Genomic DNA, 144,179 nt, shown 5'->3' with positions numbered 1-144,179 from the left:
TCCTTGTTCTTCCCCTACCCTACATCACTGCCTTCTGCTTGCAAAGACACTGCTCTTACCTTTCAGCTATCTGCAAAATAAAAGAGACTCAACACACGATAACCTAAACTGGAAGTTCACTCAAAAGGTCTGTCCACGTTTTTAACCTATGACTTTTTGTGCAAAAAATTTACTCATCTAGTTACATCTTATTTAGTATTAACAAGAGGGCCATGTGGCGTGGAAGTTGGCATCATACGCCATGTGTTCATTTCCTGATTATGTGATATCAGACAAGTTCCTTTGCCTTTCTGAGTTCACAGGGCTCTTAGGAGGATGAGGTGAAGTGATGACTGTGGGACCCTTTGTGAACCAAAAACTGCATTTGATTATTGTTTTATGATGAGAGTTAAGTGAATCATCTGACCTCACAACCCCTGTTGTGGTGGGACGTGGCTCACCCACATTTTGGATGATTGGGAGACACAAGCCTGACACCAACACTTGCTCCAAGGTGGTCACAAAGCCAATCAGAGTCACAAAGGGGCTTTTCTGGTTTTAATATTCCCTTGGATGAGAGTTGATGGTGTTTGTTTAGATTGGCATGGAAGGGGAATCATTCTGTTGTGAATGCAGATTTCTTAGAAAAGAGTTAAATATCCTGCCAACAATCTGAATAGAAAAGAGACACACTGCAGGGGTAGAAGGGGGGAATTTCTCATATTTTTCTGTAGAGGTATAGACTACGAAATTAAAGCCCTGGGCATGACATAGCTTCAAGGGAGGCTCAGTCCAGTACTAAGACTAATGAGGATTTTGGGTGCTGCAAATCAGATTCTCAAGCTAGAGACCAATATGTTCACTTCAGTTATCCTTCATATCCTTCATTATTTTAGAGACACAGACTTCAGAGATTAAAGAAGTGAAAAGGTCTTAGCAATTGCTGATACTAAAAATCCTAAATAGAAGTTACAGAAAAAATCATTGGCTCTCCACCTTTTAAAGGGATGGCTTAGTAACAGCCTGGACATTACTGGGCATGGGTATTAGGCAACAGAGGGACTGTCCATGAAACTCAACTTAGTCATATTTACCAGCAGAAAAGGAGGGCAGAGAAGGATAAACAGATACTTTTTGTGAAATTCCTGACTTCTCCCCAAATTTCTTTCGAAACAGAAAACATCTGATTGAGTTGAGTTGAGTTAGGTTGGATTGGGTTGGCCACCCCCATGTTTGCTCACTGTCAAAGGCGCAAAAGGATTGCAAGGGAGTTCCCTATGAAGCTTGACATCATGCCTAAGGAGCTAGGAGAGTACGTGGTGGAGTGGAAAAGGCCCATACCAATCTTCCAAGAACAGTGCTTTCAGGAATTCCAAACACTCCCCAGTGCCTCCGAAGGTGCATGTTCTCAATTTAAATTCCAGTTCCCATAGCTCTTGAGCAAGCTCCTATTGATGAGGCACGGGGGGATACTTGTGCTACGAAGCCCAAACTTCAACCCAACTTGGGGCAATCACTGGTGTTTCCCACTCAGGAAAAGAGAAGGAAAAGATGGTGCCAATGAGCATACCACCACATTCCCGAAAGTCCAGGTGCAATCATGGCTACTGGTATTGGGTAGGCTATGTGGTCATCATATGTTTGCCATGAATATGTACCTTCAAAGGAAGCAAATGCTATCTAGATCTTTCCGACATAATTGTCCCACCATCTGGGTCTTTTGAGCATCTTTGGCAGCTAAGAGATGTGAAAGAGTCAATGTGAAGTTTCTGTGTTATTTGAGGATTTTACTTGTTGAGAAGAAAGGGTAAGGAAATAAAGAGAAACCAAAGAGTAAAGGGAAATAAAGAAGAGAAAAAGCAAGGGGGAGAGAAAGGGATAAGAAAGAAGAAGGTAGAGAAGGACAAAGAAGCTGTTAATATTACATAACAAATGTGGGCTTAGAAATCTGAACTGAGTTCAAATTCTGTATCAGTTACTGAGTATTTTTTCCACCCCAGTCACTGGATGGAAAAGGTTAAACAAACAAACAGACCCAAATTAATTTAATTTGAAAGCGACTTCCCATAATCAAGTAAACAGATAGAGGTAAAATTGCTGCCAGAAGAGATAAAAACCCCTTCTCAGGAGTTGTCACTCTCCCCACCTCCATCATTGTCCCCTCATCTCTTTCCAGTTTTGTGCCAAGCCTAAGAGGATCCCAGACATCCACCCTAAGCCAGGCTTCTGAAGAACTCAAGCACTTCTTGGACCTTCACGTTCTAAGAACTTTGGGATCCTCAGGGCTGGGAGCTTGTGGCCTTCCTGCAGGATGGCTAGGCACTTGCTATCAGGAAGATTTATCCTATAGGCTTTATGGAGATTTAATCTGGTTCCTGCACAATATTGAAGCATCCTGAGTAGGGGGTTGGGAAGAAAAGAAACTGGGTTTTCCAACCTGACACTCATGCCCAGTGGAACTCCCTCTGACTGTCCACATTTGGTGGTCAGCTGGGGAGCTATGGGGGAGTTACATTAAATAAAAGAGTGAGCCCAGAAGTCCAGAGCAGAGATTTGGAATTCTGTGCTCCATGAAAGGCTCTATACTAATAGCCAAAGTTTTAAAATGTGCTTGACAAGCAGAAAGAAAAAGTTGTTTGTAAATGTCTCTACTTTGACAGATTATTTGATTTGGGGACTGTGCCTGGAGTTATTATTGTTTGGAGGAAAAATTGTACAACTTTGGAAAAGAATGGCTTGCTTCTGCAAAGGGCCCTGGCCCGTGGGCCCTATCTTTGGGTACTGCAAGAGGTTCCTCCTGTGGTTATGGCATCATAATCAACCTTATTCAAAGGCCCTTACCTAGGGCCTCCCAACACCTGGCCTGGTGAAAGGCACCATTCAGAGAGACACACACGGACCAGGGCCAGGTCCTCGAATAGCTAAGGCAGATCTGCAGACAGCAAAGAATATATGAGTAGTACAGGCCACAGAAAGGAAACCACTGATGGAATTTGCATTGGCGTGTCTCCTAACTTAAATGTTCTGAAAGAGCCTGTGCTCATCATTTATTAGAAAAGTGAATTGCACCTGTTTACATCCAAAGTTGTTTTCTTTTTAAAAAAGAATCAAGTCTTTGGAAGCAAAAGAACAAGCACAGGCAACGTATCATTTTCTGTAAGATTCAATTCAAGTGTACAGATTTTCAGAGAAAGACAAATTTGGGTTGGAAACCCTGCTTTGCTCTCTCCTTGCCATATTAGCTTTCAGCAAAGAATTAAATCCCTTCTCTTCTGAAAAATGGGGCTAAGAAGACATTTCTTAGAGGACTGTCAGGAAGATGAAAGCTTTCTGGACCAGGTGTGTGGCAGCAACAAGGCAAGGCAATGAGTGGGAGTGATCCTATTATTGCTCTGATTTGGGTGACCAAAGGGATAATAATTATCTCATGAACAAACAACCCATGGAGTTCAAAACAGAGTGGTTCTCATAAGCGCATTCTACCATTTGAGTGAGCGCCCACGAAATAAGCTCAGCCATGAGCAGATGCTAGAGTAGCTTAGCACAGCTGCAGGGAGAAATGCCAGACTCAAATACTGACACCCCACCCCCTACCCCCCCACACACACACACACACAGTGGTAGGAATTTGATAAATTCCTTAACCTTTTTCATCCTAAATTTCCTCATCCTTAAAATGTGGATAATAATCGTCCCAATTCCTAGGGTTGTTATGGGGATTAAATGAAATAATACATGTAAAATGTGCTTGGAACAAGCCTTACATATAGTATGCAGTGAATAAAAGTTAGTTATATGTTATTACAGGGTCCAACTTTTAGCAACGACCTGACCAAAGGAATGAAGCTGTTTTTTTGTGTGTATCACCAGTGCAGTCTGTTTCACCTAATTAATTTTTGGGGGGTCAGTTTTATGTTTAAGGGATTACATTGGAAATTGATTGGAAATCTTATTGGGGAAACATTACTGGTATAAGTGAGAAAGGCCTGGTACTGGCCATACTGGGGATTTGATGTGAGGTTTGATGTGAGGTCACCAGATCCTGTGAACTAGTTACTCGACCTCATGTTAAGTTTCCCCACCTGAAAAAAAGGGGTGGGGAGTGGGGGGTCATAACATCTACCTTAAGGACTATTGGAAAATGACAAGTGAACCACACAAATGTTTTGGCACATAGTTGGCACGCAAATGTTTGTTGAATTGAACTTATTGAGAAAATTCAGAGAATTGGCAACAGTGGAATTCTGGGAAGGAGATGGCCAGGTTAAAATGCCAGCTGAGTGTTAAGGGAACTGTTTCTCTCTGTTCTATGCTCAGGAGGTGATCTGGTCAGGGGATACTTGGCATTCATTGGCAAAGGTGTATAAAAAATAACCAGGCCCTTCTAGCACAATTGCTCCACAATCCATACTAAGAACGGCCTATATTGCTATTGATTAAAAACACACAAAACACTCTCAGCACCACTTCCCCAAGGAAATATCCTAGGGTAGTGAAGGCAGGTGCCTTTCAAAAGGCAATCCTTGATTTCTCTGGCCTCCCTTGCTCTTCTCTTGTGTTCTGGTTCAGCTAACCTTTATGCATCTCATGAGTCTGTCAAAACAAGAGTGAGCTCCTCATTGATATTCCCATTTTACAGATGAAGCTCAGAGAGACTGAGAAACGAACCCAGTTCCTCAAAGTCAATGAGCATGAGAGCTGGGATTTGAACCCATCCCTCCAGAGACCATGTCTTTGGCTCCTTCTCTTTTCCGCGGCTGCCTTGGGTCCTCCAGCCACACCTGCAAACACATATGGCAGGCCTAGTTAGAGAAGCCAGCATGGGGGACATGTCAGGAGCCATGGGTGTGGGTAAAGGCTAGAATTTTCTCTCCCCATGACTGTCTGCTCATTCCTGAAATTAATGCAAAGGAGGTTAAAATAGCATCATGGGGGTTATGTCCAAATTCTGTAAGTTAGGGATTCATTTGAAATATGATATCTATCTCCCCACCACCATCACAAAAAAAAAAAAAAAAAAAAAATTAAAAAGCCAGTTCTAGAGGGACTTGCTGCCTTTTATAATGAGCTCATCAATGCTAATGAGGAACGCTCTGTGGCTCCCCAGCAGCGCTGAGTCACAGCAGCCACCCTAGGGACAGAATTACAAAGGGCTTGGAATATGCGTTCCCACCCCTCTGCCAGGGTTGGGGAGCACTGTCCGTCCTGTCAGCCCTTTCACTGTCCGATTTGTTCCCTCTACACAGCAGTCTTTTTGTCCTAAGTTATTTTCCCTGGAATGATGGTTTCAAAGGCCTCATTTAAGTCAGCCCCAGGAGTTTTGAGCTCTCCTCAGGTAGGAGCAGTAGGTACGTGTCGAGCACCCATTATTCTGCCCAGAACTCAGCCAGCAGCTGTAAGAGGTGACTCCCCTTTTGTTGCCTCCAGTCTCATTACCTGGTCATTTTGCAACCTCCATGATCTGACCCTAAAGCATCTGTGTCAAAGGCAACCCCAGTAGGAAGAAAGGGGACACTGAAGCAGCAGGGCAAGGCAGAGAGTGCAAGGAGGGGTTATTTACAAGGGCAGGTCAGGGCTGCAGGATATCAGCCAGGGATGCTGAAGCCTCCTTCTCTGACAACATCCAACCTGAGAAGCCATCACCACTCCTGGACCTGAAGGTGCAGGAGGAAGGAAAAGCTACAAGCACTTGGTTGTAAGAGAGGTTGACTATCAGGAGCCTTCGCTCAAGAAGCAGCCCCTGTACCTCCTGTTTGGGAACAAGGGAGCCGAGGGAAGCTATGTCTGACTCTTCCTCCTCCTTCAACCCCATCTCCTGTTGGCACCTTCCTGAACGGGAGCAAGTTGGCAAGGGAGCCCATCAGTGCAGGCTGTAGGCAGCCTCCAGGGCAGAGCAGGGTAAAGAAGGGCAGAGAGCTAATCTGGAGTCCCAAAAAGGATATCCAGCAAAACAACTCTCCAAACTTGTCTCCTAAGGCTTGTAACCAGAACCTGAAGATTTGGGCAAACCTGAGGCACCATTCCTGCATCCCACTGTTTCCACTGCCTATGCTTCCTCAGACATAACTCTCCATGCCCATATGAACAGGACACCCATTTGTCAGACTTTATAATGGATGCCAAGTTCTCCTTGAAATGTTCTCTGAGCAGCCCAGTTCTTAAATCTGCCTTGTATCACACCCATTTTGTGCAGCCATTTGTCTCCTTAAACTAGTTGAAGAAAAGGAGCATGTTCTTAACTTCTTGTGTCTTGCACAGAGCAGATCCTTCTTTAGTGTTTTTGGGGAGGGTGGATAAGGGGGTGGACTGTTGGAGGAGTAGAAGTCAATTTTTGCACTTGAAGCTCTTTAACAGTCCATCCACATAGTTAATGAATTGGTAAGAAGATATCAAGCCAGGAAGAAGGATTATCCACAGATATGTTTATGACCCTGAGTTTAAAGAGAAATAAAAAAGAAATGCCCTTTTCTTCTATCCTCTGCCTTGTGGTTTGAAGGATGGTTGGAACATAGAATTTGGATCAGGGAAGTTTATGTCCCTGGAAACCTGGAAGGATGTACTTTGTACATTGAATGACATAGTCTTAAATGCAAAATTCATTTACACAGGTTTATGTGAAACAATTAAAATGGATAAATGCTACCACTTTATGGAGTATATAAAAATACAGAGGTATTCACTACAAAACATTGTTTAGAAATTGCTAAAGTTCTCAGTCTGCTGCATCCCTTTCTTTCCAGCCATTGCAGCAGTTATTCAAAGAGGGAGAGAACAGGGAAAGAAAAATAAATCCATGTAGACAAAAGCACCTAACACAGTGCCAGCCTCATGGCATATTCTACTCCCATTTTGTTTAAATGTAATCCTCACAATACTGTGAGCTGGTTAGTATTCCCAAATTATAAATGAAAAACTTGAGACTCCAGAGCAGTTAAGTAGTTTACCAGGGTTACTGGTGCACCTAGCTTTTGAGACACAAAGCCAAAGTGGATGAAACATAGGAGACCTGAAGCTCCCAGCCTACTTCCAGGATCGGTCCAGCTGCTTCTGGGGCTTGGGGCTTCTGTTCTCCAAAGCTGCGGTGGATCTTCAGTGCTTCCTGGTGGTTTCTGTGCTGGGCACTGGGCTTAAGGGATGAAGAGCCACACTCTGTTCCTATGGATCGTAGCCTTTTGCACAGGAAGGGAATGGCTGTTGGTGGGCAGCCGGCTGTTGGAGCACTGTGCCTGTCCGGAGCCAGAAGCAGCACGTAGAGGCCATCTAGGGTCTCCAGTATCTGTGCTATCACCGGCCTCAGGGACCATTCACCAGGGGGCTGGAGAGGCCTGAGGTATCTTGAGCCTCTGGGCACTTGAACTCCCAGACATGTCCCACCTTGCTTTAGAAGCAGACAGGCTTTGGGAGCAGTGCATTCTGGTGGGCCTGGAGATTTCACCTGGGCTCCTAGGATGCCCTCGCATTTTCATCATTTTTCTTCAGCTTCCTGAACAGTATCCTTACTTGTGCAAAACCCTTCTCCTATGATGGAGAGTGAGCTGGAGAAGTGAGACTGGGTGAGGGAAGAAGAAAAGGGTTAAAAAAAAAAAAAGTGGAGGAATAAAATGGGCTGAGTATATTTAAGGTGCTGATGAGGCAAATCCAAGGTAAAGCATTCTATAAAAGTCTTCCCTTGTGGGGATCTGCTCCCTCTGCCACTCTCCCACTTCCTGGGAACTTGCACTTGGGAATGTCTTATCCACATACAAACAAGTCTAGCTTGGTCCATCAAGACTGAGGAGCAAGGCAAAGACTCACTGGACTGAAAGGGTTAAAGTAACATACACCATCTGGCAAGAATGAGTTAAGGAGATTCTTTGTTTCAAAAAAAAAAAAAGTTAGCCAAGAAGATAAAGGAGAAAGTGTGTGGGAGCAGTGAGATGGTGTCTGAAGTCTGTGCCTCTCACTGGGGCAGAAATGTGTGTGAGTGTGTGATTGCATGCACACGCATGTACACATGTGCACACATATGCACACATGCATGCACATGCATCTGTGAGTGCCAGTGGAGTGTGCTTTCAGTTGAGGGGTTGCTAAGGGAGGAAAGTACGGCGCAATAGAAAGAGCTGACAGATCGAAGCACAAAACTGCTAACTCCAAGGAAAGGGGCATTCGCTAAACCCCCTTCTGGCCTGCTGCCACTTAACTTTCTCCTTAGTCGTCTTCATTTCTGTCTTGGGTTTCCATAAACACTGCAGTTACTTATTTTATTTTTGTTTGAAATGTTAAACAAGCCCCAAAAGGAAAAGCTGTTGGGGCAACTCGTGGCATCTCCAGAGAGGAGTTGCACTGCAAGCACTTTCTGCAAGGGCTTGGCAAGGTTGCCTCTCTCCCGCTCACTTCACCCTGCATCTCTGTACAGCCCCTCATCCACCCCTGCCCAGTTTCAGGGTCCTCAGAATCCAGGGATCCCTAATCTGACCCGTCTCTTCTCCCAGAGTGCGGCCCATCCCTGCCGCCTCCATGAAGAACTGCTTGTCTGGAAGGATCAAGAAAAGGGCCCTGTCTCTCCAGGCTCGGAGAATGATTAATACTAACCAACAGCAGCATTAATAATGGTTAACACTGAACTGAGTACCAACCAGACAGCACTCAGTAAGTGACGCACATTCGCCCTCACCACAAGCCTGTGTGGTAGGTAATATTCTTACTCCTCTTTTACAGATGAGGCCCCTGAAGCATGGAGTGTTTGAGACAAGGCTGGCAATGCTGGGACAAGGGAGAGGCGAGTGAGGTGCTGGAGGCATGAAATTTTAGGGGGTACCGAAAAATCTCAGCAATCAAGACAAATACAGGTGAACCTTGTTTTATTGCTCTTTGCTTTATTGTGCTCCTCAGATACCATGTTTCGTACAAATCAAAGGTCTGTGGCAACCCTGCATTGAGCAAGTCCATCGGTGCCACTTTTCCAACAGCACGTGCTCACTTGTGTCTCCGTGTCATACTTCACAGTATTTCATACTTTTTCATTATTTTTCGGTCTTTTATGGTGATCTGTGATCTTTCGTGTTGCTATTGTAATCGTTTGGGGGCACCATGGACTGTGCCCATGTAAGATGGTAAACTTTGATAAATGTGTGTGTGTTCTGACTGCTCTACCAACCCTCTCCTGAGAAACAACAATACTGAAATTAAGCCAATTAATAAACCTACAATGGCTCTAAGTGTTCCAATGAAAGGAAGAGTCGCACATCTCTCACTTTAAATCAAAAGCTAGTAAGGATTAAGCTTGGTGAGGAAGACATGTTGAAAGCTGAGACAGGCCAAAAGCTAGACTTCTTGTGCCAGTTAGCCAAGTTGTGAATGCAAAGGAAAAGTTCTTGAAGGAAATTAAAAAGTGCTACTCCAGTGAACACACAAATGATAGGATAGTGAAACAGCCTTATTGCTGATATGGGGAAAGTTTCAGTGTTCTGGATAGAAGAACAAACCAGCCACAACATTCCTTTAAGCCAACGCCTAATCCAGAGCAAGGCTCTAACTCTTCAATTCTATGAAGGCTAAGAGAGGTGAAGAAGCTGCAGAAGAAAATTTGAAGCTAGCAGAGGATGGGTCATGAGGTTTAAGGAAAGAAGCCATCTCTATAACATCAAAATGCAAGGTGAAGCAGCAAGTGCTGATGCAGAAGCTGTAGCAAGTTATCCAGAAAATAATAGATGAAGGTGGTTACACTAAACAACAGATTTTCAATGTAGATGAAACAGCTTTATATTGGAAGAAGATGTCATCTAGGTCTTTCAAAGCTAGAGAGAAGTCATTGGCTGGCTTCAAAGCTTCAAAGTCAGGCTGACTTTCTTGTTAGGGGCTAATGCAGCTGGTGAAGCCAATACTCATTTGCCATTCTGAAAATCCTAGGACACTTAAGAATATGCTAAATCTCCTTTGCCTGTGCTCTATAAATGGATTACAGCACATCTGTTTACAACATAGTTTACTGAATATTTTAAGCTCACTGTTGAGACTTACTGCTCAGGAGAAAAGGTTCTCTTTCAGACTATGACTGTTCGTTGACAATGCAACTGGTCACCCAAGATCTCTGATGGAGATGTACAACTAGATGACTGTTGTTTTCATGCACGCTAACACAACATCCATTCTGCAGCCCATGGATCAAGGAGTCATTTCATGTTTCAAGTCTTATTATTTAAGAAATACATTTTGTAAAGCTATTGGTGCCACAGACAGTGATTCCTCTGATGGATCTGAGCAAAGTTAATTGCAAACCTTCTGGAAAGGATTCACCATTCTAGATGTCATTAAGAACATTCATGAATTACGGGAGGAAATAAAAATATCAACATTAACAAGAGTTTGGAAGAAGTTGATGCCCACCCTCATGGAGGACTTTGAGGGGTTCAAGACTTCAGTGGAGGAAGTAATTGCAGATGTGGTAAAAAATAGTCAGAGAATTAGAATTAGAAGTAGAGCCTGGAGAGGTGACTGAATTGCTGCAATCTCATGATAAAACTTTAACAGATGGGGAGTTGCTTCTCAAGGATGAAGCAAAGAAAGTGGTTTCTTGAGATAGACTCTACTCCTAGTGAAGATACTATGAACATTGTTGAAATGACAGCAAAGCATTTAGAATATTACATAAACTTAGTTGATAAAGTAGCAGGTTTGAGATGATTGACTCCAATTTTGAAAGAAGTGCTATTGTGGGTAAGATGCTATCAAACAGCATTGCATGCCACAGAGAAATCTTTCATGACAGAAAGAATTGATCAATGCGGCAAACTTTATGGTCTTATTTTAAGAATGACCCCAACCTTCAGTGACCACCACCCTGATCAGGCAACAGCCATTAACATTGAGGCAAGACTCTCCACCAGCAAAAAGATTATGATTCACTGAAGGCTCAGATGATGGTTAGCATTTTTTAGCAATAAAGTAATTTTAGTTAAGGTATATGCCTGGTTTTTTAGACATAATGCTATTGCGCACTTAAAAAACTACAGAATAGTGTAAACATAACTTTTATATGCAGTCGGAAACTTAAAAATTCATGTCACTTGCTTTATTGCAATATTCACTTCATTACAGTGGTCAGGAACTGAACCCACAATATCTCTGAGGTAAGCCTGTAATATTTTAATGCAATATTTTTAACATCAAAATTAATGCAAAAATCCATGAAGAACAAAATATCAAGATTTTAAATAGAGACAGGGTTGGTAGATTCCATTTCAGTTGGTCTGGCTGAAGCTCCTTGTTCCCAGGCTATGCTACCTGGTCAGCATCCATTTGGGGCTTAGCATATGCCAAGGAGAGTCCCTGCTTTTCTCCAAGTTATCTCTTTCATTCTTGCAGCGTTGTGTGGTGGGTGTTGCAATCTTCTTTGCAGAGATGGGAAAACTTAATCTGAGGGAAAGATTTGTCTAATAGCTGTCCGTTGTTTGTTTATGCTTGCTTCTGCCATAAAACAATAGCAAATCCAAAAAAGGATCCCGAGCAGGACTTGATCCCAAGTTCCCTCGAGGCTGGTGCTCTTTTCATGAGCTCATAGCTGCCTCTGGACACCAAGTCTCCAGTCTCTCTCCCCAACTAGGAAAGGAATCTGCCATCCAGGAGGGAGAATTGCTCATAGAGGCATAGGGCTCTGCCCCAGTGTGGTGCAGAGACAGCAGGGGAGGTTATGATTCCAGGCAAGTTGGTTCCCGACAAGCATTCTTCCACTGCCTCAGCCAAACCCTCCCCTGAGCTGTCTCATGTCTCAGCCAAGCCAGCCCTCCTTTTCCAGCCCCCACCCCTCCTGCATAGAGTCCGTTGAAATGTACAATAGACCCTTCTCCTTTCAAGTTCATTTTCAGACTGCCCAGAGCTACCTTGCTCTCCAAGCCTCCCCCTCCAGTTCATTCTTGACTCCAACAACACACAAGGCGTAGGCATGTGTGTATACATACACACACACACTTACTCATACATGGTCTCCACCTCTACCCCCAGTCCCAGCTCTTCTAAGAAGGGTGTCATGCATTTGCAATGGGGGTAGAAGGAAATGAGGAGGGAGGGGGGAAGATTCCAGAGCCAGAAGCCAGCTCTTAAAGAAGAGAAATGGAGCCCCTGCTGTTGCCACCCCAAAATTCAGGTCATTGGAGCATCATGGTGTGGCACATGATACCTTGATTTACACTGGGCAGAATTTAGGCAGATTTAATGCAGATATGCAAGGTGACCTAAAGAGGTCAAAGAGGTGGGGTCAGCCAGAAGTCATTTCTATCTGTCCTTTCCCAGGAAGCTTGAACCTCCTCGGCCAAGGTACAATGGCCCTTCTCCCATTAATTAGTCCAAAAGCAGTGTTTCTCCTTTCTTCCCCTGTGAATACCCTCTTCCTTCTAACTCCCTCTCTCAGCCTCACCCTTCACTCAAGGTGAGAGAAAGAATACAAGCTTTAGAGTCAGGCTGTGGTAGGTACAAATCTAGACTTTCCCACCTGCTCACTGTAAGGCCAAGGGCAATTGCTTCCCATCTCTTGGTTTCCTTATCTGAAATTATGATGGTAGTGTCTATGTCAAGTGTCTAGTACAATTCTTAGCAAATTGAGATATATAACACTCCTCCCCGGCTTCTCTACTACCCTTTCAACATGACCCCATCTTGCTTGCTTTTAAGAGTGATAGAGTCCCTTTCAGAAACCTGTGAAGACTGTCTTTAGGATTCAGACTTGGCCTCACCTCCATCCCCAACATTTAGGATGCAACTCCATCTTCTGACTTGTCATGAAAGTAGGAACAAAGTCAAGCATAGATCTGTTTTTAGAATCTTCATCCCCACTCACTTTGCCTCTTCTTCCTCATTAACTTTTCACAATGGTGGGCAGGGGGTGGGGTGATGGTGCCCTGTTCCTTACCCTCCAAGGAAAAGAAAAGCCAAACTCATGGAGCGAGAAATATGTTTTTAAGACTCAAGGGAGAGGGCCTTACCACACATGCACAAGTCATTGACAGTGGTAAGTGATAAAGAATTTATGATGTACAATATTAGGGTTTGAGGGCACCTGATAAATAGCACCCTTTTCCACACCAGAATTCTGAGTCAATGAAGAAATAAGAAAAAAAGAATAAGGCAGATGGAGAACAAAATTTCACCTTAATTATAGTTAAAGCTCATTAATATGGTTTAATTTGGGGTCAAGTGGGTTTTCTAATTCTGAATCCCAGAATTGCACAAACTTACCCGCCAAGTTACAGGCCATGATGGACTGCAGCAGACTCTCCTGCAGGCATACTCTCTGCGCCTGAGAAATTCAAGACCTAAAGGAACAGGACAGAGTGGGTGTTCCCATGGGCAGGCTCACTCTTAAGAGAAATAGGACAGAAAATAGACTGGGCTACAATAGTCTTTCCAAATTCACCAATCAGGTTAAGAAATGAAGAAAGACCAAGAGTATTATTCTAGTGGATCCTCTTCCCTGTTAGGAAATATGAAGATTGAGAAAGAAGCACCCCTCAGCAGCATTGCCCAATCCAATACAATCAATTCTTTCCCTCCTATCTAATAGCAAAGTATCTAAGAAAATAATAGTAACTACCTTTCAGTATTTTAATGAATAACAAATACAACAATGCCTCTTAGCACAGAGTAAGCCCTTAATTAATAAATGCTATTATTAATAACTAGAAGAGCAAACATTTTTAGTGTCCTTGCACTGCCCTAGGTGCCATGGAATGAGAGATTTATTCACACACTTTTCAGAACATTTACTAGGCAATAAAAACAAGAGCACTGATATAATTAATTTAAGGCAAAGTAGAAGTAACCCAAACTGAAGAGTCTAATGGAGGAAGAAGAAATGGCATCGATCTGGAGTGATCAAGAAAATTCCTATGGCTGAGGTGACATGAAATTGGCCTTGCAAGATGTTCTTAGGCAAAGATGTGGGGAGGACACAGACCAGCAGAGTTATGGAGATGGAAGAGTTTGGGGTGTATATTAGGGAACAGGGAGTGTCGTCCTGCTTGAGTGAAGTGAAGATCCTTGAAGGGAGTAATGGAAATTAAACTTCATATATTTGTCTGTGTCCCATCAGTCTCTTTTTTGGGTTTGGTGCCGGCCTTACCAATAGAAAAAGTGGCAAATGGGATGAGTTGACAAACTTTCAGGTTAGTGTTCCTTCCAAGCCACTTGGCCTCACATCAGTGTTCTTTCCTTTATGTGGGATGATGTTAGAGCTGAGAGCTCATCATCATCTAGTTCCAACACCTCCCTGCTTCCACCCCGTCCCTCAGTGGACAATCCAGTCTCCTAACTGATTTATTCCCTGGGCAGTTTTTCCCAGCTTGTGTTTTCCTTTGCTCCTCTCTTATCCAGTCCCTCTGGACCACAACAATATTCAGTGTCCCCTGCCCCCACCCTCCCAGCATGGGGCTGGCACCCTTTTATTAAGCCACATCTCTGGGCACTGGTGATGCAGAGCAAGCTAATGTCAGCACTTCCATCTCTCATCCCAAGCCAGGCCCTCTGCCCCTGAACCACATGCCATGCCTTCTCCTGGCTTTGTCCCCATCTGTCAGCACATTCCCAGTCTTAATCTAACCCCCGCCACATGCCCCTGGAGGCACTTTAAAGCATCTCCCTAGCTTAGATGCATATATTTTCTCCTGATTCAACAGAAATTGTGACAACAGTTGTAGAAGGTTTCAAGTCTTGTTCGAAACTTCAAAACAGAGCCTTGAGATACTTACAAGCATAAGCAGTATGCAGTCATTTCTGGGTTCCCTCCTTTGATCTTCTTGGACCCATGGAGGATTTAAATTGGAAATCCTAATGTTCAAATTAGTTGAAGGTTGGCTACTCGAATTTAATTCCTTTTGTTATCTTAGTCATGGCCTAGGAGAAATTTTAGCAGCCACCTTTGGCTGCCCCTTGAACTCAGTAACAAAGACATTCATGCGTGTTCCTTTTGTCATCTGTAAAAAGGGAATCTTATCATCCAGATCAGGCTCAGTTCACTAACATATTCAGGGAGGGCTAGAAACAGCTCCCTGACTTTGCCTCTGCTCCAGGGCAGACAGATTAGAGAAAGTCATTTGAATGAGGGAACACCACACGATCAGCTGGTTGTAGTAATACCACTTACACTCAGGAACAATGGCTCTCCATCTAGGACCACAAAGAACCTGAGCCAGGGAAAGCATTAGAAACTCAGTCCTTAGAAATAAATAAAGTTCTATACAGCTTTCAGTGGAAACTCCTTTTGCTTGAAAAACCCGTTAGAGAAGACACAAGTTCTCTTCAGAAACAAAAGTAAGATATAACCTTACTGATCACTGCTGGTCACCCAGGCGAGAACTCTCCACATTGTTTTAATTCCTTTCCTCTCTTGGTCTCTATATTCAAGTGGACACAAACTCAGTTTGGCTGCACAGTGTTCTTACTTTCCAGGCCTAATGCTACCACCCTGCCCAAACCTTCTCCTCTTGCCTTTCACCTGCATTATTGAAACAGCTTTCTCCATTGTCTGCATCTCCATTACTTCCATCTCAACCTACCCAGCACCCTGAAGCCAGATTTATTTTCCTGGCCTTAGTGCATTGTTAAAATAATTTTAATTGTTCTACATGTCCCACCAGACAAACAGTATATCCTTAGTGGCATCCAAGGCTCTCCCAAAATCCAGTCTCACCTGTTCTTCCAGCAATCTTTACCCTGAGGTACAGTCAATCCTGATGACTTGCTGTCACCCAAATTCCATCTTCCTCTGCCTTGCCTTTCTTTCTGTAGAGACTACATCCTTTTTCAATCCTTCTTTTCCCTAATATCCATCTATTGACTAAGAGCCACCCCTTCAGATGTGTTTTATGGTTGGGGGTATTTGTGATTAGCTGGTTCAGCATCTTGTCATTGCGGAGTTTAAATTCTTCCTCATTCCATTCACATGGGTGGTAGACACTTGCCCTACCACGGCCAATTCAAATATTTCATCTCCAACCCAAAGTGATTGGTCCAGATTTGGTGATGAAAGCCACTTGGTGATGAAAGTGCAATCAGGGTATTCTTAGAGGTTGATCAGTGGGTGCTGGAGAGGAGATCAGCTGGCAGCAGCTGTCTGTCTCACCATGTGGCCAGTGTCTGTCTCTCAGCCCCAGGCTTTTCTCTGTATGTTGGCCTCATTCTCAGGCAGAGTCCTGACACCATCACAAGTCTTATGATCCATCCATATATGAACAGAGCTTGCCTTTAGACATACCACTTGTGAGAAGCAATAAATAATTCCCTGTGTGCTTGCAATAAATAATTCTCTTTTTGTTTTCAATAAATAATTCCCTTTTTACTTAAGTTGGAATTGTCAATGATAAGTTAAAAGAGTCCTCCCAGGACATTCTCCATGCTTTGTGTTGAGAACAAAGACACACACATATTCTGCCTTGTGTTATTTCACTGAAGTGTATGCATCCATTTCTATATATACACTGCAAACTGCTTTAGGACAGTTATTTTATGCAAATCTGTGTCTCATAGGGTACCTAGCACATAACATGGCTTCAAACATATTGTTTGCCTGGCAGAATGAATGAAAAAATAAGTATTAGACAAAAATAAATTGTTCCCCAATAGCACGAACCTCGCTCACCACCTTCATCCATCCATAAACTCTGGAAATATAGGCAGATATACATTATGTTGCCAAGGACATTTTCAATCTGTAAAAACAGAAAATAAAATAAAACCATCTATGTTCCCAGCCTTTATGGACACCCTCTAAAAATCGAATTGGGAAAACATGACCTGGAGCTGATTGGCTGCTGCCTTCTGGGTGGATTCAGCCTCTCCAGCATCTCAGGGTCTGAGTGGAGACAGCTGAGGGCTGCTGTCCCAGCTCCATGTGCCTTAACAAGACCCATCTCCAGTGAACCTCAGGACCCAAGTAACTGACCCCTGGAGAAGCAGAGGCAGTAGGAACCCTGAGAAAGGGGCTAGAGTCAAAATATCCAGGTCAGACAAACTTGCCAGACAACCAAGATACGAAGACCCTCTCTGCCATGTTTCTTGCTAGCTCAGACAAGGGCAGATTAGTTTTCCATTTAATTCTAGGAGAAGATGCTGTGTTTATCTAAGGGGATGGTTAAGGAGTGTTTCAGTTTATTTAGCGGTTCTTTTTTTAATTTCCTGTTTCTTCTTCCCGTATATTTAGGGTGGATTGGCTCATGCTTCTAGATGGTGACTTCTTTGGTATTGGAACTATTGGGCCACAGGGCCTGCATTTGCTTCTGACTTTCTTGCCCAACCCACCCCAAACCGCTGTTCTCCACTATTCTTCGGAAAGAACCCATGGCCCAGTGAGTGGCTGTTTCCAGTCGGCCAGCCAAGTGAAAACTGGGTCAGAGCCCGAGCCCGCTGTGCCTTTCTGGTGCCCACTGAGGACAGTGGGCAGACAGCTCTCCAATTTCTATTCTCTCCTCCCCACCCTCGGTGGGGGAGCCCTTGATTCTCTCCATCTCACAGTACACAGACCCTAGGAGATTAGAAAGCCCATGCCACACCGGACCCTCAGATCTGTCCTCATGCTTCATGGCAGGGAGGAGGCAGATGCTGCTCCCCCAGTTGGGAGCAGACAGCATCAGTTGTGAAGTGGAGACCCATGTCTTTCTCCTGAGGTCAGACTCCTTCCTTCCACAACATCCTGCATGCCCCTCAACAAGGTTTACAATCTGGAAATAGAAGGACTATGATTTGAATGAAACTACTCGAGTGCCTTCAGGATGCATGCACACGTGTACACACATGTCCACACACACAGGCACGCATGCTCACATGGCAGCCCTGATTTGCACTATCCTGGGCAGACGTGTGGGGAACCAAAAGAAGTGGCAGAAAAGCAGAAGAGAACAAATTCAGAAGTCAGACTCAGAGGAAACACAAAGATAGATAATGGCAGTGATCACCTTGCCTGGTCCTGGGCTCTTCTCTCTCCTTGAGAACCTCACACTCAAAATTTTTTCTTTCCTTTCCTTTCCTCTGTCTTCGAGCTTTATTTTCCATTGACTTCTTCCTGCTGCACATAAATATGTTGAAGTCTCTTTGTCAAAAGAAAGTAAGAATAGAAAAGAAAAAGAAATGTCAAAGCAAAGGAAGCGATAGTGAAGAAGGGAGGGAAGGAGAAAGGAAGGAAAGGAGGAAGAAATCTTGCCCTTACATCCTCATTTAGCTGTGATTGCAGATTTCACCTCCACTCCAAACCAGACTTCCCGAGAGTAGTCTATACTCACTGTCTCCTTGCTCTCTTCTTTTCCCTCCTCAATCCATAGTGATCTAGCTTTAGTCCCCACCACTGCACTGCAACAACGCCAGCCAAGGGCACTAATGACCTAGTTATCAAATTCCAAAAGTGCTTTTGAGTCCCTGCCTTCAACCTCCCTGCCGTGCCTGATCCAAGGGCTCACCTCCTTCTGAAACTCTCCTTCCTTGTTCCGGTGAGGCTTTTCACTCCTAGTTTTCCTGCTATGGCTCTGACTACACTTTTTAGTTTCCTACATATTATGTTCACTTTCCATTTGGCCTCTCACTTTTCATGACTTCCAGGGGCCTATCTTCAACCACTTTCTCTCCTTGCTATATATGTTTTTGCTGGATCACCCTAACCAAATGCATGGCTGCAACTGCCTCCCATGGGTGGTTGACTATGACATGGGAATCTCCCATCCAGACTGCTCTCCTCAGCTCCAAACTGGTGCTGAACATCACCACTTGAATGGCATAAGGTCAAACTTCTCATGGCAAATATCTACCTTACCATGGCTCCCTTCCCCCCCCCCCCACCAAACTTCCCCCCTCACTGTTGCTCTAGATTTTGTAGTTACCTAAGATGGAACCCTAGTGTCATCCTAAAAGTCCTTCTCAACTCCTCACAACCAAATGGTAACTCAACCTTGGCATCTTGACCTCTTAAATACTTCTCAACTTATTTTCTCCCCCATCTCCAGCTTTATTTCTCTGCCCATTTTAGATTTCTCATCTCTTTACACTGGGATTACTGGAACAGCCTTCAAAACGGCTCGTGCTTTCACTCTCACCTCCTTTATTCCATCCCCACCCTTGGGCCAAAAGGATGAATTTTCTAAAATTTAAATCTAATCCTGAATCTTGACACTAGGCTGCTCAAAATCCTTCAATGGCTCTGCAGAGCCTTCAGAATAAAAGATAGCCCTTCAGCATGACAGACAAGCCCTTTGCAAGCTGGCCACTGCCTACCACTCCAGTTTGGGTCTCTGGTTCTCGCAGCCACTTCACATTTCTCCCATACCCACCTTCTCAAAGTGCTTGCACTTGATGTGCCCAATCACATGCTCTCTTGCAACTTGGGCATTTGAACATGCTGTTTCTTCTCCCCAGAAGGTTCTACCTCCACTGTCTCTCTAGAAAAGCCCCAGTTTTCTAGGAATTTCATCAGGTCTTAGCCCAAATACTGCCTCCTTTGTGAAGACTTTCCTACCACCCCTGGGAGTGACTTAAAAGATCCCTTTTTACAGAGAATAAAAATATATATGCAGGGCACCCTGAAGAGCTGGGGAGAAATGCAGAGGTGTTGGGCTTCCTCACCTAGATAGTTGCTGATGTTCTCACAAACATTGACGACTGGTGGTTTGATGTGCCAAGCCCTCTGTCACAGAACTTGCCCTTATGAAGCTCGTTGCTGCAAAGGAGTGGCTAAGCCTGCTTATAATTGTGCCAAAGGGTCTCCCTCTGAGTACCTCTTTGTTGCTCAGATGTGGCCCTCTCTCTCTAGTTAAGCCAACCCAGCAGGTGAACTCACTGCCCTCCCCACTACATGGGATCTGATTCCAGGGGTGTAAATCTCCCTGGCAATGTGGGATATGACTCCCAGGGATGAATCTGGACCCGACATCATGGGATTGAGAACCTCTTCTTGACCAAAAGGGGGATGTGAAATGAAACGAAATTAAGTCTCTGTGGCTGAGAGATTCCAAATGGAGTTGAGAGGTCACTCTGTTGGGCATTCTTAGGCACTATATACATTGGAATAGCTAGAAGTAAATACCTGAAACTATCAAACTGCAACCCAGTAACCTTGACTCTTGAAGACAATTGTATAGCAATGTAGCTTACAAGGGGTGACAGTGTGATTGTGAAAACCTTGTGGATCACACTCTCTTTATCCAGTGTATGGATGGATGAGTAGAAAAATGGGGACAAAAAAACTAAATGAAAAATAGGTTGGGGGGGGGATGATTTGGGTGTTCTTTTTTACTTTCATTTTTTTATTCTTATTTTCACTTTTTCTGGTACAAGAAAAATGTTCAAAAAATAGGGGTAATGAATGCACAACTATATGATGGCACTGTGAACAATTGATTGTACACGTTGGATGATTATATTGTATGTGAATATATCTCAATAAAATTGAATTTAAAAAAAAAGATCCCTTTTTGTCCCACCTGACACTTGGCATATTTCTTCTTTAACACTATGTTTTATTGTATTATCTTTGTTTATATGTCTCGTTCCAAGCTAGACTATAATCTCTTCAAAGACAGGATTTATGTCTTTTTCTTTTGGTTCACCCATGACCAGAACAGTGCTTGCTATCTGGTGGGCTTGCAATTAATAGCAAGTATCGTTAAGCGAATGAGTGAACAAAGAGAGAACCAGATACACAGTGACTGGAACCAAAGGGAAAAGGGCCAGAAATCTAAAGCGTTTGATGCACTATGGCTTTGGAGTACATGAGTCAGAAAACATAAAAAGTACCATGTTGCTACAGCATGTATAGTCAGCATAGTATGTCTGGGCGATAATTAAGGAGAAAGAAGGCAATGAGCTAGAGAGGAAAATCAGTGTGCACCAGCAATTGCAACTAAAATGATAGCAACCTGAACTATAATTGCAACAGGGAATTATTGACTATTAAACTAACTTGATGCGATTTCACTCATTAACTGGCTTTCCAAGTAATGAGAGGCTTGATCTTTGTAGCTTGGGAGAGTGGAAGTAGTTCCAAAGGGACAGTATAGAGAGGCAGATTTCAGTACAACATCAAGATGATCTTTCTAATAATTAAGGCTCAGAAAAGAGGACTGTGTTTGAAAGTAGGAGTCCCAACTTGGCCACTTTATCAGTTAGCTCTGTGACCTTGAACAAGTTGCATAACCTCTCTGAGTTCCAGTTTCCTCTTTGTAAAATAGGCACAATAATAGCATCTACTTGAACATTAAATATTATAATGATGTAATGTGCTTGGCATGCAGTAAGCACTCAATGAATAATGACAATTTTTAGTAGCAGAAGTTGAGTCCCCTAGAATTGAAACTTTTGAAACAATGGTGGAATAATCCCTTAATGTAAGTATTTCTCTTCTGTGGACTTTTCTTTTACATTCCTCACAGTGTTTAATTATTTGTGTACATATCTTATCTCCTAGTAGATTATAAGCTTTTGAGGTGTGGTCCAAATGTGTTGCATTTTAATAACCTCCAGAACCCCTTGCACATAAGAAAATATTTGATAAATGCATAGAAGACAGAAACCATGCAAGCATCAAAAAATGGACTGGATGATCTCCAAGGTTTGTTTAGACACTAAAAGTCTCTGATTCATTCATCCATTTACCTGACAAGCCTGCATTGGGAGCCAACCAAGTACCTGGCAATGGCCAGATGTTGGGAATACAATGGGGTGCAGGAGCAGACACAGTCTCTGCCCATGTGGGATTTACAATCTAGTGATTCTATGATCCTGTTGAGTTAAAGAGCTGTAGATTAACTAAGCTAGACCCTTTGTCTATGAGGTATCTTAACACTAGCAATGCAGTTCTTTTTTCTGTTCTTCTAAGCTGCTCACTGTTCTGGGTTATTCTGGGGGGTCATTTAGAAGGAGAGATACCAAAAAAGAGCAAAGGGAGAGTGGTTGTTGTCCAAACACACACAGCCACTTTTTGGAAATGCAAGTCCAGACCTCTTGGATGACACAGGAAGAAATATTTGTCAGTAGCAAAGGTCTAGGTGGGTTTCTAATTAGTGCTACCTTTCCCTGCCTATCCCATGATACTGTGGTGGCCCATGCTATAGAGTTTGGGAGATGGATACATGACCTCAGAAAGGGTCCCCTTCTGGTTTTGAGTCAAAACTCAGGGAAGGAAGATCTGCATCGAAAGGAAGCAACATAGAACCACATGTTTAGACATGGGGGGCTGTTCCATATAAAGTTAATATTACAAATGCTATGCGTTACTAAGTGATATAGGCCATTCTCTGCAATTGCCTGGTATTCCAGAGGATGTGAATGTTTACTTTACTTAAAACACAAATCTTTAACCCTGAAGGATCAGGAAGGGTTTTTAGGGGATCTGTGAACTCCTAAAATTGCAAGCAGAATTGAGGATGTAGGCTTTTCTTCCTTAAAATACATAAATTCCCAAAGACATCTATGGTCCCAAAAAAGGTTAGGAACTATCATGTTACAGGGAGACATGATGTTAAATAAGCAGTTGCTCTGACTTAGAAGGAAATGGAAGATTCAGGAAAGGATTCCCACCATTTGCCCCAAAGAACAATGTCAGTCAAGTTCTCACCTGCCTTTGAAGACATTTCCCATTATTCTTGCTCCTGGAAGTTTTCTTCAAGGAACCCTGGATCTGCTTTATATCCAATAACACTCAATGTACACTCATATGGGGGGTGTGTGTGTGTGCACACGCGCGTGTATGCATAGCAGCAAGGGTCCCAGCAGAAAACAGACGGCACACTTAAACTAAGTTATTTGGGAAAAGTTTAATAAAGGTTTATTTATGGGTGTAGTGAAATCATACTGTATTATGCAGGACCTTGGTGCTAATAGTGGAGCCATAATCACCCCTAGGCCTGAAGGGGCAAGGAGAGGGAGTGGTTATTGGAACACAGAGATAGAGAGCTTCATGGAACAAGTTGAGTCATAGGTGTGATGACCTTCTGCCAGGGGACACACAGCTCAAGGTGATCCCTAGGGAGGTAATAGCCTCTCCTGCCTCCCTGCAGTTGTCTCCCAGAGCTCCCCATTGGCTGAACCCAGTAGAAGCCCAAAGGAAGGGAGCCCATGCGTTGTAGCCAGTTAGATCAGCCTCCATCAAGTAGAGAGAACTGTAGAGTAGATCTGAAGGGAAAAACTAAAGATAATCCTGCACTCTGTGTGTGTATATTACCATATGTAGGCTGGTAAATAGTATAAATGGGGATCTGCTGAAGTGTTTCTAATTCTTTACTTCCTACCGGTTAAGCCAGATGACATGGGAATAAATAAGAAGGATTCACACTTCTTGCTCACCTCTTGGTGCTAGTCCCCATGATTAAGAGCTTTGCATGTGTTTGCCCACCTAAAACTGGCAACAAGCCCAAATGGCAGTAAAATATAAAGCCAGGAATGGGACTCAGATCTGTCTGAATCCAAACCCATGCACATTTCATCACACCCCACAATCTCAGAATGGAAAAGAGAACTTGCAGGGTTTGTGCAGGTGTTCTTGGAACTGGTTCATGTGTTTGGGGTGAGGTATAGGGGTGAATTATGGGGATACAGACTCCAGAGCCAATTTCTCCAGGATTGAGCCAACACTAATATGGAGCACAAGTGCAAGTGTTGTTTTCATATCCAGTAGGTGTGTGATCACAGGCCCGATACATAGCACACACACTCCATCACACACATACCCCCCTGCTTTAAGAAAACTGCTGAGGATAGGTGAGGATAGTGCCACAAAGAAGGATGTGATGAGGAGGAGAAAAACTGTAGAAGAAACCCCAGTAGTAACGAGTCGAACAATAGTCACCAAAGACAAATGTGAGAATAATACAAACAGAATATTCAGTGATAACACAAGCATCAGGTTCTGCAGATGCAAAAACCAACATGGGAAAATGTCTAGCATGTACTTAGTGCTTAAGAAAAACTCAGTAATTGCATTTTGATGTTGGAAGCTGTACAAGTCTAATTCTCACTATGTGTTTAGCTCTTGTATTGCTACATTCAGTTTTATCCCACTGTGCTGGTTTGAATCTATTATGTCCCCCACAAAAGCCATGTTCTTTTAATCCAGTCTTGTGAGTGCAGAGTTATTATGGGTGGGATCTTTTGATTAGGTTGTTTCCATGGAGATGTGACCCACCCAACTGTGGGTGAGACCTTTTGATTAGATTATTTCCATGGAGGTGTGACCCTACTCATTCAAGGTGGGTCTTGATTAGTTTACTGGAGTCCTTAAGAGGACTCAGGGTCTGACACAGACCCAGATCCTTGGAGATGCAGACAGAAAGACATCTGGAGATGCTAAGCTAAGAGATGAAGCCGAGTTTGCCCTGGAGTAGCTAAGAGAGGACCCTCAGACACTTAGAGAGAAATACCTTGCGAGAACAAGCAAGGATGCAGAGGAGCTGAGAGAGAGAAGCTAAGAGAGACAGAAGCCCAGAGACATTTTGGAGAAAGCCATTTTGAAACCAGAACCCAGGAGCAAAGGACCAGCAGACGCCAGCCACGTGCCTTCCCAGCTGACGCAGGTGTACCAGACACCATGGACTTTTCTTCAGTGAAGGTATCCCCTTGTTGATGCTTAGTTTGGACACTTTTATGACCTTAGAAGTGTAAATTTGTAACCTAATAACTCCCCTTTATAAAAGCCAATCCTATTCTGGTATTTTGCATCACAGCAGTTTTAGCAAACCATATCACCCACAAAAGTTCATTTCAAGTAACAATCTTCATCTTGATTATTGCCATTACAGAGCTAAGTCTTTCTAGTTCTTTTCAGTACTTCTAGCCTCCTGGATCACCGTGCATTTTACATCCCACTCCCACTCTCCAGCCCTAGCAAGTATCTAGGTATCTCTTTTCAGGGTGACTTAATTATTGCCAAGTTATTGTACATTCTGGCCTCCATTCCAGGAATTCCCTCCGCAGTCATCTTCCAAGTTTCTCTGCCAATCACAGTTGTGATTGCTTTCAAACTCTAGTCGCATATGACTCCTCCTTGAAGCATTCCAAGACTAGCCCTAGCTGATTCCAGTCACTTCAGTCACTTCCATCACCTGGCTAAACAGATATTTTATCCATGCTCACCCCTCCCCCTCTATGGCCCTTAGAGCTTATGCCTGTCATTTTGATTATGTTTGTGGGAATGAGACCCATTATAATTTTTTTAATTAATTTTTCTTCTTGAGTTACAGTTCTCCATTAGACTACAAGTTTCTTAAAGACTCAACCATGTTAAGTCACTTTCCTTTGTAACTTTGCAGAATGCCAAAGGCATATCCCTGTCTTCTGGGCAGGAAAAGGCCCTGCACCCTGCAGAAAACCAGGGGACATGCACTGGTGTTTTCAACCCCTGTCCCCCATTTACTCATTGTTTCCCACTCAACCCACTTCTGTGCTAAACATGGAAGCATAATGCAACCTAGGGAGTGATGCTTTTCAAAGGGAAGGGTCATATTTCCCCCCTCTATCATTCTTTATTCACCTTTTATTTAATTTTGATTTTAATTTTCTCCAAACTTACAGAAAAGTTGCAAAACTAGTTCAAATACTCCCAAACACCTCTTACCCAGATTCACCAATTGTTAATTTTTCTCCATTTGTTTATTCTCTTACTGGGTCTTTATATATGCATACCTCTTCTTCCCTAATAGTTCCTAAGAACAAGGACAAACACATGTTCTTACATAATTTCAGTACAGTTGTCCAAATCATGAAATTTAGCATTGATACAATAGTACTATCTGTACTAGTTTGCTAATGCTGCTGGAATGCAAAACACCAGAAATGGATTAGCTTTTATAAAAGGGAGTTTATCTGGTTACACAGTTACAGTCTTAAGGCCATAAAGTGTCCAAGATAAGTCATCAACAATCAGGTATCTTCACTGGAGGATGGCCAATGGTGTCCGGAAAACCTCCGCTAGCTGGGAAGGCATGTGGCTGGCATCTGCTCCAGAGTTCTGGTTTCAAAATGGCTTTCTCCCAGGATATTTCTCTCTAGGCTGCAGTTCCTCAAAAAAAGTCACTTTTAGTTTTTCTTGGGGTGTTTTTCCTCTCTTAGCTTCTCCAGAGCAAAAGTCTGCTTTCAATGGCTGTCTTCAAACTGTCTCTCAGCTGCAGCGACTCTCTCAGATCCTGTGCATTCTTCAAAGTGTCCCTCTTGGCTGTAGCAAGTTTGTGTCTTCTGTCTGAGCTTTTATAGGGCTCCAGTGAACTAATCAAGGCCATGCTGAATGGGTGGGGCCACACCTCCATAGAAATTCTCTAATCAGAGTTATAACTTACAGTTGGGTGGGCCACATCTCCATGGAAACACTCAATCAAAGAATTACAATCCAATCAACAGCAATAAGTCTGCCCATACAAGATTGCATCAAAGATAATGGTGTTTTGGGGAACATAATACATCCAAACCAGCACACTATCTAATCCACAGTCCATATTAAATTTCAACAGTTCTCTGCACATTTATGGCCATCTCCCTTCATTCATTGCAGTTAGATGCTTGTCTTCTTATTCTCTCTTAATCTGGAACATGTCCCTACTCTTTCTTTGACTTTTATGACCTTGACATTTTTTAAGGGTTTGACCAATTATTTAGGTCAATGTTCCTCAGTTTAGGTTTGTCTTTTGTGTTCTCCTGATTAGATTCATGTTATCTATGAATATATAGGAATATAACAAAAGTATATCATACTGGAAAGCATATGAGGCCAATTTGTCCCATTATTGGTGATGTTATCTTGAACCATTTGGTTAAGGTGGTGTCCACCAGGTTTCTCCACAATAAAGTTATTATTTTTCTCTCAAGTAACATGTGAGGAACTACTTTGAGCCTACATAAATATCCTGTTCCTCATTGAACATTCACCCACAAATTTATTACCCATTCATGGTTCTTGACTGGCCCAATTATAGTGACTCAAAATGGTTGCGAGATGGTGATTTTCTAACTGTTATTCTTTCTATATTTATTAACGGACAGTCCATTGTAAGGAAAGACTTTCCTTTCTCCCCACTTATTCATTTATTCATTCATTGATTTTTATCAGTACAGACTCTTAGAATCTCTTATTTTATTAAATGGGTTAAAATCTGTGACTAGCTTTTTTTTTTTTTTTTTTTTTTTTGTTGTGCAAAATTCATGATTTGGTCAGTGGAAGCCCTTCACACTGACTCTTGTTTTCTTTTTGATATGTCCCCATCATTTTCTCCATGATCATTATCTTCTGGCACAACAAGATAGCCCAGGATCACCTTGTACCTTCTCTGCCGCAAGCATGGAATCAGCCAAGAATGGTATTTAGAAACCAAGGTCTGGTGTGCTCATCGTTACCCAGGTGGCACTATTTCCTGCTCCCTTCAGTGAACAGAGCTGGGATAGATACATACATACATAATACATTATATGTTATAATACATAATATATAATGCAATATACATTACATATATCAATAATATTATATATTAGTACGTAGTTAATAAAGATATGTTTATTACATTTTTATGTATTTTTAAGCTCTTCAAGAGTGAAAAACCCAGCTTCCCTTATCTGTCATACATTTGTTCATTTGCTCATTCTCTCATTTTGATGTTTCACAGAAAGTGGTTTCATAATGCTAATCCATATCTCTGTAGAAAACAAACCTGGTAACTACAGTTTAATATTTTTTATCATTCATTTTTGTCTTTAAACTGATAGCATATAGACAAATAACCAGGCTCAAAGGTTACCTGATTTAGTTGTTAATTTTTTCCTTGTGGCAATGTTATTTACTTATAATACAGTTAATTTTTTTGTTTTTAGTATGTGAAATATTAACTTGTTTCCAAAAGTAAAAGCTATATAAAAGGTATATGCAGAGAATTGTCTCACACACACACACACCCATCACCTGCCACCACCACCCATTCTTTCTAATCCATTGCCCCACATCCCCTATAGTCAACTGATATTTTCATTTCTGGTTTATGTTTTCTGTGTTTTTGGCAGAATTAAAGAGATAATGTGTATATGTATATTTTCTTCTTTCCCCTTCTTTCTAACACAAAAGATGGCATAGTATAGATTGTATGCTCTTTGTCTTTTTCACATAATAAAATATCTTGAAAATCACTCTATGTCAGTCATAGAGACCTTCTTTATTTGTTTTTCAGTGCTGCAGGACTCCACTGAGTGGATGTATCATAGTTTATCTGTCTACTATGTACAGAAATTTAGGTTGGTTCCAATATATTTCAATTACAAGCAATGCTGCTATGAAGAATTTTGTGCACATGTAATTTCATATTCAGAGTAGATTCCTAGAAGAGGGGTTGCTGAATCAAAAGTTAAACACCTATGTAATTTGTCAGATATTGTCAAATTGCTCTCCAAAAGGACTGTATCATTTTTCATTCCTTCTAGTTGTGAGACTGCCTGTTTCCTCACAGTGTTGTAAACAGAGTGTGGTAAGTATTTTTAAATTTTTTTCCCATTCTGTTAGATGAGAAATGGTATCTCATTTTAGATTTAATTTTCATTTCTCTTATTATGAGACAAGTTGAAAAACTTCTCATATATTTAAGGGCCATTTTCCCCAGATTACTTGGCCATGTTTTTTGCCCATTTTTCTATTGGGTTTTTGCTTTTATTTTATTTTTTCTCAATTTTGAAAGTTCTTTGTTGTTTAAGGATATCAGATCTTTATCTGCAATATACGTTGCAAAATTTTTTCTCAGTTTGTAACTTGGCTTTGGACTTTGTTGCTTATGGGGTTTTTGACCATGCAAAGTTGTTGTTGTTTATTTTTAAATAGTATATAGTTAAATTTATTATTGTTGTTGCTGGTATTATTATTATCACAGTAGGATTTGAATCATAGTTAAACCCAGGTCAGATCCAAGTGAAAAATTGATTTGCTCATGTTTTGTTCTAACTGGAGTCTCAAACTTGTAAGGTCTTATTTTTCACACTTACTATCTCTGATACATTTGAAGTTTATTTTTTTTTATGTGATTTACAACATGGATTGCATCTTATCCTTTTTTCAAATGGGTATCAAGTGACTGAAGATTCTATTTTTATTATATACTAAGTTTTCTTATGTACTCAGTTCTGTTTCTGGATTATGTTTTATTTCACTGCTCTGTTTACTTCTGCACCATGTCCACACTGGTTCAATTACAGAAACTTTAGAGTATAGTGTTCTAAATTTGGAAAGGACTGATCCCTCCTTGCAGTTCCTTTTGGTGTCCTAATGTTTTCCTAGTTATTCTTGCATGTCTATCTTTCCCATATTAATTTTAGCATCAATTTCTCTATGAAATTTGTAAAAAGCACATTGAGTTTGAGTGATGAATAAGTTTTGGTACTGGATGTTGGTGATGGTAGCACAATATTGCAAATGTAATTAATGCCACTGAATTGTACACTTTAAAATGGTTAAAATTGCAAATTTTATGGTATATAAATGTTATCACAAAATTCTTTAAAATAACAGAAGAGAAAAAAGTAATGAGTAAAAATTAAAAAGCTTATAACAAAAAGTTAATTTTGCTTCCAATTTGTCTAATACATATCACTATCAAATTAATAGGAACTTGTACTAATTTATATTTCAAACAAATGGAGCTTTTTACTTATATATAAAATATTAAAACAATAAAACTGACATTTTTACCCCCCAAAAAGCAAGTTGGTATTTATATTAGTTTGCATTCAACTTATAAATTAACTAAGGGAGAACTAACAATTTCTGATATTGAGATTTTCTTGGCAAAAACAAAAGCTGTCTTTCCATTCATTCAAGCCTACTTTTGTGTCTTTAAGGTGTATTTTAAAGTTTCCTCCTTTCAGTTTTGCACATTTCTTATTAAACTTGTTCTTATGTGTTTTACTGTAAATGGGGTTTTCTCTATCATTATATCCTCTAACTTGTTATTGTTTGTATATGTAAGAACTATTAATTTCTGAATGACAATTTTAAATCCTGCTACCTTAGCAAGGCCTTTTATTGTTTGAGGTAGTTTTATCACTGTTTGTGTTTTCCATGTGTACTATCGTATCTTCTGTAAATTGAGATAGTTTTACTTCTTTGCTTCCAATTCTTATGCATTTATTGATTTATCTTGTCTAATTGCTTTGGCTAACATCTCCAGTGCAATGGGAATCAGAGGGGAGATAGTGGATGTTTTTAATTTGTTCCTGATCTTAATTTATGTACCATTAGCATTACCTCATTAAGTAAGATACTGGCTTTTGGACCATATATATATAATCTTGTTCAGGAAGTAGCCATCAGTCTCTACATTCTTGAGTAGTTTGGTCAAGAATTGATGTTGAATTTTTCAAAGACATTTCCAGCATTTGTGTAGATAATTGTGATTTTTCTCCTTATATATTTTAATGTAGTGCATTATTTTAATGGATTTCCTAAAATGAAACCAAACTGTATTCTTGCAATAAATCTCACTTGGTCATGTTGTGTCATTTTCTTAATATAGGGGTGGATTTTGTTCACTATCACTGATTACCGTCCTCTCACCACCTAGGTAGGTCAAATCCTCAATTATTTTATTCAGATTCCTGTTTATTTTGTGTAGAGCAGGATTCCATGAGATACATGGTTCAAAAGTTCTTTCAGTGTCTAACTGAATTTCCTCTAAGTTGATTCAAACTCTCTTCTGTTTTCATCAAGGGAAATGGAGAAGGGTTATGCTCATGGGACCAGGCTGATCCAATTGACCCTGCCATCAGAACCAGAAGTAGTCACAGAGGCTTTCTGGCACATGTATCACTTATAGAGTATGTTAAGTTCCCATTCTCATACCCACTTCCAGCACAGCTGAGAAGGCTAAAACCAAAACTCATAAAGCTCGTGATTAAATCATCCTTTAGACTCTTCTACTGCAGGCAAAAACCTCCTCTACTTCAGAGGGAGAAGTAGGAAATTCTGAGTCTCTCAGGTTTAGACTCATGGTCTAAAAATGTTCAAAGCCCAGACATTGATACAAAGCCCCTGACTTCTCAATTCAGATTTCCTACAGAGGAGTAGACAAAGTCTCAAGTCAGAAACCTGTGAGTTACTCTCAATTTCTCCCTCTCCCTTCCCAGGGCTCTCCCTCCCCTCAACCACCACCCACCCTCCTGGTTCAGCCACTTATCCAATACAACATCGAGTTCTATTGATCCTACCACCAAAATAAATCTCAAAAAATCATTTTATTCTCTCAATCTCCCCAGTCACCACCTGTCACTGTATTTTTACCTGCATTACTGCAGTCTCTGCTTTTGACTTTTATACTACATTTCTGAAAAAAGACCTCTCTGAGTGCTGTCTGGAGAACAGGATGAGGGTGAGGATAAATCAAATTATGTTGTTCTTTGAAGTCTTCTCATTGTGATTCCCTCTGCCTAGCATTCCTCATCTGTTAGTGTTCACATGAGAAGGGCTCTTTCTCAACCTTTATGTCTCTGCATATGCTGCTCAAATGACACCTCCTCAGAGAAGCTTTCCCTGACCCCTCTATATGAAGAGACCCCTGACTTTCTCTGCTCTTGCATCCTTTTTTATTTTTCGTGATATTTATTTCAAGTTAAAGTTAATTATTTAATTGTGCCTCCCCCAACACACATACACTAAATGACAAATTCCAGGAGGTCAGAGACCAGGTCTTTTGATTCACCTCTGACAACTGCATCCTTGCACGTAGGACAGTGCCGTGTTGGGTAGCATGTGCTCCCTAAATATTTATCAATTGAATGAATGATTCTGGATGGGAAAGAAAACATTGAACTACGTGACTCCTCTGGATGCAAAAAGTTTAGTCCCAAGTGGGGAATGAAGCTGGCAAAGCTGTTTTTCCAACCTTGAAGCTCCCAGGAAATTTAAGAACAAACCTAACAGGAGTTTTATATTTCCATGCTTGGAGAGCTTGCAACAAGTTCTGGAGTTCCCAGACTCAGCTCTGAGCAGATTCTTCATGGGAAATTTTAAGTCCAGTGCAAGTCAGTAGCTGCTTTGTTATGCTTTTTCTCTCTTTTACTCTTTGGGCAAAAAACAATTGTTTTAATTCTAAAAGAAAACAAGAAGATAAATTAAAGGGAAGGACTCCAGACCCTGGATTTAATTTCTGGGGTGAAAAAAAGAAAAGCATATGACATCACTGAGCTAAGTATTTGTATGTCTGTATGTGTTTATGTGGCTAAATGATCTCTCTCACCCCTCAATTATCCCTGAAAACCACTTTCAGTAGTGCCCCCAATCAAAGGTGCTATGGACCATTTTCCTTCTTGCTCAGTATATAACTTGGCTGAGACAATTTGAGAAATTCTCTTTGAAGGAACATCTGGAGCCCTGGAGTTGGCCCATTAAGCATTTCTCTTTTTCTCTCGCTCTCTTTTTCTCATCCTCATCTTCCTTTGAAGAGGCAGTTCTGGTTAGAAACTTTCTAACCCAGAATTTCTGGCTCTGAGATATTTCACTCAGTTCTCTGGAGTCATTTACAAATAAACCCACCAGGCAAAATTTCATTGCTGGGAACACACAGTGGCTCAAGCCATCTGTTTATGGGGATCTGGTATCCTATGGAACATAATTGGCTCTCAAGAAAGCTTTTGTGGGAGCGAATGTGAATTGAGAGTGGAGATGGTCTCAGACAAGAATCCTGTGGTTTTATGCTATGCGTTTTTCTATTCCACCTCCTTGGGAACTCACAGGAGCCTAAAGGAATCCCAAGAACTAAAGAAATCCTGGGAAGGGGATATGATATTATGGATATTTTCCCATTGTTGTGAAAGCAATGACGTTGGGAAAGGAAATATATATATATATAAATTCATACAAAAAGGCAATGAATAGAACTAAAAGCAGAGACCAGACTTTATGATGCCCACATCATCTTCACAACTGAATGTTTATAGACGTAAGTAGTTAGCATTGCCACTGAGTTCTAGAACAATCCACCATGACAGAAGTAATGAGTTCTGAATCTGAGCTCTCTATCCTTCTCTGCAAGAATACTGAGATTTTACTGGTCCTCCAGAGAATACTGTCTTAGCACTGAGCAAGAAATACAGTGTGGCTGATTTGCATTACTGGCCCAATTGTCACCCATCCCTGTATCCATGCCCCTTCTCATGTCACTTCACAAAGTCCTCTCACCATGGGTAGGGCATTGTGCCAGTTTGTATATATTATGTTCCCCGGAAAAAGCCATATTCTTTAATGCAATCTTGTGGCGGCAGATTGATTAATCTTTCTGATTAGGGTGTGTCCTTTTGATTGAATGTTTCCATGGAGATGTGACTCAATCAACCATGGGCTAGACCTTTGATAAATTACCTCCATGGAGATAAGGACACTCCCATTCAGGGTGGGTCTTAATTAAATCACTGGAGTCCTACAAGAGAGGGTCGTTTTGGAGAGCAACTTAGAGAGACATTTTGGAGAAGGTCGTTGTAAGCTGATGCTTGGAGATGTGGACAGAAGGATGTTTGGAAATGCTAAGCTAAGAGATGTTAGCCCAGAGTTTGCCCTGGAGAAACTAAGAGAGGACCCCCAGGTGGTAGATGCACAGGAGCTGAAGAGGCTAAAAGAGACAAGCCCAGAGACACTGTGGAGAAAGCCATTTTGAAACGCAAGCCGGGAACAGCAAACGCCAGCCACGTGCCTTCCCAGCCGACAGAGGTGTTCCAGACGCCATCAGCCATTCTTCAGTGAAGGTATCTTCTCGGTGAGGCCTTAGTTTGGACACTTTTATGGCCTTAGGACTGTAACTTTGTAACTAAATAAACCCCCTTTATGAAAGCCAGCAATCCATTCCTGGTATTTTGCATAATGGCAGCATTAGCGAACAAGAACAGGTGTAACCCCTGTAGTGGTCAATTTCTCCAGAGAAACAGAACCAACAGGATATATATATATGGCAGATGGGGCACTCAGCAGTAGAGGTAGAGAGGCCATCCTTGGAGAGTAGAAGTCCATGTTGCTGAGCCCATCATAGCCTCCATCCCTACCACTGTGGCCGCTTTGTTCATGAGCCCATTGGGCAATGATAGGAGTAGCTGGGGCAATAGCTGATTGGTATCCACGAAACAGGTCATCTTATCCACTGGATTATTAAAATCCCTCCTCTGCTGAAGTCGCCCTCTGGTGAGTATTCATATAGGACACAGATACCTTCAAGTTTTTCACTCATTCACAAAGGTCTGTCCACATCTCTCTCCCCCAGACCTCTTTGTCACCAATTTTCCAACCGTGTTCCTTCCAAGTCTTTGACCATCTGGCCAACCATTGGCCACGGCTCACGAGTCAGTATACAAACACACCTCCGGCCATTTCTCCTTCCAAGCAAAATGGACAACCAGGTGCACTGCTTCAAGTTCTTGTCACTGCGAGGATTTCTCTTCACCACAGTCCTTCAGGGGTGTCGCAGAAATGGGCTGTAGTGCTACAATTGTTCCCTTTCAGGTGGTACCTGCATATCATGCAGAACTGTCCGTAATTCTAGCCCAAGTTTTCTCTTCCTCAGTCAACTGATTGCAGGGAATTCTCCCAGAGTCTGGGAAAGAGATGGCAACGTGGCTGAAGTAGGGGGCATGGGCATTTGGGCCTCTTCCTCGTGTAACTTACTTGTGCCTTCAGGGCCTCTTCAAGCCTGCTCTCATCGCATTTGATGGTGTACTGCCAGGCACACCCAAATTTATAGCCGAGGTGGCCAGACAGGTGGACCAGGTGGTAAGGAACAGGCCCCTGAAGGTAAATCTAGCCTGACAGTCCTGCTGGGGCCACATCTGCTCTGTTTCCTGACCACAGCCCTTCCCTCTGCAGTGGGTACAGGGGCTGGAACAAATCCCCTCAGCAGAGACCTTAAAATGGCCCACATGTGCCGCGGAGCCCCCCCGGGAACCTATTCATACATCTCTGGGCCATGTTTCTTTAAAAGTAAACAAATTCATTTCCTCACTCTCTCCTCCACAGGCACCCAGTCTCCAGTCACCTCCCTCCTAACTGGGGGGAGGCGGGGCCCAGTGGACCTGTGCTTATTGCAGGAACAAAAGACTGAATGCCTGAGAAGTGGCTATGAGTTCCTGCGGCCTCCCGTGTCTGGAGAGGGCTGGGACAAGGGCTGCTGCTCTGACCCCCAAATGACATCTGCAGAATGCTCAACCATCTGCAGCTAATGAGGAAACCGCCTGCTCCCTCCAACCACTCATCTCCGAAAGAGGTTGTTCCAGCAGCTTCTTCCTGCTGCTGGAGAAAGCAGGTGGAGCCTCTTATATTTCCCAACCTGTGCCCAGAGGAACCTGCTGGCTCCTGGTGGAGCTCACAGTCTTAACCTTCCTGCCACCTGTTTGGAAAGAAAGCAGGGGAGAGGGGCAGAGGAGAGCAGGAAAAGGAACGGACTGGGGCCGCTGTTCCCTGCCCACACCTCACACACGCCCCCCATCTGTCTTTTGAGGCTTGTGGGAAGGAGACAAAACACATGACTTTCACGGGCTCAGTAACACAGAGACAATATGAGAAGTAGGTGATACAGCAACCCCGAAGCATCCGAGCCTGGAGCCAGCCAGCACTTATGTTCATGACCTGACTCTTGCCTCCTGCAGAATCTCCACATCCCCTGGCCTGTGAGAGGCTGCCTGGAAACCAGCAGGCTTTTTCCCTCCTCCTTGGGCCTGGGGTTCGCTTGGAGAAATGTTTTCTCTTTCAATCTGGGTAGAAGAGCTTTCCTCAGCCCACAAGCTTGAGGCAAAGTGGACTTCATAAACATCTGTTAAATAAGAACAATCACACAATAACACCCTAATGATCATGGCTACGATTTATCGAATGTTTTTTCCTTGCGCTCCCAGATTAAGCAGCTTCTTCGTATGTGTTATCCCATGTTGTGATTCCCGGCTCTTTAGCATGGCCCTACATAATCTGACCCCAACTTTACTTTCCAGCATCATCTCCACCCAGTCTTCTCTACCCACCCAGCCCACACCCCAGCCCCACGGCATCTATCATGCTCTTCTGTGGTGATGGCCTGAGCCTTTCTTTACTGTTGCTGAGGACTCTGCCTGAAATGTCCTTCCCACAACATCACCCTCTTCTCAAGGAGAGGACAAGGCTTCTTTAGATCTAGCTCCAGTGCCTCCCCAACCTGTGAAGTCATTTATACACCCCTAGGCAGAGAGGGTTAGCTGCTACGTGCTGGGGCCCTCCTACTTCCCCCTTGCCTTGTGTGTGGCACGAATCGCACTGTGTCAGACGCGTCCTCCTCTGGGCTGTGAGTGAGCTCTCCACAGCACCTGTGATTCCTCAGCACCCAGTGGCGTGCCACGCCAGTGGTAGGTGCTCCATAGCCATCTGTGAAGGAACGAGTGATGCCAGGCTATGAGAACACAGCAGGTTTTGGGGTGGTGGAGGAAAGCTGCACACTAGATTGACTTGCTACAGCTGTGTGGAGAGAAGTGGGGAGAAACTTCCAGGCAAGAAGAGTCATGCACAGATATAAAAATCACACATTGTACATTCTAAAGATGGTGTAATTCCAGTCAGAAATGTTAAGCCTCTAAATCTCTTAAACCAGGGATACATTTTTTGATAAGAAGACCCCACTTTTAAATTTTAAATCAACTTTATGGGGGTATAATTTATGTATAATTCTATGTATCCATTTTAAGTGCATTGTACAAATTGACAAGTTTGATTGATTGATAGATAAATATACTAGCCACCATCACAATCTGGAGATTCCTTTATCTTTTCTAGAATTTCATATCAACAGACTCATTACAGTGTGTATACTTTTGTGCCTGGCTTATTTTGCGTAGCATAACGATTTTGAAATGCAACCATACTGTTTTTATCAGTATTTTGTTCCTTTTTATTGCTGAGCAGTTTTCCATTATATGGATGTAGAGCAGTTTATTGATTGTTTAAACTGTTGTCAGACATTTGGGTTGTTTCCAGAGTGAGGCTATTATGAATAAGATTTCTATGAGAATTCACATAAAAATCTTTGGGTGGACATTTTCATTTCCTTTGAGTAAATATCTAGGAGTAGAATTGTAGGGTCACAGTGTAAGTGTATATTTAACTTTATAAGAAATAGTCAAACTGTTTTCAATAGTATTTGGATCATTTTCCATTCTCACCATCAGTATTTGAGAGCTCCAATTGATCCATATCTCACCAACACTCAGTATGGACAGTCTTTTTTATTCCAGCCACTCTAATGGGTGTTCAGTGGTATTTCACCGTGGACTTAGCTTGCATTTCCCTGATGCCTAATGATGTCGAGCAACTTCCTGTGCTTATTGGCCATTCATATATCTACGTTTTGAAGTATCTTGTTCAAATCTTTTGCCAATTTTTAAAATAAGCTTTTTTTATTTTAGAATTGATAGGTTCGACTGGGAAGAGAAGAGACTAAAACTCGTGTAAAGGAACTTTATTGTGTGGCCTTCCGCAAGTGGGCTGAAGCCTAAAATGGTGACAGCCCCGAGCGAGGGGAGCGGTAGGGCTTATATAGGATGGTTGCTGTCTGGAAGTCTTTGTCTTGGGAAGGGGGAGCTGGCAGGTTCTCATTGGCTGGTTTAAATTTTGAATGTTATTGCAGGGTTGCAGCTGCCAAAGGGCAGGGTTCTGACTAACATTCCGGGCTTTCTCTTTTAGCTTTTCTAGGGATGCTGAGGGGCACAGATCTGTGTCTGTATCTATTTCCAGCTGGTGGGGGGCATAGAGTTGTCCCTACATTTCGTTGCGGGGTAGTGGCTGATAAGGGTGTGTTTGTCGGAGGAGTAGCATGTCGCCCACAACTTGTTCAGTCATGGATTGTATTGTTCTGCGGATGAATCCAACTAAAAGTCTTAAGAAACAGGGTCCTAGGAGGAGGATTAAGGCAATCGTTGTGAGAGTCGTTAGGAGAGGTGTTAGTATAGAACATAGAGGAGATGAGAAGTAGGATAGAAGAGAGCTGGGCCAGGTTGAATTATCTCTTCCTAGGATTGGTGTGGGGCAGTGTGGGAGGATAAGGAGTAAGTGGGTAAATACACAGTTGTCAAGTGAACAGGGTAGAAGTGGGGTAACTAAAAGTGAAACTATGCCATCAGCCCCAAATATTGAGACTGAAGGTTTGTTTGTCGGCCCTTTGTATACAGGGAGAGCAGAGTAAGTGGCCCCTGTGTCGAGAAGAAATGAAATTGGCTTACCTGCTACTGAGAGAGTTACCCAAGTTTCCGTGTGGGTGATTGTCATGGGGCCTTGTATGGTTCCTGGGTACCTTCAGTCCTCTACCACCAGGCCCAGGAGTTCTGCGAGGTCAAAAGCCAGGGGCCTTATGCAAGTGGGTAACCAATGTCCCCATGCCTTGAGGGGCAGGGTTCTGCCCAAAAATAATAGTTTCAGATTTACTGAAAAGTTACAAAAATAGTACAAGAGTTCCCATATTCCCTATGCCCAGTTTCTCCTATCGTTAACAGCTTACATTAATATGGTACATTCATCACAACCAATGAACCAAAAATGTAACATTATTATTAACTAAAGTCCATGCTTTATTTGAATTTCCTTAGTTTTTACCTAATGTCCTTTATCACCTCCAGGATGATATCTAAGATACCACATTAAATCCCGTCATCACCATCTGAAGTCTCCCTGGGCTCTCCAGATTTTCCTTGCTGTTGATGACCTCATTGGTTTTGAAGAGTGCCAGTCAGATGTTCCATTGAATGTTCTTCAATTTGGGTTTGTCTGATTTTTTTCTCATTGCTAGTCTGGGACTACGGGTTTGGGACAGGAAAACCACAGAGGTAAAGCGCCATTCTCATCACATCGTATCAAGGGTACGTACAATCAACATGACATCACTATTGATGTTGATCTTCATCAACTGGCTGAGGTAGTGTTTGTCAGGTTTCACCACTGAAAAGTTTCTCTTTCTTCCCTGTTTCCATATTGTACCTTTTTAAAGAAAGTCACTCTGTCATCCCACACTTAAGGTGTGGGAGTTATGCTCCATCTCCTTCAGCGGGCTGTCTCCATAAATTATTTGGAATTCTTCTATGCAGGAGATTTATCTATTCTCCCTCATTTATTTATTTATTTATTCAAGCATTTATTTATATCATTATGGACTCATGGATATTTGTCTTATACTTTGGGTTACAATCCATTACTACTTTATTTTGTTGCTTATTGTTCCAATGTTCCGGCTTTGGACATGGGGAACTCTTTCAGTTGAACCTTGTGTCCCTCTGACATACCCCTTTACTGAGCACTTCCTTGTTTTCTGGCACTACAAGATGTTTCAGAATCATCTTGTATATTTCCTGCTTCAGCCCTAGAATTAGCCATTTTTTCCAAGAAGCCCTGTTTCCATTTAATAGAGAATGGTATTGGAAACACAGATTCAGGTGTTGGGTATACTCATTGCTACTTGGATGTCATTGTTTCTAGGCTCTCTCAGCAGCCAGAGCTAGGAAATAAGTGCATACTAACTGTGTTTACACACATACCTATAATTATTTCTATAAATATTTATTTGTATCTATATAAAGCTACACAGGAGTTCATACCGATGGCCCCAACTCTAATCCAGTACCACTTGGTTCATTCTAACCTTCCTTTTTGTTTATCTATAACCTTCCACTCATCAGCGTCCACCCATTTACTTATTTATTTAATCTTGGTATATATATATACTGGTTTAAGAATTGTTAATCCTTATTCCCATGGGAAACAACTGTACCAACTAGAGTACAGTGCTTATGTACAGTTCCTTTGTCTTTAGTCTTATAGTCTCCAGTTACTTCCAAAGTTAGACTTATATCAACACCTTTTTCCCTATTCCTTTCATGAGGTTATGTTGTACATTTGCAATACAGTTAGACTTTGTCATATCTGTGGGTCCCCAAGTCTCCTAATTGAATTTTTAAAATTTGCATACATCAAGGTTTACTCTTTATGACTTAAAGTTCTATGCAGTTTGATAAATGTGTGGTGTCATATCCACCAGTACAATATTATACAGATTAGTTTTACCACCTTTAGGGTAAAACCCCCTGTACTTCATCTATTCTGTCCCATCCCCAAATCATACAGTATGTGGCCTTTTAAGACTGGCATCTTTCACTTAGCAATATGCATTTAGTATTCATCCATATTGTTACATAGATCAGTAGTTCATTCCTGTATATCACTGAATAGTATCCATTATATGAATGCACCACAGTTTCTTCATCTATCCCACCTAATAAAGGACACCTTGCTTGTTTTAGTTTTAGGCAATTATGAATAAAGCTGCAATAAACATTCACATGGATGTTTTTATGGAGACATAAGTTTTCAAATCAGTTGTGTAAATACCTAGCAGTGCAATTGCTGGATTATGTGGAAAACTATGTTTTGCCTTGTAAGAAACTGCCAAACTGTCTTCCAAAGTTATTGCACCACTTTGCATTCCTACCAGCAATAATGTGAGTTTCTGTTGCTCCATGTCCTTGTCAGCAATCGATAGTGTCAATTTTTTGGATCTTAGCCTTTCTAATGGCTGTGGAGTGATATCATATAGTTGTTTTGATTTGTATTTCCTTAATGACAAGTGATGCTGCATATCCTTTCATATGCTTATTTGCCATTTGTAATCTTGTTTCATGAGGTTTTTGTTCAGATCTTTTGTGCATTTTTTAATTGGGTTGCTTTCTTCTTATTATTGAGTTGTAATAATTCATTATGCATTCAGAATATGAGTCCTTTTGTCACATATGTGTGTGTGTGTATTGCAAATATTTTCTCCCAGTCTGTCCTGCCTTTTCATTTTCTTAATAGTGTCTTTCAAAAGACAGAAGATTTGAATTTTGGTAAAGCCTCATATATCATTTTTTTTCTTTCAATGGTTCTTGCTTTAAGTCTTATCTAATTTTTGTTTTCCCATCCCAAGATTGCAAACATTTTTCTCCTGTGTTTTCTTATAGAAATTTTATGGTTCTAGCTTTACATTTAGGCCTATGATCCATTTCAAGATAATGTTTTTGTATGGTGTAAAGTAAGGGTTGATGACCATTTTCTTTAATAGAGATATCCAGTAATTCCCACACCATTTGCTGAACAGACTATTCATTCTCCGCTGAGCTAACTTGGCACCTTTTTAAAAAATCAACTGATCAAAAATGTGTGGAACAATTTCTGGACTCACCTATCTGTTCCACTGATCTCTATGTATATCCTTGTGCCAATGTCACACTATCTTATAGTAAGTCTTCAAATAAGGCAGCATAAGTTCTCTATGTTCTCCTTCTTTTTCAAAATTGTTTTAGTTATTCTAAATACTTTGCCTTTACATATAAATTTTAGAATCAGCTTGACAGTTTCTACAAAAATATTGCCAGAATGTTGATTGGGATTTAATTGAATCTGTAGATGAATTTGGCAAGAATTGACATCTTAAAAATATTGTGTTCTAATCCATGAATATAGTATAACTTTCCTTTAATTTGGGTTTTCATTAATTTTCCTCAGTTACGTTCTTTAATTTTCATTGTACAAGTCTTGCACTTCTTTTATAAAAATTATTCTTAGATATTTTATGGTTTGGGGATGTTATTGTAAATGAACTCTTTAAATATTATTATCCAAATGTTCATTGCTAGCATGTAGAAATATATTTTATATTGACCTTGTATTCTGAGACATTGCTAAAGTCACTTATTAGTTCTAGTAGCTATTTTGTAGATGCCTTGGGATTTTCTACATACATAATCATGATGCCTTCAAATAAAGATAGCTTTACTTTTGCCAGTTTGGACATCTTTCATTTATTTCTCTTGCCTTACTATTTTATTAGAATAATGCTTTTTAAATAGGTATTAGTGTATGAACAAGTTTTGCTATAATCAGTGACTCAGTACAACACACATGAAGCCTTCCCGTTTACACCTAGAATCAAACATCACTGAAATTTCAGGAACAGTGCCCAGAAGTTACAACTTTACTAACCCATTTTTGTGCCAACTTTATCAACTCAAGCTGATGAAGCAGTGGCAAATACCACAAGATCCCAAGACCCTGAATCAAGAAACACAAAAGCACTTCCAGATTTCATTTTGTCCACTCTCATCTCCTTTGCTTTCTTTCCCACTTTTTTCATGACTGCCCACCTGCCTCCCTTTCTCTCACTCTCATCTCTCCCTCCCTCCCACTCTTCGTTTCTTTCATTTCTTCTTCTTTTTTTCTTTTCTCCTAATGTTTTCTCTGCTTTTCTCTCCAGACAACCACTTTCCCGAATTGCTCTATTTCTCAACTCTTGCTCACACCCCATTTGCAAAAGTGTCATCATCATTTCTTTTTCCACAGCTGGTTCCTTTCTTTTCACTGCCACACCCAGGGGGGCTGTCCAGCCTTCGTTGTCCTAGCAGCTGTCTGGCACTCCCTCCCAACCCCTTGTGGGAGTCTTCTCAACTGCCTGGCAGATGGGAGAAACTGCTTCTCTTCTGCTGCAAAGTTTTCCATAGATTTAAGTCCCACTCATGTGAGCTCCATCAACCTAAACTTCCCTCCTCCCATTCTCTTGAATCTGGCTGCTGTAGTCGTTCAAGGAAATGATTCTCAAACTTCAGATAGTATAAAACATCCATTAGGTCTTGGGATGGGGTCCAGGAATCTCCTTATTCAACAAGTGCCCATCAGGTGATTTCTATGCAGATGGATGTAGACCAAGTGTTGAGAAACACTGACACAGGCAGGGAAAGGCAAGCCCAGGCTCTTTTCAGTGTGCTGTAAATTGAGTTATAAATCCTGGTGTCTAGTCCCAGATCCTCTCCACCTAACACATGGCCCAGATTACTTAATCATGCCTCAGATCCTCGTATGTTAATGGAGCTAATAGCATCTACCTTGTATATATCATAGAGCTAAGACAAGATTCCAATGAATTAACTTATCATAAAACTTTTTGAAAAATGTAAACTGTTGAATAAATGTGATAGCAACTTATAAATCTCAAAGCACACAATAACCTCAAACCTTCCTCTATTCCTTTGAAAAGTTTTTGAAGCTACTGTAAACTGTGAAGGGACAAAGTCAAAATGACATTGCATGCCTCTTGATACTAGGTATAGGCTATTTCCTTCCTTCTCAAACTAAGGTGCATAGGAGTCACCTGTGGATCTTGCACAAGGAAGATTTGACTGAGAAATGCGGGCTGGGTCCTGAGAGGTTGCATTTCCAACAAGTTCCCAGGGAATGCTGAGGCTGCAGGTTGATGGCCACCACTTTGAATAGCAGAAGGGGTTTATAGTCATGACTAGAGAAGTTAGAGAAGGTAGGAGCAGGCTGCCAAAAAGGTGGTATGACAACTTGGCTCTTGAAAGGGGGAGGAGGGTGAGAAAATAACAGAGCTCAGACTCTTTCAAGAACAGAAAGGTCCATCCTTAAACAAGACTTCCCAGGGAACACAGATCAGGGGAGAAATTAAGGGCTCTGTTTCCCACCGTTCTGAGGAAGAACTAATGTCAACAGACAGGGCTCATAGTTAACAGGTCTGTGAAGTCCCCAGAGAACACTGAACACAGCACGGAAACCCCAAGGAGATTTACTTTTTAGAGGGAGATGCCTTTTCTGTGGCCAGACTGTGAGGACGCTCAACTGTGGGAGACTTTCCCCAGCTGGCGGGAGAGCATCCTTTACTGCAGCCACAGAAAGAGTCTAAAGTCCTTTCTAAACATTGTAGTGATATGTATAGGACAGTAGGCATAAGGTCTTTATATCAGAAAGACATACATATTCTATGCTGGGTATTTAATTTTTGCCCCTCCAGAGCCACTCTCCTCTCTTCTTTACCCTGCATATCCTCCCAGAGGCTGAAATCTATGGAACTGCTTTGGGCTCCCTTGCCTTCTGGCTTTGGTTGGGTTCTACTAGTAAAGGATCAAGGGATGGAAGAGAGAGATTTGGGGGTATTTATTCCCTGAGTACCTCCCCGCTGAGTCACAGGTGGGCAGTGACTGCCTCCTCTGCTGACAACCACAGCTCCTGCCAGGCAATCCTCTACTTCTACTGCTCCAATGCCTGAGTTCTGGCAACCACTGCTCTCCCCCTGCTCCTCCAGGTCTTGTGGTAAGAGCACCTCACTGGCATGGTGCTATTTGCTTCACTATCCCTTGATTTCCCTTAAACTTCCCACAATTTTGTCAACAATCCCTTTATTCAAACTCTCCTAAATTTCCTCTCTTGCTATGTTTCATTCCAGACCTGATCTGAGGCAATATCCATAACCTGAATATTCTCACATATACCAAACCCTGTCTGTCTGGGGAGTGCCCTGAACTTTGACAGTCATGGTGAGATTGGGAAAACTGGAGAGATGGGGAAAAATCAAGGCCATCAGCATTAGTGCAGAGATAGTGAAATGGGGAGAAGCTGAGAGTTGTGAGAACTTCAGGATTAGTGGGAGGAAGCCAAATGGCACAATGACTGATGAGTACAGCATTGGGAATTCAAGCCCTCCCATCTCCTGCTGTTTTCACATGCTCCATTCTTTCACTTTTGCAGACCATCTCTAGGGAGCTGAGCATGGACTCTCTTGAAGGCTGAGGGAATCAATCTCCTGGTTTCTCTGTCCTACACATTAAAAGCCCAAGCTCTGGGCCAGAGCTCACGCAGATTCAAGCCCATGGTCACACTAGTTGAGGGGAGGGTCGCTATATGAGACCTTCATGTGTATAAGTGACAGGGGAGCTCTCTTGAAGTGGTGGATACAAGAGATGGCTGGGGTCAGGGAGCTTATTAGTCAGAGAGTCCTAGAAACGTAATTAAGTGCTTGGAACTTTGATGCTAAACTGCTTATTACCTCACCCTTCTGAGCTTCAGCTCCCTCATTTGTGAAGTGCTGATCCAGTATTTGCTCCTATCTCAAAGGGTCATTCTAATAATTAAATGATTGTAATCAATGTACAGTACTTAGCACAGTGCCTGCCACCTAGTAAACACATCAATAACATCAGCTCTTACTATGTTATTATCATATGTCATCATCAACATCATCATTGAAATGACATTGATAATTATGTGGACAATGACAGACCAGCTTTCCTACTTATCCCACCTTAATCTCACAATCTCATTTACCCATTCTGTCGAAAATGGAAGTTTTCTTCACTTTATTCTACCCCTGGGTCTCTAAGACAATATGGCTGCAGGCTGCCCTGGGCTTCAGTTTCCTCCAGTTTCTGAGGAATTCTGGAGCTAGAGGGTGGGAGAGAGAGCAGACAGGGACCTTGCATTGCCTGAGAAGGATTTCCCAGAAACACAAGAAATGGCCAGCACAGAAGGAAGAAGCCAACAGGTGTGAAAGGAAGGGTAGAGGAGAAAACTTTTCCTAAGTGTGTATGGAGCACATACCCTCTTTCTAGGGCAACTCCATGTATTTTCTCTCAAGATTTTCCATGTGCAAATTTAATAACTCACTGGCTTTATGAGTTTCCTACACCAAAGAAGTTGGATCCCAGCCTTGGACTCTTCAAGTTAACACTCCCCACCCCAATGTCAGACACCACGGTGAGTAAGTGAAAGGAAATTCCTGTCAGAGACCTTTGTATTGGGGTGAAAAGGCTTCCCATAGGCTGAGCCAGATGAACTGCTAAGCCCTGAATTCATCTTGGCTCATCCACTCGGTCTGTACATTTGCACATCTGTATATGTGGGAAATTAAGGGAAGAACTAAAGTGAGACAAGATGCCAGGAGAATCTAGAAGAATCTAGACTTCGGGGACCTTTCCTTGCCTCTCCCAGTCTGATGGAAATGCTCATCTCCCTCAGTATCTCAAGCTTCTTCAAAACATAAGACAAGAAAACCCTGTCTCCCTGAGGAATCTCCTCTGAGAATGTTCTCCAGTATAGACCTCTCCTCCCCAAGTTTCTAGTATAAAGATAAGGAGTTACCTTTGTACAATGCTTCACATTTTACACAATCACCAAGGGGATTAATTGAGATAATATGTGTGTGGAAAGTGCTTTGTACTTTACATTATAGGAACCATTTCACAGCCCTGAAAACAGAGCCTTCGTGGGATTAAAAGGACATGGCTGCAGTCACATCACAAGCAAGTGGCAGACCCATGATTTGAACCTGTGTGCCCAGACCCCAAACCCTAGACTCTCTACTGCATCACCTTCCTGAAAGATCCCACCTTGAGCTCCTGCTCACCTCCACAGCTGCACTCTTATTTTTACAGTCACCTCTTTGGTACACACTATAAATAGCCAGAAGGAAATATTTATCTTTTCCTATAGGATTTATCTCTTCATCTAGCTAATGAGCCCCATGAGGAAAAATACTTCACTTGCATTGCTTTCTGTCTCCAGCGGAGTCGCATGCATATCTGTGGATTGATTAATACTTTGGCCCATTCAGCCAGGGATATAGGAGCCAAGACGCTTCCTTCCATGACATCAAGAATGACATTCCAGAAGGTCAGGAAGAACCTCAACTGGTCTGGAAAACCTGTGTTGGCCATGTATACAATGCAAGCCAGAGTGCAATCAGGCCATGAGCCTAAACAAATGCAAAACAATAAAAAAATAACAAAACCAAAAGCCTCTGCATCATGTTTAGATTCCTCTTTACTAGTGTGTTCCTTGGAATGCAAAATCATAATCACCTCTTTCTTTTTCCTTCTTCCCTCCTCATTCATCTTATTCTGGATATTTTCTTCCTCCTTTTCCTCCTCTCTTTCTCCTTTCCCCCAAGTCTCATATTTTTTCCCATGTTCCTTCTGCATCATTCATTCCCACAAGCCAACACCACCCAAAACTAGGTGCTTAAATAACATACACTGAAAGTTTTCACCTTCACCCCTGAATCCACATCAGACTGAAAATTATAGAGTGGCATTAAAGAGCACTTGATCCCTGACATTTTAATTAATGGGGGGGGGGGGGGGTAGATGGACCTGAATGTCTGCACCAGCGCAGTGAACGAGTGGTCCCAGGACAGAGGGCATCCAGCTGAGGCTGGTCCACAAGGCACATGGTGGACACAGAGAACACGATGTTCCCCAACGGTGCTCAGTGACCTGGGCAGAAACAGAACGAGTGCAAGAAGCCACCAGGACTGAGGATTGATGCTATTAGCCAAAAGAAAAGAGGATGGAAGTCAAAAGAAATGTTTCAGACCCATTGTCAAGGGTCAAGTATTATAAAGAATGGAAGAAATGCCCGAAGCATTGAAATAGAGTAACATCTTACCAAATTTTAAAATAAAAACCAAGCAACTGATTGGTAATTGGTGATCACTGGGAGCCAGAATTCTCTCACTGAGAAAAACCCAAGTCAGATCAGTGGGTGTGTTTTTAATAAATTACATGTAGATTATAAGAATGTCATCAACATGGGGTAGCAAGATTTTGTCAAAGCATCTCTCTATATTGTTCATACTATTTTAGTGGATATAGTGAAGACATTTGAGCCAAACAGCAAAAATCCTTAGCTATGGTTTTTATATGTACATAAAAAAAAAAAAAAAAATTTAGTATTTGACTTTATGCTTCAGTTCCCTTAAGAAAGGAGTAATAAGAGAAACTCAAAATTTTGGCAATTAATATAGTTGGCCACAGAATACAGAATGTTTAATAAGGTTGACTGTAAATGTTTAGAAATGCATAGCACAATGCTCCGTGATGGTAGCACAATTCTGTAAGTGTAATTAATAAAGCTGTGTGTGAGTATGGTTGAAAGAGGAAGGCTTGGGTCTTGTATGTCACCAGAAGGAAAGCTAGAGGATAAAACCTTGGACTGTATAACTTAGCAAAACCTAGAGTGGTTGATGATGGTGGTTAATTGTACAAATATAAGAAAGTTCTTACATGAACTAGAACAAACGTATGTCACTATTACAAGGTGTTAATAATAGGGTGGAATATGGGAAAAAATAGAGTTAATGCAAACTAAAGTCTATAGTTAACAGTAACATTGTAATAATCTTTCATTAATTGTAACACAGGCACTATACCAAAGCTAAACGTCAATAACAGGGATAAAAGGTGTATGGGATTTTTTTTGCAGAAGAAATTAAATGTTCTCATATAGATTGTGGTGGTGAATTCATAACTATTTGATTATACCAAGAGCCATTGATTGCACACTTAGTATGGATTGTATGGTGGGTGAATACAACTGTTTCTTAAAAATGTCTATTAATAGGAATATCTGGGGAGATTGACAGGTGGACCTTTTTAAAATTCTTTAATATTTTAAAAACCATAATAAATATTATTTTAAATATATATGTGTGTGTGTGTGTGTGTGTGTGTGTGTGTGTGTATTTGGCCACAAGGATACAGTGTTTGGCACAACTGTACCAAACGCCAATATTACATGCCAGATAAAAAGCAGAGATCCATTTATGAAAGAGCAATGTCCCCAAACAGAAACTCATTGACTTATTTTGGGCGTATATGGGGGGTGGGAGGGTGACAGAGATTATTTAATGTTGGTTTGCAGTTCCCACAACAATAGTAACAACAAACACTGTGAAATCCTGTCAACAGGCCTAAGCAGAGTTTTAAACACCATTGAACTTCAGTGATTGCTTCCTCGGCTTCACAGGATTACAACCAGCTTAACATTTGTTCACGACTCCCCGCATCCTGCAGACCAGGACAAAATCTCAGCTCACCGCATAGCAACCCTGTTCAGCTTAACGCCCAGCGTCTCACTGCTCCTTCACACCTCCTTTTTAAAATGTAAATCAATAAATTGTGGTATATTTAACTGACATCAAATGCCTAGAGACGGGATTTCCTGCGCTTGATGGATTTGCAATATTTGTCCTCCCAGAAGGTAACATTGATTAGGTAAGACAGAGGGCTTCAGAGTTGAAACTTGAATTCTAAAACTGGTTTCCAGTGGTTTGTGTGAAAACAACTTAGGGTTTTCTTAGCTATAAGCTAAATATGAACCCATAACATGACTTTGCTGCTGGAGAGGAAATCCAGTCCCAGGCAGCCCTAATACAAGTGTAATCACACACTGGAGGTAAGTGACAGCTTTCACACTGCTCAGATCCCATCTGGTGTTAATCAAGAGGTACCCTAATTTGAGAATGACATTAAGGAATTTGAACATATGCATACAGAGGGGCCAGTCTTGTGATGATAGCAATAGAAAGAAGTTGAAGAATGAGGGAGTGTTTAAGAGGGGGGCTGATCAAATATTTCCAGGGCAATAAGAATTGGATGATAATAAAAGTAATAACATCTGCCCCAAAATATGACCAGCTGCCCCATAAGTTACTTCTTACCCCTAGCAGGTACTTAACAGATATGGAACTACTAAACTCTAACATATTACCTTTATTTGAAACATAGCTTTATGTATCAACAACAATAACAGTGATAGATATACAAGCATTTACTATGTCCCAGGCACCCTTCAAGTATCAACCCTTTAAGCCTTATGACACCCTATCGTGTGGTTACTATTAATTAGTGTTCCCATTTTAACGATGAGGAAAGTAAACCACAGAGCGGTTAACGTCTTGCCCAGAATTGGGCCTTCACGGTGGAGGAGTAAGATTTCAAATTCTTCTCCTATGCCAAACAGCTATCTATTCTTGGGAAATTATTTTAGGAGATCAGCTTTATTCTCTCTAATTTTCAAAGGAAAAAGTTGAAGCTGACGTAGTGGATTATTGGACTGGACAAGTGCTAGAGCATGAAGGGGCCTTATAGGCTGGTTGGTGTGAAGAGGACACAGTGTAATCAAAGATGGAGGAAGAAATAGGCCCAGAGACACTTCTAAACTCATCCAGCCCATTGGTTTCTGAGCCAGTATTAGAACCTAGATATTTAGATTCCCAGTGCAGCTCTCTTGCAGCTGCATCTTGCTGCTTCTGGTGAAGAACGTGATGCAGAGTGTCCAGCTCCAGCAGCATCAGAGGGGACTGGCCAATGGGGTCAGCCATCGGGCATTCGGGGTGAGGCAATGGACGAGAAAATGTGGCAACCTCATGGAATGCAGTACATGCCACTGCCCAGCAGGGAGAGAAAGGCCAACAGGCAGGAGGTAACCCCCAAAATGCCTGATTTGCACTCACTAAGCTTTAATGTGAGCTGCACAGGCTGCAGCAGCTGCAAGGTGAAATATGGAGGGAAAGGAGGGCTGATGCCATCTAGACAGGGACAGAGGGAGGACAGAGTCATGAGAGGAGAGGGACTGAATTCTGACCAAACACACCCATATGTGCCATGTTACCTCTACAGTGCATTGCCTTCCTGGTTCTCCTCACACCCCACACCCCTCACCCCCCAGCAACATTTGTATGTTCTAGAGACTTAATGACAAGGTAATGGAGGACACCAAACTCACCCAGAGCATCTTAAGAATATCCTCCCACTGTTCACCTACCATCTGTTGGAGTGGACATTGATTGCTCTGTCTGCCCAGTGTCTCCTCACCTGGAAACAGCACCCTCATCCCCCTTTAACAGGCCATCTTTCTTCCTCTCCCAGTTCATGTGGTTTGGGACAAGCTCTTCTGAACCTCTAGGTCTAGGGTTGGGCACTTTGATAAGGTCACCCTGATTATATCAGAGGAAGAAGTTATTTCTTCAACTTCAAGTGGGCCAAGGTGGGCCAATCAGCCTTCCCAGAGCTTTGGTTGGAACTTTTGGGAAAGAGACATTCTCTTTCTTCTAGGGTTTTCTAAGCTGTGAGATAAAGGTGCTAAAAGACATCCTTGCCTTCACTTGAGTAAAGTTTGCCTGAGGATGAAGCAATGCAGAGGAGAGCAAAACAGAAAGCAAGAAAGAGAATTGAGACTCTATTGCCAACTGTGCCCCAAACCAGCTGCACAACTGGACTTTCCAGCTTCAGTAGTGATTAAATATCCTGTTTTGCTTACACTAGTTTAAGATGGATATCTCGCACTTGCAACACAATGAATCCTGATCATTTCAACTGTCCACTATTATATCCCAGTAATATCAAGGTTTCTCTAAATCACCCTTCTGACTTTGCATGTTTGTAATGAAACTATCTCAAACAGATGAGTTTCTTTGCTTTTTTTTTTTTTTTTTTTTTGATTAAAGCAATCGCAAAGTGGAATGTTTCTAAGATCATCAGAGCTGGGCATTTGCTTGTAGGCAGAGATTTTATGTTAACCATGTAGCCAAGGAGCTTGTGTGCAGAGAAAAATAATAAAAGTTTAAGACATTATGCAAAATAGATGCAATTCCTCTGGATTTTCACAAATAATGTTGGATCAGGCAGGGTGTGTGCATGAGAAAGATAAATGGAACATTCTCTTGTTTGGTGTTAACTTGGGAAGAGTTCTGAACTATGTCTTAAAGGAAGGGAGGGACACTGTGACAAATGGGAGGGTGGAGGCAAGTGGAGGAATGGATGCAGAAAGTAAGCTAAGCAAAGTGTGGTGGCTTTTCTGAACTAGACGCCTTGTGGTCTAGAGGTCCTTACATGACCAACCCCAACCCTCACAGTTCCAAGTTTCCTACACCCTCCCGGAGAAAAGAAACACAATACAAACTGGAGTCAAGACTCTCAAGGAGGCCGAACATAAAATTAGCATTTTCTGAAAAGGGGCCCATGTTCCAAAAGGGGTCAACATTCTCTGGGAAGGAACCAGCAGGGTGGCAAATTGACCTGAGTCAAATATCTGAGAAGTCTCCGCTGACTCTTTGTCCTAATAGCCTTGGAGTTTTCCCGGAGCCCCTCAGGACATGTGTTGGGTGAGCAGGGTGCATTGGATTTTATTTTGTTTCCTTAATTAAAGCAAATTCTAGCCTCAAAAGAACAGAGTACACACCCTCAGTGGCTCAGACACAATGAACTCTGATGACTTGAAAGTCTTTTTCCATGGCCCAGATGTCATTCTGAGCCCTACTGCCTTGGGAAGGAAGGTCCAAGAGGGTCTGCTGTGCCCCGTGGTTAGCATGTGACCCTAAAAGGGACACTGAATTTGTTCAGAGCAGCAGCTGGCATCCTGCTTTGTAAAGAGGGTGACTGAAACAGCGAACCAGAGGAGGGGCTTTCCTCGCCTTAGAGCCCCTCGTTTGCCCACCGAAACTACTTGGTCCACACACTGTCTAGAAGAAAAGGAACTGTATCTACATCAGGAAGAAATAACCCAAATTACAACCAGACTCCCTGGCCATTTGCCCATGAGATAACATCTGGTCAACACTGAAAAAGCCCCTTGATCCCAGAATGTTTGTCTTACTCACCTACTAAGTGTACCCTGGGCTAGACCCTAAAGATTTTAAGATAAATGTTGTAAATGAAGTTCAGTTAATGGGGCCGCTAGTCTCAATGAAACTTGCAATGGAAATATTCCATTCCATATGAAATATTCCATTATTTAACTGGAATCTTCACTTTATAACCCAAGTTTTGGCATTATGTATATCTAATGATAATTCATTCACTTCCACCCCGTTTCAGCATACTTTCCATCCATTCTAACAACCACACATAACTCAAGCTGGATTGACACAGTGTAATTGTGCTGTTCAGACTTTCTGACGAAAAGTTTTCTCCAATGATGTCAACAATGGAGTAGATTAAATGGGTGTGGAAGGTAGAAGAAGGAGGACAGGTTATTTAATAAACAGTGTGAGAGATAACTGATTATTCAGAGAAAAAAGAATTCAGCTTCTTACTTCACACCATGTACCAAAATAAATCACTCTAGATTAAAGAGAAAATAGGTAACTATTGTATGTGAAATTATCTGATTGGGTTTGGGGACAGTGTTTTAAAAATATAAAAGCAGACTTTTTTTTATATAGGAAAAAGACTGGAAATGTGACAATATAAAAATGTTAATATGTAATAAGGTAAGTCACAAACTGGGGAAATTATTCACAACAAAGGGTTGCAAATATAGGACAAGAAACGATTACATACTTAAATATAAATATGTTAAATATACTTACAAACCAGTAAGTAAAAAAAAAAAAAAACACTCAGAATAACTGGACAAAAGATAAAAATAGTCAATTCTTAAGGGATGCAATGGAAGTTGCCAATAAACATATGTGGAACCAGCTCAACCTCACTTACAATCACAAAGCAGCAAATTGAAATAACAATGAGATACTTCTTATGCCATAAAATAGGCCCTCTCATACGTGGTTCTGAGAATAGATATTGGCATAAGCTTTCTAGACGTTAATTTGTTAAATGTTTCAAATGCCTTTAAAATGTGAATGCACTTGACCTGGCAAAGCTGTGGGTGATGGGACATGTTGCTACTAAGAAGGAGGTCACTGACCAGAGGTGAGCTTGCAGAGGAGTCACAGACCTGCTGCTTGTCCCTGCCACTGCACCCCACCCCTGAGGACAGGATTGCTGGCCTATAATTTTCTCAAGCTCAAACCCAGGTAAGTGTGTGTTTGTGTTCTTCAAGGTGGAGGCCAAAAAGAGACTGTGATTAAAATGATTGAGTTCTGGCTTGTAGGAGCAGGGAGGAGCCCTAGAGACCTTTTGCTTCAAACCTCTCATTTGATAGATGAGCAAACCCCGGGAGTGGCGGAGGTGGGCTTGCAGTGGATTGAGTTAGGACTAGTTTCCTAGCCTCCCAACTCCTAATCCAAGCTCCTGCCACTCTACAAGCCCGGAAGCTCCATTCCAGTTAGTCAACCTTCTGAATGATGTGGTTCGGGGTCCATCATCCGGTTTTCATTAATAGCCAGCTAGTGCGTTGCTTCATAAGCACCTGTCGTAATGGCCATGGCTGTGTTTGGCCTCGGTCACTTCTGATGTGATTAACAGAAGCAAGTATTGCTGCAGAGCAGAATGCAGGTGGGCAATGGTTTCCACACCTACGAACTAGGTTCAAAGTAAACACTTTCTGATATTCCCTCCAAATTTCAAATTTCTAAATCTCTAAATGAACTATTATCTGTAAATCTTAATATTTAAAAATGCATTATCTGTGCATACGGGTTTTATAGTATAGAAAGGCATGCAAGAAAAATCCAAAGATCCCAAGGCAATTATCCTCCAAGAGAAGACTTAGAAGCTAACCCAAATAACAAAACCTGAAAATTAATGGATTTTCTTCAGCTAAAAGGAAACCCTACACCCTGCCATAAGGATAGCTGACATATTTGGCTAGCCCCAGGGAGTGGTCATGAAGCAGGAGCAACAGTATACCTTAGAATGGCACTGTCTAAAAGAAACGTAATGTGAACCAGATTTATAATTTTAAGTGTTCTAGTAGCCACGTTAAAAAATGTAAAAAGAAACGGTAAAATTAATCTTAATACTATATTTTATATTAACCTGATATATCCAAAATATTATCATTCCAGCATGTAGCCAATATAAAAAAATTATTAATGAAATACTTTATCTTTTTTTCCCTGGTCTTCAAAATCTGGCGTGTATTTTGTGCTTAGAGTACATCTCAATTTGGACACTGAAATTTTTTTAGGAATATTTGATCTATGTTTGGATTTCACAAAACTCACAGTTAAAACACGATCAAGTGGTTTCCAGTATACTTAAGTTTTCCACTAACTGAAATGTGTGTCTGTTTTTTCATTTAAATTAACTAAGTTAAATTAAAAATTCTGTTCTTAGTTGCATTAGCCACATTTCAGGTGCTCAGTGGCCACATGTGGCTGGTTTTCCTGTATTGGACAGCAGTAGATAGGGATCTATGATGATCTCTGAGTCATTTGACTGCCAACCTCCATCCCTTAGGTTGATTTTCAATTCTCCAGCCCAAAGCACCAGATTATTCTAGTTTGGAGAGACCAGTGTTTGGGGAAAGGCCTTCAGACTAAGCAAGAATGATCAGTTAAATGATGAGTTAAAAGGAGTTTCCTTAGGGCAGGAGTGGGGATAGGGAGTAGACGTGAGCCACTGAAGAAAGGGTGAGGGTTGCGTGGGCCACAAAAGATCACGGTGCGGTGGCAGTGAATGATCCCCAGTCATTTCTCTGCCCCTGGAGAAAGCTCTTATCAGGTCTTTAGGATATAGATATAAACATGTGATAAATATAAAATTCTTAACCCCCTCACTCTGTGACTAACACATAACACATATCAACATATGCCCCTACGTCTATGAGATCATAGTCAAAGAAAACCTGTTCTTTGAAAAGAAAAGTGATTTTTATAACTCTAAAAGGACTTTGCAGTGAGATCAGCTTCATGGTTTCCAGCTCTTCTATTACATTCAGACCGTGATTAGATTAATGTGGGGTGGGGTTTGATATTGACACCCAACTTTCAAGAACACACTGACTGCAGAAGAAAGCAAAGGGCACCTGTTGTTGGTCTTATCTTTTTGAATCTAATTTCCAAAGTTGTTTTCACAGTCAAGACTTTGTATACAAAGTGGTTCTACCCAATGCTCTTGGGTTTAAGACTTTGGCGGGGGTGGGGTGGGGGGCTGGGGGGTGGTTATTGCCTGAAAGCATCCTGCCTTGGGCCTAAGTGTCTGGATAATTGCCTCAATTCTCCACTTTCTAGGTGCCTCTCAATATTTGAAAATAGATATTCTGCCAGGGAAATAATTTCTCTTACTCAATGTTGACATTGTGTCATTTTTACTTAAGCCTTCAATGTATATTAAAACTTTCAAACTCTGTAGAATTCAGCATTTGAATTTTGAAAGTCTTATTTGTTTGTACGTATCTTTCACAGTCATCCACATCTAGACTGTCTATTGAGATAAACTCCAGAAGGTCAAGGACCAAATCTGTTTGGCTCACTCTGCACCCCTGGCACTCTACTCCGTGCCTGTTTAAGAACAGCTTCTATTCATGCAATTGGAAAGTGAGAGGAAAGGTGCCTAAAAGAACGCATGGCACATGGCAAGACCGCAAAACAAATGTCTATTAATGAAAAGAAGTTGAAGAAGAGAACTAGAGGAAAGGTAGATGAATCCAACGGACCACCTTTGGGAAAGGAAGATGGACAGAAGCTGCCTAATCTGCCTCACTGCTTTGGTTATCTTAAGCTCAATTCTTTCAGTCCCAGATCAGCCAAACAGCAGCAGCAAAGCCAGGAGTGATGGACAAGGGAGAGGGAGCAGGTAGGGAATAAGATGAGAGAGAAAATTAAAAATTGAATTCCTCAGTTGCATTAGCCACATTTTAAGTTCTCAATAGCCACTTGTGGCTAGTGCTCTTACTTTGGTCAACACAGCCTTAGAGCCCTATGATGATCTATGAGTCATTGGACCACCCACCCCCATCCTTTAGGAGAATATTCAGTTCTGTAGCCCAAAGCACAAGATTATTCTAGCATATGCTGCCCATGGTAATTTATAAGAAGGAAGCAATTCAGGAAGTGAGTCAGCAAATGATTTCCAGACAGGAGTACCGTGCATTTTCATGATCCCCAAGGTGTAATCTTGGAAAGGCCATACATGGTTCCTATAGGGAATCAGGGACCCTTTCAGCTAAGCCCCTGCAAGCTGTTGAATTATAGTGCAACAGGTGGTTACAACATGCAGCAGATGCCAAGAGCAGGAGATCCACAGCTCCAAACCCTACCAGTAAGCCATGCCCCCTCCCCAAGCCGTAAGTCTTTACTTGGCCTCCCTGCCTAGACACTGGAGGAGGAATAAAATAATCAGAAGAAGCAAGTGGGAGTAATAACTTGACATGGTTGTAACTATGGAAGAGGTAAGAGGAAGGTAGAAAAGTGGCTTAAAAGTTGTCTTCCAATCTAGGTAGTTTTCATACAGACAAATTTTGCATTTGTTGTCTAGTAATGCAGACAGCCATACAACAGGAAGTGGTACTCATTATAACAATAAGAAAGACCAATTTCTTGGGAATGAGAAGGGCATATCTATTCTTAGCCATTCTACTGACCAGCCATGTGACCTTTAGCAAGTTATTTCCCCACTTGACTTCAATAACCTCACCTATAAAGTGTAACAGCTGTAGTAGATGTTTTCTGCTTTTTAGAATCATGGGGTTTTATAGATATTTATTTTACTTATCGAATCTAAGATAGCACTTAAAATTTAAAGGCATTGATCTAGGCATTTTACAAATATTAACTCAATTAATCCTTATAACTATGAAATAGTATCATTATCTTTATTTTACAGATGAAGAACCTAAAGCACAGAGAGGTTAAGAAACTTACCCAAGTCACTCAGTCACTCAGCTAGTAACTGGCAGAGGCAGAATTCAAACTTAGGCCATGTGGTTCTAGGGCCCATGCACTTATTAATGAAGCACTGTGCCTTCTTCTCAAGAGAAAGGATAGGTTGCTCAGAAGAAGCACATTCTGCTGAGGTTTCAATGAAGGACCAACTCAGATCTTTGCTGAGAGCCAAATGCTCAAAGTGGAGAACAGATGTCTTAGGGAGTTTCTGTATGCAGGGTTTAAGGGACAGAGTATAGTGTTTCTCAGAGTGTCATCCCTGGACCACCTCCACCAGAATCACTTGCAGTGTTTCTTAGAAATGCATATTCCTGAGTATATCCTAGACCAACTGAATCACAGTCTTCGAGGGGTGGGGCTCAGTACTCTTCATTTCAACAGTCAATCTCCCTCCCCCAGTGACTTTGAAGTTTACCTGAGTGTGAGAACCACTGGTTTGGTGGTTGAGGGGAGAAGACTAAACCCAAGGCCTGATCCTCCCAATAAAGTGCCATAGGAAAGAGGTGAGCTTGAACTTGACTGCAAAAGCCGGGTCAAGTGAGTAGAAAAGACAAGATTGGTTCTAGCAGAGAAGCCTACAGTCCAGATGGGCACTGACGCCTGGAAGAAACTATTTCGCCAGGCCCCATGGCATGGGTCAAAGCACTATTGGGGGCCATACATATAACTCACTTCTGCTTTCACAAAGGGAACTCAGGTTATGAAATAGCTGTGCAGTTTACAGCAGCTAGCTGGATGTGTTGCATTTTAAGTCCCATCTAAGAAGTGAAAGCATGCAGATCCCAAATCAAAGATGTTCCATCTCCAGGAAAGAATGTCTGTCCTCTTTCCCCAGATATTGTAAATCTTCCCAAGAGTTATTATTTGACACTACTCAAAAAAAAAAAAAAAAAAGAAAAAAAAAAGAAAAGAAAAAGAAAAAGAAAAGAAAGGAAAAGAGAAAAGAAAAAGCAGTAGGAAGTGTCTCTTTGAAGCCTTGACTTTTTTTTGTTGTTGTTGTTCATAATGGCTTTATTTGTAATAGGCAACAATTGGAATAAACCAAATTCCTTCTAATGGGTGAATGGATAAACAAACTCACAGAGCCATACATTGGAATACTACTGTGCAATATAAAAGAATGAATTATTGACACACCATGCAACAACTGGATGGCTTTCAAGGATGTTTTGCTGAGTCTCAGAGGATTACATACTGTCCAACTCCATTGAAGCCTTGACTTCTTGGGGTCATTTTCCAACAGCCTGACTATCCATCACCTGTGGTAAGGACAAGGGGGTTCACAGCTTGGTGCAGTGAATAACTCTAACAGAGAGCCCCCAGTGCTAATTTCAGTTCAGGCCATAGGTTTCCCATATGTAAAATGGAAGTGTTGGAGGTAGTTCTCTCTAAGCTCTCTTTCATCTGTAAAACCATATGGGTCTAAATGGGGTGAACCGCCAACAGAAATGAAACAACTGTCCAACATAGGAAGAATTCAATTGAATAGATATTTCCTGAGCTCCTGCTATGGCAAAGCAGTACTTGGGCTAGTCCTTGAGAAATTCAGGTCAAGGAAACTGCATAGGACTTTCAGATGTTCCCCTTCATGCTTTGGAATAATAATCTCTAGGACTTTGGGAGTACAGGTTAGTGCTCATAGCAAACACTTTCATTCTTACTGGGGTAGAAGTGAAGTCAGATTGTCACAGGCCCTGTAACTCCAGGTTCTCTTTGATTCTTTCTTCCATACACAGACACTTGCAGAGAACAGGTGAAGGACACCATGAGAGTTTCCAGGAAACTTATGAATGGCCTGGAGAACCATGAAGTGTTTGGTCAGTGCCTGAAAAACAGAAAGCAAAACCTTGTGGAAACTCAAACTGTTTTGTCTATAGCTGAGCTTTCTATTCACACACAGCAAAGGTCAAGGGGAAACAAGTTACACAAATGAGGAAAAGTAAAGCTCCTTTCACATGGGAAAATGACAACCCAAGGTCAAAAATGTCAGGGTAAAGGATCTAATACATTCATCCCAAGAGCATCTTGAAGTCCACAAGAGGTAGGAATGTCCAGTCCCAGGTCTACTTGAAAGCCCAAGGGTCTCAAATACCAGAATATCACCCAATGTCTTTGGTTTGGGGGCTTAAGGGGAAAGGAAAAGCATACTGCATGGGTCATAATGACATGGGAGGCTGTGTCTGTGTGATTGCTTCACTTTTCAAATCTTTGATATAGTTCCCCATTAGCAGGATGAGATAGTACCAGAGAAACAATTTCAATTGCCAAACATTTATTCTGTCAACCTATGACTGAGACCTTCCTGTATACACTGGACCTTCCTTTCTTTATGGGTAATATCTGAACTAAAAACCAGGTTGTTTGGCCACTTGAGAGCTTCTGAATTCTCCCAATGCCCTCTCCACCACTTTAAATATCTGTACCCCTCTTCATTCCTCTCACCCAAACATGAGCCAGGATTTCTCTCTGTGACATACTTTTTTGTCTCCTCTTTCTTTCACCAAGGGTGGCGAGGCTAATTTTGTTTACACCCCAATATTCCATCCTCCCAGGTCTTCTTGAAACAATAACCAATATGTCAACACTCAGGGACACCCATTCCCTCACCAACATTGACTCAGGATAACTCCTCAGGGGTCTGCAGTGTGTCTAACACTGTAGGGGAGCCCCAATCATTTGGCAGATGACAAAAGAGAAGGGTCACAAAGACTGAGACCATCTCCTCCTGAACTCTGCTGGGGTTTTAGAAAGGTTCCCAGTCTTTAGAGGGGAGAGGCTGGGAAATCCTTTTTCAAAAGCAGGCTAAGAAGAGAAGATGGAAGCATAGAGAGGAGTGGAAGCTAGTTCATCACCCTGGACCAACTAGTAAACAACCAGGAATAGCTAGTAAATAATCTGGAATTACTGTAGGGAGACAAACATGACTGTCCACTCATCATACACCAACCTGAATTGGGAGGAATGCCTGAGATCACAGCACAAAATCTGTAAGTAAAAACTATAGATCCAAGCCAAGATCCCCCTTCCCCCATTGGCAGCCCAAACTACAAAGCCTTGCTGTGATAGAAAGCAGCACTCTCTGAGCAAGTGACTATAGCTCAGCCCAGCTCCAACTGAGGTTTTAATTAACAAATATGGACTGCTCAATACAAGCTACGAATCCCAAATAAGCAGAGAGAGGATTTTGGTGATGCCAGCTCTTGGAGAGCTGGAGGACCTCCCTGGGAGGGACGGGAAGCCCAGAGGACGAGGTGCTATCTCTGGCCAATGGGTAAAACATGGTTGCCATGGACTGGCCCTGAAGGGGGACTTTCTGTCTCTTTTTTGTCTCAGTAGAGAAAGCCTCAGCCATTTTCAGTTCCCAGCGTTCTGACCCAGACAGGGGTAGAGATAGCAGAGTCAGAGAGACTATTCAAATGCAAATGATATCTCCCCAGAGGGTATCTTCCCTAAGAGGAAAAAGGTGGGGCCCAGCTCTACTACCTGCCTTCCATTCAGAACCAGACCCCAGAGCCTGGAGGAAAACAGCCACAGGCGACACCTCCCTACACCAGTCTGAAGCTACAGGCTGACAGGTGCCACCTGCTGGGCAGAAAAGCACAGTGACTTGAGGCCTCACAGGGTGTATCAATCTTCTAAGACACCTTCAGAGAAACTGGAAACTATTGTCTCCTTCCAAGACCTGAGCCCGTTCTGGTCTGGGAAAATTCAATTTGGGTAACCAAGGAAACCAGATGCCTAGACAACAGAAAACTACAATCTAAACTACAAAAAAACAAAGTAGTGGCCCAGTTAAAGGAACAAACTTACACTTCAACTAAGATACAGGAATTTAAACAACTAATGCTAAATCAAGTCAAAAGTTTAGGAAAGATATGGCAAAAGAGATGAAGCACATAATGAAAACACTGGGCGTACATAAGGTAGAAATCGAAAGTTCGAAAAAACTACTGGCAGAATCTATGGAAATGAAAGGCACAACACAGGAGATGAAAGACACAATGTAGGTATACAACAACAGATCTCAAGAGGCAGAAGAAAACACTCAGGAACTGGAGAACAAGGCACCTGAAAGCCTATACACAAAAGAACAGATAGAGAAAAGAATGGAAAAATATGAGCAACATCTCTGGGAATTGAATGACAACACAAAATGCAGGGATGTACATGTCATGGGTGTCCCAGAAGGAGAAGAGAAGGGAAAAGGAGCAGAAGCAATAATAGAGGAAACAATCAATGAAAATTTCCCATCTCTTATGAAACATATAAAATTACGGATCCAAGAAGCACAGCATACCCCAAACAGAATAGATCTGAATAGACCTACACCAAGACACTTAATAATCAGATTATCAAACATTAAAGATAAAGAGAGAATCCTGAAAGCAGTAAGAGAAAAGCAATCCATCACATACAAAGGAAGCTTGATAACACTATGTGCAGATTTCTCAATAGAAACCATGGAGGCAAGAAAGAGGTGGTGTCATTTATTTAAGATACTGAAAGAGAAAAACCACCAACCAAGAATCCTATATCCAGCAAAACTGTCCTTCATATAAGAGGATGAGCTTAGAATATTCTCTGACAAACAGACAATGATAGTTTGTGAACAAGATACCTGCTCTAAAGGAAACACTAAAGGGAGCACTGCAGATAGAAAGGAAAAAAACAGGAGTGAGAGGTTTGGAACACAATTTTGGGAGATAGTAGCACAGCAATATAAGTACACTGAACAAAGATGACTGTGAATATGGTTGAAAGAGGAAGGTTAGGAGCATGTGGGACACCAGAAGGAAAGAGGATAGAACAAGATTGGGACTGTATAACTCAACAATTGTGATAAAATGTACAAATATGTTTTTACATGAGGTAGAAGAAATGAATGTCAACATTGCAAGTTGTTAAAAATAGAGTGAGATTGGGGAGAAAATACAATTAATGCAAACTAGAGACTATAATTAACAGAAACATTGTATTATGCTTCCTTTAATATAACAAAGGCAATATACCAAAGCTAAATGCATATGGGGTGGGGGGACATAGGGGAAGGGTATGGGACTCTTGGCATTGGTGATGTTGTCTGACTCTTTATTCTACTTTAGTTTAATACTATCTTTCCTTTTGTTGCTTCCTAGCTTTCCTGTTTTGTTTTGTTTTGCTTTTTCTCTCTTTCTTTTTTCTTTTTCTTTTGTCTCTCTACCTTCCCTGACTCTTCCTATTTCTTTGTAGAAGAAATGAAGATGTCCTTATATAGACAGAGGTGATGGTGGTGAATGCATAAATACCTAACTATACAGGGAACCATTGATTGTTTACTTAGGACAGAATGTATGGTGTGTGAACAAAACCATCTTAAAAAAAACGAGTTGATGAAGAAACCTTGATGGAACTATATTGAGTGAAATAAGACAGACACATAAGGACAAATATTGCAGGGTGTCACTGATATGAATAGTTACAATATGTAAACTCATAGATATGAAATATTAAGTTACCAGGATATAGAAAGAGGCTGAAGAATGGGAAGCAGTTGCTTATTATGAGCAGAATGTTCAGCTAGGATGAACTTAAATGTTTGAAAATGGACAGAGGTGATGGTAGCACATTGTGAGAATAACTAACAGTGCTGAATGGTGTGTGAATGTGGTGGAAAGGGGAAGCTCAGAGTCATGTATGTCACCAGAAGGAAAGTTGGAGGTTAAAAGATGGGAATGTGTAAAACAGTGAATCTTGTGGTGGACAATGTCCGTGATTAACTGCACAAATACTAGAAATCTCTCTCATGAACTAGAGCAAATGTATGACACTGTAACTAGAAGTTTATAATAGAGGGGTATATAGGAAAAAAATATATCTATTGCAAACTGTATACTACAGTTAGTAGTATTTTAACATTCTTTCTTCAACAGTAACAAATGTACTATACCAAAACTATGAATCAATGATGGAGGGGGGATGGTTAGGGGTATGGGAGGATTTGAGTTTCCTTTTTTTGTCTTTATTTCTTTTCTGGAGTAATGAAAATGTTCTAAAAATTCAAAAATTATTAATTGTGGTGATAGATGCACAGCTGTATGATGGTACCATGGGCAACTGATTGTACATTTTGTATCTTTGGATAATCATATGGTATGTGAACAATCTCAATTAAAAAAAGTCAATCAAAATTAAAAACACACAAGCATTTTGACATAGTAAATCCATTGCCAGAAATTTATCCTACAGATAACCACACAGTTGCCAAATGACATATACAAGATGACACTGCCATTTTTAATGGCAAAAGATTGGTGCTGGGAAGTCACAGACACACTCAGTGGCCATCTCCTACCCCTTACCTACCTCCTTCTTCTTTCCCCCATGTTTGTTTGTGCACAGGTGTTTGTTTCCACTCATGTGTTTGCATGCTGGCATTTGGTATGTTTCTATCTGTTCTTATTTGTGTGCAGGTATTCTCTATGTTTCTACTTCATAAGAGATCCCAGGCAGCTTGGGAAGATGTTACATCTTTACCAGCCCCAGCTACTTGCCAAGGCACAAAGGTTGCTCATTTGCAGGGCCCCCTCTCCATGGAGTGCATAAAAGCCTGGCACTCCGTCAGTGCAGGTGTCCCTCATCTCAGACATGAGGTCATGCATGCATTGCTGCTGAACAGTTGGTCTCCCCAGGGGACCAGCCACAATTGTTCCCTCATCCCCAATGTGAAGCAGGGTGTGCAAAGCTGCCTCCCACCAACCCTCACCTGAGAAGTTGGCCTCCCCAGGGGACTGGCCATGGAAATCTCTTCCCCTGCTCTTTAGGACCCTTTGTCCAGTATAAGTAATAAAACAGTAATTTGCCAAAAATCTCTGTTGTGCCTAAGCCTGTGTTCCCAAAATGCACTTTATAACAACTTACTCCACAGTTGGGGCAAACCTAAATGCCCATCAATATGGAACTGATTATATAGACTATGGAGCATGAAAAAAGTATGATGTGGCCAATAAAAAGAAGGCAACAGCTACGAGTATTACTGTGGAGAGATAGCCTAGATATATCTTTTAAGTGAAAATATATGATGCAGAATAATTTGTGTAGTGTGTTACTATTAATGTAGAAATATATTAAATAGATCCTTGTGGAAACATAAAATATCTCTGGAAAGATACATAAGAAATTGATAGGAGTGGTTGCTTCTTGGGACAATTACTGGGTAGGAATGCGCTCCACTTTTCCCTTTATACCCCTTTGCATCTTTCAAATTTTGTACTGTGTGCATGTAAAGGCCTATAACAATTAATAAAATAAAATTGAAAATTGAAAAAAAAAGCGGGCTAAGAGTACACATTGAATGGATTGTATGGTGTGTAGTTAAAAGTGGTTTAAAAAATAAGTGGGCTAAGAATAGTGAGGGGAGACAGTTCTAGGACTTTGTAAGGTGAGGAAAGGGAAGACAGACAGACTGTAAAAAGGTAATGAAAGAAAAGAAGAAAAGGCATATCCCAGTTTGTCAGGAGTATTGTAACACAGACTAGTTGGCTTCAACAACAGGAATTTACCATCTCACAGTTTTGGAGGCTGGAAGTCCCAACTCAAGGTGTCTTGGGCCCATGCTTCCTCTGAAGTCTGCAGCCTCTGATGGTGGTTTGCAGGGAATTCGTAACTCAGGCTCTGCCTCTGTCTGTCTCCTCTTGTGTCTAAATGTCCTTTGTCCATAAGGGCTTCTGTCATATTGGATTAGGGCCTGCCCTCATGCAGGTTGGCTTCACTTTAACTAACACCATCTTTAAAGATCCTATTTACAAATGGGTTCACATCCACAGGGCTGGGGGTAAGCACTTGAACATGTCCTTGTGGGAAATATGATTCAGTCCAAAGCAGGCATTTTAGAAAATATACCCAGGTCAAGGGAAACGGAGGAGTTGACCCTTCTGCCTACTTGAGTCACTGGAAAAAAGGAGAGTGTGGAATTTCACGTTTGTACTCTGGGAAATCTGTCCACAACACAGCAGAGAGTTAAGCAACTGCCTAATCCACAGAGCCAATCTGTACTCTTTAAAACAAGAGCAATAAATAAATAAATCACTCACTCACTCAATCATTTTGTTCCACAATAGCTGGATTCAGAACTGATTCACCAGGGCATCAGTCACAAGTCACGAACATCTGACATCTGGGTGGACACTACCATGGACTTGTACCACCCATCACGTGCAACTGACTGACCTGGAGGAGTCTTTAGCCAAAATCAGATGCCAAGAATCAGTCAGCTGCCCCGCAGGACCACCACTGGCAGCTCCAGGCTCTACGCAAGAGCTCCACGATCAGAGGTGAATCCCTAGCACCCTGGCTGGCCCAGGAAAAGGACTTGTTAGATGCACCTCTGCCTGATGAGACCTCAACATTTTCCACCAAGTCATGGCAGCATCCCTCGGGGGTTTGATTACATTGCAGTTCCCTAAGAAATAACACTAACTAGAAGAAAGGAAGCTTTGCAAAGCAGGAAATTGATGAAACAAAACCCACAGATGCTTAAATGAGAAAGTGGGAAACTGACGAAAGCCTAAAGACCGAAGAAAGGGTCCTGTATGCAGGCAACTGTGGCCACTGCCTGGAAGCAAGAGTCTGGATTAAACACTTCCTTCCCCCCTGCAGGGACCCTTCTTGTCCTGGGATTTTAGCTCTCTGATTAATTTTCCAGAAGAGAGGTGATAAGAAAAGAATATGTGGAAGTGTTCATGAAGAAGAGTGGTAGAGAAAGTGAAATGGAGAAAAAGCAATAAAACATTTCCTGAACGTACAGGAGGCATGTGGGTTGGGGTGTGGTGGGGAAGGAGAGAACCCGTCATCTGAGTGTTGAGCAAAGGTTCAAGGTTGTTTCTGGACTCGTTCAAACAAACTCTCCCAGAGCTTATTGGCACATGGCAGATCTGGGCCTTTGGGTTTTGGCAGACAAGAGTATGAGGAATTCAGCAAAAAAAAAAAAAACCTTTCCAGGGTTCTTCAAGAGAAAAGATGAAGAAGGCTGAATTTTGGAGGGTGGCTGCCAAGGGTGAGGCTGATGAAGAAAAGAATAAGGAGGAGCCCCTGGGGGATGCAGCCTGCAAAAAGTGGGGGATCACTGAAGCTCAGGTGAAGTGAGGGCAGGAACAGTCCGAAGCATAAGTGAACACCGTGGGAAACTCTATCCAGAAGCAGTTAGTGGCCCTGGATGGAGGTCCAGCTGTCTGAATGGGCACTGGGCACTAGGAGGCCAGCAGCCAGCAGTTTCACCAGTGACCACGTGGTTCTACAAGGCGAGAGCCCCAGACAGGTTGAAGGAGCCCTGAATTGAATTCTGATGGAAAAGCAGCCCCACTCCAATGCCCCAGACCCTGGTACTGATCATCACTGTCCCAAACCTTTCAGGAAATTTATCCATGAGAAAATGAGAGAAAGCCTTATATGGAAGGCAGCATGAAGTGATCTGGAATCTTAATTGAACAGGACGACTTGTTTTGTTTTGTTTTGTTTTTTAAAGCAGAATCCCAATCTATAAGACAGGTACAAGAAGAGCTGCTCTGGTTGAAGTGGGAGCAAAGGCCTCCTTTGCTCGCTGGAACCCCCCACCCAGCCACCCACCCCCACACACCCACCGCCCCACACACTCACATGGGCCTCTGGGCCCTGCCAGACACAATGTGAAACCCACTGAGGTAGGGGAAGTACCACGGAGTGGAGTTGAATGAGCTGGGTTTAAATGTCAACTTTGCCACTTAATTACCTGTGTGACTTCGGCCTGATGGCATCACACCTCCATACCTTGTTTTCTCTATTTGTAAAGGAGTGCCAATAATTCCTACCTCATGGGCTTCTCATGGGAATTAAATAGTTTACAATTAAGGCTTGAATTTTACAAATATGACTCATAGCAGGTGCCCACAACAGTCGAATTTCTCCTCTTAGTTCTCCTTCACCTAAGTATCCTTATCAGTGAAGCCCTGATAACCCTGCTTTCAGGTAGCTTATATTCAGTGTAAGTATTTATTCTCATTAGTTTCAAATCAACATTAAAAAAAAATCAATTGTCCTGAATAGCTCCCTGTTTGTGCTATGGATTCTGAAACTCCATCCCCAGTACACTCTCATCTGTGGTATACAAATCAGGCAAAAACTCAGAGAACTAATTCCATCCCCAAATTGATCTATAGATTCAACCTAATCGCAGTCAAAACCCAAGCAAGCTTTCTTTTGTAGAAATTGACAAACTGATTCTAAATGTCAAATGGAAATGCAAAGGACCAAGAAGAGCCAAAACAACTTAGCAAAAGAAAAACAAAGTTGGAGGACATATGCTACCTGATTTCGAGATTTATCATAAAGCTACAGTAACCAAAAAAAGTAAAATATTGGCGCAAAGATGGGTAAATAGAGCAGTGGAATTGAATATTGAGTTCTAAAAAGACCTCACATTTATGGCCACTTGATTTTTGACAAAGGTGCGAAAGCAATTTGGCATAGAAAAGATGTCTATGAAATTATTCTGGAATACACAAAGTTCTTCCAAAGGGCAAGAAAGCAAAAGATCCTCATGTTTACCACATGGTTTAGTCATTTAAACTACATGGATCTCAGTTTTGCATTCTTTAATGAAGAGGGCCAACCGTGTTCAGGATCCACTGATGGTATTCTTCAAGGAAACATGTCCCCAAACTAAAATATCTTACTAGAAAAAGATTCTGCAGATGACCCTGCTGCCATCTAAATGTGTGTTGGGAGCTGCTCCTCTGGCCAAGGACTTGGAGCTGGACCGATTCATCCACACCTTATTCCCCCAGCCCCACGGAGACCTTAACAGCGTGCCATATGCATTACAAGATGTCTGGCCAGGATTTAGAGCATGGGCTGTGGCCCTGGAACAGAGCAAAGCTGAGTGACCACACACAGGGTCTGAGTTTCTGACCGCATTACCTTAGCTCTGCTGCAAACCAACCAAGCTAAATGAAAGCTTCCTTTTTGCCTTGTGCACGTCAATCGTGTTCCAAAGGAAGGTTCTCACCGCTGACTCTCAAGCTGCTGTTGCCGCGGAAAGAATTCTTCACTTCTTGCACAGCCCCTGGCTTAAAGAGGGCAGCCAAATTAACCACAGCCTGATGTGCTGCTAATGGTGATGTTGTGCTTCAGAACAGAATATGTAGCTTGGTGGTGACAGAAAGGTCATCAAGCACTGGGGTCAAATAGAAGCCAAGTGACCCAGGAGAGAAATGACTCTAACCATCAGGCTAAGTCACCTGCTCGCGTTCTTTGCTTCTTTGCTGTCTGTATCCCAGATCTCCTCAGCTTTTCCTTGGAGAGGTAATGAATAACCCATGAAACATTTTCCAACGTTAACTGCACCTGGTTCTTTCCCGTGTAGCTGGCGGGAAGGTGGGAGAGGACCATTGCACTCTGGGGGTCCCTGCACTGCAGTAGTGAGTACAGGCTTTGAGAAAGACTCCCTAAGTTCAAACCCTATCCCTTGCTTAGCTAACCTAGGCAACCCACTCAACCTCTCTTAGACTCAGTTTCCCTCTTTGTAATAGTTTAACCTTCCTCAAAGGGTTATTGTGAGGGGTCAGTGAGATAGTAAGGGAAAGTCCTCAGCATGGTGAATGGCATATTAGTCAACACTTGTATATTAACTAGTATCATGAGTATTATTATTAATATTATTAGGTTATTATTATTTATTATGTGCTTTTATGGCAATAAAACAGCCCACTCCTCAAAATGTCGTTGTTGGTGTAGAAGAGACACCAAGGAGAGTGTCCTGACAAGGGGCCAGACTGGCCTGCATCCAAAGCAAAACATGAGGCACTAAAGAATTTTTAAATGTAATAAAGATCATGGGGAGCTGATCTAAAAAAGCAGCTGTGCATTGCATTATCACAAAGGAGCTGCAGTAAGAAAAATATGATGATATCCAGGATGCTTAAATCCAGGAGATGGAAATCTACAGCTGCGTGGAGGTGTGGGAGGGTACAGAGATTTTGTATCTGTGGGGTCACAGGAGAGCAGGAAATAGAGAGAGTGAGGAGCTCTAGAAATGGAAACAGAAGGGAAGTTCAGGAAGAGGAGAGACTGGGCTCTGAGTTCTTTCCAGAAGGCAGGGGAGAACCATGATGCAAGTGGCAAAGACAGGCAGGAGGCAGCGGGCAGAGGGTGTAACTAGCCCAACACACTCCTTTCTTAATATACCATTGCTGGTGCAGAACAAGGAAAGTGCAAGATTTCCTAGGATTAAGAGCCGAAGTACACCAGGTTTGTAGTGGGTGACCCCAAAATAGTACCAGCCAATCAAAAGCCAAAAAAAAAAAAAAAAAAAAAAGTGGATTCTGAGACAAATTGAGAGAAAAAAACCTTATCCAAAATCCAAAATAGGTAAAGATGGAGGATATTAGAGAAAAAAGAGCAACTTATGGCTAACAAAGGAAGAAAGATTGATGAATATGTAGGGATAGGGACTCCAGGCATTTGGAGCAGTGTTTTATATTTCTAAATCACAGCAGAGTGGATGAAGAGTTTCACTTTCACCAGAGGATCAGTAATAAAATAAGAACTTGGATGATGTGTCACAACTGTACATATTCTCTTCCCCCAACTTTCCCAAATGACAATAATCACCTTTAGATGAATATTATGAGCAAGTGTTTATGTGAGTGCACACACATGTGCATAGGTATGCACATGTGTGTGATTGCATTGGAAAACATGGAGGACAAAGACGCTCCCAGAGATGGTAGAAAGTGCCAGAAAGAAAGATCATTTCACTTGTTACTCTTGTTACGGTTATGCCTGCAAAATTTAGCCCTGAGTGCAGGATAAAATGGAGAACCATCCAACTGGTGATGTAATGCCTCCGTTTCATTGCAGATTATACATTTCTTGCCCTGATAATTTTTTCAGAGGAATCAAAATTCGGTTTGAAGACCAATAATAATTTTATTCCCTTGAGATCATTGCAATGGGTGTCATAGGCTCATATTTGTATAATACTTCCCAGAAATAGGAAAATGACCTTGGGAAGGACTTGCCTAGTCCTCTATCTTCTGGCCATGAACCATTTCACCTGCCTTGGAGATTCCTCAACTCTCAGGAAAATAAAGTTCTATTTAAGCTGCAAATAAACATGATGAGCAAGGCAGATGGGCTACACAAGAAAAGATTTCATTTCAACCCAAAATAAAAGGTTTTTTAAATTATCCATGCATCATGTCATACCCTACTTGCCAGCCCAACTCTTATTAACATTGATAAACAAGGGTTGATGATAGCTGATACTTTTAACAGATGATTCAGGAATGCAAAGAGCCTTTCCCTGGTTGCATCTCTTGGTACCAAACTGACTCTCTCCCTTCCTCCCATGATCTCTCTCATGTTGTACAATAGGACACCATGTCCCAGTCTCCTCTCTTCCACTCAATTGCATCCTCCATCCTCAGGTTGCCAAACAAGTAAGGTTTGGCAGATGGACACTTGGCTACCAGCAAAGAATTGTGTGGTGTTACTTTATAGTCGTTTCTGTTCTTCCTCTAAAGAGCCACCTGGCCTCAAGTGAATGAGTCTATTTTTTCTCTTTTCATGGCTCCATTTCGTCACCATGTATGCTCTCCTGTATCATACAAGGAACACACAGAAGGATTAGCAAAGTAGTCAATGAATTTGTACTGAGAGTCAGAGGAGTTCCTAGAAGCCTGTGTGGAGCAGGGCAGCCTCCTCCTGATCTATTTTTAATGACATGACCTCTTTTCCATACGGGTGGACCGGATTTCAATATCTCTCGTGGCTCTCCACAGCTAATACCTGGGGATACTGGCCAATGAATGAGTTGGTTAAAAACTAGCAATGAGGAAGGACAATATTGGGGATTTAAAAAGGTAGTGAAGGGGGAAAGAAAGGAGTGGGGGGAGGAAAGGAAGTAGGGGAATAAAGAAAAAGGAAAATGTGAAAATAAAAAAGAAATGGGGAGAAAGGAAAAATGAGAAGAAAGGAAAAGTAAACTAAATTTAAAAGTGAAGAATGCAATCACAAATGGAAAGCTTATTGATTCATTCTTTCTCTCCATCAACAAGCATTTTGTGTGCTACTATGGACTATGGACTATGTTAGAGAGTCTGAATCACATTGTCGCATTTAATTTTCATGACAAGTCCATGATCCTAGACTTAGTTCCCCTTTTACAGATGATTAAACTAAGACTCAGAGAGTTTAAGAAGCAAGTCCAGTTTATACAGCTAAAAGAAACAGAGCAGGAACTGTGATTCAGATCTGCCTGGCCCATCACAGTTGGCCTCTGTGTCACAGCACTTCCATGAATATCTCAGGACAACAGGCAGTGACAAACTCGGACTTTGGAATCACCCATTCTCTCTGGCCAATCTTGTCAGTGACTCTTCATTCCTCACACAACTAGTGTAGCTTTATATTCTAATTAATAAAATATTTGCCTTCATGGCCTGAACACAGTGCACCTGGGACAGTCTATAAATAGGAAGAGGTAGAGACACCTGACCCAGAAATCTAACCCCATGAGTTATCATCGGGCAGGTGCCCTCCAAGATCACAGAGTCTTTAGCACACTTGAGTTCTCCACCCTCTTCAAAACACCTGGAATGGAAGAACCACTTCTTTCCTTTCTCCCTCCTCTCATGTCTCCTTCCTCCTCAATCTTGGTCCCACTCCCATTTTTCTCAAACCAAACCCTTAAGCCCAGTTTTGTCCCCCAGAGCGTATGAAAAAGAATTCTCTGCAACCTACAGCTTGCCAACTCATTGAAGTATTCACAGTATGCCAAAAGAAAAAGGAGGGGACACTTATTAAGTGTTTACTGCACGCCAAGTAAGGTCAACAGCACTTTACATGGATAATCTCCTTCAATCCTTCCATTTTATGGTAAATGTCATAACTCCATTTTACAGATGAGGAAATTGAGAACTCAAATCAATTTCCTAAGGTCATACGCTAGTAAGTAGTGGAATTTGGATAGGAATCCTGGTGCTCTGGTTCTAACTCATTTCCTTCACTGCAAAACCAGACTGCCTCCCAGAAGTAAGTGTGAAGATGAAGGGTGGGCGGGGAGACAGCCTAGGTTCAAGAAAGGCAAGCTCTTGATATTGTGGCTGGGAGAGGCAGCAGGCAGCAGGCCATTCTCCAAGGCTAGACGCCTCCAAGGAACCTCATTTTGACAAACTATGGTGACCTCCCCATCCTGGGAGCCAGAGTGTGGCAGTCTGTCCCCCCTTCCTCATGAACTTGACACGTCCCAAAGCAGATACCACCCAGTCTTTCCACATGTCTCATGTCAATTTCCATCAAAGGTCAAAGGAAAACCTGCATGAGAAGAACAACCAATATGACCTTTTAGTGAGTGGAAACTAGGGAGAGAGCAAAAGAGAAAGAAAGAAAGAAAGAGAAAGGGTATGTGTATTTTCCTTGAGACTGGGAAGGGACCCAAGGAACTTAGCAATGTAATTGGATCCAGTGCAGATTATAAAAGTTTTGTTACAGCTGCAATAGCCTTTCACAAAGGCATGGCCCTCCAGAGAGCCATATTTCATCTCAGCTTTCCCCACCGCATGAGACCGAGGGTGAGGAGCTGGAAGGCGAGATTGGAAATGCACACTGGGGCTGAGCGAGCTTTGACATCCCCGTGACACCAAAATGAACTGGACCCAAACACTCTTGTCATAACAGGCTTTGGAGCTCATCCCTGTCATCTGTTTATTTATTATTTTTTTTCTTCCCACTCTTCTTTTTGGAAATGCATTGCCTAGCAACCTGCTGTCTGATTCTAAACAGCTATGAACACAATTGTACACACGTACTTGGAGATTCTGGGATAACATTGGAGTGTCTCTGATGGCCTCGCTAGGACCAACAGATCGTTTACTTGGAAGATGTAATTCCTAGAATTTGTGTTAGTCAGGGCCACATCTTAGGCCGTCCCTGTGACCATCATTAGACCCTCGAGAGACAGAAAAGGCACGTCCATGCCTGATGGTGGGCAGAGAGTAGCAGCCCCCGAGGGAATCCTGGGAGGGAGAGAGGCACCAGCATAGCTCTGGTGGAAATATCATGAGCTCCCTGGGGCAGACAAGTCTTTGGGTTCAGTCACCTCTGAGCTGCCTGAGAGAGAATGTTCTGAAGCCCTCTGATTCATTTCAGACAGATGAGAAGACAACTTGGTGGGATCATTTTCCCCTTTGAAGTGATGGAGGGCAAGACTTGCTTCCCTTTGGCTCTGCCAAGTTGCTTGCAGCCCACCCTTACACAGTTAGCCCCTGAATTTAGGGTAGATGTACTGCTGTCCCACAAGAGGCTGCTACTCTAACATGGTGATAGCAACTGGGGGTGGCAGGGGCACACATCAAGTCCTAAAAAAAATCCAGCTTTCCAGCCTCGGGGAAACAAGCCAGTTGTTTTAACCTTTTCATTGTAAAATGAAGCACAAGTAGCAAGAACCATGCAGAACAAATGCATAACCTAATGAATTATTATAAAGTCCTGCCTCATCCTTAACTTGCTCTCTTCCTCTGAAAGTGTCTCTCCTGATTTTTATAGTAATCACTTCTTTGCATCACTAGCATTAGCACCAGATGGGCACCTACAGATGCCACAGTTTAGACTCAGCCATTTTAAAAAATTTGACATCTCTTTAATCAATTTTTCATCTAGGGTTCCCCTTCATGACTTTCATTTCTTTACAATTTATCTGTTAAAGAATATGGGGCATTTGAGCCCAGGGTTTGAAAGTGGGCAATTAAAAGAAGAGGACAGACAAATAGAAATGAATAGGCTGGGGTTCTCCTTTGGCGTCCCTCAGAGATTGTTTTGCAGGAGACACTGGGGCTGAGGAGAGGAGAAATGTATGAATAGAGTGGAGTGCTGTTAGTAGGGCCAAGGGGCATTTTTGAAGCTCGTGACATGGTTTTCCCGGCTCTGGAGTGCCCTGCTCCCCTGCCACTCTGAGGGCAGGACTGCATTAACAGGTATGGCCGGGGGGTCACTAGGCTTCGGCCCAGGGGTGTGGGGCTAGATGGAAAAACTGCCACAACCTCCTGAAGTGGAAAGCCCAAAGGCTTTATCCCTGTCAAGAGCAGGTCTGACAAGACAAAGGCCGCCCGGTAACCGGAGAGGCCGGTGGGGAACTGGGACACCTGCCTCCCCTTCCGCCTTCCATCACTGGTTTGCTCAGCCTGCAAAACTTCCTTCCCTCCTCTGGGCCTCAGTTTCTCCCCTTGGCAGCATGCAGATGAGAGCATCCATCTTATGGAAACATGTGGTCACACATATTTGCAGAACCCCAGCTTCCCCGGGGAGGGAAGGCACCTGTGTAAATAGAGCACCGAGGCCCGAAGTGCTTGATGGGTCCATTCTGAGCGAGGCAGCAGGCTGAGGCCGCAGCCCCAATTCTGTGGCAGGAACAATGCAGGCTGTGTTTGCCCAGCTGCAGCACTCACCTTCCCCTCCGCTGGGCCATTCTCTGTCCCTGGTTTCTCTGCTGGAGGGGCCCAGGCCAGGGGCTAGGTCTGTATCAGAAAACAGTGACTCTGTTTTGGGAGCTCCAGTTGGAGGACAAAAAAACTCAAAAACAAAAATTGAGATCTGTTGACTCTCTTGGATCCCTGTCACCATCTCGGCCATGTGTGTTTATTTGGAGGAGGAGAGAGCTTGGGGACGATGTTGATCCACCTGATTCTAAGCCAGCACAGACTTTCACAGTGTGCTCAGGCAAGAGTGATAATAACCCCTTCTCCCTGCTGCACACCCATGGAGGAGCACATGTTAGAAGAGAGGAGCCCCTCACGCTTGTTTTAACTTACACAGCCTTGGGTGGGTGCCTTCAGCAAAGAGAGAAAGAAGACTACCCAGCATCTGACTCACAGAGCTGCAGCTTGGAAACAGCAAGGTGGGACTCTCAGGGCCTCTTACATTTCATCCTGTGTTTGGCCAAGACATTATTTTGTTCAATATGGTCCCAAACTCAGATCGGCAAAGGATCTCTTGAAATAAGCTCAGATCAGTTTTTCCAGTATTGGAGCAGTTCATTGTATCTTCAGTTGAAACACTTGAAGTAATATGTCTATAAAATGTTTTGTTCCTAAGGAATTTTCAAGAATAATTTTGATGACGCACTGCCAGGCCTGAGTAACTTGGCCCAAATACTTCTCCCTCCCAGCTGACCAGCGGCTGCATTTGCTCACCACTATGGATCCTTTTCCTTGGTTAAAGCTCAGGGTATCCAGGAGTTCCTGGGTGAAATGTCATTACCCATGGGTCACCGGGGAGTGGAGACAACTGATCTGGCTTTTGGGAGGGGAGATTGGCTAGCAAAAGGTTTACACCTGGCATTAGTAGCGCTACACTTGGCGGGAATGAAGAGGAAGAGGTAGGTCCAGAGGTTTTAGGGTCATGAGGGAGAGCAAACCTGTAGATACCTGGAAAAGAGGAGATAGAATGCTGTAAAAGGGAAGGCCAGCAAAGAAACAAAGCCTTCAAGGTTTTGCTCTGCCCCTGCTGTCTCCAGCTCAGCTGTGCCCCCCTGGGAACCCTCCCAGCTCTTCAAACAACTCTAGTCTAGATAGCATGAGGAAGTCCACCATTTCGAGGGGCCGAAGGGAAGCAAGAGGACCACTAGCCTGAGTGTTGCTCTTTGAGAAACGTATAAAGACATGATGAAAAATGATCCACATCCCAGAAACATGGAGCTAAAAGCCAAGGGCTCAGTAGACCAGATTATGAGGAATTTTCAAGGCATGCTAAGCAGGATACTTCCAGGACTCCAACTCTACAAGCTTTGAGCCAATATCAGATATAAAGAACTTAACCAAATATTATTGCCTCCACAAGCTCTCTGCTGCATTCAATTCCCTCTTTTATGCCCCGTATGTCTTTCTTTCCAATTTCCCCCCATATTCTTCTGGATCATTCTCTATGTTCTTTTACTACATGCAGCCCAAGATTGTCTGCTTGGGCTTTCCTGGTTCTTTCCACGTTCGCTCCCATTTTTTCTGCTGTTGGTCTTGGCTGGGCTCATTGCCTGTGTTTCAGTAATTTCCTGGCACTCCGAGGTGTCATTTTTCCCTCCATGCCCTCTCCCCTTTTCAGATCTCCTCTTTCTCATCTTTGGTTCCAACAACGTGAACTGAGTGAGCAATCTGGGCTACAAAGGAGTGACTGGGGGTGAGGGTATGAGTCAGTAGCTATGAGAGAGATTGATTTCCTCCTACTGGCAACTGAGCAGATTGGCCAAGAGAAGGAACAGAAAGTAGAAAGCTTTTTAGGTGGAGGAAGAAACTTAAAATTAGAGAAAAGTGAACAGGAGAGATAAAATTAAGGGGTTTGGAAAAAGAGGGTAAATATGGGAAAGGATAATGCAAAGATTTCAGAATGCATAGACCCAGCAAGTCAAAAGTTCTCTTCAAAGAAAAAAGTGAATAAAAGAAGTCAATAATCTGATCTTAAGAGTTTCTGTTCAAAGGTAAAACCCAGAATAGATGTCTCCATACCCTACTGTATTGACACTGCCCAGGTGAGATTTTGATCTGTTCAATCACACTTGAAATTTGGACCTTCTCCTTCCCACAAGGATGTAAATTGAGAATTGTATATCCCCTTTCATGGAGACCCTTAGAAAGTGGTAAGACCTCTGTCTGCCTGGGTTGTATTGAGAGTGGGCTTAAACATTGGGACTCCTGACAGACCTGCCTGGGTGAGAGTCTAAGAAAGAATTCAAGACCCTCAACCTTCCCATTTGCCTGTGGACTTGGCTAAACTGGAGAAAGGGTGTGAAATTCTGAGCTTGAAGAAAATCAAGCAAAGCAAACTGTTTTTTTCTGGCCCATTTCCTTCCCAGGCAAAAGGTACATTTGGGGTCCAATGTCTCAGTGTTGACCAGACAAAGGTCCACAGAGGGGGTTCAGAGTTGCCTGGCCTTTGTCTGCAGACTGCTGTGTGGCTGCACCTTCGCCAAGGTCCCTGAGGCCCACCAAGCCACCATTCTGCTGAGTGACCCCTGACCGCCTCTCCCACTCTCTAGCCTTTCATTAAACACTCCCTCATGGGGGATTACTTGATTGTGTGACTATTGCCTTTTTAGTGCTGTGTTTTATTTCTGTTTCGCATAAATATAGAAGCCTATTTGGAGAGAAGCCTGCCTTGGCAAGGAGATCTTTGGCAGTTCTGAGAGCTTTGCATATCTCTCAAATGAGTTATGAGTCGATGGGGACTGAGGACTGGGCCTCAGCCACCTCTCCCCTGAGCCCTGTAGTCATCCCAAAGAAAGTGACCCAGTAATTCTCCCAAAGCTCTCTCTTTTCCAGGAAAAGAACAACCAGTTGGCCAGAGCACTGAGAGAAAAAAGGAGAGAATATGCACATGCCCCTAAGCTCCCTGCTATTCAAAAAAACACTTTGTAAATAGTAATGGGGCATTTTAAAGCTGCCTTTCTTTGTTCATAAGCAGATCACTGAGAAAATCTCCTGGTTCAGGGCTACTGGGGCAGGGCTGGAAAAGAGGCACATGCCAGACTGAATTGGGACATTTTACCTGGAGGTGGGAGAGGCTCTGTAGGCGAGAGCAGGGGGTGGTCCCAGACAGATCCTTGAGCCAGCAGAGGGGCCAGCCAGGTGAGACATGGGGCATGGCCTTGGATTTTAGTGGCGCTTTTTTCCTTCCCCCACATTTTGGCAACTATGCTTTACACTTTCCCAAGCACCCAGATAACTGATTCTCCTGTGAGCAGTGAACAGGGCCAGGAGATTCTAGCCCCAAAGTGAATGTGTGCACTGCAGAAATTGAGCAAGACAATCCCCTGGGGGGTGGGGAGGAAACATTGAAACTTCCAATTATAAATGTCCCTAAAATTTAAAAAAGAACTTTATTAATGGTAACACAAAGATTGACAGTAATAAGTGTATATACTTTATAAATGTGCATATACTGGATGTGAGTCTCTTAAAGATATTTTCTGTCATGCATCCTGATCATCAAAGATACAGAGCCCACTGTTCTAGTCCAGAAGTTTTCAAAATATTTGAAACAAAAATGGAGAGGGGGTCTTGAGAAAGGGGAAGTTCTACTTACTCATCTTTGACTCTTCAGACAATACAGCTCTGCTCCCATCTTCTCTGCACCCTGGACTATTCTGCACTGTCTTAGTTTGCCAGGCTGCTGTGACAAATACATAGCAAAGCATTTATTGTGTCACAGTTGGGGAGGCTAGATATCCAAACTCAAGGCATTGGCATGGCCATGCTTTCTCCCCAGAGTCTGTAATGTTCTGGCACTGGCTTGCATCTCTGTCTCCTATCACATGGCAATGACCTTGAACTTTTCCTGTGTCTTTCTCTAACCTCTGGCTTTTCTTTATAAGGCTTCCAGTAATATGGATTAAGGCCCACCTGATTCAGTTTGTTCATACCTAAAAAGAATCTTTAAAAATCCTGTTCACAAATGAGTCTACACCTTACCTGATACTATATCTTCAAAGGGTCCTATTTACATATGGGTTCACATCCACTGGAACATGGGTTAAGATTAAGAATGTGTCTTTATGGACATGATTCAATCCCCAGCATGCATTATGATTTATCTGATGAAAGAATTCTTAAAAAAAAAATGTTTAACAAAATGACTGAACTATTTCAGCTCCTTAATTTTCCTATGGGAAAACTAAAGTCCAGAGGAAAAGTGATTGCCCCAAATCACAAAAGTAATTAAGGCCAAAGCCAAGGCTAAAACTCCCTTTCCTGATGCCTAATTCCTTGTATATTTTGATTTAAACATGTATTCTCCAGACAATGCCCTCGGTTTGGGGGACCTTACATAACCCAGCCAAACCAGGAGACGGGGGCAGGCAAAGTGTAGACTCTCCTTCAGCAATGATGTGGAATTCCAGAATGGAGCCTGGGCTCCTAGGACTTTTCACGCTTCGCTTTGCTGCCTGCCCCGGGCAGTGCCTGAGAGGAGAGGTAGCTTTGCCACCCTCTGCTCTTGGTTGACACCCAACTAACAGGCTAACTTGCCTGAATGCTCAGTCCCAAAGTCTGTCTTCGTTGTGTCTTGGAGGAGGGTCCTGACATTCCTGGAATTCTGGAACTTAGTGAGGGTACACAAATTAGGAGACCTTGGAGACCTTTCTCATCAATCTGATGATTTACCTCAAGGAAAGCGTCCATTTTTCTCTGATTTTATTCCCTAGTGTTTCCTTTGAAGACCATCAAATCTCATATGTTGGGGTCACTCTCTCCCTCCTTCCTCTGGACATTTGTGGCTACCAGCCCATTGCTTGTGTGTGCTCCCAAATCACAAGCAAAGAGGGACTCCTTTATGTTTTGGGCAAGGCTCTTCAGGGGATATGGAGAATTGCAAGACAGGCTATCTGCCTTTAAGAAAATTATTTTACAGATTTAAAAAAACAAAAAGATGACGCAAAACAACTAGTAATATAGAGTACTATGATACTGCCTCTGAGTGAGTGCTGGAGGAATTGAGGATGCTTTCTTTCATATTCAAACCTCTTCAGAGTAAGGAATGTATATTAAATCTATAAGCCTAATGCTTGGCTAATAAACAGTTCAGCAAATGAATATTAATTCTGCAAATAAATGAACAAGTTAATGAATGAATTCTTGAATGAATAAATAAATGAGGAGAGAAGGGAGCTCATTCTGAGTGAAGACCTCAAAGGATGTATAGAATCAGAAGAAAAGGAGACAGCATGTTTCAGGTGATGAAAAGGTACCAAGGATGAAGGGAATGCAACCAGAGAACCATTCTGTTGCTGTTTGGTGCTAGCAGGTTTGAAACTTGAATAATAGGGCCAGCTTGATAGGCTGAAATGCAAAACATCAATGAGTTACTAGAGGCCATTACACAAAAGAAAAAGTGTAATTAAAGCAGTGTTTTAGGAAGGTGAGTTGGGTTAAAAGAGGGAGGGAGGGATGACGGCTCCTCTTCTTTATGAATTATCTCCCTCCACTGGAGCATTTGCTCCCTGATCTTCAGCCTGACTAACCTCAGGCCCAAGGCCAGCTAAGAAGAGCAGTATCTTGGACGGTGTTCATTTCCCTGCTCACCTGTCCAAGGGCCAACTTCCTTTTCTCAATAAGTTTCCTGTGTGAATCAATATGATATAGCGGCTAGATCTTCCTCCTAAAGCTGATCAACTTCATTTCTTAAGAGAGCCAAATTAATCAGAAATGTGATTTTGTTTTTTCCAACTCTCTCGCCTTCCAATCAAATCAACTCTAACAATTGACCCTGGCTAACCCCAGCTTGGATAAACACCCGTCTTCATTTCCCCTGGCTCCTGTGTTGTTGTCTAACCCTGTTTCCATCTTTGATTGCTTCTCGCTCTCTTTGTCCCCATTTCTTCCCTTTAGCTCAGAAGCAAACAAGCCTTCCCTTTAGAATAGGGCTGTTATATGCATGTTAAGCAATAGCAAGGCAACATTCCTAAAACCAGCGGTATTCCCTTGGGGAATACTTTTAGCTCTGTCAGAGAATCCTGGCCCAGAAACATGAATTATAGCTGCTATTTTCTCAAGGTCTCTGTGCAATTGCAGCTGAACCCTTAGGTCCTGAATAAATCCCATTTCTTCCAAATAATGTTCTGTAAAGGCACATGCACCCACCAGAAGGAATCTCTCCAGAGAAATTTATTTAACTTGGCTACTCTGCCCCATATCTTTCATCTATTTTTGTTAATAATGATAAATATTTCTTTCCTTTTTTTGCCTGATATCATGCTAAATCAGGAGACCTGTGCCAACAGCATCATCACATCTTTACAGCATTTGTTTCTATGTAGTCTTTGGGAATTAAGTATAACACCTTGTGGGTATATAAAAGAAACTATTTTTTGGATTCAGTGGTCAACTTGTGCATGGACTTACCAAACTTTGAGTACCTAGAAGGCAGGCATTGTGTCTTATTTATTTTTGTAGTATGTGCACTTGGTATTAAGTATGAGCTCAATAAGGGTTTAGTAAATAAATGGATTAAATAATGAATTATTCCAAGATGTAGCCCATTTTACTCCAGTTATTTTAGCTACCTTAAATCTTCCCAACTTAAATAGATACTATTCTAGCCCAATCCTTATGTCTATAGCTATATTCAAATGCATCCTTTTGCATATTTTTGCTTTGAATCTTACGGGTTCTTCTCATATGACTCCTTAGCACATCCTTGACTCCCGTCCACAGCAAGCAGATTAAAATGGCATTAATTCTTTGTTACACTCCCCATCAAGAGTTGGGGTCTATTTTCTCTCTTTCTTGAACTTGGATTGCCAGTGGCTACTTTGACCCTCAGAGTATAGCAGAAGTGCTGCTATCCCAATTCAGGCTGAACCTTTAAAAGGAGTGATAGTTTCTGACTTGGTGTCTTAGATCAAAATGTAAAATGTGGAACTACCATGATGGAGACGTCACATGAAGAAGCTCTGAGACCACTAGGAGAGGAAGAAGGGACCAGAGGAGTCCAGGCTTCCAGCTGTCCCCATGAAGGTGCTACAGACATGAGTGAAGTCAACCTGAACCCTCCAGAGAACACAGTGGCCATGCTATGAAAAACCTAAGCAACATGGAGCCTAAGCTATCTCAGCATGGTCCATTTGACTGCCCCAGCGGATCTCCCAGCTAGCAGCCAGCATCAAGTGCCAGCCATATGAATGCACAATTTTGGATGACTAGGTCACTAGAGCCTTCAGATAACTGCAGCCCCAACCAATATCTGTCTGCAACTGCACGAGGGAAACTAAGCAAGAACTGCCCAGATAAGCCCAGTCAACACATATCCAACTGTGAGCTATAAAAATAAATTATTGCTTCAAGTCACTGAGTTTGAAGTCATTTGTTACACAGCAATGGATAATCAGAACACACTGCTATACAAAGAAAAGTTGAATTGAAGGGCACAGATTGTATGTTCTCGTTTTCTCTGCAATTTCTGAAATGCCTCAAAGAGGGCTTCATCCAGAACTGAGGGAATGTAAAGCTTCTCACTTTACAGACCAAAGGAACAGACATAAGTAGAATCTTCTCTTTTTTTTCGTTACAGAAGTTGTAGTTTACAGAAAAACCATGCAGAAAACACAGAGTTCCCAAATACCCACCTCACACCCTTTTGTCCCTTTTATTTAACACTTGCATTAGCGTGTATCTTTATACAAATGAAGAAACAATATTATAATTTAAAATTGATTATAGTCCATAGTTTCATCACGGTTCACTGTTTGTGTTGAACAGTCCAATGGTTTTTAAAATTTTATTCTAATGACATATATACAGGCTAAAATCATCCATTTTAACCATATTCTAATATATAATTAAGTGGCATTAACTGTAAATTATATTCACAACATTGTGCTACCATCATCACCATCCATTACCAAAACTTTTCTATCACCCCAGAAAGAAACTCTGTACCAATTAAGCATTAACTTTCCAATCCCTACCCCCACTTCAGCCCCTGGTAAACTTTATTCTAGTTTCTGACTCTATGAATTTTATTATTGTAATTATTTCATGTAAGTGAGATCATACAATATTTTTCCTCTTGTGTCTGGCTTATCTCCCTCAACATGATGTCTTGAAGGTTAATCCATGCTGTTATATGTATCAGAACTCCATTCCTTTTTTGCAGCTAAATAATATTCTATTGTGTTTGTGTATATATGTGTGTATGTATATATGTATATGTATGTATATATATCATTTTGTTTATCTGTTCATCAGCTGATGGACAATTGGGTTGTTTTCATCTTTTGGCAATTGTGAATAATGCCACTATGGACATGAGTGTGTAAATATCTGTTCAAGTGCCTAATTTCAATTCTTTGAGGTATATACCTAGAAGTGGGATTGCCAATTCATTTGGCAAGTTTGATTTGATATCAACTTAACTTCAATAGCATATAAATATTCTCTTTCTCTATTCCCCACCTTTTTGTTTTACATGTTAAAAATTATATCTTTCTAAATTATATGTCCAAAATCATAGAGTTCTCATTACTTCTATGCATTTGCATTTTAAAACCTGTAAAAAAGCAAAAAGTGGAGTTACATACCAAAAAACAAAACAGTAGTACTGGTATTTATAATTACCCATATGGTTACATTTATTAGAGGCTTTTATTTCTTTATGCTGCTTTGATCCACTGTCTAGAACAGTTCTCCATGTTCTGTTTGAAGAACTCCTTTTAGTATTACTTACAGGGATCTCCCTCAGCTTTTATTTTTTAGGGAATGTCTTGATCTTTCCCTTATTTTTGAAAGAGAGTCTCACCATACATAAAATTCTAGGTTAGCAATTAAATATTTCATCTCACTGCCTTCTTGCCTCCATGATTTCTGATGAGAAATCTTCACTAATCTTATTGGGACTCGCTTGTACATAGATGTTGCTTTTCTTTTGTGGTTTTCAAAACTATCTCCTTATCCTTGGCATTTGAAAGTTTGACTACTATGTGTCTGGGCATGGTTCTTTTCAAGTTTATCCTGTTTGGGTTTCACTAGACTTCTTTAGTGTATATAATTCATGCTTCTCATTAAATTTGGAAAGTTTTCTGCCATTGTTTCTTTGAATACTCCTTCTGTCCCTCTCTTTCTTTCTTCTCTTCCTTGGACTCCCATAATGCATATGTTGGTATGCCTGAAGGTGTCCCACAGATCTCTTCGGCTCTGTTTCCCTTTTTCTTTTTGCTCCTCAGCCTGAATCATTTCAATTGTCTTGTCTCCAAGTTTGTCAATTCTTTCTTCTGCCAGCTCCAAATGCTGTTCTATCTCTCTAGGGAATTCTTCATTTGGGTTATCATGATTACAACTTCAGTATTTCTGTTTCATTCCTTTTAAATTTTTCTAGCTCTTTATTGAGACTCTCATATTGTTAATTTATCATTTTCTTGATATCCTGCAGTTCTTTCTCCATGTTTTCTTTTGTCTCCTTGAGTATATTGTGGATCATTTTTTTAAAAGTCTTTTTCTGGTATGTCCAAAGTCTTATTTTCTTCATTGATGGCTTCTGAGTTTTTATCTTGTTCCTTGGGTGAACCATTAGTTCCTGTTTCCTTGTTTTGTAATCTTTTATACACACCATAAATTTTAATATTTTAAACTGTTAACTCTGGGATATAATGCCTGAGCTGTGTGTCCCTTAAGTTTTACCCAGCTAGTGACGTGACAGAGATTTCCTTGAGTGCCAGAAGCTAACAAAAACAACAAACCAAGGCAAAATACACTTTTCACAGTCTTTGCAAATTAAATCTGCATTGCCTTCAGAGTTTAGCCCTCCCATCAAGATCAGCCTGATATGAATGTGAAGTTCAGGGTCCTCCTCTCTGTCTTTTCTGAGCCTACATCTTATCCTGGGATTGTGCTTACTTGTGACCCTAGGCATTCCCCCAGTGACACAAACTTGAATGCCCCTTCTACTGCCTGTGAAATAGATTAGCCCCCCACCCCCACCCCAGGGTGCTATATGTTTTCTTAAAGCTGGTAATCCTTTGTCCCAGGCCACTTGGACTTAATTGTTTCTTACACTGCTTTAGCTGTCTGCAAGCTGCTTCTGCCTGCAGGGCAGGTTCTGGAAGGGTGAGCCAGAGGTGAGTTTCCTCGTTCATTATTTCAGTCTGCCACTCCATAGATTGTCACCCACATATAATTACCCCAGTGTGTGCATAGGGGTTACTCTGCTCCCTCCAGAACAGGGCCAGAGACCTGCAATGGGAGCGCATGCTGGCTCCACACTGCACCAAGGAGAGGGGGACAGCAATGGCACCACAAGTTTCTGCCACTGTTTTTAGAGCCATGTTTTCTTGATATAGCACTCACCCAGTTACTGAAGCCCTTTAACTGTTTTCTGGCATTTTGAGGAAGATGGCTTTGCCAGTTTTTGCTGGTTGTGCAAAGATTCTGTTGTACCTTGGAGCATCTCACACTGCTGTCTTGGTTGACTGGGAAGGGGATCTCCTTTTTTAGGGGGCTATTAATAACTTAGGTAAGCATGGAAGACATGCTCCAGCCACCTGCCTTCAGGGTATCCTAGTACTGGGAGAGACTATGGACAGCCACATAATCTAGCCCCTTGCCTTCCAGAACAGCTCTTTAAATAAATACTGCCAGAGAACTGTCTGCCATTTCTTTCTTTCTTTCTTTTTTTATTCACAAGAAAAAAGATCTTGAAGCAACCTGTGGCAATGCATTCCAGCAGTCAGCTCATAAATCTTAATTAGATTATTCTTATAGGTGTCTCACCTAAATTCCTCTGAATGCAGCTTCAGGTCTTTCTCCTTTCCTTTCTTCTTCATCTTGTTTTTGCCTTTAATTTCCTAAATTTTGAGGAGAAGCAAAGGAAATATTGCTCATAAACTCCTCTTTATCCATCTATAATAGATGTAAAGGGCTGCATTACTTCATTACTCTTTGGAAACTAGAGTGCTGTCATTCAAAGACACCCCAGTTTTCTGATCTGAAAAATGCAAGAGAAAAACAGCTGCCCGGATTACTTGAATTGATTGAGAAGAAGGTCAAAATTAGAGTATATATGAAAGCATTTCATAGGCTTGAAGCATACTATAAATGCATGTCATCCCGTGTTGATTAAGAAAACTTGAAGAGAAAAAGATTAGCAGTTGTCTAGGCCTGGGGAGGTGATGGCTAAGGGGTGTGGGGTTTCTTTTACAAATAATAAAATGATCTAAAATTGTGGTGCTACATAACTGTGTATGTTAAAATCCATTGAATTGTAGAATTTAAATGGGTGAATTATATGTTAAAGGAATTATATCTCAATAAAGCTATTGGAAGGAAGGAAGGGGGGAGGGAGGGAGGGAAAATCGCAAAGATTCTATCTCTTAGTTTTTGTCTTTCTTTTGAGGGCCATATGTCATTAGTTATTCTTTTGGGAGCCATCAGTGAGATTCCTCTGATGAGTCCAGAGTCTTTGTCTCTCATCTCCAGCATTTGGGCCATTTGGTATGGAGTCCTCTCCATAAAGAATGGTTGTCCTCTGCTGAGAGTAGAGGACAAAAGAAGAAATGGACTAGAGCCATGTGAACAACAAATTTAGATAACACAAAACAAGGTGGTTAGGGTCTGGGATATGACATTATAGGATGGATTATAATCCCTAAAACAGGCTGCCAAATGGGACTCAAAAGATATTTGGTTGATGATGGCTTGCAGCTATTACAACTGGTTACAGGTCTTGGAGTTGAGGCAATAAGTCCATCTTCATCTTTATTCTACAGGTACTTTCACTTTCTCCTCCTCACTTGGCCTCCTATTCCTCTCCTGGCAGTGTTGGAGAAGGAGAAGCTTGGCCTGCAGCTTTCCCAGATCTTTCCTGTTCTCTGGAGAGCCTTCTCTGAGGCCTTCCTATCCAGGCTGCCACCAGGAGAAATGGGTGAGAGGGAGCAAAGCCAGGAAGCAGTGAGGCCTCCAGGCATCAGGGGAGCCCTCAGGTCCTCAACCACCTCTGGCCAAAGGACCGCCTCTCCCCTGCCCTCCAGCCTGGTGCTTTCCAAGGCCATGACAAATATGGAGCACTCCTCGGGGAGGCCCTTCAGAAAGACCCCTTGTCCCTGCACCCAAGCTGACATGCCCTTTTAAGGAGCCCCAGCCTTTCTCAGGACACAGTCTGGGTTAGGATCTGCACTCTGCAAACTATAAAAATAAAGAACCTCACTCTTAGGGAGCACTGTGAGGGTTCTGTCAGTCATATTGGCACGTGACACCCGAGGCGCTGGCCCTCATCCCATCACCAGCAGCCCCTGCTTCCCCCATGAGCCACTCTCTCAACTCCCTCACTCTGCCAGCACGAAATCAACAAAACCGGTTCTGGACAGCTGGAAAAGGCATCATCTCTCACTCAATGTCTACAGATCCTGCGGGGCCTGCCCTGTGCTCTCTCCCTCCCCCTCCCACCCTTCTGTGGCCTCTCACTCAATTCATTCTTCTCCTGGCACCAACAGCTATTTTCCACCACCCTCCCTGGCTGAGGTCTAGTCCACCTCCCCCAGGGGTTTTCACTCCCCACTTCATCTATCTCCTTTATGCTCCTACTCCTGGAATGGGATCTCCCAGCTCTCTTTCTGGATTCTTTCCACTGCCCTCTCTATTGGCTGGGCATCTTGCTTCTTCAACCTGCCTTACATCTCTCTAGCCTCTTATAAGAATCTCTAAAATCCGCCAGTGGCAGGTGTGAAGCTACAGTTTGCAACTATGTTCTTTTTTGCTTACTGGGCTTTCTTTCCACATATGCCCCCATCATAGAAATGCAGGGCTTTGGTGAAATAAGGGCTTTGTTACTACCTCTCATGCCTAGAAAAAGTCCTTGGAACCTTTCTGGGATGCTACCACCACTCGGAAGAAGGGATCATTCCTCCTTTGTCGCACAGAACCCTGGTATCACAGCCTCCTTATTCACTTTTTCACTGATTTTCCATTCCCCAGCTTCTTCCTCTGCCCTTACACAGATCAGACACACATAGTCCTAACTTCATCTATTATAGTTAACATTCATACCTATTTTTGGCAGTAAGGCTTCCCACAGGTACAAGCACCTGCTGGCTACTGACTCATTTCTATCTTTGGATGCCTCTTCAGCCTGGGGCACAGCCCCTTTTCTCCAAGTCTGGGCAGGCCAGGCCTTCTGTCTTGGGTCCTCGATGCTCTCTTCCCTCCTTCCATACTCCTCCATCTGCCCACCTGACCCTTCATGCTCCCCAGCTCCCATCTTCATGCATCTGAAAATCCTCTTTCCACACAACATCCCCTTAATGGAGAACCCAAACATGTTTTACATTCCGAAGATGACTTCTACGAGCTCTCCCTTCACTTTTAAAAATACTTAGCCCACATTTAGAACTAGAAGTGTGTATATACACACACACAGTCTTGCCTCACCCTTCCTCCCCTAACCACCACTTGCACCACAGTGAGCTTGAAATGGATGAACATTTTTCATGTAAAAATTCTTCTAAGAATATGAATGAGTCACCTCTGATCCTCCCTCATCTCCTCTAGAAATAGCCTGAGTTATTTGAGCTTGAGTCTAGTTTTAATAATAATGCATCATTATATTCATCCAAAACACTTCAGCACAAGCCTAATTGCTGATGTGCTATGATGAAATGGAGACGTCACAGGCCTTTCTTTAATGAGTAACAGGAAAACATGTGGACTTAGAGACACAAAGCCTAATCCCCACTACACACAAAATGTGTGACGTTGAGCAAACTGCATCACCTCCCTCAGCTTCATTCCCTGCACCTACAAACTTAGCAGGTTAAGTTAGATATTATCAAAAGGTCTTAAAAATTCTAATTTTCTGTGAACCCTATGTGACTTCTTCAAGAGTGTTTATCATGTTCTTAGAGATTATTGATCAGTATAACTGAAGAGAATTGTGATTGATCTGGTTTTTCTTTTCAAATACTAGTTCTTTTTGCCTAAATGGGTTCCATTCCTAGATCTTACGGTTCCTACCTGTGTAAACTGTGTGAAGTACTTGAGCTCTTCAAACCTGAGTAGTCACACCTATAAAATGAGGATAATAGTAGTACTTATGTTATCAGATTATAATGTATGTAAAGAACCTCAGATGGTGACTGGCATATAAAGGGTGCTCAATAAATGTCAATTATTATCAATGCACTTATCATTCATCTTCATTACTTGTATGTCCCTATTAAGTTGAACTAAAAACACTTTGTGTGATAATTAGGTTGGTCATGATTGTAAGAACGAGTATGCTTGGCAACTGAAGGCTACTTCCATTTATCTGTGAGTAAATGGTCCACCTGAATAGTGTCCCTTTCTAAATTGGTGCTCCAGATGTCACCAACAGGGTTTGATGTGTCTATAGATGGATATCTGCCTCTGCCACATTCCAAAACTAAATATTAATGAGATTGAGATTATCAGTCAAACCTTTACTTCTCACACTTACTGCAAACAACTGAGAGCTGACCATCGTATTTAATGAAAAATTTGCTTCAATTGATAGGTTACTTTGAATTCTTTGGGGATATGCAAGAAATTCCTGGAAATCAAAAAAAAAAAAAAAAGGACAGAATACCCAATAGAAAAATGGGCAAAAGATGTGAACAGGCAATCACAGAAGTAGAAACTCGATTGGTTAAACAGAACATGAAGAGACAAACTCATTTGTAACTGAGATACACAAACAAAATAATAGCATATCCTTTTATACTCATCAGTTTGCCAAACATTAGAAAGTAAGATAACACAAAGTGTTGGTGAGAATGTGAGGACACTCTGGTGAGAGTGTCGACTATAGTTGCTATAAAGATATTTAATCAAATCAAATTTAATCTATGACCAGAAATCAATATCTTGGGAAACACCCCAGGAAATTCTCCTCAGATCTCTAGTGAAAATCTGTGGGAGGATTTTGCTAGAGTATTATTTGTGTTAGTAGGTGTGCCGGTTCGATGTATTATGTCCCCCAAAATGCCATTATCTTTGATGCAATCTTGTGTGGGCAGACATATTAGTATTGATTAGCTTTTGGAATCCTTTGGGTGTTTCCATGGAGATGCGACCTACCCGACTGTGGGTGATGCCTCTCATTGGATAGTTTCCATGGAGGTGTGGCCCCACCCATTCAGCATGGGCCTTGATTAGTTTACTAGAGCACTATATAAGCTCAGACAGAAGGTGCAAGCTTGCTACAGCCAAGAGGGACACTTTGAAGAATGCACAGAAGCCGAGAGGAGTAGCTGCAAATGAGAGACAGTTTGAAGACAGCTGTTGAAAGCAGATTCTTGCTCCAGAGAAGCTAAGAGAGGACAAACACCCAAAGAGCAACAGAAAGTGACATTTCTGAGGAACTGCAGCCTAGAGAGAAACATCCTGGGAGAAAGCCATTTTGAAACCAGAACTTTGGAGCAGAGCCCAGCCACGTGCCTTCCCAGTGAACAGAGGTTTTCTGGACCTCATTGGCCATCCTCCAGTGAAGATACCCGATTGTTGATGTGTTACCTTGGACACTTTATGGCCTTAAGACTGCAACTTTGTAACCAAATAAACCCCCTTTATAAAAGCTGATCCGTTTCTGGTGTTTTGCATCCTGGTAGCATTAGCAAACTAGAACAGTAGGGAACTGGAGGCAATACAGGAGTCCATTCCTCATGTGGTATATGCATCCCATGAAATGAAATGTACAATGCAGTCCATGAAAACAATAGTATAGAAGTAATACATGCCTTTTGAACTCCTTCCCCCACTCACCAGAGTGTGAAAAATAACTATTTTTTTTCTCATTACAAACACAACTTATCTTTACTGGAGATACTTTCAAAAATACACATAAAGAAAACAAGAAAAAAAAATGTCATTTGTAATCCTGACACCCAAAGATAACTACAAGTGATGTTTTGATGCACGTAACTTCAAGATTTTTTTTCTATGCAATTATATATACATAACTACCTTGCATACTTAACTTGTAACTCCTTTTTGTAATCTGCTTTTCTCACATAACAATATATTTTGAACAATCTTTTATCCCTCCATATCCACCAGGGACTCAACAGGAAACAGATGGCACACTAAAAATAAGATGATTCCAAAGGGTTTATTTACAAAGGATTGTTTACAAAAGTGTGGGTGGGGTGTAGATAAAGTAACCAGCCATCCACGCTTGTGTAAAATAAGCCCAGTATATGACTGTTGTCTTGGTATCCAATCCAGGTGGCACTTCACAAAGGGGTTTGGAAAACTTCTCTTATACTTTCAATGTCTGCCATGGAGTCATCTAATAGACTGTGAGATGGGTATGCATTGAGCATGTGGTTAAATTTGAAAGACTATCTGTGATAACAGTCTCTCTTTACCCTCCAATTTCCAGACCCAATGCCATTAAAGTCTCCTTTTCAAGGAAAGTGTGCAAGGCATCCAGTAATAAAAATTTTTTAATAAAAATTAAAAAGTGTACCTGGACATAACCACCTAGGATGCCCATCTCCTGGTCTTAAGTGGGAGAAGTAGTTGGTGCTGTAGTCCCTGTCAGTCACTTGAGTGCATTGTGACAAAGTCGAGAAGTGCACAAAGCCACCAGGAGAGCAGTCACCAAGATCAGTGGGAAATCTCAGCTTAGGAATAGATGAAACATGTACAGGAAATACACACTGAGTGACCCTGCCACAAAACATGTTACAGAGGCTTTGTCATTTATCGTTGGTACAAAACTAGCTAAAACCAATTATTTTTATTGATCAGTAAAGCTTTTTATTTTGCAGTAAAGTCTTTCAGCAGCAATGAACTCTGAAGAACAAAAGTGCATATTTAATGAAAAATTAAGTATTGTATTTCCATTTCTCAAGAAAGTTGATGATAAGCATGTAATTTGCACAAAAGGTTTGTTGACATTTATTACCCACCAGGAGGCATAGCCATATCACTAATCACATGAAAAACTAAAGATACAAATATGCTGGAAATGCATCACCATCTATTTCATTAGGTAATATTTTTAAAGTTCGTGATCCAAAATAATATTTTAACACGTACAGCTATGGAAAGTTCATTACTTATCTGTGAACCATGACCTTTCACCTAGATCAAATGAATTTTCTCCTAATGTAATTTTTCTCATTTTTAATTCCAAGCTTTCCTGCACATGTACAAAAATGAAAATGATATCTATTAATCTGTTGATTCCATTAGCCTAAAATGAACCTAGCAAACAGTTAATGCCAATCTTACAGCAGTGTCTTTAGATGCTTCAAATAGGAAGTCAGTTATCTGAATTCCAAAAATTGCTCAGTTTTAAAAATTCAGCTCCTGGAATCAAACTAAAGCTTTTGAGAGTTCAACATGGCATGATTTTAAATACTTTAAATTCAGTTAAAAATTTCAATATTGAAGACAAAATTATTTGTTTTGGCAGTGATAAGACGAAAAAAAAATTGGGCAAAGTAAAACATCATGGTAAAATCAATGTTCTTACTAACTGAAGAAACCTGAAGACAAAAATATATTTGGAATTGGTTGGAGTATAATTAGTAGCTTAACTCCTAATTACATCCAAACAAGCAAAAAATTCTACAATTCAAGTAGAAGCTGTAGTTGTCAAAATTACAAATATTTTATGTATACACAGAGTAACAACTATAAATTTTTTTGTCAGAGTGGATATTATATACAAAACAAAAACAAAAACACTAGCACAGCAGTAAGTACTTTCTCTTATTTTGCTGTCATCAGCTGGATTATAGAAACATTTAAAACTCTGAGGAAGTATATTGCAAGTTAAATGTCCTAAAAAGGTAGTGAATGTTTTTGTAAATGAGCCTTCTAAATTCTATTTTCTTTTGCTCAAAATCAGTTGAAAGTTTTAATCAGAGTACTCAGCTAATAAACTGCCAAAAAAATTTAAACTTTTGAAACTGTTAACAAATTGCAATGACAGAAAAGAAAGCTTGAAAACAGAAAAAAAGGGTGTGGGGGTAAGCAAGGGAAAAACTGAGTAAATTAGATGATGAAAGCTAAAATGATGTAAAGATTTAATTTTGAAAACCTGTAATTGACCTTTGGAATACCTTAACTTGTAGAAAGAATCTTTAGTTGGAGTTCCCATTTTTTAATTGGATAAATTTATATTCTATGCAAGACTAGAACATTTTGCAGCATCTAAGTTTGGCTAAAACATTCGAAAGAATCATTAGAGACAACTTTTTTGAGAAGTTTTGTCTTATAAAAATATTTATGCAAAATAGGACATCTGCCTAGGGTTTAAAAGATAGTAACTGGGAAAATATTTGGTCTGGAATATTTATGTATTTCAACAGGAAAACCATTAGAATTGTGAATGTCCTACATCAGCATAATTTAACCAAGTACTTCAGAGAGTATTTTCTCAAGTAAAAACATTATGGTCTGCCTAAAAGAATCATTTGAAGGTGTCAATTTCAAAAATATTAGCCATAAAATAAAACTTTGAAGAAAATTATGGGAAACTTTATTTTAAAATCTTAGAAATACAAAGCTACAGTGTAAAAAAAAAAAAAAAAAAAATGCATTCTCCAGAAAAACTATCAGTTACACAGTAATAGAGACCTAAACAACAGATTAAAATATGCATTAAGAATAATTATTCTGCTTGTGGAATTTTTAATATTGAAGTTGCCAATTTGAATAAACTTTTACAATTTTGATTTAATGAATATGCATATACTATTCTAATTTTTTAGACAGAACTTAATTTTTGAAAGTGATTTTAAACAGAACTATTTTATAAGTCCACCAACATAATAAAACCAATGTGTGGCCAATAAGTAAATTAAAATTAATATTTTAGAACCCTAACCTTCTTTCATTCGTAGGAGTGACAATAAATTTTACGGTCACCCAAGGTAAAGAGAAGCACAAGTGATAGTGCAGTTGCCTGAGCTGTCACTACCTCCAGGCCCAAAAGAATGAGGAGAGAAACCTGGAGGGAGACAGTCACAAATGGTGACAGTAAAACTGTATGTCCATATGCAAAAGAATGACATTGGACCCCTACCTCACACCATATGAAAAACTTAGCTCAAAATGTATCAAGGACCTAAACATAAGAGCTAAAACCATAAAACTCTTAGGAGGAAAAATAGGGGGAAACCTCCATGACCTTGAATTTGGCAATGATTTCTTAGATACGATTTCAAAAGCACAAGCAATACAAGGAAACCTGAATAAAATGGACTTCATCAAAATTTTAAACTTTTGTGCATCAAAGGACATTACCAAGGAAGTGAAAAGACAACTTATGGAGTGGGAGAAAATAGTTGAAAAGCATATATCTAATAAGGGTTTAATATCAAGACTATATAAAGGCCTTCCACAACTCATCAACAAAAAGACAAACAACCCAATTTAAAAATGGGAAAGGACTTAAACAGACACTTCTCCAAAGAAAATATACAAATGGCCAATAAGATGTTCAACATCATTAACCATTTGGGAAATGCAAATCAAAACCACAATGAGATAATACTTCATGTCCACTAGATTGGCTATAATTTTTTAAATGGAAAGTAAGGCTTGGTGAGGATGCAGAGAAATTGGAACTCTTATACATTGTTGGTGGGAATGTAAAATGGTGTAGCCACTGTGAACAACAGTTTGACGGTTGCTCAGAATTACCACATGACCCAGTTTTAGTTTCCTAGGCTGCTTACAGCAAATACCATGAAATGGTTCTGCTTAAACAATGGGAATTTATTGGCTTACAGTTTTGAGGCTGAAAAAATGTCCAAATCAAGGCATTATCAAGGCAATGCTTTCTTCCCAAAGACTGGCTGCCAGCAAACCTTTGTTCTTCTGTCACATGGCAAGGCACATGGCAGCATCTGCTGGTCTCTCCCTTCTCTTCTAGATTTCATTGATTTCAGCTTCTTGCTTCCATGCCTTTCTCTCTCTTTGTCTGAATTTCATTCCACTTATAAAGGACTCCAGTAATAGGATTAAGACCCATCATCAGTGAGGTGGGTCACACCTTAACTAAAGTACTATCATCGAAAGATCCTACTTACAATGGATTAGGAATGGATTAGATTTAAGAACATGTTTTTCTGGGGTACATACAGCTTCGAACCACCCAGCAATACCACTGCCAGGTATATACTCAAAGGAATTGAAAACAGGGACTTGAACAGACATTTGTACACCGATGCTCATAGCAGCATCATTCACAGTAGCCAAAAGTGAAAACAATCCAAGTGTCCATCAACAGATGAACAGATAAACAAAATATGGTCTATCCATACAATGGAATATTGTTCAGCCATAAGAAGGAAAGAAATTCCAAGATATGCTACAACATGGCATGGATGATCCTTGAAGACATCGTACTGAATGAAATAACCAGACACAAAAGGAAAAATATTGTGTGAATCTGCTTATATAAAATATCTAAAATAAGCAAATCAGTAGAGACAGAAAATAGATTAGAGTTTACTGGGAACCAGGAGTAGTGTAGAATGGGGTATAATTGCTCAATAGGTACAGAGTTTCTGTTTGAAGTCATGAAAACATCTTGGTGATGAATGGTGGTGATAGAACAACACGGTGACTGTAACTGATTCCACCGAAATGTACACTTAAGAATGGGAAATTTTGTGTTATGGATATGTTACCATGATAACAACAACAATAATAACAAAAAGGACTTTTTGTTTGTGGGTGCCTGGTGATCTCACAAGGGAGGAACCAGGGGAACCAATCCCTCTCCCTCTCTTTGCTCCCTGTCTCTGATCCCCTGCTGGAGCTTCCCACTGGCTGAAGCCAAGTGGAAGCCAGAGGACAAGGAATCCATCATTAGTATGATCCATATACATCAGATACTCATGACAGAGAGAAGAGTGGAGAATGCAAGAGAATGGATCCGGAGGGGCAAACAGGAGACACCTGGTGTTCTAGTTTGCTAATGCTGCCAGAATGCAAAACACCAGAAATGAATTGGCTTTTATAAAAGGGGGTTTATTTGGTTACACAGTTACAGTCTTAAGACCATAACATGTCCAAGGTAACACATCAGCAATCAGGTATCTTCACGGGAGGATGGCCAATGGTGTCCAGAAAACCTCTGTTAGCTGGCGTCTGCTCCAAAGTTCTGGTTTCAAAATGGCTCTCTCCCAGGACATTCCTCTCTAGGCTGCAGTTCCTCAAAAATGCCACTCTTAGTTGCACTTGGGATATTCGTCCTCTCTCAGCTTCTCCGGAGCAAGAGTCTGCTTTCAACAGCCATCTTCAAAATGTCTCTCATCTGCAGCTCCTGTGCTTTCTTCAAAGTGTCCATCTTGGCTGTAGCTCCTCTTCAAAATGTCACTCACAGCTGCACTGTGTTCCTTCTGTTATGTCAGCTCATTTATATGGCTCCACTGATCAACTTAGACCCACCCTGAATGGGCGGAGCAACACCTCCATGGAAATTATCCAATCCAAGTCATCACCCATACCTGGGTGGGGCACATTCCAAAGAAACACTCAAAGAATTACAATCTAATCAACACTGATAATGTCTGCCCACACAAGATTACATCAAAGATAATGGCGTTTGGGGGACACAATATATTCAAACTGGCACACCTGGCAACTCACTAAATGTTCTTCTCCAAGAGTGGTTTTCAAACTACTTTTAACTATAAATCCTTGGTTCAAATTAAATTTTATAGAAAATCACTCATCAGGGATGGGAGACCTAGAACCTAACATTCCTATCCCAGAGGACTCCACTGAGGACTTGCTTAGGAAATACTGTCCTGCAGCCTGTGTTTAAATGGACACAGCCTATTCCAAGGATTAACACGTCATAATTCATTAAAACTGCTATTTGACTCAACATAGTTTAAGTTCGTTATTATGAGCAGTGTTGTGACAAACAGCCTTACAGCTAAATCTTGACATAAAATATCATTTTCCTAGAAAGATTACTAGAAGTAGTATAACTGACTCAAAAAGGTAGAAGTTTCTTGGTTTGTGTTGCCTAATTATCCTTCCAAAATACTGTACATTTTAGCATTACAACTTACTATGCTCGAAAGTGCCAGTTTTTCTACATTCTTGCAAGCACTTGGTATTATCGCTTTTTATTTTGTCATTTTGTTGGACACACAATAATGAGATTTTCACTTTTTTCTGCATATATTTATCGGCCATTTAAATTCCTTCATTAATTGTGTATATTTCTCTTTGTTATTGATTCATAAGAGCTCTTTATATAAAGGATATATGTAACAAATATTTCCCATGGTGGTTTTTATGGTATTTTGTGAATGTTTATGGATTTACATCAACCAACATTTCCTTGTGGGTTTTCATCCTTTGATGGCAGGCTGTGAAAGTCCTTCTATACCGAAAGACAGGCTATTCTTAAATGAGCCACTGTGACCTCTCTCCCCTTTACTGATGAGTAGACACGAGATGCAGAAAGGATATGGGGATTCCCTGAGAATGGTACCCAGAAAAGGGAGCTGGGGAGGGGACTCTCAATACAGCCAGGGGATGTGGGGAAGCTTTAGAAAGCATTTGGATGTCAGTGTTGTTGACTAACAAAAAGAGTGATCTTGAGGAATAAAATACTCTCTTCCTATCTAAATTGGTTTAGAGCAACCCTGGGGTGGAGGCAGGGGACAGGATAAGCTGGCTTCCAAGGATTCCAACTCCCTGGGCAGTAGGGCTCTGGCCTCAGAGAGGCAGAAAAGGTAAAGACCCCCATGTGATATGCAGGAGACCCAGCAATTTTAATATCCTAAAGGAGCTAAAGGAGCTCTCCTTACCTGATGCTTAAAAAGCAAGTTTGACCAAATATATTTAAATTTTAAAAAAAGTCCAGAAAAAGACTTGGGTGGGACAGGGGGCAGGAGGCTAGGAGTAGGGGGAGAGGCAAGCAGCTCCCACCCCATGCACCTGGCAAAGCCTCCGCCCCCAAGAGATCTTTCCTTCCCTGGCCAGCTGGTGTTTTCCCACTGCTCCAGGCCTGGCCGCAGGCCACAGGCAGGCTAGGGAGTGATGGCAAATCTGGGGGGATCTCTGCAGATGCTATTTTGATAAAACTTTAATCCTTTCCCTGCCCCTTCTCCCCCATAACCTCTCCACCTCTCTGCCAAAGGCTTTGTGTGTTTGCATGCCTGTGTGTTTTGGGGAAAGGGGTGGGATAGAGAACAGGGTAGCTTAATAACCGGCAAACACAGGCTCTGGTTTCACGGGATGGATTAAGCCGTGAATGGCTGCCTGGGCCCAGCTATTGGAGACAGGTAGAGGCTGTAGAGGTTTCTTATATCCTCAGAAGATATAACAGGAGAAGAGGGATTGGATGGAAGAACTGCTGTTAATGTATCAAAATTTTCCTCTAGGCGTAAATAGGGATTTTTGTTACCCCTCCTTCCTTCCCCACCGTGAGGCTGTGAGATAAAAATACAAGATTCAGAGTTAAATTTGAATTGCAAATAAATAACAAATATTTCATGGCACATCCTTAGCTAAAAAAAGTTGTTTGTTGTTTATCTGAAAATCAAATTTAACTCTGAGTCCTATATTTTTCTATACCAAATCTAGCAAACCCTTGCTTCTCCTCTCCACATCCATGCACACACCATAAATTTCACTGTTTTGGCACATACCATGGATGCAGACACGTGTGGCAGCCCATGGCGTGAGCAAAACAAGCCTGCAGATCTTGGTGCACAGCAGTCTGCGTGACCTAGGCAGCTAGTGTTTAACCTATGGTCTTTGTCAGCCAGTAGAGAGAAAAAGGGTAAATTGACCTTAAAATGTAACTTTAAAATGTGAAATGGGAAGCAGACAGGAGGTGAGAGGCTCCTGGTCTCACAAAAGGGCAACAATGTTAATCTGGTCTACCTGCTTCCTGGCCCCCGAATATTAACACTCTTGTAGTGATTTACAAAGCCCCATCCTTTAATTCTTCCCTTCCTGCACCACCCCCCAATCACAGTGACCTGTTCCTGCATCTATGCTCCCCCACCCTTAGGAATGTCTTTGTCTCAAAGTCTTATAAATGGCTTGCTGTCCTCTTTGCTGTGCACAGTAGACTTCCCTGTGAGTGCAATGCTCGCCCGGCCTGAGAGAGTTGTCATGATCTCTCCATGACTTCTCACCCTGTAACTAAGCCCTGAATAAAAGTTCATGTATCAGAAAATGCTCGTTGTCTTCTTTGGCCTCTGGACTGGCATGGCCCTCATGGGCTGCGACAACATGCTTTTCCAACTCTGGTTTCTTTGGAAAGCTGTTAAGAACAGTATTTAATAGCAAAAGCTCACATTTATTGAGCACTTACAGGGCATGTTTCTCGGTGCTTCATATGTATGAACTTGCTTACATGCACAACAACCCTAAAAGGTAGGAGCGCCTCTGTTCATCCCCCATTTTATTGATGAGGAAACGGAGGCCCCAAAAATAAAGTTAAGTAACAGCTACTGGGTGGTGGAACCAGGGGCATGTGTAACTTCTCTGGGCTCCAGATTCCAAGAGAAAATAATAGTACCTCCCCATAAGACTGCTGGAGAAAATGAGAAAATGCATATAAAGTGCTTCAAACAGTTCCTGACACATGTAAATTCTCAATAAACATAATCATAAAAATAGTACTAATGCTTTTATTCCATTTTATGCCAATATGTTGTATTCTTTTAACATTGGCTCTTTTTAAAAGTTAAAAATGAACAAAGCCCTTGTCCTAAAGGAGTGCAGAGTCTACTTCTGTGTCTGCTTGTGTTTCCTGTTATATAACTTAAAGAGGTTGGATTAGTCAGGGCTCTCCAGAGAAACAGAACTGACAGGATACATATATATGCAAATTTTAAGAGACTTATTATAGAAATTGGTTCACACAACCCTGGAGATTGGCAAGTCTGGAATCCATAGGGCAAGCCACAAATTGGGAATTTGATGAAGGTGACAATGAATTCTCCAGGAAAAGCTGGCTGCCTGGATTAGAGATAGAAATTCTTCTTTCTGACTACTGAAATCATCAGTTCTCCCTTTAAAGCCTTCAACTGATTGGATGAGGAGACTTCACTGCTGGCTGATGGCAATCTCCTTTGTTGATTGTAGATGTCATCAGCCATAGATGCAATCAACCGACTAATGATTTAAATCCACTGAATACCCTCACGGCAACAATCAGGTTGGTGCTTGCTTAGCCAAACAATTGCACACCATAACCTAGCCAAGTTTATACATGAAATCAACTCTCACAGAGGTACACTAAAAATAGAAAACAAGAATATTGCCGGTGGAGGGCTGCTTCAGGCTTCCATTGTTTCAGTGGAGCAGAAACTCTTAAAGAAGATGACAGAGGGTGAGGGAAAGTGTCTATCCAGTGGTGCCTTAGAATGAGGCTGAAGCAACCAGTCTGTGGCCATAGGCTTGCTGAGATCTGGGGTACAGAGCAAGTGGTTTTCATTTTAGAGGCGAAGTAAGTTCAGCTCGTATTTGCACTGTCCTGTGGATAACTGCTCTTCCCCCTCCCTCTCTCCAGCCCAAAACATTAGCGGACCCTGTCTCTAAAATCCCAGAGTGATCACATCCTCTGCTGCCTGTGAAGTACCTTATGAATGGGTGAAATTGCTTGGGACCATCCGAAGACTTTGCAGTTTGCGAGGCAGGCAGAGGAGGCGAGACCCTCGGCTGGGCTGAGCCCCCTCCAACCTGCCCCCGCACCCACCATGGTCAGCACCTGTCCCCTCCGGGCCCGTCCCTGATTCCTGGCTTTCCCATGACCCCGAAAGGGAGTCCCAGAATAAGATACAGAGTGTCTTTTCAGTCGGCAGCTGATGGAGACAGCGGAGTCGGGTCAGGTGGATGGAGAGAAAGGAGTAAGCGTGAAGTGAGGGTAGGAGGGGGAAAGAGAAATGGACTGAAGGCAACAGAAGGTGCTTTTGAGAGAAATCTCTCCAATCAGCCTTCCTTCCTTGGAGACACTCCCTTTAGTCAAAACAGGAATTGGGTTCCAAGGGAGTGCAAAGGAGGGGGAAAAAACATGAAGTAATGTTCCCATCTCTCTTTCCTCTTTTCCTCCATCACTGCCAGATAAAATTTCATTCAAAGTGCCTCTCAGTACAAACCAGGCTGATGGCCCCGATGAATATCTGCCTCTCCCCAAAGGAAACTCCCTGCCTCTGTGAAGCCATTAACATGGTGAATCAAAGGTCACTGTGCTGGCACTCAAGGGAAGCATTGCTGTTGTTCGCATACCTGGCTGAGTGCACAGCTTTGGGGGCTGTGTCATTCCTGTGCCCTGCTAAGGGTTGTTGGTGACAGCCAGGGGAAAGCAACTGTGGGAACTTGCAGCATGAGAGCTCTACGTTAGACAAGAGGATGCAGCTCAAGCCAGAGGAGTTACAATACCCTGGAGCCTTCTTGCTGGAAGGAGGCCGGGTAGGAGGGAACTTATGTGCCTTGGAGTCACTCACAGCGGCCATGCCTGCGCCGGCAGCACACCCCCTCTGCACATGCGTTTCTTTAGCATAAAATGGAGATAATTATCCTACATCTAAAGAGTTGCTTAAAGTGGTAGTTCTGGATGAATGCAGCAGACTGAATACATGTCTTTATCCTCAAGATTCAGTAAAAGGAACCCAGCATTGTGGGATGGAGAACATCTTCTTGACCAAAAGGGGGACATGAAATGAAATGAAATAAGTTTCAGTGGCTGAGAGATTCCAAAAGGAGCCGAGAGGTCACTCTGGTGGGCTCTCTTATGTACAATATAGACAACCCTTTTTAGGTTCTAATGAATTGGAATAGCTAGCAGTAAATACCTGAAACTATCAAACTACAACCCAGAACCCTTGAATCTTGAAGACGATTGTATAAAAATGTAGCTTATGAGGGGTGACAATGTGATTGGGAAAGCCGTATGGACCACACTCCCCTTTGTCCAGTGTGTGGATGGGGGCAAAAAAAAAAAAGCACCCAGTGATCTTTTTTACTTTAATTGTTCTTTTTCACTTTAATTTTTATTCTTATTACTTTTTGTGTGTGGTAATGAAAATGTTCAAAAATTAATTTTGGTGATGTATGCACAACTATATGGTGGTACTGTGAACAATTGATTATACGCTTTGTATGACTGTAAGGATGTGAAGATATCTCAATAAAATTGAATTATTAAAAAAAAATTCAGTAAAAGGATTATAAAGGAGAAAAAGAATGAAGAAGTGACCATGGAAGATGAGAGGCATCAAAACATGCTAGGAGCTGGAAAGTCAATGGAGGAGGAAAAACTAGCCCCAGAAACGGGGTGCATGGAACCAGGAGTGAGGGGAGGAGGGAGGTTCCACAAGACTGAAAATGAGGTAGTTGCTTGGATATCCTTTGAAGGTGTGAATAAACCACAGACGCCCTTTTCCACCCCTGAAAGCAAGGCAATTACCCCTCCAAAGAGGGCAGGAGAAAGATGCAGATATTTAGTAAAGTTCTGCCTACTATGTGCCAGCCCTCCATTCCCACCAGCTTTTCCCTAGAGCTCTAGATTGCTGGAAGTTGGGTTTTCACCTCCCAGGCAACAGGTCAGAGAATGCTCTGGAAAGGGCCCAGGGTAGAGGCCTGCAGATATTAGTCTTTGGGGGTCCCCAAGTGAAAAATCCAACTCACAGCCAATCCGCTCCAGACTCTAGGGCCCACAGTAAAAACCTGACTTGCAAAGAGCCCTGGTATCAAACACAGATTTCAATCATTGTTTTTTTTAATATTGTAAAATATAAAATACATAAAAACAGTATATGTAATGTACATATAGAGTTAAAAGTTATATTAAAAACACCTTGTACCTCTAATCAGCTAAGGAAGTAGGACTCACCCATGGCTTTGAACCTCACATGTGCTCCTACCCTATCATATCCTTCTCCTTCTTAGAGTAACCACTATGCTGAATTTTTAAAGCATTTTTTTGCTTTTCTTTGTGATTTTACCATTATGTATATATAGTCTGTAAACAATGTATTTTGTTTTGCCTGTGTTTGAACTGTACATAAACTGTCATACTGTATTTACTCTGACTTGCTTTGTTCACACAATGTTATGCTTTTGAAGTTCATCCATATTGAAATTGCATGAAAATTCATTATTTTCACTAATATATAAATTACATTTTATGAAAATAATATAATTTATTTATATATTCTTTTTTGGATGGGTTTTGGTTGTTTCTAGACTTGTTTTACAATGAACAGTGATTTTCTGGCTGATTTTGTATGTATCTCTTGCTGCATATGGCCCATAGATTCTTTTAGGCTATATACATTGAGATAGACCTCCTGGGGCATAAATTTTCTTCATGCTCAACTTTATGAGACAATGTAAAATAATTCCCATAGGGGGTTTTTACCACATTGCATTCTATCAGCTGCATGAGAATTTCTTAAGCTCCATATTCTCACCAACACTTGCTCTTGTCAGATACTTTGGTTTTAATTTGCATTTCTCTGATTACTAATGAGATTGAATATTATTTCAAATATTTATAGACAATTCTTGCTTCTGGTTTAGTAGAAATCTTGTTCATATTTTTGTCTTTTTAAAGAAGAGCATTAATCATTTTCTTATGATTCTTTATATATTCTAAATTCTGATCTTTAGCTGGTTACAAGAGTTGAAAATATCTTCTCCCATTTGTTGGCTTCTCTTTGGATGTTTTTTGAGAAATACACATTCTGTGGTGAATTTTATCACTTGGGTGGTGTTTTTGTCTTTTAGAATGTTACAGGAGAATATCTTTGTGGCCTCTGAGTAGAGAATAATTGTTTAAAGTTTTAATGCTTTACATTTCACATTTAAGTTCTAGATTCATCTGGAATTAGTTCTAAGATATGTTGTGAGTTTGTGGTCCATTTTGCATTATTGCCACGTGCAAAATGATGTTCAACACCAGTCTTTGAAGAGTTCACCCTTTCCCAATGACCTGCTTCTGTCATACATCAGCTAATAATAATCCATGTAAGGCATTTAGAAGAGTTTCTGGTACCTGGGTACATAATACAAAAGTTGTTCATTAATTTATTCAATTCTCATAGCAACACTTTGAGGTAGATATTAAGTCTGTTCTCATTTTGCAAATGAGGAAACTGAGGGCCAGAAAGGTTAAGTAATTTGCCCAGGACTCCTTGGTAAGCATTGACCCTAGTGGCAGAGCTGACACTCTTAACCTTTGTCCAGTGTGATAGCCACCGGTCACATGTGGCCACTGAGCACTTGAAATGGGACTAGTGTGACAGAGGGACTGAAATAAAATGAGCTATAAGTGGACACTGGATTTTAAAACTTAGTACAAAGAAAGTGTAAAATATTTTAATACTTTTATATTGACTGTATGTTTAAATGAAAATATTTTTGATATAGTGAGTTAAATAAAATATATTATTAAAATTAATTTTATCTGCTGCTTTCTATTTTTGTTAATGACTAGAAAATTAAAATTTGCATATGTTGTTTGCATTATATTTCTATATGGACATCACTGTTCTGTTCTATATGGTTTCCATAAGATTTTCATACATGTATGGGTTTATTTGGGGGCTTCATTAGTCTACTTAAGTAAATTAGAGAGTGTATTGTCGATGCAAGTTTTAAAAAAAGAAATCAATGGAAAAGATTTTTGGTGATACCTGGAAGAGCAACTTTTACCTCTGGTTCTTCATCTGGAGTGTCTTGACTATCTTTGATATCCCATATAAGTTTCAGAATCAGCTTGTTGAATTCTATTGAAAACCCTTTTGGAATTTTTTTGGGGGGGCAGGAATTATATTAAGTAAATAGATCAAATTGGAGACAATTGACATCTTCACTATATTGAATCCCCTTATCCATGAATATGATATGCCTTCCCATTTATTTTTATTTTAATGACTTTCAAAAAAGTTTTATCATTTTCTCTGTAAAGACCTTAGACATTTTTGGTGCTAGATTTATTCCTAGATATCTTATATATTTTGTTGTTATTGTAAACCATCCATCAGTATTATTTAATTTTCTGTTTATTGCTGGTATATAAAAATGCACCCAACTTTGTATATTGATATTATTATATTCAGCAACCTAGCTAAATTCTTTAAAAAGTTCTAGGAATTTGTCTGAAGATTCTTTGTGGTTTTCTGCTCCTGGCTCAGTCCACTTAAGGAGTGGTAGTATTTCAGCTGCAAGAACAGAAGTCCCAATCAGCTTCATTCTTTCAACAAATAGAGAGCCAAGAATCACTAGACACATGAAGAAAGTCTCCAAAATGAAAGTCAGAGATTAAATCAAACAATACAAAATGAGCTCAGAAGAAACAAGATGCAAGGAAGAAATGGAATAGCACAATCCAGAAAATTAATATTTTTAGAAAAGTTAGAAAAATTTTTCTGTTGCCCTCCTAAAATAAGAACAGGGTGCTCTATTTAAAAATTCAAGAACAAAACTTCTTGGAATTGAAGATATAATCACTGAAATATAAAATTAATTTAGAAAGGTTGAAAGATAAAGAAAGCAAGGAAATCCCCTAGAAACCATACCAAAAATAAAAATAAAAATACAAAGGACGGGACAAGAGTAAAAGGGATAAGCTTATTAGATAATCAGTCTAGGGATTTCATCATCATTAGCTAATAGAGATTACTATTAGAAATAGAGAACAGAGGAGAAGAGAGGAGAAAATTGTCAAAGAAATAATACAAGAAACTTTTCCCATCTTGGTGGAAATCGGTTTCCAGAACGAAAGGGCCCATCAAGGCCTCAGCACAATGAATAAAAGAAGACTCACTTCAAAGCTCAAATCATGAAGTTACTGAGTATCAGGAAGAAGATACTAAATATTCTGCAAATATAAGAATAAGAATGGCTTTGCAGCTCTCAACAACAATGCTTGAAGGTAGAAGACAATGGAGAAATAATTTAAAATTCTGAGTAAAATTTATTTCCAACATAGAATCATACACCTGGTTAGACATTTTCATATAAACAAGGTCTTAAAAATTTTGCCTTCCACTCATCTTTTCATATTACTGAAGATAAGATCCAAAGGAAAAAAACAAAACAAAACAAACAAACCAGGGAATACAATAGGAAACAGGATGCTGTATGTTGAATGTTGGTCCCCAAAAGATATGGCTGGTCCAAATCCTTGAAAATTGTGAAAATTCCCTACTTCAGATTAAGTGTCTTTGCAGGTGCAATTAAGTCGAGGACCTTGATGTGAGAACACACTCAATTAACCAGGTTGGCCCTAAATCCAATGACAAGAGTCCTTAGCAGAAATCAAAGTGGGGAAGACAGAGAAAGAGGAAAAGGCCATGTGGAGATGGAGGCAGAGGCTGGAGGGGTATGGCCGCAAGCCAAGGAGGCTAAGGGACACTGACAGTCACCAGAAGCTGGAAGTGGCAAAGAATGGATTCTCCCCTGGAAACTCCAGGACTGTGAGCAAAGACATTTCCATTTTTAAGCCACCCAGTTAGTGGCAATTTATTAAGGTGGCCATGGAACACAAATCTGGAGGAGGATCCGGAATCCAGGAACTGTGGATCAAATGCAGGAGAGTGATGCAGGGAATCTTTCCCAAGAAGACAGGGGAAGGCTGTCCCGGAGTGACAGCTCTACACTAAGGACAGCCTCGTTGAGACTGGAGCAGGACCCAGAGTTCCAGGAGGATGGGACTCTAAGACAAAAATGGAACTGACAGACAATCTGATGCATTTGTTCATAGGAAAGATAGTATTGAGAGTCACTCTAGAGAGGGAAGAAAATAGAAAAAAGAAATGAGAGATGGCTATAAACTCCAGTGGACAAAAAGGATATACAAGAAAGGAACCACTGTCCCAATTATGCTACTTGGCTCATCAATGTATTATATTTACACAGTCATAATAGTGTAAATACCAATAATAATTTTAAAATTAAAATTATTATTATTTTAAAATTATTATTTTTTATTATAATTTAATTATAATTAAAGTAGTGGAATGGATGGGAGTGGGAAGTGTCCAGGAACTAAAACTTCATCCAACATAATAGGAGTTTAATAGATACTGCCAAAAATTAATAAACTGTATTTAGAATGATGGAGAGAGAGACAGCTAAGAATGAAACCTGCTTGCCTTTGGGAAGTTGGATGGTGGTGGGCAGGTAGAAGAGAGGGGATTATTGTTTCTTTATGTCATATAGTGCCGTTTGACTTTTAAAACTGTATATATATAATTAAAATTAATCCTTATTTTTTAAAGCATTAAGATGGGTATAGCACTTGACATATCCATGCTGTTAAAAAAAAAATAGAAGCTATCTACTCTTCTTAAAGTGCTACCATACATCTAAAATGTGTTTATTGTCTTAGCTTTTGTTGCCCTAAAAAGCAGAGTTTGAGATAAGTGCTTTGTTTTGGGGAAGTGATCTCAAGATACAGAAGAAGAGAACCTGAAGGAATGAAACAAGGAAAGAGAAAAAGTTAATCCGAGGGTGTGTTACCCAGCTGTTTATGCTTCTGTGGACAATTGGAACTCAGTCCTTCTGGGGACGGTCTAAGGAAACACCTACCTTAGAAATGTCACAGGCAGCAAAAGAAGAGTATTTGTCCCCTTGCTCTGGTCCCCTATTTGCTGAGGTTGCCCCCGAGAGTGCTAACTCCTGAGCACTTCAGACTGGCTGAGCAGGCTCACCCTCACTTCCTGCACACAGCCTGGAAGCCTGGAGGCGAAGGCAGGAGGTGAGTGATGCCACTGGGGTGAGCCACTGCCAGACCACGCCTGCACACTGCTGCTTGCTGCAGCAATGGCCAAGGCAGAAATAAGGGCAGAGAGGGTGTGAGCTGCAGAAAGAAAGATGACCTAGATGTTTATATTCCAAGCCACCTTTTGTCTACCCTCCAAATAGATGCCATAGTCCACCATTCCCCTATATTCCCCAAATCCAACAACAGCCCTTAACCCTGGTGCACATAAATACTCTCCCATTCTACCTTGTAGCAATTAAACCCTGTCCTTCCATATCCACCCTCCTCCAATGCTGTCTGGATCAGGGGATAGACCACAGGTGGCAGGGGCCACGTCCACCTTTGTCTTCTGGTCCTGCACCCACTGTGGCTCTGTGAATGAGAATTATTCACCCAAAGCCTTGTGCTGGGAGCATGGCAGAGGCTGTGGTGACCTGGGCTGGGGCATGCTGGTGTGCAGACCGTCCTCCTTGAAGCTGCTTTTTCCATTCTGAGGGGTATATATAAAGAGACCTCTCTCTGCATTATCATCTTCTACTGCTCATCCCAGAAAAAGTGTTTAGAGGGAGGAGACTTACCACCATCTGTTAATCTCAATTTTCCAGAGTCTTCCTGCTCTTGGGACAGCAAATACAGAAGATTTGGCCATAGAGGAATCAAAGCTCTTGCACAATGAGAAGTCTTGGTGAGAAGACTGTGGGAATCTTCCTTTCTCTGTCTTGCAGTCATGTGTACACAGAAGGTGCCAAATAAAAATTTGACTAGAAATTGAAAGAATGAAGTCATCAATATCCCTCCCTCCCTCAGGAAAAGTGATAGATTATGAACTGAGTTTGCCAGGTTGCTATGACAAGAACCATACAACAGGATGGCTACAACAACAGGAATTTTTTGGTTCTCAGTTTTGGAGCCTAGAAGTTAACAATCAAGGCATCAGCAAGCCATGCCTTCTCCTAGGAATCTGTGGGATTCTGGTGCTGGCTTGCCGCCATTCTTGGGGTCCCTTGGCTTGGATCTGCCTCTTGTCACAGGGCACTCCCTCGCTCCTTGTGTCTGCTCTTCCAGATTCTCCTGACTTCTGGCTTCTGGTTCCTCTCTGTGGCTTCCTCTAATGTCTCTTTGCAAAGGCCTCCAATAATATGGGTTAAGGCCCACTTTAGTTAAGTTGGGCCAGATCTAAATAGGGTCTTAGAAGGTCCTAAGCACAAATGAGTATACACCCACAGGAATATGGATTAAGATTATGAACATGTCTTTGTTGGGGTACATAATTCAATGTAGCACATAAACTCTTTAAAGGCAAGAATGGCTAAGAGTACGTTAGGGATGAAGGATTTGAGAGATGGTCTAATCCGGTGATTCCCAAAGTGTTGGACTTGGACCAGCGGCACCAGCATTATGTGGAAACTTTTATAGATGTAGAATATCAGGCCCCTCCAAGATTTACTGAATTGGAAACTAGGAGGGTAAAATGCAGCAATCTGAGTTTTAATAAAGCCTCCAAGTGATTTGGGTCTAAAGTTATCCAGCCCCTTTACTGCAGATGAGGAAATTGAGGGCAGAAAAGAGAAGCAACACAGTCAAGGTCACACAGGTAGGAAATAGTAGATCTGGTACAAAAGCACAAATTTTATGACTCCCAAATCACTGTTCTGACTCCGTTCCACACCAACACACTTTCACCTTCCACCATGTTGGCATCTGTTCCTAGAATAGCTTACATGTAACTGGTTGACTCAATTCATTAGTGAAAGTAGCTGACAAACCAAGGTTATGGGTTTGATCCCCAATTAGAACTATTTTCTTCTTCTGTTCCGTAACCACAAACTGCATCTCTACCCAGTAAACCATCTCCTTGGACAATAGGAAGAATGGGTGGAAAAGTATACAAAGATTAGTGAAAATTTCTACTGGGAAAATAATACAATGCATATGTTGGTCCTGTGACACTATCCTTATACAGGAAGAGCTACATTGTGTATTAAGTGTGTGTGGAACAGTGTGTGTATTAAGCCAGGAAAACATCACACCAGTAACTCAAATCTGGTGCCCTCAGCCAGAAATGCTCTATCATTTACCTATCTCCTACTCATGTGTTAAGCCAGAGGTTCCCAAACTTTGGGGCTTCATGGACCAGTAATATTTCCAGTAACTTTAGAGGACTGATACGTAATGGCCCATCTTTTGACAAATAAAGACATATAGACAAAGACAACAACTTCCACCATTACTGCTATAACTACCAACCATCACCACTTTTTATATGATGCCAAAAGGGTACAGAATCTCACAATAAAGAAAATATTTTCCAAGAAATGTGAATTCATATGCATATACTTCATTTTGTTCCTTTTCCACATTTATCTTCTGACCTGTGAAAACTGTAGCTGTGGATTTGCAGATCCGGGTTTGGGGACCATTTTTCCTTTAGATTGAGCCCCTTCAACACAGCCTGGCTCAGGGTTCCCACAGGACCCTGTGGCTATTTCAACAATACACTTTTCAGATTCATTCATAGTTATCTGCTTATGAGTGTTTCTCTCACTCTGGTGAAGTTCTAGAAGACAATAATTGAGAACATCTGAATCTTTGATTTTCCTTAGCACCTCTCTGGCACTTGAGAGTAGGGCAATAAATAGTTATGGGGTGGAAAAGAGGAAGGAAGGAAGGAAGGAAGGAAGGAAGGAAGGAATGAATTGAAAAAAAGAAGAAAGAAAGGAAGGGAGGGAGGAAGGCAAAGGAGGGAAGAGGAAAAATGATAGCAGAACTGGACTTTGCCACTACCAAGATCTCTCAATTATCTAGGTAGCTTTGGCTTTAATTCTTAGAAGTGAAAGGGACCCTTAGGGTGGGCAACCTGAGCCAGACCACCCTTTCTGGCCAAGGAAGCAGTACTTGGAGTCAAGTCAAGTCCATACTGCCAACCTCCATCTTACCAGACAGCAAGTATGACTTTGCTCTGGCCACTCACTCTCTAGAGGCCACCTGGTGACAAAACTGTGGCTCCAGGAGGAAACTGGGTGTAGCAGAAGGCTGGGGGAAGGCAGGCAACTAGGGAGGGGTTCATGGGGTGGGGGGGTCTGAAAGGAAGTTGCAATTCACTAGAGTCATGCCCTTTGGAGCTTCCAGGAAGATCAGGGAATGGTTTAGACAATGAACCCAAAGGACTGTGAGTTGATGCGATTGCTTATTTGCCCTGCATCTTAAGGGTCACATGGATACTAGACCTTAGTTATGAGCATTTCTCTGGAACAGGAAGCTCTGGAGAATTTAGGATGCAGCCATGGTCTCCAGGTTCCTGGCTTAGACAAACTGTTGGTTGGTGCATCATGACGCAGTGGGGTTTGATATTTCAAGAGGGGCCAAAGACAAGACAAATCCAACTCTGTGCCAGGAGAAGTAGGACGAAGGGGAGCTGAACCATGTGACAAAATGCAGAAGACAAGGTGTTTTCAGGTTCACATAATCACAGCCAAGATGGCAGGAAAGTGCACTCTCTTCCAAAATCCCTTGAGGAGAGAGCCAGAGAGGTCTCCTCTTACCCGCCCACTTCCTGGCCCCAGTGCCCAGGGAAAGGCGTCATGGAAGACAGACCAATGCCCTCATGTCTGCAGCCCTGGGACTTTCCTAAAGGCAGAGAAAATTCCTGTTTGGGGAATTTTTAAAGTCTTTGTGTTGGAGGTTTGCCCCAGGCCCAGATTCCAAACTGTAACAGAGGATGAATGGGTGTCAGAACTTGCTGAAAATAAGGGCGTGGATCAAATGATCCTTAAAGACCCCAACAGCAGAGGATCTTACAAAAGAAAAATAAACAGAGACAAAGGGGCAAAAGAAATAAGAGGCAATGAGTGGCAGAAGCCAGGATTAGAGGTTTAGATATGATCTGAAAGTCCATCCAGGGACATTTGAAAGAAGTAGTTATTTGACACCCATGATTCACTCCCTTTTCCATTAAACAATGTTTATTGGAGTCCTACCATCCACCAGGCGTTGTGCAGGGCTCCTGGACTTGGGGTGTTTACAGTCTAAGGGGGAAGAGAAACAAGTGAACAGGCCCCTGCAGTAGCAGTTCTATCAAATGCTTACACAGAACCTGGTGGTCTCCGGCACGCCTCTATGTATTTCATCCACCCGACAGCCGAGAAGTAGATCCTATTATTATGGTCACCTGCATTTTGCAAATGAGGGAACAGTAGTGGCAAAGTTCACAAAGCAAAGTGATTGCAAAGAAAATATGGAGGGCACTAGTATTACAGAGTGGGGAACTCAGGAAACCCTTTCCTTCTAATTTGAGTTCTGAAGGATAGTGGACAATTAATGCTTGAGCTGACAAAGGCAGAGAGAAAGAATCTAGAAATTTAAACTAAAAAGTATAGACATGGAATGGGAGTTAGGATTTGGCATTTTAAAAGCAGGGAGATAAAAAATTTCAGCTTGATGGGGCCTTGCCTTTCTTTACAAAGGCTGCCTCCCCTCCCGCCTTCTTTACTAGCCCCTGCCCAAGAAAGAAACGGATGTTTGCAACACGCCTATTCAGATCCTGCTTCAAGTCCAGCCCTTTTGGACCCAAAATAAGAGGGGGCTAAAAAATAAAGTACAATAAAAAAGCAAAATAAAATAAAGCAGATTTGTCAAAAGAAATTAGGCATTAGGACTATAAAAAGTAGTCTTTTTTATGTCAAGCTTTGCAAAGTTAGGCTGTTAGGAACAGAAAAGAAAAAAATGAATTGGGCATTTGTTTTAGGTTAGCGCTGTTCAACAGAATTCTCTGCAAAGATTGAAAGGTGCTATATCTGTACTGTTCAGTATAGTAGCCACTAGTTACCTGTAGCTGTTTGAATTTAAACTTTTTAAATTAAATAAAATTTAAAAGTTAGTTTTTCAGTGGTACTAGCTACATTTCAAGCACTCAAAAGCCACCTGTTTTGCTCTTGGACAGCACAGTTCTCGATTATAAAAATTTGTTGAAGCTTAGCGGAATTAAAATACACAGAAGGAAAATACGGAAAGCCCAAATTTGAGATGTGGTTCTATAGTTCTATGATAGATGGGCCTGCATTATGAAAGAGGAAACATTTTTCTAACAATTAAAAAAAAAGCCATAGTAGAAATGAAAATTATTTGGATAATTTGTCACTTAATAAGTGTTCATTAAATAGTTTTTGTTTGATAAGGAAACTCTGTACCAGGAGTTAGGTGCAATTTCTATCCTTGACTTGCCATTTATTTGTTGTGTGAACTCACGTAAATAATTTCTTTTCTCTGATCTTCTCCTTCGTCTCTAAAACGTAGATGCTGGTGTTGATCATGGATGGCAAATGTGCAGCACATGTGCAACTACCCCCCATTCCTGTTCCCATCATAGACATGGGTAACTAAACACAACACACGTTCCCACTGAGCTCAAGTTGGCCTCAGGCTTCTTTTCGTTTCAGCACACCAAGCGCCACCAGCGACTGATCAGAACTGCCTCAGAAAATGAAACCTGTTGGCTACCTCCATATGAGCTGACCACTCAGTCCATTTGTGATTGCTTGATAACTCAGATGGAAAAAAAATCAAGAGTGAAATAACACCAAAAAGGCCATCATCTGGACAGTTGTCCCCATGACCACAGCCACAGACACCCAGCAGCTTTTCTCAGGCATCGGGCCCCTGTCTTGTTGATTAGAACACGTGGACAGAACTCCACCTGAAATGGTAGCCCTGCCAAGGACACGGCACAGTACCTGTATCTGGGATCCCACACTGCACAGCCAGCAGCATGAACAGGTGCATGTCCTGTGAAGCAAATGATGATGTGTTTGTGAGGTGGAGGGTCTTAGGGGAGTCCTGGGGCCTGTTCGCAATTTGCTTTGGCCCAGGATCTTCCCAGACTTCAAAATCTAAGGGAAATATTTAGCACTGTCCATTTCTGAGCCAGAGTATAAGGGAGAGAGCAGATCGAATCCACCCCCATCCAAAAACTTAGAGCAGCGAATCTGTACGCGTCTATTGCTCTTGTGTTGACTCAGTCTTTAAGATTCTTTTTTCCAAGGGGATGATTATCTAGTTAATTGCTCCGATACAAACAAGGCCTCGGCCCAAACTGGAGCAGGAAAACAGTGTCAACACCTACGCAGACAGGGAACAACAACTTCCAGGGGCCAGTTCATCCCATTCCTTCCTCTCTCCGGCCACACAATAAATATGTCTCCAGGAATTTGCCAGTGGATAAGAAACAGGAGTGTTTTTCACCCAGAGATGAGTTTTCTTTGGCAGGCATAACATTGTTAACAATTAGGAAATTTCAAATTAAAATCCAGATTCCCAGCTTCTCTTTGCAAAAAGGAAAGGCTAGCACATTCTGCCCCCATTTTTGTGTGGCAGAGACAAGCTGGAGCTAAGTCAATGGGCAAGACTTCCAGCCAGCTAATCCCCACCGTTCCCCATTACCTTGCATCTGGTCCACATCTACTGTATGTCTAGGTATTTTAGGTGGGGCGCCTCGAGTTACACTCTCTTGGTCCATGAGCTTCTCCTGGGGGACCCCACAGGGCTGAGCCCGCTGCCCGGCATACGCAAAGCACTCAAGGGCTTCTGCTTCTATGTAGGGAAAGCACAGCCTCCCATTCACAGGCTCTAGTGAAAGCACAATTTGACTTCTGTAGTGGCGAGCAGTGTCGGCAATCTGCCAGCAAGAAGGGGGTGGGGGCAGCTCCAAAAGGACAATAGGGCCCAGGAAGGGGAGCTGGGACGGAAGTGTCAGGGCTGGGTGATTTTAGACATCAGCTTGGGCACTTTGGGACAGGGCAGAACAGATGCTCCTTGCCCTAAGGCATGTTTAAAGTCACACAGGCTGGGCAGAAAATGCCTAATGTACTGTCAGCCCCCTAGGGGCTAAACCCCTGGCAGGGGGAAGATGGGGAACCTGGAAATAGTGCAGCCAGCTTAGAGGAAAGGAGACAGTATACACTTAGCAGAAGTAGAACAAATATTAGACATCCCCTATCCCCGTCTTCGGTTACTTTTGTGTTTCCTGCCATTCCCCTTGCTCTCCGAGGAGCCTTTCTTAAGTGGGTTTCTAGAAGCTGTTTCAGAGCAGTTGCCTAAACCCAAAGGGCCCCTCCTTCCACCTTTCCCTGCCGTCTCACCTCTGACATCTCATCATCTCACAGCTTCCCCTTCATCTCTGCCTGTCTATGGTCTACTCTTCCTCAAGCTCCCCTTTAAATGCCACCTGCTTCTCGAGGCTTCCTCCTTGCCCCCAGCTGAGAGCAATCCTTTCCATTGCACTGTCCTCACAGAAGGTCACAGCGTCCCACGCTCGGGAATATCCTTCTTGGAGTGTGTTTACAGGGCCCTGAAGCTCACTCCGGGCTGATCCAAGTAGAACCGTCCACTTCCAGAGCTGGGGGCATCTCAGGGATCTGGGGCCTCCACCCCCTCCTTTCTCAGATGAGCCAGCTGAGATGAGAAGGAGAAACGACTTTCCCCCGAGATCACTGGCAGAGCCAGAATCAGAATCCAGTCTTAGAATTAGGGGTGAAATATAGCGTCCTTGTTAAAATACAGCTGTGGAGTCAGGTGGGCTGTTTGCAAATCCTGTCCCACCTCCCACTGGCTGTGTGGCTTTGAGCAAGTGATTTCATTTCCCAATACCTCAAGCTCCTCCTCTGTAGCTTGTGGATAATAACAGCACCTCCATTCAAGTATGTTTTGTGGATAAAAAGAATCGGTTTCTGGAGCTGTTTGTTCTGTGCCAGAGAGTGAGCTATCTGTTGAGAGAAGTGAGGAGATAGATGCAAATGTGCTTTATAAACACTTTATTCCGCTAACAGGTTTCACTCTTCCACAGGTTTCCCCTCGTGGGTTAGAATTATCTAATATGGCCCCCACTGGCCACAGGTGGCTGCTTAAATTTAAATGACTTGAAATTAAATAAAATTTAAAATTCAGTTCTTCAGTCACACTGGCCACATGTCAAGTGCTCGATAGCGACACAAGCTGAGTGGCTACTCTGTTGGACGGTGCAGATAGAGAACATTCCCATCATGGTAGAATATTCTATTGGTGTTGTTAAAAACTAGAAAGGAAACTGGGAGTCCAGGGGATCCTTGGAAAAGCAGAAGCAGCTTATCTTAAACAATCCCTTTTCTTTTCCTCCCTTCAGGGACGTCTCTGAGCCTCTTGATTGCAATTAGAAACAGTGCAAATTCCTGGGGCAGCAGCCTGGGAACTGTTCTGGCCACAGCCTGCCCCTGCAGCAGGCTGTCCTGCCAGGAGGGGGTTCTAGGAGGGAAGGGACAGCCAAAGCCTGGAGAGGAAGTCACAGTTGGCAGTTGAATCTGAGACTATCCCCTCGCACAGCCACACTGTACAGGCCAGTCTTCCAAAGACCTCAGAATCCCAGAGGAGACGGAAGGTAGCTGTCCCAGGCCTCGGGTTCAGCCCTCCCCAGCCCGAGGGCTAACAGGAAGAGCTTTCAGAGAGGGGAGAGGGGTGGGGAGGACACAGACATCGCGGCTTCCCCTTCCAAATGGTAAGAGGGACGGGAGGGCAGGGGGAGGGGCAGCGTGTGGCCTGGAAGGACGCCCTGGGACACTGGGGCCTTCCCCTTGGCCGTCCCAGGAAGACAACCTATCGGAGGCCTTGCTGGCCTCGGCCCGGCGCCTCTCCAAGCTGGCAGTGTTGGCTGCTATCGGCACACCGGGGCCAGCGCTTATCACACTGCAGTTTTGCTCTTGGGCCAGGAATCCATGAACGCCCAGAAACTGACCCTCCGGCTCTCCTCATAGGAACGCTCAAGGGTCTCACAGCTAACCTTTGGCACTTCCCGCCTCTGGGGTAGCCAGAAGGCTTCCTTCTTTGCCAAACACTGCAAAGGCTGAGGAAAAAAAGAAAAAGAAAAGGGAGGGGCAGTTACAGAGAAAGAGAAATGGGGAGGGGAGGGGAGGAGGGAGACAGGAGGGGAAGGAAAGAAGAAATTGCCAGGAAGGAGATGAATAAAGGAGAGATAGATGAAGGAGAGGGAGCAAGTAGGAGACTTTGGGAACAGAATGTCCCAAATTGGCAGTCGACAATATGTCTGTGCTGCTGGCTGACACGATCTCCTCCCAGCTCCGGCCATCTGTGGGGCTGATCGTGGGGAGCAGGTGGACCAGGTGAAAATGCTGGGGGGCTGTGGGGGGTGGGAAGGGGGAGCCTTCCTCCCTCAGCCCTTGGAATGCTCATTCCCATTCCTTCCTGCTGTTCTCTCAGGTCCATGGGGGCTACCCCTCCGCTCAGCCAACACCTCCCACAGTCGGGGCTGCCTCGCTCCACTCTCTGGGAAACCTGGTGTCAGCCAAGTTAACAGGGAATCGGAAAAAGGTGTTTCGGGGCCCAGCTCTTCTAAGGTCTGTTTAGGAGGAAAGGATGGTCTTGGAGCCCTTGTATCCCAGGCTGCACAACCCACTGCGTGCAGCCTGAGTTTATGGACGTGTCAACAGTCCTTCTAAAGCAAAGTGGCATGGCTTCTCTGGCTAGCGCCTTCATCACTACCAAGATCTTTCCATGCCCAGCAGAGAATCACGTTGGATACAGAGGTGATCCATCCTCTTTCATCTTCTCCGTCCTCTTTCAGCTGGAGAATTGGGTTTTGTCCTTTGACCAATAAGGGCGCTAAGACCCAGAAAAGGAAGACAACTAGGAGAATTCCACATGGCGGGGAGGTACAAGCCGGAACTGGAACTTGGGACTCTGGATTCCCAGTCCAGCACTGCCTCCCTGTGCTCCTGATCCCCACTGAGTGGAGAACCAATGGGGTCAGCAGGTCCACACCCCACAGCTCAACCCAACAGGGCCTAGAACTTCTACCATCACTTCACAGAGGCCTGTATTCTTTTCCCTTAGAGCTCGACATTTCTTCTTATTCTCTACATGACCCAAAGCTGGTCTTACAGGCCAATTTGCATAATCATTTGGGATCTCTGCCTCCCAGGGCTTAATGAGGTTAAGAAGAGATTGGGAGTGAAAGTTTCACAAATTGTCAGCAGTGGCCCCTGGGATGTGGTCCTGTAAGTACAAGGTGTCCAGGGACTGCCGGTGGCTTCCATCCATCCACCACCCACGGCCAAGACCTGATGATGAAAACCAGTAGACAGGGCCCTCACAGATTCCTGGAAGCGGCAGAGGCTACAGGCATGTTTAGTAGGAAGATGCCACTTCCAATTTCCAAACAGATAAACCCATAGCCCAATTGTGCTGCCTGGATGGTTCCAAATTCTGCCTGCTGTGACTGATTTCCCTCCTACTTTTTTTTTAATTATTAAAAATACAGGCCATCTGCCCTCCACGTAGGAGGAAGAAGACAGCCAGAGGGCCGTAAACAGATCCTATGTGAGGCCAGACCTGTAGTGTGCACCTCTACCCAGCAGCCTCAATCATCCAATCCTAGAAAATGCCCGGAGGAGTCCACCTATTTCTTCTCTAGGCTCTCTCTTGCTTCTCAGAAGAGAACTAATTTAGAAGGGGAGATGAAAAGTGCATGCAGCAAGGAGATGCAAAGTGCACGCAGCGAGATGCAAAGTGCATGCAGCAAGGAGCAAGGGGTCAGGATGTGGGATTTGGAGAGATGGGACGCCTTGATGGGAATCCCACAGCCACTTCTTGAAGTCTGGATGTTGCGTGGTTTCTAGTCCCTGCTGACCCAGAAAGGAAAACTCAGACCTCAGATTTCCTTATTGAGGTGCTTGGCACTCCCATACATACACACACTAGATCATTGGCAAAACTACTCATTTGACTTGCCATCAACAACCCAGGTTTGTAATAATGTTGTTAGAGTGTAACCCAGACTTATTTTTCTTAATTTGCATATGAGCCCTGGGGTGCCATGGGAGATGAATGGGTGTGCCCAGTCACCCTAACTAGAAGAGGCAGTTAAAGTTAATAAGGATTGCCTGTCAGTCTAGAACTCAGCAAACTCAGAAAAGGATCATTTGCTTTCCTACGGAAGATGAGGCGACTCAGTAATGCTGATAATGGACATGTGACCCACCTGTTGGTGACTCTAAGCCACATGGCTAATGGGGGCTGCTGAAGGAGGGGATCACTAGTTTTAGCATCTTTCCCAGGTGCCATGGCCTTTGGAGCCAGGTTGCTGAGTTTGAGTACTGGTTCCTTCCCTTTCCAGCAGTGTGAACCTGGAAAAGTTACTTAACTTATAGTACTTATGTAATTGGGTTGTCATAATTATTTAGCAAGTTAAGATACATAAAAGCACTTAGAATGAGGCCTAGTATGTAAATATCAGCACTGATATTCCAGGAGTGTGTTCCTCCTTTCTTGCCTCCCCTACTGGATACTCTTACTGTCCTGTCCTGGGTCTCTAGGCCTGCAACACCTGTCTCACTCTTGCCAGATCCCCAGAGTCTAGTGTTTTGTCCCTAGAGGCCCAGTCCAAGACAGGAACTACAATAGGAGCTAAGCAGCCAGGACATCTGGCAGTAGGTAGTGCAGCAAAGTCTCATATCCTGTATGTCCTCATAGAGATAGAAAGGCCTCTGTGCTGGTTTAAACCTGTTATGTACCTTAGGAAAGGCCATGTTCTTTTAGTCCAGTCTTGTGGATGCAGATTTATTGTGGGTGGGAACTTCTGATTAGGTTGTTTCCATGGAGATATGATCCACCCAACTGTGTGTGAGAACTTTGATTAGATTAGTTCCATGGAGGTGTGCCCCCATTCAGGCTGGGTCTTAATTAGATCACTGGAGGGATCTAAGAGAGCTGAGAGCCCACACAGACCCAGACACTTAGAGATGCTGGGAGATGCAGACAGAAGGACATTTGGAGATGCTAAGCTAAGAGATGAAGCCCAGAGTTTGCCCCAGAGAAGCTAAGAGAGGACTCCCAGATGCTTAGAGAGAAACACCCCAGGAGAACTGTTCTAGTTTGCTAATGCTGCTGGAATGCAAAACACCAGAAATGGACTGGCTTTTATAAAGGGGGTTTATTTGTTTACACGGTTACAGTCTTAAGGCCATAAAATGTCCAAGGTAACGCATCAACAATCGGGTACCTTCACTGGAGGATGGCCAATGGTGTCCGAAAAACCTCTGTTAACTGGGAAGGCACGTGGCTGGCATCTGCTCCAAGTTCTGGTTTCAAAATGGCTTTCTCCCAGGATGTTCCTCTCTAGGCCACAGCTCCTCTTCAAAATGTCACTCTCACTTGCTCTTGGGGCATTTGTCCTCTCTTAGCTTCTCCACAGCAAGAGTCTGCTATCAATGGCCGTCTTCAAACTGCAGCTCCTCTCTCAGCTCCTGGGTGTTCTTCAGAGTGTCCCTCAGAGTGTCCCTCATGGCTGTAGCAAGCTCACTCCTTCTGTCTGAGCTTATATCCTGCTCCAGTAAACTAATCCCATGCTGAATGGGTGGGGCCACACCTCTATGGAAATTATCCAATCAGAGTTATCACACACAGTGGGGCACATTTCCATGGAAACAACCTAATCCAAATGTTCCAACTTAATCCCCACTAATATGTCTACCCCACAAGATTGCATCAAAGAATATGGCTTTTTCTGGGGGACATAATACATTCAAACCAGCACAAGAACCAAGCAGAAAGGTGAGAGAAGCTAAGAGAGACAGAAGCCCAGAGACATTTTGCAGAAAGCCATTTTGAAACCAGAACCCGGGAGCAAAGACACCAGCCATGTGTGTTCCCAGCTGACAGAGGTGTTCCAGACGCCACTGGCCTTTCTTCAGTGAAGGTATCCTCTTGTTGATGCCTTAGTTTGTACACTTTTATGGCCTGAGAACAGTAAATTTGTAACCTAATAAATCCCCTTTATAAAAGCCAATCCATTTCTGGTATTTTGCATAATGGCAGCCTTAGCAAACCAGAACAGCCCCTAAATTCATAGATCCCATGTGAAAAAGTCATGTGGCTGGAAAGATCTATGGTTGATTAAAAATGGCCCAGTGGAGAGCTGGGTCTAATCCACCCCTCACCCCCCACCCCGCCTTGGTTCTGGGCTGGCCTTAGAGACTTGTGTGGCCAATAGAAGGTAATAGAAGCGACATTCTAGGACATCTGAGGTGACAGCTTTAGAAATCTTGCAGCTTCTTCTTGGGTCTCTTGGAATACTCTCTCTCAGAGTCTTGAGCCACCATATAAGAAGTTTGACTACCCTGCTGCAGAGACCCCAAGGAGAGGCTGAGACTAGGAGAAAGGGGGGGACTGAACTGAACCCAGCCATCCCCACCAGGGCTCCAGACCACAGCCCATCTGCCAGTGAATATAAGTGACCCCAGTTTCCACCGCATAGAACACAAAGAATAGCCTGGCTGAGTCCTGTTGAAATCCCTGACCACAATATCATGAAATATAAGAAAATATTTATTGTTGTAAATCATTAAGTTTCAGGGTAGTTTATCATGTGGCAAAACGTGAAACCTTTTCTTTGGAAAGACACTCCTCCCTCATTCTCTAATAATGCTGCCCGGTGTTATTACCTGTGGCAGAAATGGCCAGCTATTCGCCTACACTGTTTTCCTTTCCTCCTGGGCTCACAGATGAACTCTGTTTCCCAGTCAACCTTGCAATCTATTCATGAGACTGAGTTCTGGTCAATGCAATGTGGATCTAGCCCAGAAATGACCCTCTTGTGTGATGGTCCAGTTTCTCTTCCCTGTCTTTTGGCTGAATATTGATGCTCACAGTGGCCTTAGAAGCTGCCTGTTGAAGATGACAGTGCCTCCTCAGCCTAGCTACTTGAGAATATAGAGCTGACAACCCCTGACTCCTGACTGGAGTTCATGTGACTGAAAGAAAACTTCCATTGTGTTAAGTCACTGAGATTTACAGGGTATGTCTGTGAGCACAGCCAGAGCTACCTTACTGTGCCAAGGTGGCCAAAGACTTACTTCCTTCTGGGCACTGAGATGGATCCAGTGGTGGCTGTGGGACCCAGGCAGGACTAAAACAGGGTCATTTCTTGAAATGTGTTATGCATTCTCTGACTCTGGAATTTATGGGGGCATTTTGCTGCCATTAAAAGAATGAAAGAACATTCCAATGACATCAGTGAACCCCTGGGTTCAGCTGTACCTGAAGCTAGACCACTCCGTAGAATTCCCAGGAACATGAGCCAGCAAATCCCCTTTGGGAAAAAAATTATGGGGATGTTTTTATAAACCTTGCCATGGAAAGAGGCCTAACTAATACTGGAGGGTTATCTTGGGTTTAAGAAGAGTCCTTGGAGGTCAGCAGGATCTAACAGCTTCAATTCCCTGGCACATCTTGAGCCCAGCAACCACAGTGAATGGCACACCCAGAGCATCCCATTACACATGGTCCTGCTGACAAGTCAGGGGGATGTTACAATTTATTGTAAAGCCCTGTTTCGTGACATTCTTTACACATCTTCTAGGCAGGTGGCACGGATATAGGAAATACAACCTAGGCTTAAGAAACAAACATCAGCTCTGCCTCTCTGGGTAAAACAGAACATTTACCCCCAAAATGTTGTCCCTTTGGGAGTTTCAAATAATTAGAGAAGCATTCCAACCACAAAGCTCAGTAGTGTCTGAAGAATTTAGGAACAGTATTTTAGTTTCCTGGCTGCTAAAACAAATACCATACAATGGATTGGCTTAAACAATGGGAAAGTTTTGGCTCACAGTGTCAGAGGCTAGAAGGCTTGTTTCCTCCCAGAGTTGATATCTTCTGGTTGGCCAGCCGTCCTTGGGGTTCCTTGGCTTTTCCGTCACATGGCAATGCACATGGTGGCGTCTTCTTTCTCTTCTGGGGTCTGCTGACATCCAGGTTCTGTTGACTTCCACCTTCTGGCTCCTCGCCATGGCTTCTCTGTGTCTTTCACTCTCTCCAGGAATCTGGATTAAAACCCAACCTGATTCTGTTGGGCCACACCTTAACTGAAGTAGCATCTTCTAGAGATCCTGTTTACAGTGTGTCCACACCCACAGGACCAGGGGTTGAGATGTGAACATGTCTTTTGCGGGGGACGTGATTCAATTCCCAAACGATGGTCTCCGGGAGGTGGAGAGGAGAGGACAGGTAGCAACCCATGAGTGTGGGGGGGTGGGGATCAGGAATTGGACAAATGGTATAAACCTTAGGTGAAAATCTCACCTTTGAGGGAGATGCCTGAGCATTAATTTGCCACACACTTGTCCTTTGTCACTTGCTTTTGTTCTCATCTTTTTATGATCCATACATTCCATATAATCCCATTGTGGCAGGTTGAATTACGTCCCCCTGAAAGATGTGTTCAAGGCCTAAGCCCTGCTACCCGTGAATGAGCTTTTTGGAAACAGGGACTTTGCAGATGCAATCAAGTTAAGATGAAGTCATACTGGATTAGGATGGAACCTAAATCCAATGGCTGTTGTCTTCAGAAAAGAAAACAGAGAGAGATTTGGTTATGGAGATGCAGAAGAGACACAAGAAGAAGACCGTGTGACAACTCAGGCAGCGATTGGAGTGACTCAGCTATGAGCCAAGAATGCTGAGGATGCTGGGAGACACCAGCAACCAGGAAAGAGTGCTCCCTAGAACCTTCAGGGGGAGCACCTGCCAACACCGTGATTTCAGCCTTCCAGCCTCCAGAACCATGAGAGAATAAATTTCTGTTTTAAGGCAAGTTTGTATAAGGCTATGACAGCCCAGGGACACTAATAAGTGTAAACACTTCCTCACAGGACTGAGGCAAAGAAGAAACACCTAACCCAGTCAATTCAGTCATGCGTTGGGGAAAGATAAATTCATCCAACCAGCTCTATGTTATCAGCTTTCAAAATAAGTGCTCGGGAGGCAGGATGTTGTTCGCGTTTCTCACTCCCTATCCTCTCGGCCTGTGCTCCACATCCAAATGGATTCAAAATTACTCTGTAAGGACTATATTGCATGTATGTTGTGCTAACTAGCTACAGTCATGTGCTCAGCAGTGGAAAGAGCTAAGACTGGAAATAGTGTTCCATCAGATTTTACCACCAAGGAGAGTAGAGTGGTTAGGAATACAAGCGCGGGAGCCAGCCTTCTTGATGACTGTGTGGCCCTGAGCCGGCTCTGTGTTCTCGAAGGCTCTCTCCTTACCTGTGCAATGGGCACAATCGTAGCATCTGCCCCATGAGTTTGTCACAGTAAATGAGCTGACATCTGTGAAGCACAGAGCAAAAGGTTTGGTGCAGGGGATCTCATCATCTTCATAATGGACTTTATTAGCCATTATAAAGAAGGCAGACCCTGGCAGATCAGCACAATGGAAAGTTCTAGGTAAAAAACAGCTTTGTCTTGGCCTTTGCTCTCCATCTCTCTTTTTCTGCTCCCCTTTCTTTCTCTTTCTTGGTTTCTCTCTCACACTTAGGATAGCATGATTTCCTGCTATCCTGTGACCCATACATTCCTATCTCCAGTTGGCTGTCTGTCCATCTCTTCTCTCTTGTCCTTGCCCCCAGGTGTTCTGGCCTCCCTGTCTCTCAGCCCCCCCACCCCCACCCTCACACATCCTCTGCATCCTTCTGTCTCCCAAGACCACCTGCTCTGTCGGCCCATGGCAGTATTTATTACGGACCCAACAGACTTCATTTAACAGAAAAACTCCTAGCCCCGCACCCTCCTCCTGCTCCCTCAATTTGAGGTGGAGACATCTGGAAACCAGTTTAATAAGGTGACAGACAGGCAGCTGGTCCATGGAGCTTCTCAAGGGGGCTCCGGGGAGCCATTCCAGAAAGGAAGCCGGAAGCCAATCTGTTGGTGGCTTGCTGGTCTCAGTGAGAAGCCAGTCGGCTGCTCCAGGTGAGGAAAGGGCTACCTGCCACCTGCACTCAAAGGAGGATCTCTGCAAAGAGCAAGGGAAGAAGGCATGGAGGGGTCTGCAGAGAAAAGCACCCCGCAATCCCCACTGTGCCCCCCCACTAGCTGTGTGACCTCGGAAAAGACACTAGACCTCTCTGAGACTCCTCCATCCAAAGGCAGATTTGACTGGAGGGATTCTCAGATCCCTGCTCACCTCCTCGAATCCTGGGGTGAGGCAAAGTCTAACCTGGTCAGATAAGGACAGGGAGGGGGAGCAGCAAAAAGCCAGCAAGGATTTACTGAGCTGCCACTTGAGAGAAGACACTAAGCTTGGTGTCCCATGGTCATCAAGGTAATTAAAGGAATTTGCAGGTTAGAAGAGACAGAACATGCATATGAATAATCATCGATGTCACACAGCATAGTATCTAACTGTAATGCTCCAGCAAGTCCATACTCTGACTGCAGAGATGGAACTATCTCCACAGAGAAGTGAAAGAGCAGCGAGGGCAGGGAGTAATTAATGTGACTAAGTACTGAGTTCTGTTGCAATGCCACAACTTCTATAGAAACGGAGGGGCAAAGATTACCTGCAGAGTGAGAACAGGGTAGGGAAATCTTCCTGAAGGAGGCTGGACTTAAGCTGACCCTGGAATGCTTTGCACCCATGGAAAGAAAAGGGTGGGGATCCTAGGAAAAAAACAGTGGGAATTATCTAGGCCCAGGGCAAAATGAAAATGTGGGGCCAAATGATGAAGGTAGAGACAGAAGAGCATTAAACCAAGCCTGGGGCCCCTCTGAGCAGCGGCTCCAGGCAATGGGGGAGACGGCACACTGTTGAAGTCAGCCCAGAATCTAGGGGACAAGATGCGATTTCTTGGTCCAGAGGATGGTGACATGGAATATTCCTATGTAAACGTTCATCCAGCTGTAGTTAAGCTCAGGGCGCTTTATACATTCTATGTATGTTTTATCTCAATTAAAGGAGTAACAAATAAAAAATTTAAGGGAGGACAAGAAACCAAAGTGCTAACCAGACCCTTTCCATGGGTCTGGTTAGCCCATTTGACCTTCCCCAGCTCTCAGGTGGTATTTATCACTCCACAAACCCAATGGAAAGACGCTATGGTTTGGGGAGCCCTGGGAAGCTGCTACCCTGGGAACTCATACCGTTTGTTTGGTTTTTTGTCACCTAACTGCTCATTAGGCCATAGCAGGCAGGGACCACATTTTTCTGATGACCAATGAATCCCAGTGCCTCCATGGTGCCAGGAGCTGCTCAATACGTATTTGCTAAATGAATAAAGGGAAGTGCATTTTTTGTAAGTGTATGAAGGAATTAATGAACTGGACATCTATCTTTCATGCAGAAACTTGCCATTTACGACAGAGAGTTTGGATATACAGTAGCTTAACTCACTGTAGCCAGAGACAGCTGGGTGAGCACTGCTGCTGCTGTTGCCAAGTTCTGTTGTTGCCTCCTTCTTACAGCTTGTTTTGAGCAGCCCAGATTCCCCTCTCTGGGTCATCTTGTCCTAGCTCCCTGGAATTGGAAGCTGAAGCAAATCACCTTTTCAATTTTCTAGAATCATCCAGCAAGAGACAGAGAGGAAGAGGTGGAGGACTGGAATCCCTGAATTCTGACTCTTCCTCCTTCTAGCCGGAGACCTTGGCGGCACGGCATCTTGGGTGGAAATGCTACATCTGGGAGTGCAGAGCAGAGATGCCCAGAGAGAGGTCTGGGAGCAGCAGGCCTGCCTGGAGCCTGCCCCACCCCTGGTGAGATGGCCTGGAAAAGCCCAGCCTGTGTCACAGAGGGCCGTGCACACACACGTGCACCATGCTGTCGGGATCCACGTCACTTTCCCCCGAAGTGATTTGGCTCTGTTGAAGTCTCCCTCCCTTCCCTCCCTAGGCCCGCAATAGATCTTAAAAACTACAGGGGAAGATAGTGAATGTGTCTGCGGACGACTGGGAAAACAGCACAACTGCTGACACAGAGAGGCATTGCAGCACCGTGGCACAGCATGGACTCCGAGGCTGACAGCCTGGGTTCAAATTCTGACCCTGCCTCTCACCAGCTGAGCAACCCTGGGTGACCATGAGGCCTGAATCCCTCAATACATGAGAAATGCTTAGAGCGTGCCTGACTTCTGCTAAGTGTCGGGTAGGTCTAAGCCATTTTTTTCCTCAAGGTTTGGGGACGTCACACTGACCTTGTGGCCTTCTGCCTTGCCTGCCTCCTCATTGCCCTGCCATATTTATGTTTAAACTCAGAGTTTATTTATGAGAGATACAAGTGGAGCCACTGACAACCCTGGGCTTGGAGGTATTTAAAGCCCACGGAAGGTTAGCTTATCCAAGCAAGAGCATTTTGTAACAGCCCCTCGTTCTGGAACTGGAGTTGGAGGGTGGAAAAGATATAGAAGGTGAAAAAGCAGAACTCTGGCCCTGCCAAGCTCAGGAATATCTAAGTATGAGCCTCCCACACTGTTTGGCAACATTAAATTAAAGGGGTTTCTGTCTTCTCTGCCCCCTCTCTCCCTCCCAACCACAGCTGTGGCCACAGATGACCTAAGAAAAATAAGAACTAAGCTTTCTCCACCTTCAGGAATTTGCATATGGTTTCTGCACTGTTTTATAGTTAATATTTTTATTTAAATAGACTTCCTTTTTCACTTCAATAAATTCATTTTATAGGAAATTTTGTATCATTACACTAAGTCGTGGTCAGCAAACAATGGCCAGCCAGCCAAATCCAGCCAGCCACCTGTTTTTTCAAATAAAGTTTTTTGTAACACAACCACACCCATTATTTATTGTCTATGGCTGCATTTGCTCTATAACAGCAGATTTAAGTACTTGCAGCACAGATCTTATAGCCTGCAAAGCTGAAAATATTTTCTTTCTAGCCCTTTGCTAGAAAAAGTTTGTCGACCCCCACTCTAAGTGGAAACAAGTATCACTTAACTTAACTAGAAGGAAAAAGCAAAAATAGATATATTGGAAATAAAATATTATTAAATTCCAGCAAGTTAATTTCCACTCAACAAATATTTGTCCATTCCATTCATTTATTCATTATCTTTCTAGTACCTGCTCAAGACCCTGTGAGGTCCTGGGTGCAGGTGAACAAGGCAGAAAGGCCCCTACTTTCTTGGAGTTCATGTTCTAGTGGAAAGAGACAAGCTGTGAAAAAAACTGAGCCCTTTTCAGTATCCAGAGTTATCTTTGATTTTCACTGTATCAGAAAATAATGAGCAGCAAAGCGTGTGATAGAGTGACTGGGTGTTGCCTAGAGGGTTCCTTAGATTGGGGAAGGAAGACGTTTAGACTGAAACTCAAGCATTCCTGGCAGAGACCACCAAGTGCAAAGGCCCTGAGGCAGGAGTGGACTTGCTGCATTAGTTCTGAGCAGCTGAATACTTAAAGATGGCAACCTCCAACCTCGCCCCACCAAACAGCACATCCCAGGGACTCTCGATTAGAGCTGTCAGGATGTATTTGGGAGACCTGCGGCTTATTGAATTTTTCAGCACTCAGCTGCCTGAGGACCAGGACTGGGTCTGAAGCACAACTTTGAACCACCTCTGGAGAGACCCAGGAAGTAGGGTGATATAGGAGGGTTCTCTGGAAATAGATGCTGAGATGGAGTTTGGGTGCAAGATGTTTGTTGGGGATCAACACCTGTGAAAGGACAGGGAAAGAAGCAGGACTGGGCAGAGGGAGAAGGTGAACTGTGATACAGTCCACAAAGCCTCAGACAACCTCAGCGGGGAGCCCTGGCGTGAGCTGGAGTCAGCGCGGTCCCCAGTCAAGCTGAAATGGCCAGGCTTGTTCCCCTATCCTGCTCAGTCAAGGGATGTGGGCTGCCTGCGAAGGGTGTGCCCTCAGGCAAGATGGCCTTCTGCAGCTGAGGCCGGCCCTGAGGTTGCTGACAGCTGGTGGCCATCTGCTGACCACACAGCCCACAGCCGGGCAGCAGGTCTGTCCTCAAAGGGGCTCTGGTGGCGCATCCCCAGGTCGCCCACACAGGGGCACCGCCTTTGCCTGGGGGTGGCCCTCCCTGCCACTCTTCTGCCCTGGCTCCCTGGCCCCACTGTGCCTCCCCCCTTCTCCCCCAGAACCGTGTAGCCGCCTTCCTAGAAGGGTTAGAAAGTGACTGGAAAAATGAAACCCAGTGAAGGTGTCAGCTGGAATGACTTAGGACTCAAAGACGGGAAGCCATCAGGACCCAATAAATAAATACATTTGTTCATTAACTCATCTGGTAAGAAATTGTGAGTCATATGACTGTGCGCAGCTGAGAAACACTCAGGGAGAACCTCACTCTCTGTGAGCCTGGAGAGTGTGAACAGTTTCTAGTGCCCCTTGAAACACTCCAAGTGGAAACCCACCTCCTAAACTGATCTGTGAGCCTGGCCCTGTCCTGGGCCCTCAGAGCATCAGGGTCTTGGCTCCCCAGTGGGTGTCCAGTCCCCGGCTGACTAACCCACCGCAGTGATGGGGAGAGAGCCACATTTTAGTCACTCATAAAAACCGCTGGGCCAGATCAAACATCCTCTTCAGCTCAGACAAAACCTGGAAATCCCCTTCTGAAGCACCCCTGGGAAGCGGGGGAGCAAGCGAGTGTGGCCGAGGACACCTCCTCTCCTATCAGGGCCTTAGGGCAGCGGAACTTCTCTTCATAGGAAACCATTGGAGACCCTTCGGTTTAGACCAATCCCTTTGCTTTCAAGAGGACTTCTCAAACGGAGGCTTGTGGAAATGGGAAACCTTGCAGAAGATCCCACAGCCAACTCCTGCCCTCAGCCCTCCTTCAGGCCCCCATCTTCCTCGTCACTGTCCACCTGTGATACTCCTTTTCCATGGACAATCCTCCCAGGCTCCGCTGCCTCCAGGCTCTGCTGGGCCCTGGGTCCCCTCCACCCTGGAGCCCCCAGGGAGCCCCGAGACCTGCCAGGAAGGCCCTGGGGCTGAACAAACATGGCGCAAAGCCGCACAAGGTCAGGAGGAAAGGACCAGCATCACATGCTCTGTGGAAGTGCGGTGAGCGCTGGGAGGTGGTGGGGGGCCTGAAACTGAGGGGTTCACACAGGGAGGGGCAATAGTCAGGTCCCTAGAACCCCAGGGGCCGGCCTAGGGGAGAAGCGTTCATTGTCTTCTGTGCCCAGAGGGAGCTTCCTGCGCCCTGTTGAGGGACAGGACATGGCCTCCTCCGCCCTCCTCTGTCCCACCTTTCTTGAGAAACTGACCTCGGCCTCAGACAGTTTCAGAGCTGCTGTTTGAAGCGCAGCTACTAATTACTTCTTCAGCCATGTCCCCAAGGGCTGAATCCCAACACAGTCTTTTGGAAAATAGAAAATGGACTTACAAATGTAAAAGCAGGAACTTAAGCGCCCCTTGGTGGGACTCAGCCAAAGATGACCTAAGGTGTGGGTGAATGAGGGGCTGGGCAATGGGCCAGGGTCAGGCCATCAGGGAGGGTGGTTGGTTTCCACAGGCCCTCCTGCATCAGAACCACTGGGGTGTGTGCTTGAACCCTGTAATCCTCAGACCTGCTGAATCGGGGTTTATGAGGAGGTCTGGGGGATCTGCCCTTTACACAGCCCCCAGGTCGTTCTCAGTTGGTCAGGTGTGAGAGCCACTGAGCAGGTGGAGCCCAGCCCTGAGTCCATCATGGGACTGGTGAGCTTCTCAGAACCACAGGTTTCTTTCTATAAAAATGAATTGCGTCATTTTTTTAGTTCCGGAGATTTTACAGTTTGCAATGCACACTCATGCACGCGCTCTCATCTGGTTTGGATGAAGGAGCCTCCTAAGTGGATGCGTCACCCCTTAACCAAATCATCACAGCAACAGGAAGAAAGAGCCAGGAGGTCGGGGAGCACCTGACAGGAAGTCCAGAGGCCACCGAGAGGCAACTGGGAACCAGTGGGAAACCCAGCAAAGGGAGCTTCTTGGTGCAGGGACAGGGGCGGCCACAGTCAGTGGAGGGGGGGGAGGGGCAGATGACAACGAAGGAGAGCAGGAGGAGGCAAAGCTGAGAGGAAAGAAGCTCAAGGTTGGAGTGGCGGAAGGCCCCACGTCTGGGGGTCCTGGGTGCACTGTGGGAAAAGCTGATCTTTCCACAAGCCTGGGCGGGGCAGCTGCCCAGGGATGGGCGTGAAGAGGTTGCAGTTCCTGAAGGAGGCATCTATCAGTCTGCATCTGTTTCCATTCGGGATGGCTGTGAGCCCAGGGGTCAGGGAGGGAAGTGATGACTCATGAATCATTTGTGAAGGAGCGAGAGGAGAAGACAGCCAAGGCAGGATTCTTTCCCCCCATCCTGCTCCTGCTAAGCTCCTGTCTTGTTCCTTCTTCTGCTCAGTCCCCAGGGCCACAAGTCTACTTCTCACCAGGCAGATACTCTCCTTAAGGCCCATTGCCCATCTGCCCACCCAGCTCACTCACCTTCAAGGAGAGAGGCAAGGCTCCCCTCACCTTCAAAAGTCTATTGTTTCTTATACAGCTGGGGAGCGTGCCACAATATTTAAGGAATAAAGAACAGGTCAACGTGAAGACTGCAAAGCAGGACTTCAACTTCACACGGTAGAGAAACTTCATACTCATAAGACATGGAGGCCCCTCAGAAGCCTCCTTTGGACAGGATCTCCCAGCTTTCCAGCCTGGCTGTCCCATCTCTCCTCTTTCCTCTTTCCCTGAAGATGAAGAACATCTAATGACACCCCTTGGCATCATAATATTTACCCCACCAGAGGAAAAAAGGTCACAATTTTGTTGCACTAGTGCATCTTTCTCTCTTTTTCTCCCCAAAACCTCTCAGAGCAATGCCCTGGCTCCCAGGCTGACCAGTGTTCCCGGGAAAGGTGGGAGGGGAAAAAAAAAAAAAAACCAAAACCAAAACTGTGGATGACTGTGCCAGGTCTGCAATGCTGAGAGCCGGGACAGGTGAGAGAGCTGAGGCCCCTGCGCTGTTTTGCCGTGAACCCTGAGGGCCTGAGCACATGGCCACACTTGGGCCAGACACTCAGAGCCACAGCCCAGCAGTCAATGCAAACAAACTTGTGCACCTCTCTGGTGGCCACAAACACATTGGGGGGCATCTATTTTATTTTGCTCCCTTCTCCCTGCTTCCAAGACTTGAGCCACAAGTGGACTAATACCAAAGGCCAGTGTCTGCGAGGTGAAGTCTATGCCCTGCATGTATTCCCGTGTCCCACCCCGAGGGCCACCGGTACACCCAGAGCTCCCTGTCTCAGCCACCATTGTCAGGAACTTGATGGAACAGGTTGAAAGTGCTAGGGAGTCACTGCTCCCAGAGCAGTCAATCAGGGAAGGGCGTTGGCTTGCTCAGGGGGTACATGCTACCCAATCTCTCAGAAGCTCCCCATGAGGTCCAAGCACGGCTGCCCTGGGAGCACACACCCTTCACTGGCTTTCCTCCCTCCCCTGTCGCATGTCCCCTTTTCCTCATCACACTTCCTGGAATCCTCATGCACTCCTTGTACCCAAATCCTTAACTCAAGGTGTGCTTTGGGGGAAACCCAGACTGTGTGGGGCCAAGGGAATAAAATATGGGAATTACCCACACCCCTTTGGAAGACTGCAACTGAACACACGAATGCAGAGCCCCAAGCACACAGAGGACAACAAGGGGGAGGGCGCCGGGCCTCCTCTCGGGAACTGCTCGGCTCTAGGACTGCTCCCCAGGAAGCCGAGCTGCGCTGCTGCACCATGCCCAGGTCCACAGACGGGTCCTTCCTTCTGCTCTGGGCCATGTGAACCTGGCACAGGAAGGCAGAGTGACTTTGCATGAGGCAAATGAGACGATCTCTGAGAAGCTGAGTCAATCCGAGGCCTGATTTCCGTTCGTAAGTGCCTCATCATGGGGAATACAGTGTTGCCTGTTCCAAACCCTCCAAAGACTTAGGAGCAAGCTCCAGAAAACCCTGGCAACCTGGAAAACACAAAACAATTAGCACAGGTCAGGAGAATTCAGTGTTGCTTGGAAAGAAAGAAAACATCTTGTAACGGCTTCCCAAAGAGCCCCAAACCTGAGGCCAGCATGCAGCCACGCACGTGGTCCCTGACGGCACCCAGCCCATGGGTTTCCTATCCCCCTCCTCCCTTCCTCTTCTCATTATCCCTCTCACCAGTTGACCTTTCTTCTCTCAGCCCACCCCAGCTACTTGGCCACTAAACCACAGGAGATGAGGAAGAGTTCCAGGGGAAAAACTGGGTACATGCTGGGTGGCCAGAGGGTGAGCCATGACATCAGTGAGCCCACCCTGGGGAGGTGAGCTCCTAACACCCAGGCCCGGGGCTGAACGGAGGTGGGCTGGGCTGGGAGTGGAGGTGAATCTCGATGAATCTGAAACCCTTGTGTGTTTCCAGGGAAATTTTATCCATATGTTCCTAATTCATTTACACTTAACTCTTGAAAATGTTATTTCGTAAGAACTATCTGAAGTCCAAGAAGTCTTGTAACCAGCTCTTTTAATGAGCCTAAAGAGCTCCTTTACTCTCCTTTATTTGGGGGGGAAGGGGATGGGATTATTTTTCCCCCTCTTTTCTCTCCAGAAAAGCAAGCAGTCATATCTTGTGAAGTCATTCAGGTTTATGAAGCACAGATCTTTGGAAAGACTGAGTGATGGGAAGGCAGAGCCCAGGGCTCTGAGCTGCCCAAACCCATATGATCTGTACAGCATTCACATTCTCAGAGCTTATTCAATCTTCCCAACCCCTCAAGTGACAGAGAATGATGCTAAAAAGACAAGGACCTTTGCCGTACTGAAGTTCCTGTAATTCCTAACTTCTTTATTTGCCATCACCTCCTGATCATCTATGCCTTGCCCAGACGTCAGTAAAGGTAAATTCTGTTCTTAATGAAAATCTTCAAGATGAAGGAAAGTCTGAAGGAGTGTGTATGTGGCAGAAGCCAAAAGCAATTATTTTACATTAAGGCTTAAGTCTGCAGAATTCAGTTGAACCTCAGACAGATTAAGAAATGGGATAAAACAGGGAACCATTGGATAAAAATAGAAGCAGGAAGATCTGACCATCAGGGACATGAGATGCCAGCTTATTAACCAAGGAAACTATAGAATCTTCTTCACACACCTCCTAAGTGAAAAGAAAGTCAGGCTCACCTTCTTCTCATTGTACCTCTGATCTAATAAGTTGCTAATTAGTTGTCCCTCCCTAAGGCTGAAGAAGGGACAAGATGACTACAGGGGACCTTACTCACCCAGGGCTTTTATGATTCTCCCGTTCTCCCAGCTTAGCTCAACAGAGTCCATGGACAACAGAGGGGCATTGTGTCTTTCTTCTCTTTAGACCACAGACTCCCAGGGATGTAAAGGTCAGCTGCCTCTGGTGCCCTCAGGGGCAGCCCACAGCTGCTGGAGCTTTGTCATTCAGGGTGAGGACAAAAAAGTAACCATTGACTCTCCCAGCTGGGGAACCTGGCTCCCCGCCTTTCTCCCAGCTTCAGCCAGGGCAGAGACTGGGCTGCTTCGATTATGTTGGCCCCTGAGCAGACAGTTGAGGTTCCATGGTATAGGATGGCGGCTTAGAGACTGGGACATCTTCAAGTACTTAGGGTGGGGGGGTGGGGAAAACCAAAGCCCTGTGTATACTGGAGAATGTAGATGTCCACAGAATCCCCAATTTGGAGATTGTTGTTTCTTGCTGAGCAGCTAAGTCCAGCCATCTCCTCTGCAGAGTTGGGACCTAGTCCTGCATTGTCTTTTCCAAAGTTCCAGTTTATGGGCAGAATAATTCCTGTGTCAATCAACGCATCTTTATTGAATGCCCACTGTGTGCCCAGCCCCTCGTGATGATCTGTCAAGAAGGAAGAGAGTAAGAAACAAGTCCTCTATTTTAGAAGAAAAGATATGATGGGACACAAGACAGTGTCAATTGTTAAGAGCCAGACTGGGAGCAGAACCACTAATGCTAAAACTAAATCAGAACCCCTGGGAATGACTCCTCTTCTGATTATCTCCAGAGAAGGAAGGTTTCATTTGTGCCCTAGCTATCCATCTTAGACAGACAAGGTCATCTCATCTATGCCTGCCCCCAGGCAGAACCTGTTCCCAAGTCTGCCAGGCCAATGGGCATCTTTATAACCTCACACCACTCAAGTCTCAGTGTTGTGGGAGAGATGTCCATGATGTCTACATCCATAAATCTAACTACTAAGGAAAATGATGGGATAAACATATAGATCAGTATTTTTCAAATATGTTTTAACAACAAAAACAAATCTTTCTTTAGAAGAAATGGCATGTAGAAATTCAATAAATACATAAAAGTAAAGCTGTTAAGTTTGAAGCAAGGAGAGCTGAATGTACCCTCTTGGGCTCCAGATTGATCCCTGCAGGATCTCTGGGAATCCAGTTTGATAATCACGTTTACACAAATGTCCAGACCCTTTACTCCTGGCAATTGTTAAGAGCCAGACTCTTATAGTTAAAGCTGCAGAGTCCCTTTCACTTGTTCTTTACATACTTGGGTGCGTCACAGTTTGGAGGAACACAGCAAGAACTAACATGGAATAATAAGGAAAGAAAAGAGGGAATGAGGGAGGGAGGGAAGAAGACAGGAAGGAGAAAGGAAAGAAGAAAATCCCTGAATGTGGACACTAGAAGGGATCTTGGAGGGTCTCCAGTCTTAGCTTTTATTTGCACATGAGAGAACTAGGTTCAGAGAAGGGAGTGACTTGCTCAAGGTCAGATAGTCAGGTGCAACTTAGTGTTAGAGAAGGGCCAGGACTTCAATCTGAGCAGTGTATTTATTTGGTGAGCTCATACCCTGCCCACCTCAGTAACCCAGACCTCAGGGTCTAGTTTTTACTAGAGAGGAGAAAGAACACAGTGGACTAGTATCTTCTAATTCATCCAACTCCTCCCAGTCACCCCTGCCCTAAGGATGGGGAACCTCCTTCTGGGCAGCTCTTGCCTCTGAGAAGGAAACAAAACAGTCTGCAGCCGAAAGCATGTTCCAAAAGCCACAGGATATCTGATAGAAAAGAAAGCCACAGTAAGCATACTCGAAGCTCCCCCACTGCCACCCCCAAACAGGTTACTGCAGGTGGTAGTGTTGCTGAGCTTTTGCTTGTATATAACAAGGATTCCCCTCCCTCTAATTTCCAGTAACTGTTTCTCACTTCCTCTTGATCTCTCTTCAGCAGCATCTTCAAAGTCCAAATTTCTACTCACACTCTGTTCAAGGCCATGTAGGCTTTCTCTAACACATTTCTCAAAATCCTTCCAGCCTCTGCCCACTGCCAAGTGCCTAAGCCAGTCTCACAATCTTAGGTTTTGTTTCAGAAGCACCCCACTTCAGCTACCAAAGTCAATATTAGTTACTTATACTGTGAAACAAATTACCCCCAAAATTAGCAGTTTAAAACAACAACCATTTATTCTCTCACAGTTTCTGTGAGCCAGGCTTCCAGGCACAGCTCAGCTTTATGCCTCTGGCTCAGGGTCTTTCAAGGTTCCATTCAAGGTGCCAGCTGGGCCCACAGTCATCTATGTCTTGACAGGGAACGTTCACTTGCAGGCTCACTCATGGGGCTATTGCAGGCCTCACCTCCTCGCTGCCGTTGGCCAGAGACATCACATCCTTGCCATGTGGGCCTCTCCATAGGGCTATCCACACATAGGAGCTTTTCCCCAGAGTAAAGGCTCCCAGAAAGAAAGAGCTAGAGAAAGAGAGAAGGTACCCAAGATAGAAGGCACAGCCTTTTTGCAACTCAATCTCAGAAATGACATCCCATTGTTTCTGCCATATTCTGTTCATTAGAAGCAAATCAGTAAGTCCAGCCTACCTTCAAGGTGAGAAGATCATACAGGTGTGGACACCAGGTGGCAGAGATCATCGGGGGTCATCTTAGAGGCTGCTTTCCACATCACCACTAGGCTGGGAGCCAGAGGATGTGCGTTCTAGCTAGTTCAGTCTCTGCCCCTTTCTGGACTTGAGGCCTAGGCCAAGTCTTCTCTGCCTCTGGGCTCTCCATTCTATCTGCAAAATGAATGAGTTAATATGATTTCCCAGTATATGAAAGCCATGACTCAGAGACCTTGAAAAGTGGGTGACCAACTCTTTGGGTGGCTCAGTTCCTTAGAAAGTCAGCCACCCCCTGCCTCCTTATGGAAAGCCTTCTTCTCAGCCCATACACAAGAATGTCCTATTGTGAAGGCCCTCCTTGGGAGGATGCCACTTCTTCCCATCCATATCCATGCTGATATCTCACCCTCTCTCCCTGTCAGGAAATCCTGCCTGGAATCTAACCCTCATCTAGTTCACTGAGGCCTTGTCCCTTCTTATCCATGCCTGGTCTTACTGGTGCCAGAGGACAGCTTACTCAGCTTATCTCTCTAATAACCCCAGCCCCTAGTCACCTGAGTGAGAGATGACTCCCCCTAACAAACCATCTTAAGCCAGGTCACTGGTGCCTGATTCAGACATGAGGAGGTCATGCTTGGCTGCCCCCTCCATGTGTCTCATCCTCTGATTAACTTGCCCTGTGTCCCTAGGACCATCAGGTAAAATGGATACTGAAGAAGACAGAGAAAATTACAGGAAATTAAGAAAAGAAAGGAGAGGAAGAGGTCATTGGAAACTGAACTTGACACTGTACTTGGCACCTAATACATTATCTCATTGAATCTTCTCAACAACCCTTTGAGAAGGTCATTATCCTCCTTATACAGAGGAGGGGTCTAAGGCTCAGTGTCCATAGCTCATTTGGGTCAGAGTCAAGATCGGGCTTAGATTTGCTCTACATTAAACCTCAAAATACTCTTAAACCTTGCCTCACAGTACCTTAGATTAGTTTGAGGTCAAGCAAATCCTCCTTTCTTTAACCAATAAAAGAAAACATTATGGGAACTTTCTAAGAGTTGAATGGACAAGGACCACCAAACCTACAGACAGTTAGCCCATTCTGAGGTCAGTTATCCTCCTCTGACCCTCTGTGGACTAAAGGTTCTCCTTTGGGAGCCAGGCTTCACTAGACTATGGATATCAAAAAGACAATATCAGAGGGGAGAAACTTTAGCCCCCAGAGGTCGCTGGGACTCAGGACTTCATCCAAATGGGTGGGTCAGCCCAGCCCTAGTCCTCCTCTCCAAGGACCATGTCCATGAGGATAAGGCAGTCAGGCCACTGGAGGTTGGCCCAAGAGCAAGAAAGATTGACCATTACTCTCACCTTCTGCTTCTCTCCTGGCCTTCCTCTCATTGCTTTCTTGGTCTGAGAGGAGAAGGCACTTCTGTTTGTGCTTATTTCTTTCTGGACCATGTACAGCCTAGCTAAAGAGGCCCAGCTGTGTGAAAAGGGGAGGCAAAGCTCATAAATGACCTATGAATTCTACTTACTCCTATAAACGCATCAGAGTAAGAACTTGATAGTCCCTCCCAACCTCCCCAAATCTCTCTCCCCTGGCATTGAGAGGGGAGCCTGAGAACCACCACTCCCTATTCTAAGTCCAGGACTTCCCAAAGCCCTTTAGCAGGTGACTCGTTGATGAGAGTAGCAGCCCCAGAACTAACGGCAGAATTCTTTCTGCTCTTGCTACAGTGACCCAGTGCCCAAGCTCTGCCTGCTACAGTGCACATAATGAGTTTATGTCTCATCTGCGACAACATGGGCCTCTTTCAGTGAATGAAAGGGCGAAAGAGTTTTAAGTACCCAAGGTCCATGTGTTAACTATGATTATAAAGCATCTACCACTGTAGGCATTGTGTTCTGATTATGGTAAGGATTATCTCATTTCATCCCCCAAAATAGTCCTACAATGGTAGTTTTTATCTGCCCCTCTTTGCAAATGAGAAAATTGAAAATTAGGGAGATGAAGAAACTTATTGACAGTCACATAACTAGAATGGTTGAACCAGAATTTGGACCCAGGAAGTCTGACTCTATTAACTGGCACTCAATAAGGCCCATGATATTCCGTACCTCTCCATAAATGCAGCTGGTCAATAGCTTCTCCCTGCTTGGAAAGCCAAAGCCATGACCTACACTTCAAATATCCTTAAGAACAAGTTCTCCTCTCCCCTTCTCTTGGGAAAGACTGTTCTTATCCCAAGATGAAGGCCTGAGAATTGGGAGACCCTCTGCCACCCCTCTCTCCAGGCTGGTACCACTACAGAACAGTCCTCTACTGGGATGTCAGAATTCTGCTCCCACAGTCCATGCCCCACCCCCCAGGGAGCCCCAGCCTTCGCTCATCAGCCAGGGTGACAGGAGAAAAAAGGGTAAGGAGTATCCCTGGTGGAAATGGAGGAGTTTTCTACTCTCCTTGTGTCTGGCTCCCCCTCAAGCCAAGGACTTACAGACTGTGATTTGGGAGGAACAGGCATTCTGTGGTGTTGACTGGTAATCCTGACTCCCAAATGAGGAAACTGGACCATACAACCTCTAAGGTACCAACCAGGGACACCCCTAACCACCCTCTGCAAAAGCTAGTGAAGAGAGGGGCAAACACAGAGAGGAGAAGGATGCATTCAGAAGTTAATTTTTAGATGCAGATTTCTGAGCTGTCTGGAGCCTTAGGAGTCATCCAGTACAGCCCCTTCATCTTACAGGTGGGGAAAAGGGAATTGCTTTCAAAACCCTTTGTCGGGCTGAATCTCATCCTGGTTAATCCAGTTCTGCATGTTCCAGGGGCTCAGCAATAACTTCTAGCTTTGAGTTGGTGGGCTCAGTGGCAACTCTTGGCCCAGGAATATTTGCTTTTAAAGAAGAGGCATTCTTGAAAGATGAGAGGATTCTAGGTAAGACTACCATATGATTGTTATCTAAACTGCTCTACTTTTGAAAGGGAAAGGAGGTATTATTAATAATTATGTCCGGACAAATCAGATGAATGGGACAAATCAGATGAATGGGGATGGATGGTACCTGTGCCAGTTTGAATGTATTATGTCCCCCAAAATGACATGTTCTTTGATGCAATCTTGTGGGGGCAGATGTATTAGTGTTGATTAGGTTGGAACCTATTGGTTCAGTGTTTCCATGGAGACGTGACACAATCAGCTGTGGGTGAGACCTTTCATTGGATTATTTCCATGGAGTTGTTGCCCCACCCATTCAGGGTGGGTCTTTATTGGATCACTGGAGTACTTTAAAAAGAGCCACACAGGCCCAGATGCAGAGCAGCTGCAGCTAAGAGAGGACAAAATGCCCCACGAGCAACACTTTGGAGAATGCCATCTTGAAACACAGCCTGGGAGCAAATGGACACCAGCCACATGCCTTCCAAGCCAACAGTGGTTTTCTGGATGCCAGTGGCCATTCTTCAGTGAAGGTACCCTGTTGTTGGACACTTTATGGCCTTAAGACAGTAAATTTGTAACCAAATAACCCCCTTTTATAAAAGCCAATCCATTTCTGGTGTTTTGCAAAAGGGCAGCAAATTGGAACAGTCTCCCTGTAAGAGATCTTGGGGTCCTTCTTGGTGGAAAAGGATGCATCGTGTAAGCATGGACTGGGATGCAGGAGGCCTGGGCTGGCTTATTCATTCAATCTACATATACTTCCAGAAACCAATGCTGTGGCCACTCCAGCCCAGAAGACATAGCCATGAGCAAACAGGTAAGGACCTGCATGCACACAGCCTATATCTAGCAGGTTCAGACTAGGCTATCAACTACATGTGCCTTTCACAAGCCACTCCCCATCTCTGGGGCTCATTTTCATCTCCAGAAAATGAGGGAGTTGAATCACATCACTTCTCAGGCCCCTCCCTTCAAGCTGCGGCGTCTGGGAGTCGATGGGACCTCTCACCGAGAGAGGGGTTCCCCGCACAGCAGTCTCCCATCTTGCCAGCCCAATGCACTAACCAGCAGAACACATGGCCTGGCCTCCTTTAGCCCCCGCCCTCCCAACCCTGCCCTTAACCAGATGCCCCAGCTCCACCCTGCAACGTGCTGTTTCTCTTGCTGGTTAATGTATGGGAACAAACTGGAAGATCCTGGGGAGGAAACTGACCTTCACCACACACACCGGATCAAAACAAATATTGAAAGCCACAACATTCAAACAAGTGTAAAGGACATGCCAAGAATCCTCTGGCACTGCCTTCCACGGAACACCTAGTCGTGTTTAACCCAAGACACGAAAATGACTTCCAAGTGGAGATTCCAGGCAGGAATGGTGGGAGGCAGACTGAACTTCCTCAAGCAGGAACCAGGGTCACCTGAGTCCCCACATCTCCTCCTAAGAGACAGGTTCTATCCCTGCCAAGCAGCCTTTGACAAAGAGGGAGAGTGCTGGTTGTCCAGCTCTCTGCCGTGACCTCGCGTCCAAGGCGCTCTTTAACCCGAGCTCTGCCACCACCTCCCTGGGAGTGGGCAGATGGGGAAACAGAAGGGAGATGGCCGGTCAGGCATGTTGGCTTCCCACCGAGGGCCTCAGCCTAATAGAAGTTGTCATGTGTCAGCTTAGGGCATGAGCAGGACTCGCCTGGGATGCAGCTGCTCCAGCGGCCCACGGCCAAAATGGCGTTGATGTGAGGGAGTGTGCATGAGTCGGGTTCCAGAAAGCAGGCCCAGCTCGGAGGCTGGATGTGGGAAGGAGCCCAGGACTCATGGCGTGAAAACAATCGAGCAGCAGATGAAGGGTAAAGGGACTCTAACTGTAAAACAGACATCTTTCCTTTATCCAGTCCTTTATCCATCGTACCTGGTGTTTAACGATGCAGACTTTCAGATGTGAATAGGCAAAAGCAGGAAGAACCAGAAGATACAGGTGCCATTATTAAGCTTTGTTCAATGTTTCTACAAAATCCTAGATCTTGAGGTCTTAAGGATTCAGAGGGATTGTGGGGTCTGACCGTCTCATTGCACATAACCCAAATCCCAGAGATATTCCAAGGACTCATCAAATGGACAAGTTGGCAGAGCCTGAACCATCAAGTTAGTGTTTGCTTTGCACTATATTCTCTTCCCTACTTCTTACTGATAAGATACAAGAATGTCATAATAAGGTCAACTATGGATTTTATTCATTTAATCTCTATTTATAGTGCCGATTTTTTAATCTTTAAAAACCTCAAATATCATTTTTTGCAAATAGCAACACTAAATTTTGTAATATGGTGCATTCACACAATTGTTTAAAATAAGGAAGGGTTAGAAGGCTATAATTTTTTTAATATGATAAGGAATTTTCAATATTTAATTAAATGCTTAATTTTTTTTGTAAGTAAATCTTTCTGAACCTCCAGTTCCCCTTAACGCAGAATTTGAATATATGTTACATAGAGCTTTTCTGTGCTCCACAGTTTCCTCATTCGTGAGGTCTTGGGTTCTAGTGGTCATGAATTGTGAGTTCCTTTGTTAGAGGAAAAAGCAGTTACTCCTCAAGAAATAGGTGAAGGAGGTAAAACTGTTAGAGGAACATGGAGGATTTTGCAATGAAGGCAGAGAAGAGAGAACAGAGGCCAAGGCAGAATTTAAGAGTCTCCTCTTAAAGCCCTTCTGTAGCGAGCATTAGCGGGGAGGGAGCTGATGTGTTTAGGGGCAGAGGGTAAGACTTCAACAGGGCTAAGCCTTTGAAATCCCATGTATTCAGAGGGGGCTTGAGAAAGGCCCATTCAGCTCTTCCAAGTAGTAAAAGTTAAGCAAAGCATTCAAATATTGCCACTTACTAGGGCCTCCCCTGGCCCATCGCTCTTCCAGAGACTGCCGTAGCATCCCCGGTTGTAAAATCAGAAAGACATTGGCCATTTGTGTGGAGAGCAGATGCAGAAAATGCGCCTTTTAGCATGCTCATTATGGGCAGCAAAGCAAGATGATTGTCAAGCCTGTCATTAAAACAGCAGGGGAGCGAAATCCTGAAAAGTTTTAGCAAACAAGGGAAAGAAACGGAAATTAAATGGGATACTGTAGGATGAAGATGTGTAAGGTGTCTTTAACAAAGACAGAGAGCACTAAATAAGGGTGCCCTATTTTATTTTAATGAATGTGCTTATTAATTACTTCACCCTTTGTGGATTTTCTCGTGACCTCAGATCCCCACATTTAAAAAAAAAATTATTCCAGTCCTTAAATTCTTTTATAATAAATTACTAAATTCTCTTTACCCATTTTTTGGAATTTTGTTTCCCTTGCATTACATTATTCTTAAGGGAAATAAGTGCACACATACATACATACACACTACCCACACACGACTGACAAACCAGGAGCCCCTGGATAATCAAGGAATGGCAAAAGCTTCACATTTGCAGCTCACGTATGCCCACCATCAAAAGGGTGCTGTGGGCTGGGCGACTGGTGACCAGGTGGAGGGGTTAATGAGCTGGTAATGGTTTCCCTGGCACCCTGGCTTGAAAGAAAAAAAGAGTGCTGGTGTTAAGTCCCCCAGAGGCATAGAATTCTCAGGGGAAAAAGTTCCTAAAATTAGAGAGCCAGGCCATGTAGCAAGTTGGAAAACAGAGCACCCTGGAATTAGAGGCTTCAAGTGGATTCTCATTTCTGCCTCTCTTTCGCTATGCAAGTTTAGATAAGTTATTTATACTTTCCAAGGTTTCATTCTTTACAAGGTAAAGAAACTAATGCCTACGTCACAGCACTGCAGTGAAGGTTAAATGAAATGTTCATGCAAAGGGGCTTGTGTGCTAGAAATCACCCTGCAATTATTATTGTAATGGCTAGAACCCCAAGTCTGTCAGGGCCAAATCTGGGAAGTCATAACTACTTTCTCTTTGTAGTAGAAAAAGAACATGAGTGAACGAGCTTCCACTTCAGCAAATGTGAGTCAAGCTGGACATCAGAAAGCTTTCCCAACCCGCACAGGACCTGCTGAAAACTAGAATACAGGTTGATGGAGGGTCAGCAAAACCCCTTTCAGGAGAGATTTCTTTGCATGAAATTGTCCCACTTCTAAGGGTTGAGGAAGAGCTGTTCCACCCTTTGGAAAGAAGATAGGCAAGGTGGAGACTTTCAGGCCAAGGGCACCTTCAGAAACACCACTCACCTGATTTGTTTTACACTAATAACTTTGGTAGCCATAAGAGTGATAGCTTTCAGCTATTGAGAACTTACCACATTGAGCCTATCAATAGCAACTTCTAGGTACAAGCCTGGCTTCCTCACAATCCCACCCTGTGCAGGTTTGAATGTATTATGTCCCCCAAAATGCCATGTGTTTTGATGCAGTCTTGTGGGGGCAGATGTATTAGTGTCGATTAGGTTGGAATCCTTTGATTGAATGTTTCCCTGAAGATGTCACTCAATCAACTGTGGGCAAGACCTTTGATAGGATAATTTCCATGGAGGTTTATCCCACCCATTCAGGGTGGGTCTTAACTAAATCATTGGAGTCCTATAAAAGAGTTCACAGACAGAAGGAGCTCAGAGCAGCTAAGAGTGACATTTTGGAGAAGGCCATTGAAAGTAGACTTTTGCTAGTCCAGAGTTTGCCTGGGAGAAGCTACGAGAACACCCTCAGATGCCTAGAGAGAAATGTCCTGGGAGAAAACCATTTTGAAACACAACCTAGGAGTAAGTAAATGCAAGCCATGTGCTTCCCAGCTAACAGAAGTTTTCCAGATGCCATTGGCCTTCCTTCTTTGAAGGTATACTTGTATTGATGCCTTAATTTGGAAATTTTCATGGCCTTCAGACTTAACGTCATAACCAAATAAACCCCCTTTATAAAACCAATCCATTGCTGGTGTTTTACAAAACAGCAGCATTAGCAAACCGGAACACACCCCCTCACCCATATAGGAGAGGATCACTTTTTTCTGTTCTATATATGGGGAAACTGAGGCTCAGAGATCCTAAATAATTCATCAGAGGTGACGCAGCCAGTAGCAGAGCTAGGAATAGGACCCAAGTGTACCTAACTCCAAAGCTTGATCTCCATCATGCCAAACTACCTGCATTAGTTTTCTATTGCTGCGTAATGGATTACCACCAACTGAGCAGCTTAAAATAACCCACATGTATAATCTCACAGTTTCCATGGGCCCGGTATCAGCACAGCTTAGCTGAGATCTCTGCTCAGAGTCTCACCAGGCTGCAAGTAAGGTGTCGGCTGGGCTGTGTTCTCATCTGGAGGCTCTGTTAG

The sequence above is a fragment of the Choloepus didactylus genome, chromosome 9 (assembly GCF_015220235.1).
Source record: "Choloepus didactylus isolate mChoDid1 chromosome 9, mChoDid1.pri, whole genome shotgun sequence".
Classification (NCBI taxonomy): Eukaryota; Metazoa; Chordata; class Mammalia; order Pilosa; family Megalonychidae; genus Choloepus; species Choloepus didactylus.
The sequence above is the reverse complement of the archived record's forward strand: the minus strand, read 5'-3'. Positions refer to the sequence as shown.